Below are 144179 nucleotides of genomic sequence, written 5' to 3' on the forward strand. Positions count from 1 at the left end.
ATCACATGCCTCCTTAATGCCCACTACACAGTTACCCCATACTCCTCGCAACCTCTGTTTGTTTCCTATAGGTAAGAGTCTCTCATGGTTTGTCTCCCTTTCTGATTACTTCCCTCTCAGTTTTCCCTTCCCTATGATTCTTTTTTTGTTTCTTATATTCCACATATGAGTGAAACCATATGATAATTGTATTTCTTTTATTGACTAATTTTACTCAGCATAATACCCTCCAGTTTGATCTATGTCAATGTAAATAGTAAGTATTCATCCGTTCTGTTGGCTGTGTTATATTCCATTGTATATATACCACATCTTCTTTATCCATTCGTCTGTCAATGGACATCTTAGCTCCTTCCACAGTTTGGCTATTGTGGACATTGCTGCTATAAACACTGAGGGGGCAGGTGTCCCTTCGGATCACTACCTTTGTATCTTTGGGGTAAATACATAGTAGTGCAGTTGCTGTAGGGTAGCTATATTTTTATCTTCCTGAGAAAACTCCATACCATTTTCCAGAGTGACTGCACCAGCTTGCATTCCCACCAACAGTGTAGAAGGGTTTCCCTTTCTCTGTATCCTCGCCAACATAGATTGTTTCCTAACTTGTCAATTTTAGCATTCTGACTGGTGTGAGGTGGCATCTCATTGTGGTTTTGATTTGTATTTCCCTGATGTTGAGTGATGTGGAGCATTTTATCATGTGTCTGTTGGCCATTTGGACATCTTCTTTGGAGAAATGTCTGTTCATGTCTTCTTCCCATTTCTTGACTGGATTCTTTGGGTTTTTTGGGGGTTGAGTTTGCTAAATTCTTTATAGATCTTAGATACTAGCCCTTTACCTGATATGTCCTTTGCAAATATCTTCTCCCGTTCTGTAGGTTGACTTTTAGTTTTGTTGGCTGTTTCCTTTGTTGTACAGAAACTTTTTATTTTGATCAAGTACCAATAGTTCACATTTGCTTTTGTTTCCCTTGCCTTGGACACATGTCTTGCAAGAAGTTGTTGTGGCCAAGGTTGAAAGGTTGCTGCCTGTGTTCTTCTCTAGGATTTTGATGGATTCCTGTTTCACATTGAAGTCTTTCATCCATTTTGAGTTTATCTTTGTGAATGGTGTAAGAAAATGGTCCAATTTCATTCTTCTGCATGTGGCTGTCTAATTTTCCCAATACCCTTTGTTGAAGAGACTGTCCTTTTTCCATTAGATACTCTTTCATGTTTTGTTGAAGATTAATTGACCATAGAATTCGGGGACCATTTTTAGGTTCTGTATTCTGTTCCATTGATCTATGTGTCTGTTTTTGTGCCAATACCATACTGTCTTGATTACAGCTTTGTAATAGAGCTTGAAGTCCGACAATGTGATGCCACCAACTTTGGTTTTCTTTTTCAACCTTCCTTTAGCTATTTGGGGTCTTTTCTGGTTTTGTAAAATTTTAGGATTAATTGTCCCAGCTCTGTGAAAAATCCAACTCCTATTTGGATAGGGGTTGCTTTGAATGTGTAGATGGCTCTCAGTAGTATAAATATTTTAACAATATTTATTCTTCCAATCCAGGAGCATGGAATATTTTTCTATTTCTTTGTGTCTTCCTCAATTTCTTTCATAAGTGTTCAGTAGTTTTTAGAGTATTTTTTAGATCTTTTACCTCTCTGGTTAGGTTTATTCCTAGGTATCTTATGGTTCTTGGTGCAATTGTAATAGTTCAATACCTTAATTTCTCCTTTTTCTGTATCATTATTAGTGTATAGAAATGCACTATTTCTGTGATTTTTAAATATTTTTTCTTATTTTTTAATAAACACATAATGTATTATTAGCCCCAAGGGTACAGGTCTGTGAATCGCTAGGTTTACACACTTCACAGCACTCACCATAGCACATACCCTCCTATTTCTGTGATTTTTATGCATTGATTTTTTTTTCTTTTTTTTTTTTAATTTTTTAAAAATTTGTTTATTTACAGCATAACAGTGTTCCTTGTTTTGGCATCACACCCAGTGCTCCATGCAGTACATGCCCTCCCTATTACCCACCACCTGGTTTCTCAACCTCCCACCCCCCCCCGCCCCTTCAAAACCCTCTGGTTGTTTTTCAGAGTCCATAGTCTCTCATGGTTCATCTCCCCTTCCAGTTTCCCTCAACTCCCTCTCCTCTCCATCTCCACATGTCCTCCATGTTATTTGTTATGCTCCACAAATAAGTGAGACCATATGATACTTGACTCTCTCTGCTTGACTTATTTCACTCATATGCATTGATTTTATATCCTGCAGGAATTGCTGAATTCCTGTATGAGTTCTAGCAATTTTGGGGTAGAGTCTTTTGGGTTTTCCACATTAAGTATCATGTCATATGAGAAAAGTGAGAGTTTGACTTCTTTGCCAATTTTGAATGCCTTTTATTTATTTTTGTTGTCTGATTGCCGCTAGGACTTCCAGTGCTATGTTGAACAACAGTGGTGAGAATGGGCATCCCTGTTGTATTCCTGACCTTAGGGAAAAAGCTCTCAGTTTTTCCCCATTGAGAATGATATTTGCTGTGGGCTTTTTGTAGGTAGTCTTTATGATAATGAGGTATGTTCCCTCTACCCCTACATTGTACAGAGTTTTAATCAAGAAAGGATGCTGTATCTTGTCAAATGCTTTTTCTGCATCATTGAGAGGATCATACAGTCCTTGTCCTTTCTTTTATTAATGTGATGTATCACACTGATTGATTTGAAGATGTTGAACCACTCTTGCAGACCAGGAATAAATTCTACTTGGTTGTGGTGAATAATCTTTTTAATGTACTATTGGATTCTATTGGTTAGTACCTTGGTGAGAATTTTGATATGCATGTTCATCAAGGAAGTTAGTCTGTAATTCTTCTTGTTGGTGGGGTCTTTGTCTGGTTTTGGGATCAAGATAATGCTGGCCTCATAGGAACAGTTTGGAAGTTTTCCTTCCATTTCTATTTTGAAACAGGCTCAGAAGAATAGGTATTAGTTCTTTAAATTTTGGTTCAATTCCCCTGGAAAGTCATCTGGTTCTGGACTCTTGTTGGGAGAGTTTTGATTACTGCTTCAATTTCCTTTCTGGTTATGGGTGTGTTCAGGTTTTCTATTCCTTCCTGTTTTGGTTTTGGTAGTTTATAAATTTCTAGGAATGCATCTATTTCTTTCAGATTGCCTAATTTGTCGGCATATGGTTGCTCATAATATGATCTTAAAATTGTTTGTATTTCCTTGGTGTTGGTCATGATTCTTCCTCTTTCATTTATGATTCTATCAATTTGGGTCCTTTCTCTTTTCTTTTTGATAAGTCTGGCTAGGGATTTATTGATCTTATTAATTATTTCAAAGGACCAGCTTCTAGTTTCATTGATCTGTTCTAATGTTCTTTTGGTTTCTATTTCATTGATTTCTATTCCAATCTTTATTATTTCTCATCTCAGTTTGGGGTAGGCTCTATTTGCTATTCTTTCTCTAGCCCCTTAGGTGTAAAGTTATTTTGTATGTTTGAAACTTTCCTAGTTTCTTGAGAAAGGCTTGTATTGATATGTACAGCTCTCTTAGGACTATCTTTGCTGCATCCCAAAGGTTTTTTTTTTTTTTTTAAGTCTTTATTTTAATTCCGGTTATTTAACATGCGGTGTTATATTAGTTTCAGGTGTAAAATATAGTGATTCAACAATTCCATACATCATCCTGTTCTCATCATGGCAAGTACATTCCTTAATCCCCATCATCTGTTTAACCATCCCCCCTCCCCTCTGGTAACCATCAGTTTGTTCTTAGTTAAGAGTCTGTTTCTTAGTTTTCCTCTCTCTTTGTAGTCCCATATGATCTTTGGTTTTGTTTTTTAAATTCCACATATGAATGAAACATATGGTATTTTTCTTTTTTTTCCCCACTTTTAAAAAAAAATTTCTTTTCAGTGTAACAGTATTCATTGTTTTTGCATGACACCCAGTGCTCCATGCAATATGTGCCCTCCCTATTACCCACCACCTGGTTCCCCCAATCTCCCACCCTCTGCCCATTCAAAACCCTCAGGTTGTTTTTCAGACCATGAGAGACTATGGACTCTGAAAAACATCCCAAAGGTTTTTAATAGTTGTGTTTTCATTTTCATTTGTTTCCATGAGTTTTTTTAATTCTTTTTTAATTTCCTGGTTGACCCATTCATTCCTTAGTAGGATATTCTTTAACCTCCAAGTATTTCATTTCTTCCAAATTTCCTCCTGTGATTGAGTTTGAATTTCAAAGCATTGTGATCTGAAAAAATGCAGGGAATAATCTCAGTCTTTTGGTACTGGTTGACATTGATTTGTGACCCAGTATGTAATCTAATCTGGAGAATGTTCCATTCAAGAAGAATGTGTATTCTGTTGCTTTAGGATGGAATGCTCTGTATATATCTGTGAAGGCCATCTGATCCAGTGGGTCATTCAAAGTCCCTGTTTCCTTTTTAATCTTCTGCTTAGATGATCTGTCCATTGCAGTGAGTGGGTTATTGAATCCTCTGCTGTTATTGTATTATTATTAATATGTTTATTTTATTTTGTTATTAATTGGTTTATATAATTAGCTGATCCCAAGTTAGGATCATAAGTATTTATAATTATTAGATCTTCTTGTTGGATAGACCCTTTAAGTATGCTATAGTGTCCCTCTTCATCCCTTACTACAGTCTTTGGTTTAAAATCTAATTTGTCTGATATAAGCATTGATACCTCAGCTTTCTTTTAATTTTCATTAGCACGATAAATGGTTCTTCACCCCCTCACTTTCAATATGGAGGTTCTTTGGGTCTAAAATGAGTCTCTAGTAGATAGCATATGGATGGGTCTTGCTTTTTTATCCAATCTGATACCCTGTGTCTTTTGATTCGAGCATTTAGCCTATTTACTTTCTTTTTTTTTTTTAACAGTCCTCGTTTACCTTTATTTTTAATCATTCTTTTCTAGTGAATACATTTAAACCTCTACTCCTCACATTATTTTTTTAAAAGATTTTATTAATTTATTTGATAAGAGAGGGAGAGATATCACAAGTAGACAGAAAGGCAGGCAGAGAGAGAGGGTGAAGCAGGCTCCCTGAGCAGAGAGCCTGATGCAGGGCTTGATCCCAGGACCCTGAGATCATGACCTGAGATGAAGACAGAGGCTTAATCCACTGAGCCACCCAGGTGCCCCGAGCCTATTTACTTTCATGGTAACAATAAAAGATATGAATTTAGTGTCATGGTATTACCTGTAAAGTCCCCGTTTCTGTATATTATCTCTGTTTCTATCTGGTCTGTGTGACTCTTGGGCTCTCTCTTTGCTTACAGGATCCCCTTTAGTAGTTTTTGCAGGCCTGATTTAGTGATCCCAAATTCTTTTAGTTTCTGTTTGTCTTGGAAGCTCTTTATCTCCCTTTTCATTCTGAATGACAACATTGCTGAATAAAGTTTTCTTGGCAGTATGTTATTCTCATAGTACCCTGAATATATCATGCCAGCTCTTTCCAGCCAGCCTATCTCTGTGGAAAGGTCTGTCAAGCTCTTGTCTCAAGTTACATTCAAGATTTTCTCTTCAGATCTGAAATTTGAAAGCTTCACTAGTATATGTTGGCAGTGTTGATCTATTTTTATTGATCTTGAAGGGGTGTTCTGTAGACTTGAATGCCTGTTTCCTTCCCCAGTTTAGGGAAGCCCTCAGCTATGATTTCCTCAACTATATCTTCTCTCTCTCTTTCTCTCTCTCCCTTCTTCCTCTGGGACCCCAATAATTCTAATATTGTTTTGTTTTATGGTCTTGCTGATTTCTCAAAGTCTGCCCTCATGCTCCATTAGTTGTTTTTCTTTCTTTTCCTCAGCTTCTTTCCTTTCCACCATTTTGTTTTCTATATCACTGGCTCTCTTTTTTTTGGTCTCATTTACCCTAGTCATTAGAGCATTCATTTTATTTTTATTTTTTTTAAAAAGATTTTATTTATTTATTTATGTGACAGACAGAGATCACAAGTAGGCAGAGAGGCAGGCATTGCGGGGTAGGGGAAGCAGGCTCCCCACTGAACAGAGAGCCTGACACCGGGCTCAATCCCAGAACCCTGGGATCATGACCTGAGCTGAAGGCAGAGGTTTAACCCACTGAGCCACCCAGGCACTCCTAGAGCATCCATTTTAGACTGCATCTCAGTTAAAGCATTTTTTAAAAGATTTTGAAACTTTATTTGAGAGAGAGAGCATGAGGAAGAGAGAGCACAAGCAGGGGGAAAGTTGGAGAGGGAGAAGCAGACTCTCCGCTGAGCATGGAACCAGATGCGAGACTCAATCCCAGGACCCAAGGATCATGACCCAGGCTGAAGGCAGATGCTAACAGACTGAGCCACCCAGGCACCCTCAGTTAAAGCATTTTTAAATTTAGCCTGATTAGATTTTATTTCTGCACTAAGGAATTCTCTAGTGTCTATGTTTTTTTCAAGTCCAGCTAGTAACTTTATAATCATTATTCTGAATTCTAGGTATGACATTTTGTTTACATCCATATTGATTAAATCTATGTCAGAGAGTATTACCCCTGGTTCTTTCTTTTGTTGTGAATTTCTCCTTCTAGTCATTTTGTCCAGAGAAAAATGGATGAATGAGAGAACAAAATCAAGGATATCAACCACAACCTCATTGAGGCATACACTAGACACATCCAAAGAGATCAGAAACCAAAAGGGAAAAAAACAAACAAACAAACAAAAAAAAACAAAAACAGGGTGGAGGCAGAGAGAGGATATAATCTAACAGACACTTAGGGTACCTGGGTGGCTCATTGGGTTAAGTCTCTCCCTTCAGCTCAGATCATATCTCAGGGTCTTGGGACTGAGCCCTGGGTTGGACTCTTCTCAGCAGGGAGCCTGCTTAGCCCTCTCTGTCTCTGCCTCCTCTCTGCCTACCTGTGTTCTTGCTCTCTCTGTCAAATGAATAAATGAAATCTAAAAAAAAATTAAATTAAATAAAAAAAATCTAACAGACACTAGATCCCAAAATTGTAAAGAAAGAAAGAAAAATATGTATATATATATATTCACAAAAATAAAATTGAATACAATGAAAGGAAGCCCAAATGAAGAATATATCTATAAAATATAAATGTAAAAATGTAAAATGTAAAAATGACTAAAAATTTAAAAAGACTTAAAAAAAGACTTGATAAAATAAACTATTTGAAAAGGGGGGGAAAAAGAAAAAGAAAATTTTAAACTGAAAGACTAAAGACTCATGAGAAAAAATCTTGAATTCTATATACCGTTTTCCCCTAGTTCAGGAGTTTTCCATCCTGTGTGCTCTGTAACCTTGGTATCAGCCTGATGATTCTGCTGGTCTGGGGGAGGGGCCTATTGCCCTGATTCTCAGGCATCTTTGTCTGGATGGAGTTGTCCCTCCCCTTGGCAGGGGACCAGGCTCAGTGTAAGCTCGTTTGGGTTGCTCTATGTGGCTTTTGTTCCCTGAAGGCTTTTCTTATCACTTTAGAGGAGGAAAAAGGAATAAAAATGGTGCAGCCCCATCTCCAGCCCTGGAGCTGAACACTTGTGGCCACCACTCTTCAGTGCACCCTCAGGGAAAAGCAATCAATCTCTTTTACTTGTGCCAAACTCCACACACCCACTCCAATCCTCCCTGGGGAAGGAAGGGATGTCTCACTAGGCTCTACTGTTTACTGGGCCCTGCTCCAGGAGTGTTTGCCTGATCCTGCACATACCCATGAAGCTTCTCACCAGGAGAAGGAGGAAGGTCATGTTGTTTGTTGGGCCCCTGCTTAGAGAGCAGTCTCCAATCTTGCCTTGGTTGGTAGTTTACGGCAACACCTAGCTGAGAGGTTCAGCTAATTGAAGGTTCACTAATTGAAGCCAGCCTCCTGCTCCAATGCTTGGGAATTCTGCTGCACTCAGCTACCCCTCATTCTTTCTGTGACCTTGGGGATCCTGAGACCACACTGTCCCACCTAGGATTCTGCCCTGCTTCACCACCCGAACACCTTTCAGCCAGAGAGTCCCTCACAGGAGCAGAATTCTAAAAGTTCTGATTTTCCACTCCATTGCTCTATCACTTTCCAGCAGCAAGTTTATGGAAGCTCCCTCCCTGCCCGCTTTGTGGTTTGTCTTCCTATATATTCCCTCAGATTCACTTCTCCACATTTCCTATGTTGCAAAAAGTGATCACTTTTCTATTTGTAGAATTGCAGCAATTCTTTCTTAAATCTCAGGTTGAATTCACAAGTGTTCAGAATGATTTCTGATTCAGATATCCAACTGAATTCAAGAGTCGAGATGAATCGAGGGTCCCCTACTCTTCCACCATCTTCCCTCCCTCTCAAGACATCTTCTTATTGACGTTAAAATTAAAATGGCCAAAGAGCCTATCTTCAGTGCCCTCCCCCTATTCATATACATTCCTGTAGATTGTAGCAGCTCTTGCTCATTGAACTTTCACTTTTTTTTCTCACCTCCTCTGCCACTTCCCTTTTATCTACCTATTGGTCCAAAGATAGAACACAGCCTCTTGTCCTAGATTTCCCCAGTGTATCTCCATCACAAGGCAAGTCAGAAGAATTTTCTCTGAGGCTTTGAGGATAGCTTTGAGGCAGCTTGTAACACAGAGCTGAAACTTACCAGGGACTATCACACACCTCTGCTTTCAACAGTCCATTGGACATGCCCATTTGCCAGGAATGTGTCCCTGCTGTGTCTCACATGTTCTGTTCCTGAGCTCTTCCTCTCTTGCAGCTTCACCTTCTTCACCTTCTTTCCTATTTAGTCTAGATGTCTCATGTTCTCTTTCTTGAGTTGCCAAAGGAGATCCAACTATTTTTCTTTATTTTTCACAGCAACTAGCTTTCTCTTTGTGTCACACCTCCACCTTCCAGAACCATGTCCTATCAGGGTGTTTTGTCAAGTAAAAAAATAATATGTTCACTAGAAAAATACTGCTGTTGACTTTTGAAATGATTTTTTTCTCACTAAAAATGCTTATGTTAATGATAAATGCTACATAGGGCTGTTCTACTATTAATGTCTCATTCTTCTATGTATCAATGATTCTCAAACTCCAGTGAAAAGTCTCCTTTTATGAAGAAGTTTTCCATTTTTGTTCATGAAAGAGATTGATATGCAGTTTTTTATTGCAATATTCTGGGCAGTCTTTGGTGTCAAGATTATTCTGGCCTCAGAAAATGAATTGAAAAGCATACTCTTTTTCTCTTCTCTGGAAGAGTTTGTATAAAAGTACTGTTATGTCTTCTTTAATGTTTGGAAGAATTTACAAGTAGGAACATTGGACCTGGACTCTTGTGTGTGTGTGCGTGTGCATGTGTGTGTGAAGGTTTATTGATGGGAACTCAAATTGTTTTTGTTCTCATGTTTCTTATATGTGGAAAAAAGAGAACTAGTTATAAACTCCACATCATCCATAATTCCTATATAAATGTAAGGACAAAATTTATATGCTAAAAAACAACAAATCTATAAAAACCGTAATAATAAAAATTAACAACATTATTTCAGTGGGATGGATAATTGTTTTCTTTGGCTGAGTTGCAATTTGAAATGTGGACGTAGTGTTGTTTGGGTCTTCTGAGTTTGCTGTACCTGTGCTCTCGTGTCAAGGGATGACTCCCTTTTCTTCATCTGAGGTATGAGAAACTTTTCTTATAAGGTACACAGTGACATCATTGGGCCTTCATTTAGCAGAAATGCCTCATCTATGCATTAAGTCCTCAACCACTAGTTTTTACCCTAGTCTTAATCATTAAAATAGTCCATTTATTACTTGGTTGCAAGAGGTCATTTCAAGTTGTCAGATCAATCTCGTTTATTAACTAATATGTGAAGTCGAGATGCGTGTTATGGGAAAATCTTTTAATAGAAAACTATCTTTCAAAAGGGAACTTGCATGTTCATAACGTAAAATAAATCAACTTGAGTGTAATTGAGAGTAAGGGATAGTCATTTCTGTTTTGATATTAGGATAACTAAGGTCTGACTGCTGATAAAACATCAGGCAAACATGCTGCCAATACCAAATTATATGTGGTCACTAAAAGTGATTCCTCTCAGCTACTACAAATGCAGGTGTAGGGGCTAAAATTGCATGATCGCATTCCTTGAGGGTAGAGTGCTTGTCTAGATGATTACTAATATGTTGATAATATTTTTAAAGATTATCATCAAAGAGAATATGTAGACTTAAAGAATTTCTGTAGGGAGTGGGTGGGCCATTGAAAATATACTTACAGCCCCCATGAGTCTAGGGACACCGGTTGAAACACTATTCCATATTAAGGAATCATTTTTTAAAAATTCTGCTACCGTCTGATGGCCTATTCATCATCTAGTTCTTTTTTTCTCTCCTGTGTGCAATCTGCTCTTCTTGTCCCAAAGCCAAATTTTCCTTCTAACAGGGCTCTTACTGTTGGGCAGAAAGATTTCAGGCTTTGCATGTGCACATGTGGAGTTTATACCAAGTGTTGAGCTGAGAAGACTTTGCTGTCCTGAACAGATACTGTAAAGGGAATGGCTGCCTACTATGGGGGGATCATATTCACCCATGTGGTTTTTGTTATTTAGTTATTTGTTTATCCTGTGACCTGCCCCTCTTGGAACTAGACTAGAGGCTCTTGCTGTCCAGAGAAGAAATCAGGCCAGCAGACCCAGAAGATAAATGCCTTAAGTCCTTGGTTTTTAAGTGTCAAATGACCTATCCTATCAAAGCTGCCAAGTCTGTTTATTAGCCCTTCTGCTCCCTGCGGATGGGGTGTTAGGAGTTAGGGGAAAACCTCGAGTAGAAGTAGAAAGCAGGATGATGGCGAGGATCTCTAAACAGGTGAGCTGCACCCTGCTTCTCTGGCTTAGAGTTACCTCCAAGATGGGAGAGTGGGCAGATACTAGAACAATTCTTCAAAATGTGAGAAGCCTTAAGTGAAGGGGACAGGTGTTCTGCTTCCTCTCTAGAACTCTGGGAAGTGTTCATTCAGCAGCAGCATCTCAGGCCTAGAGACAGAAACATGGAGAGCGGGGCTCGAGGGGTCTCAGGCAGCCCCTGCAAGTTTCCTGCAACCCATTTTAGAAGATCAAGGAGTTGGAAGGAGAGCAGAATTTTTCCATACCCTCAAGAAAGCACAAAAACTGGTAGATCTGAAGTTATTAGATCAGTTGTCAAGGGATATCATTAAAAGACAACAAGGGATGGTATGTCTAAAATGTCACTAAGAATGTGATTGTTTAGAAGCTGCCAGCAAGGAGTGGCGGGACCATAGCCATGGCTGTGACTGTGCAGGTGACTGTGGACAGATGACTAAGGACTAGATGTCTCCCCTGATGCCATCATGGTACATGAACCCCAACTTAGATGCCACATCAGGCGAGAGAGGGGCAGGGGACAATCCCCAATGACTGAACCCAGGACAACTACAATGATCTGAGATTGACTAATCATATTCTACAAATTATTTTTCAGTATCTGGCAAAACTTTCAAAATCATAAACTTAATTGGTAAGTACTGTCCTGTAAACATATTTACCAAAGAATTATATCCTGAGGGCAGGCAAAAAGCTATTTTCTGAGAAGATATCTGGGCTCCAAAGTGTTGAATTAAGAGTATGCCCAGTTTAGGCACATTTGCTGAGCTTTCCAGGTACCTTCATAGAGAGAGATCTTCTCTGGTAGCCAAAATCTACGAAACAGGTTTATTTAAAGGCATCGATAATTTAAAACCTAGTAACCGTAAATTTGAGAAAATTGTAGCTATTACCTTTTTTTTATGCAAAAACATTTTTTTTGTTTGTTTATTTACAGCATAACAGTGTTCATTGTTTTGGCATCACACCCAGTGCTCCATGCAGTACGTGCCCTCCCTATTACCCACCATCTGGTTCCTCAACCTCCCACCCCCCCCCTCCCCCGCCCCTTCAAAGCCCTCTGGTTGTTTTTCAGAGTCCATAGTCTCTCATGGTTCATCTCCCCTTCCAGTTTCCCTCAACTCCCTCTCCTCTCCATCTCCCCATGTCCTCCATGTTATTTGTTATGCTCCACAAATAAGTGAGACCATATGATACTTGACTCTCTCTGCTTGACTTATTTCACTCAGCATAATTTCTTCCAGTCCCGTCCATGTTGCTACAAAAGTTGGGTATTCATCCTTTCTGATGGAGGCATAATACTCCATTGTGTATATGTACCACAGACAAAAGGTTGATATCCAAGATCTATAAAGAACTTCTCAAACTCAACACACACAAAACAGATAATCATATCAAAAAATGGGCAGAAGATATGAACAGACACTTCTCCAACGAAGACATACAAATGGCTATCAGACACATGAAAAAATGTTCATCATCACTAGCCATCAGGGAGATTCAAATTAAAACCACATTGAGATACCACCTGACACCAGTTAGAATGGCCAAAATTAGCAAGACAGGAAACAACGTGTGTTGGAGAGGATGTGGAGAAAGGGGAACCCTCTTACACTGTTGGTGGGAATGCAAGTTAGTGCAGTCACTTTGGAGAACAGTGTGGAGATTCCTGACGAAATTAAGAATAGAGCTTCCCTATGACCCTGCAATTGCACTGCTGGGTATTTACCCCAAAGATACAGATGTAGTGAAAAGAAGGGCCATCTGTACCCCAATGTTTATTGCAGCAATGGCTACGGTCGCCAAACTGCGGAAAGAACCAAGATGCCCTTCAACGGATGAATGGATAAGGAAGATGTGGACAGCGATATGTAGAAGAATGAAACTCGACCATTCTCTTACACCGTACACAAAGATAAACTCGAAATGGATAAAAGACCTCAACGTGAGACAGGAATCTATCAGAATTCTAGAGAACATAGGCAGTAACCTCTTCGATATCAGCCACAGCAACTTCTTTCAAGATATGTCTCCAAAGGCCAAGGAAACAAAAGCAAAAATGAACTTTTGGGACTTCATCAAGATCAAAAGTAGCTATTACATTTTTTGAAACACCATATTTAAAAAGATAAATTCTAGAAAAGATAGTTAGACATGATGTTGAAGATAAGTAATGTAAGACACTAAAGTTTGTGAATATGTATAAATTAGTAATTCTTATATATTTCTCAAGGAAACACAATTTTAAATTTTATTTATGAATAACATGGATATATAAAAGAGCAATAATAGTTAAGCGCTGAGTTTACTGAATTTTCATAAACTGGAATCAGCAATCAGATGAAAAAACAGGACACTCCCAGGACGCCAGAAGCCCTCCTCCTCTCCCTACCCCTCTCAAGACAACCACTATCCTGGCATCTATCACCATAGATTAGCTTTCCTTCTCCTTGAATTCTATTTGACTTCTTTTGCATCTGGCTTCTTATGCTCAATATTAAATGTGTGTGATTCATCTGTGATTTTGTATGTAGTGGTAGGTTGTTTATTCTCATTTTTATGTACCATAATTTTTTCATTTGTTCTTCTGCGGGTGGACATTTGTGATATTTTCAATTTGGGGATTTTGTGAATAGTGCTGTAAATGGCCTAAGTGTATTCTTGTGTAAGTCTTTTGATAAATATTTGTGTGCTTTTCTGTTGGGTCTTATGGGTGGAATTCTTGGATTGTACAGTGTACATAGATTCGGCTTTAAAAGATGCCGCTAGACAGTTTGACAAAACAATAATGCCAACGTACATGCTTATCTGTGGTACCTGTTCCAGATGCTGATGGCATCTTTACCCTTAGTAACATCTGCAGTTCTTCTCCTCCCACTTCTTTCTCCTTCTGTTTCTCCTCCTCCTCCTTTCCCCCTGCTTATCCTTCCTCTAATTTCTCCTCCTTCCTGTCTCCTTTTCCTTCTCCTCTTTCTTCTCTTCCTCCTTCTTTAGCTCTTTTTTCTGGTGGATATCTACTGGTAACATACTGTGGATAATTTGCATTTCCTTGATGTCTAATGAACTGGACCATCTTTTCACATGTTCTAGCCATTTGAATATTCTCTATTGTGAAATAGCTGTTCAAATCTTCTGCCCATTTTTAAAAACTTGAGTTACCTGCCTTTTGCTTATAGTTATAGAGGTCATTATATATTCTGGATATGAGTCCTTTGTCAGATATACATATTTCAAATATATCTTCTCACTTGAAAATTATTACCATTAAGTATGACATGTACTATACAAATTTTTTCATAAAATAAAATTTTATGAATTTTAAAATTAAATTATGGGTGCATCTTTAGGTTCAAAATTTTATAATACTCCTTATCAGAAAATGAATTTCCTTTTGAGTCCTAATTTGCTAAAGTTTATCATAGAAGAGTGTTGCATTTTATTAAGTGCTTTTCGGCATCTCTCAAGTTGATCATGACCTTTTTCTCCTTTTCTCTATTAATGTATGTGAGATACATTGATTGTATCTGAAATGATAAACCAACTTCAAATTCTTGGAACAAACTCAATTTGGTCATTGTACATTTTCTTTTTCTTTATGTTTCAGAATTTCATTTTTTAGTATTTCATTTGAGGTTTTTGTATCTATATTGTTCAGAAATAATGATCCATAATTTCCCTATCTTTTTATGTCTATGCACAGGGTATCTCCAGGTTCTGATGACCCCATAATACAAGCTGGTAAATATTGTTTTATTCTATTCTCTGAAAAACATTATATAAAATCAATTGTTGATTCCTAAAATGTTTGGAAGAACTCATGGGTAAATCTATTTGGGTCTAGAATTTTCTTTGTGGGATTGTTTTAAATTACAGATTCAACATCTTTAATAAATATAAAATTATTCAAGTTTTCAATGCCAGTTTTTGGAAGCTCTATTTTTCAAGGAACTGGTCTAGTTCATTTAAAATTTCAAATATATAGACATAAAGTTACAACTTTTCATTATCATTTTAATATCAGTAGGATACATAAGGATTTTTTTTTCCAATTCTGATACTGTATTTATAGTTTCCCCCCTTTTCCTTGATTAGTCTTCTTATAAGTTTATTCTTTTCATTAGTCTTTGCAAACAACCACCTTTGGATTTGTTGAGTATTTTTATAAAGTACCAGCTTTCTATTTTAATAATCTTTGTTCTTTATTATTATTCCTCTTTTCTGCCTCCTTTAGATATAATTTGCTAATATCTGCATTTCACACAATACATTTTCTTATAAGCACAGCTTTAACAGCATCCCACACATTTTGATATGGCATATTTTTATTAACCTTTAGTTAAAAATATTTTTCATTTTCTGCTGTTATACCTTCTTTGATCCATAGTTAATTTCTAAGCAGTTGGAGATTTTTAACTTCTCTTTTTTTGTGGCTGATTTTGAGCTTAATTCCACTGTCTTGACAGCATACTTTGTATGGCTTCAATATTTAAAATTGTTTGAGGTCAATGACTAAGTAGGGTAACTATTCCATAGATAATTGCAAAGGAGTGTATTCTGAGACTGTTGGTGCAGAGTTCTATATATGCAAACTAGAAGAAGTTTGTTAATCATGTTGTTCAAATTGTGTATATCCTTACAGATTTTTAATCTGATTATTATAGCAGTTACTTAGAGATATATGTTAAAATCTTCTGTTTGTGGATTATATAAATTTCCTTTTAGTCCTATAAGCTTTTGCTGTATATATTTTGAAGCTAAATTATTAGATGACTACAGATTTAGTATTTAATGTGTTATAGTCAACTAAACCCTTTCCCATTAATAAATGACCCGTTTTTTTTTTTTTTTGAAGATTTTATTTATTTATTTATTCGACAGAGAGAGATCACAAGCAGGCAGAGAGAGAGGAGGAAGCAGGCTCCCCACCGAGCAGAGAGCCCGATGTGGGACTCGATCCCACGACCCTGACATCAGGACCCGAGCCGAAGGCAGCGACTCAACCCACTGAGCCACCCAGGGGGGCCCCTGGCTGGGTCAGTCAGTTAAGCATCTGCTTTCATCTCAGATCATGATCCCAGAAATCCCAGGGTCCTGGGATTAAGCCCCGCTTGGGACTCCCTGCTCAGTGGGGAGTCTGCTTCTCCCTCTCTCTCTCTCTCTCTTACTCTCTCTCAAATTAAAAAAAATCTTAAAAAAAAAAAAGACTTGCTAGTTATATTTTGATTAGTGTTTTTATGGGATGTAATTTTCCATCCTTTTTACTCTTATTCTTTGTTTTTATATATCTGTTATAACCAGCATGTATTTGTGGGATTTTTAAATTGGGTCTAACGGTTTTTGCCTTTTATTTACAGTATTTGTTCTATTTCTGTTTACTATAACTACTAATAAATTTAAGTTCATACTCACCATCTTACTACTTGTGTTCTCTTTGACCCACCTGTTCTGTTTTTCTCCATCTTCAACTTCTTTGTATTAATGAAATATTTTATTATTCTACTCTTCTGCTTGATTAGCTTGTTAATTACATACTCTAATACTATTCTTATACAGCTTGCCCTAGATTTTACACCATGAATTCTTGATGGATTGCAGACTCATATGAATTGTCACTGTTACTACTTTTTGGATAATGCAAGAACCAGAGAACATTTTATTCACTCTTCCTATCCTTATGTTATTCTTGTATTCTGATTCTACACATATGCTAAACTCCTTAAGACATTATTGTCAGTGTTTTGTAGAAATAGCGTTCACTTAGATTAACTCCTCCTACTCTTCATTCTTCATTTCTATGCTTCCATCTTGGATCATTTTTCTACTGCTTAAAAGGTCTCTTAGTGTTCTTTTAGTAAAGGGTTCACTTTTTCTCTTAAAAATAACTTCATTTTACTTTAATTTTTTAAAAAAATATTATCTTCAGGTTGTGTGGCAGTTACTTATTATCAATACTTTGAAAATGTCATATCTTTGTCTTCTGGATTCCGTTGTTTTTATTGGTAAGTCAACTTCCAGAATTATTGTTGTTCCCTTGAAGGTAATGTCTCTTAGCCTGGTTGCTTTATTTAAATTTATTTTGTTTTGTTTTCAGTGATTTGATTATGCTGTGCCTAGATGTGGTTTTCTTTGTATTTATCCTGGTTTTGTAGGATTTTAAATTAGGCGATTTGATATATTGGTCAATTTTAGAAAATTCTCAAATATTGCTTCTGCCCCATTCTTTTTCTGAGTTCCAGTTATGGTAGGTCCTTCCATCATATTCCATTATATAATATATTATATATACATATACATAATTATATAATGTATATTACATATTATATATATGTTTCTGTTTGTTTAAATTAAAATTTTTTCTCTCTTTTTTTTAAAGATTTTATTTATTTATTTGACACAGAGAGAGAGAGATCACAAGTAGACAGAGAGAGAGGGGGAAGCAGGTTCCCTGCTGAGTGGAGAACCCCATGTGGGGTCCGATCCTAGGACCCTGAGATCATGACCTGAGCTGAAGGCAGTGGCTTAACCCACTGAGCCACCCAGGTGCCCCTCTCTCTTTATGTTTTAGATGCTATACTACATCACTCACATCCCCCAGTGAGGACTGAGAGGCTTATTTTCCCAGCTGCTGGGTGTGTTGGTGCTGACAACTCTCAAGTGTTGGTCCTTTCCAAAAATTTAATTCAGTTGAAGCTAGCCACCTTCCCAAAGTTCATGCCCTCTTCCTGGGAATAGCCTGCATCAAATCCCTGATCAATGCAGAGGCATAAAACTGGGTCCTGTTGACCTGCCTTCAGTGAAATTCTGAAGGGCTCTCCCAGCTTGGGAACTTCCCGTGGGGTTGGCTGACTGAATGGGACCTAATTTTTCCCTCTGCCCAATTCTACTTCCTTCACTTTCTTTACTTCCCTCCAGATATTTAACCCAAGAGCTCTCCTGCCCCAAATTCCTGAATTCTCATCTCTATCTTAAGACTCTGCTTCGTAAGGAATCTGTCCTGCAACACTATCCTTCACTTTGTAGTTTTTCTATTAATCTATCTTGTAGTTCACTAATCTTGTCTATGACTGTGACTGGCTGTGGCTAACCAATTCTTGAGTTTTTAAGTTTAGTTATCTAATTTATAGTTCTAGTTCCCTTAAGGTTTTTTTTAAAATAGATTTCACTTATTTGAAGAAACTCTTCATCTTGCTAAAATCTAACGTGATAATCATAATATCTAAATCTTCTGTGGGGTTTTCCTTTTGTTCCTTTCTGCTAACATGCTTGCTGATTTTTTTTAATTGAATGTTAAACAATATGAAAAACCATAAAGATTTGGGATGAGGTCTTTTTTTCCCTCCCAGGAGAATTTAATTTTTTTCTGGCAGACAGAATAGGGTAGATTACCTCAGTGCAGTTAAGCATAGATCTGACTCGAAGGTGAATACAAGCATTTGCAGAAACCTGTTTATTTCTGGCTTCCCTTGCTCCTATGTTTAGGTCTGCAGGAGTCCTACCTAGAAACATAAGGTTTGTAATAGGCTCCTCTTACTTTTCTGGGCCCTGACTTCTATTTTGTTTGTTTGTTTGTTTGTTTTCCAGCAAGTAAGACTTCCGAAAGCTCTGTTTATTTTCTCAGGCTGTTATCTGATGCTTTCTGCTCAGTTCAGGCTGCTAATTTGAAACAAATGCTCCAAATGAAAAAGTGTAGACCTACTGGGTTCACATCAATGATGTTGTCTTCTCTCTGACATCTTCGTCTTCAAGCCTCAGACTCCTAGATAGTTCTGCAGTGTTTCAAAAGAAATCTAAAAAAAGTTTTCAATTCTACCTTCCTTGCTTTTCTTGGAGAGATGATTGGTTTCCAACAAAATTCTTGCATTAATTTTTAAAGTTCAGGTAATCAAGATAAGTTTCTTTCAAATTTTGTTCTAATGTACAAAGGTATGTTTTTAAGGAAGAATTTTCTTTTTAAAGAGTTTTTGAATAGAAGTTTTGTACATGTGTACCAAAATAACAAGTCAACTTATTGATAATGTTTATATATGCATTTATTTCTAGTGCCCGTTTTCCTTCCCCAAACTGTCTTCAGTTGGAAATAACACCGCTGTATAACAGAGAATTTTAAACCTCGAATGCAGAGGCCTACTTTGAATCACTTCAATAGAAAGTCATAGCCTCTCCTATAATTACCAGACCTAGCTTTGTGGTAGGGAGGGTCAAGTAAAATCTCCTGGAGTGCTTTGTCCATAACAAATAGTAAAAATGAGGCCATACTGCATGCCATTTAACTCAGCTGTGTGACTGTGAAGACCTAGAAGTTGGAGAATGACAGTAGGGTATCAGAAGCTTAATCAAATGGTCACTTTAATTGCAACCGCTATTCCTGGATCCTGGGTTGTGATTCTTGAGCTGGTTTTCATCCCTTTTTGATTATTTTATCCTTCTGTGCTATACTGATTCATTTTCACATCTCAAAGTATAGCCAGTAATTCACATTTAAGATAATCAACCAAGCAAAAAATTAAAATCATTTCTAGCTGCTCTAACTAGTGTAACAAACCTCAGAATCTCTAAGTGCACCCATACCCTTACTTTCAGCCGACATAACAGCGATTAACCCCACCCCCACCCAACTTGGTCTACTCAAGTACCATTAGAATCCATTTCCTTATTTATTTATTCATTTGGCCAACTTAATTTTATTGTTGTCATTACAAATACGTGGTAGGTTGAAAAAAGGGCTACAAATTATTTGTCCCACTTCCACCAAAAAGTGGAATCTACTTTTCCACTTCTTAAAAATGAGCAGGCTTCTGATCAGCTTTAACCAACAGAATGTAGAGAAAGTGATGTTGCTCAGGTTCCGAATTTAGGCTTCAAGAGGTTTTGTGGCTTCTCTCACAGTGGAAACCATTCTACTATCTTGTGAACAAATTCAAGCTAGCCGGTTGGCCAATTCGAGATCCTGTGAACATTTCTCGGCTATCCACTTAAGATCCCAGACGTGTGAGTGAACTCAGATGTGAATAATTGATCCCGACCCAGACCAGAAGGACCACCCAGGTCTTCTCAGCCCAAATTGACAACCAGACTCATGAGCTAGATAAAACTGTTGTTGCTTTAAGCTGTTAAGTTTTGGGTTGGAATGTTATATAGCAATATGGAAAGTTAATTAGCAAAGTTTTGTAATTTTTTTGGCATGTGAACATTCTCCTCCTGGATTTGACTTTCTAATTGGTCTCCTGGGGAATGCTGGGATATAATCAAAAGTCTGAAGGCAATGAAAGATGGTATGTGTGGAACCTGAGGACACTTCAAGCAAGAATAGTGTCGGGCAGGCTGATGTGACTCTCAAAGGATGATTAGTTGAGTTTGGGGAATTCAGAATCCTCCTATTCCTCCCAGGTGTTACCTAATTCTCATGGTCCCACTCTTCTTCGTCAGAGCAGTTTCACATAAAATACACTGTAAGGCTCAATCCCCCAACCCACATGATGAAACTCTGCATCTGATTTTTATCTATTTTATCTATATATCCATTTTATTTTTATCTGTTTTTATCCATCTGTTTTATCTCCCTAGCTAGCTGTGTCATTCTTAAGTGGTTTTTTTTTTCTTTTTAGAGTAACCTGAGAAACTCCCTGGTTCTCTGTCTTTGTCTAAACATTTACAACACTAAGCCTGCAATTTTCTTGAAGTCCTGAAGTGTAGTTAGAAGCCTTGAACACTCAGCACTCGCATTTCATACTGTGCTATGGTAGAGGCCCCCACATGCCTAAATCATTTCTTCAACAGGCACTTTCCGTGTATGGCTGTAAATGATAGTTTTTGTAGCTCTTTTGCCACTGCTAGTTGTGAATTCTAAGTATTCCATTCTTTTTTTTTTTTTTAAAGGGAGAGAGAGAATCTTTTTTTTAAGATTTTATCTATTCATTTGACAGAGAGAGAGAGATCACAAATAGGCAGAGAGGCAGGTGGGGCTGGGGGGGAAGCAGGCTCCCTGCTGAGCAGAGAGCCCGATGTGGGGCTCGATCCCATGACCCTGAGATCATGACCTGAGCCAAAGGCAGAGACCCCAAACCACTGAGCCACCCAGGTGCCACCCTCTCCCCACCCGTATTCCATTCTTTTTTTTCTAAAGATTTTATTTATTTGACAGATAGAGATCATAAGTAGGGAGAGAGGCAAGCAGAGAGAGAGAGAGGAGGAAGCAGGCTCCCTGCCAAACAGAGAGCCCGACGTGGGGCTCGATCCCAGGACCCTGGGATCATGACCTGAGCGACCCACTGAGCCACCCAGGCGCCCCACCCGTATTCCATTCTTAAGTGGCGAACGGATCCTCACTCCCTTGCCACCCAACCAAGCCAGATAACCAGTCCCCTTCAGTCCAGGTACCTCAGTGAAAGTTCAGTGGTATAAAACAGAATCCATTCCAGCTAGTTAGGGGAGTTAGGGGAATTAGGAGAGATTTAGTTAGGGAATCAGGTGCTTATAAAACTTTGAAAAGTTAAGAAGCAGTCTCTAGGCTGAGCTTCTAGGAATGACTCCCAAAATGTTACTGCAAAACTTGTCTACCAAGTGAGGGAGCTTGTGTCTCTGTCATGACTGAGAACCTGGGGAAATAGGAAGCTGCCTCCACAACTGCTGGTTCTAGAGACCCTCTCACCCCCGACCTCCACCATGATATGGACAGTAAATGGATCTTCTGCTCCTTACCTCTCAACAAAGCTAGGGATGGTCTAGGGAGCCAGCCTCTTTTATGTCTGACACAGAAATACCCTTACGACGTTGTTTCCCAGAGGAATAGAGTTGTGCTCGATTTTTCCAGATCCCTTAGAATGTGAATCTTCCAAATTCCATGCAGGTGTAACTGCTTAGCCTAAGCTATGTGAGTGGCTGAACTATAAAGGTATCGGAGAAGTAACTGTTTTTACACTTTTCATCCTCTGTCTCCTGATTATTCAGAGTGTATCTATTGCCTGATAACCTCCTCATCCTCTGGAAAGGGATAGCGATGAGTGGGCTTATCTGTGGCCTATGACACAAGGACTAAATATACATGATATACTTTGGATGAGTGCCAGTAACATGGGTAATGCTCAATTCATGCTGTTTTTTGTTTTGTTTTGTTTTGTTTTTAAGATTTTATTTTTTAGAGAGCATGAGCGAGGGAGGGGAGAAGGAGAGGGAGAAGCACACTCCCCGCTGAGCAGGCAGCTCAAGACAGGGCTGGACCGAAGGACCCTGAGATCACAACCTGAGCAAAGGCAGATGCTTAACTGACTGAGCCACCCAGGCGCCCTCTTTGTTGTTGTTGGCCTGGCATTGCTCAACAGGAGGGAAAAGGCGGACTCCAGGGCAGGGATAATCTGAAGAGTCAGGCCAGAGTAGAAACATGCCTTTATATATTTTCTTCTTGCCACTAGTGCTGTGCTCTTCTGAAAGGCTTTCCCAAAATACCAATCCTGGAAGGGGATTCATTTTCAATGAGCAGTTTTTCACACTGTCTCTCTCATCATTGATTCAGCAATAACCTCAGTTTCCCACTGGAAACAATTTCACTTTCAGTCCCCGTCTTTGTTTCTCGATTCCCTCTGGTTTCCTCTCTTGCTCCCCTCCCTCTGTCTCTGTTCCTGCCTTAAGAATAAGGTTTTTGCATTATTAGAAACACTTTGTATTCTTTTTTTTTTAGAGTCTTTGACTTTACTACTGTTGAGTTAATATTTATAAAGCATTTAAAAACAATTCCAGGCACACAGTAAGCGTTGTTTGAAATATTCACTTTAATTTATTGACTAACTTAATTTACTAATAAAGAAATGACCTGCCTTAGGCATACTCCAGGGCCCACCATGCCTTATAGGGATGTTCTTTTGAAACTTCAGGAACTAAACCGCTTTGGGTGTGATCCAAGATGGACCAATTGAAACAAAATTTCACTCCCGAGAGTAGAACACTGGGGGATGATTCAGTGTTAGTACAGCAAAGATCCTACCCACCATAAATACTGTTGAAAATAAGCTGGTGCTGAACATCAGGTCTAACTGCGTGAGGCTAACCTTAAATATGATAAATAAAAATAGCCCAGTTGTTGAAGATGCTCAGTTTCTCAGTTCTTCAACAACTGTTCATGTGTACTTGTACTCCTGCCCAGCAAGACCAGATACAGGTTTTCTAGAAGAACCCAGGAATAATTGAAAGGGAATTGCACACCTATTCATCACACACATGTTTATGTTTGAGACAATTTTAATTATATCCTGAACCATTTTTTAAAAGACTTTATTTATTTATTTGACAGAGAGGGAAATCACAAGAAGGCAGAGAGAGAGGGGGGAAGCAGGCTTCCTGCTGAGCAGAGGGCCTGATGCAGGGCTTGATCCTAAGACCCTGGGATCATGACCTGAGCCTAAGGCAGAGGCTTTAACCCACTGAGCCACCCAGGTGCCCCTATCCTGAACTTTTTTAAAGGCCTTGAAGACTGTAAGAAAACAAGGATACACTGACACAGAATGAACACTTTCCTTTGAGAGAATGTACTAGAACCCACATTCAGAGCCTGCATCCTGGAAAGCCCATATCCAGGAAAACCTTGCTGGTGAGGATGTCATTTAAGACTCACAGGAGGCAGACAGGGGTTGTCAGTGGGAAAGCCTGACTCTGGCTCACCTGGGCCCTTAGAGCTCTTAGCGGCTTTGTCTTCCTGTGCTTCAAGCCCAGTTGGGTTTAATAAGCCTGGTTGATGGTCTTTTTTGTCTACACATGCTTCCTTATGTTTTCCTTAGCTGTGGCCAACGGATATGGAGACAGCTTGCAGAGCTCTCCACCTATCTCTGAGATAGTAGTATTATCTCTTAAATACCTTCAGAGGAGCGTTTTACGGTCTTGGCCTCTCAGGTTTTGAATGTGAGGAAAAGATCATTTTAAACAAGGGTTGCAATAAATCTCAAATTGAGCACCTTCATTGTTAGATTTACCTCAGGAGTAAACAAGATGGCAGAATGGGAGGTTCTCAACCAGAATAATTAGCACAGCTTCATTCAAGAACAGAGCCTGGTGTTTGCCAATCATCCCTTCCATGGAAGCACATATGTTGGAATGAAAGTTCTTCAACAATGCTGATGAAACCCCTAAGGGATTTGCAGCCAAACAAGGATCCAGCTGTTTTCTCCAACTCAAGTGTACAGTAGCCGGGTGTAGGCAGTGTGACTAATGACTACCTTATAGGTAGGAGGACGGTATAGCTCCATTTTCCAGACAGTCCTTGTTCACCCATATTGATTGTCCTGCATTCGTCCAGCGAATCATCCCATTTTATCTCAATCATATCTAGATTGATCTATTTTCAGGTATATCAATTATCGGGGTGATAAACTTTATGGACAACTTATTTTTTTAAAAAGAGGTCAGGAAAAAGAGATAGGATAACGCAGCATCTCCTCTTGCCCTCTAGAGTTTCTGGAGTCCTGATAAATTGTTGGGATTCGTGCTAGTTGAATTGGGACCTTAATGGAAACTTCAGTGAAAGTGGGGGCCCCTCCTTCCCACTGATCCATACTTCTGACTGCTGTGCCCTCCCTCTGGCCTTCCCTTAAAACCATACAAGTGTCTTGGCATTCATTAGCTCCTCTCCAGCCTTCCCACTTCCTCTCCATCTCCTACCTGGGCTGCAACGATTGTTCCAGATTGCTTTTAAATTACATTTGGGACTCTTCACTCAACAGTTTTAATACATGTTACAGTTGTCCTACAGGAAATTATTTGTCTTAATGATAAGCTCTCCTGGTTACTTGTTCATTTCTTCTATTCTTGTTTTATTTCCTGTGTCCTATCTCCTTCCCTTTCTTGGATTACATTTTTATTTTTGAGGAAATTTTCATATTTATTTTTGAGTAATTATGTGGGCAGCAAAATTTCCACATTGTTTGCATGTTCAAAATTATCTTCATTTTGCCGTCATACTTGAATGCTAATTTGGTTGGATAAAGTTTTCAGATCTTTTTTCCTCGGAATATTTTGGCTATTCCTTTATGACGGTCCTAGCTTCTCCACTTGCTAGGGAGACGTCTGTTGCCAGGTTCATACACACATTTCTAAATTGTAACTTTACTTGGAGTGGGAGATTTTCCTTACATGATGGTTATTAAAACCTCTAGACAAACTATGTAGAAAATAACCTTTTATTTCAGAAGGGTGTTGCTTACATGGTTTTTCTGTCCTCTTATCTTCTCCTTATTAATTTTTCTTTATAAATATATTATCCCCTGTAATCAAACCAGATGACTAAATACTACCTGTACTAAGATATTTGAGATAAGAAGATTTGGTTCAAAGGTCATTTCTTTTAATTGTCAAAACACTTATTTTAGTTACAACAAAGAAAATACAGATAGAATTGATGAAGAATTTTTAAATCAACAAAATCCTAGAATGTACATCATAATACAGATTCATTGCTCTGAGCTTCAAGAAATATTTGTATGCGGGTCTTTTTTTTCCCCCATCCTCCATTTCACCCATCCCCCTACTCCCCTCCCCTGTGTAGCCATTGGTTTGTTCTCTATAGTTAAGAGTCTGTTTCTTGGTTTCTCTTACCCTTTGCTTGTTTGTTTCTCAAATCGCACATATGAGTAAAATCATATGATATTTGTCTTTCTCCCACTTATTTCATTTAGCATTATACTCTCTAGCTATACCCATGTTATTGCAAATGGCAAGATTTCATTCTTTTTTATGGCTGAATGACATTCCATTGTATATAAACACCACCTCTTCTTTATCCATTCATCAGTTGATGGACATCTGGGGTGTTTCCATAGTTTGGCAATAGTAGATAATGCTGCCATAAACATAGGAGTGCATGTGGCCTTTTTGAATTAGTGTTTTTGTGTTCTTTGGGTAAATACACAGTAGTGTGAATCCTGGAATGTAGGGTAGTTCTATTTTTGCTTTTTTGAGGAAACTCCGTACTGTTGTCCAGAGTGGCTGCCCCAGTTTTCTTCCCTACCAACAGTACAAGAGGGTTCCTTTCTCTCCATCTTCATCAACACTTGTTGTTTCTTGTGTTTTTTATCTTAGCCATTCTGACAGGTATAAAATGATATCTCATTGTGGTTTTGATTTGCATTTCTCTGATGGATGATGTTGAACATCTTTTGATATGTCTGCTGCCCACCTGTTGTTCCCTTCTCTGGGGACATGGGCTATTCATGTCTTCCACCAATTTTTTACTTGGATTATCATTTTTTGGGGTATTGAAATGATTCAGCTTGTTATATATTTTTGATACCAACTCTTTATCAGATATATCATTTGCAAATACCTTCTGCCATTCAATAGGTTGCCTTTTAGTTTTGTTCTTTCCTTTGCTGTGCAGAAGCTTTCTATTTTGATGTAGTCCCAATAGTTGATTTTTGCTTTTGTTTTGCCTCAAACATATCTAGAAAAATGTTGCTATAGCGAATGTCGGACAGATTATTTCCTGTGCTCTCTTCAAGGATTTTTATGGTTTCAGGTCTTAGATTTAGGTCTTTAATCCATTTTGAGCTTATTTTTGTGTATGGTGTAAGAAAATGTCCAGTTTCATTCTTTTGTGGCTGTCCGGTTTTCCTAACACCATTTATTGAAGAGACTGTCTTTGTTCCATTGTATATTCATTCCTCCTTTGTCAAAGATTAATTGGCCACATAATTGTGGGTTTATTTCTGCATTTTCTGTTCTAGTCCATTGATCTATGTGGTTTTAATTTTATGCCAGTCCCACACTGTTTAATTACTACCACTTTGTAATAAACTTGAAATCTGGGATTGTGACACATCCAGTTTTGTTTTTCTCTTTCAAGTTTGCTTTGGCTATTAAAGTCTTTTGTGGTTACCTACAAATTTTAGGATTGTCTGTTCTAGTTCTGTATTGGTATCTTGATAGGGATTGTAGTAAATCTATAGATTGCTTTGGGTAATATGGATATTTTAACAATATTTTTTCTTCCATGAGCATGGAATATCTTTCCATTTCTTTCTGTTGTCTTCAATTTCTTTCATAAATGTCATAGTTTTCAAAATCAGGTCTTTCACTTTTTTTGGTTAAATTTATTCCTAGATATTTTATTGTTTTGGGTGCATTTGTAAATGGGATAATTTTCTTAACTTGACTTTCTTCTGCTTCATTGTTAGTGTATAGAAATGCAACAGATTTCTGTAGCTTCATTTTGTATCCTGTGACCTTACTGAATTCATTGATCAGTTCTAGTAGTTTTTTGGTGGTCTTTTTGGGTCTTCTATACATAGTATCATGTCATCTGAAAATACAGAGTTTTACTACTTCCTTGTCAATATGGTTGCCTTTTATTTTTTTATTTTTGTCCATTTGCTGTACATAGGGCTTCCAGTATGATGTTGAATAAAAGTGGTGAGACCGGACAACCTTTTCTTGTTCCTGACCTTAGGGGAAAGTTTCTAAGTTTTTCTCCATTGAGTAAGATGTTGGCTGTGGGTTTTTCATGTAAATGCCTTACATGCTGAGGTATGTTCACTCGAGACCTACTTTGCAGAGGATTTTCATCATGAATGGATGTTGTACTTTGTTAAATGCTTTTTCTGCATCTATTGAAATGATCATATGATTTTTGTCCTTTCTCATGGTGATGTGGTTTATTATGTTGATGGTTTTGCAAATATTGAACCATCCTTGCATCCTGGGAATAAATCCTACTTGATCATATGTCTGATTTATAATGAATTGTTGGATTTGGTTTCCTAATATTTTGTTGAAGAGTTTTGCATCTATGTTTTTCAGAGAGAATAGCCTGTATTTCTCCTTTATTGTGATGTCTTTATCTGGTTTTGGTATCAGGGTGATACTGGTTTCATAGACTGAATTTGGAAGTTTTCCTTCCTCTTGTATTTTTTGGAATAGTTTGAGAAGAGTAGGTATTAACTCTTTAAGTGTTTGGTAGAATCTCCTGTGAAGCCATCTAATCCTGCACTTTTGGTTTCTGGGAAGTTTTTTTGTTTTTGTTTTTTTAATCCCTGATTTAATTTCATTGCTGTTAATTAATCTGTTCAAATTTTCTATTCTTGTCTCAGTTTTGGTAGGTTATGTTCAAGTCATTTTAAACTCACATTAGTACAGTGTGTATAAGAAACTGTTAATATAGATTAATAGAAAAACAATTATAATAGGGAAAAATGGGTAAAGGATATAAACAAGCAAATTTCCAGTGATGAAACAGTGGTTATAAACATATTTCAAAATATGTATAAAATTTATGTTAATTAAAATGAAATACTATATTTTCTCCATGATGACATCTATCAAAATGACAATATTAAGGAGTTATCAAATTATAAGGAGATGAGTACTGTCTATTCTACCAGTGGGAGAATAAATCGATACAGTTGTTTTGGAGAATAATTTGACTGTTTCTATAAAAGTTGCATGTGCTATTTGGCCCACCTAGAAAAACATCTGCTTATATATATAGGTAGATATGAATTATGACCTGCAGGATTTTTGTAATAATGAAAAAATTACAAACAACAAATGACGGTGACTTGAGAAATAGTTAAAATGTGCTCTATTAAACAATGGAGTTGTCATAGAGAAGGCAAGAAACTCAATCTACATGAATCAACAAAAATTTCAAAAAAAATATGCTGATAAAAAGTTATAAAGATAGCATATAAACTTATGTTTAAAAATGATACAAAACAATTTCATATTTTTATCTATGACAAAGTTTTGGAAAGATACACAGCAAACTCTTAATACCAACTCCCCCTGAGAGTGTGAAAGTAGAAGCTTCCAGGCCTCTTGAAGAACTGGCATAGGATCCTTTCAACTACATGTTCTTGGTTAGAGAAAGTCTCAAGACCAGCCCAGGTTCAAGGGCACTTCATCTCTCTCTCTTTTTTTTCTTTTTTTAAGATTTTATTTATTTATTTCATAGAGAGAAATCACAAGTAGGCAGAGAGACAGGCAGAGAGAGAGGAGTAAGCAGGCTCACTGCTGAGCGGAGAGCCCGATGCGGGGCTCGATCCCAGGACCCTGGGATCATGACCTGAGCTGAAGGCAGAGGCTTTAACCCACTGAGCCACTCAGGTGCCCCAAGGGCACTTCATCTCTTAATGGGTCAAGTAGCAAGCATATGGGCAGAGCTGGTGGTTGTGGGATTGATGGCCACCATCTTTGCAAACCGAATACCATTTTCCTTCCCTTTCCTTTGCTTGAAATAATTCAAGCAATTAACATCCTCTAGCTTTTGGCTCCTTTACCTGCTCCTATATCAAAGCTTGCTTTTAAGGGAAGATTTTATAGAATTCTTTTACTTTAATTGCAAATTTAAAACAGATACACCATTCTAACAGGACATTTATATTTTATATCTCTCTCTGATCGTGGCAAGAAATAATTTATCTCTTAGGGCAAGTTCAGGCATTAATAAGTGGGAGAAGTGTTTTTCAGAGCCTTGCTTTTGAGTCACACTTCATAGTTTTCTAAGTGCTTCACCTCTTCCACCCTTCTAAAAGCTGGCTGGGGATAAAAGGATAATGTCATCCTGGAGGGACTGAGCTCTCCATTCACAGATGCTGCCCAGAGCTTGGCTTGGAGCCTCTGAAGAGGTGTTCATTGCCTGGAACAGAGGTGTCTTTAACCATATTTTTTCTGGGCCACAGTTAGTTACTGGCCATGTCAGATATCAAATGGGAGGAGGGGGACAAGAAGAAGCTATCCATTCAAAAATACCTGGTGAGGACATTGTAGCTGGATATGATGCAGGGCATGGATGTACCAGTAGTGAGCAAGATGGCCTGAGTCTGCCATTGCAGAGCCTCTAGTCTGGTGGGTTATATAGACAAAGAACCAGCACATATAGTATGTGTTAAGTATGATAGAGGAAAGGTGCTGCAGGAAGACTGCAGAAGGATCTAAAAAGTGGGGTGCTGCTATGTTTTCAACAACTAGGTTTACCAATAAAACAAAACTAAACTATAAGGAAACCCCCTGATTTGCAGTATTTGACAATTTTCATGGTGTAGATTCCCCATTAATTTCATGCTACCGAAATGATCTCACCAAATGGAGTTATAAAGAGATGCATCCTGTGCAAGCCAGCACAGGCCAACCATGGCACACCACTGGTTCCAAGCAAGTCGCCAAAATACTGTCATAAAGCTCTACTGAACAGTACTTCATTTTATAACAGGATTTAAATAAAAAATGAACCATGTGATGAACATACTTCACAGGTCCATTCCTTGATGAAGCAGTCCATTTTCTTTTCAGTCTCCTGCACAGCAAGATCACTGCCCTCTTAGCAGTAGCAAGACCCTTTTAGTGATGGCTGGCCCTCAGCGGCTGGCCAAGATGTACACCTTTAGGGAAAGAGCTAAATGCAAAAATGGCAACTGGTTTTAGTCCTCCTCAAATTGCCGCGTTTGCGTAAGTTGAAAGAAATGCTGATTACCCATCTGGGAACAGAAGTTTGGGCTGCAGACCAGACCAGGTTTAGACAATGTCTTACCTAGTCAAACTTGGTGGTTTTCCAAAATTTTAAGTTCCAAAGCTGGCAGTGATAAAACAAATATGTCCATCACTTTCTGGAGAACAGACAAATTTTCCTTTCAGAAGAGAATACCAAGGACTGGACCATAAAGAAATCATTCTTGAGTAGCTTGTTCACAAATGACCCTGATAAAATGCTCTATGACCCAGTGTCAATGGAGCCTGAGCCATGAACAGAGAAGAATTGGGTTTCTGTCCTGTTCCCGGAACCTCCCAGGGCTGGTGGAAAACTTCAGCTTAGGAACTCTTAAAGTGAATGTCAAATTAAGTGTAAAGATTGCTGTGTAGGAGTCTTATTGCTGGAGCTACACATTGCTTGAGTCAGGCTGGGGACTTAGAGACCAGGAAAGCCAAATTCTGTTCTATTCTTTTTTTTTTTTTTCCCTAGTTTCTTTCCTTTTTTTTTTTTTTGGTTCAAATTAGATGAATTCTATTGATACTTACTCAGGTATGCTGATTCTAATTCTCCATCTCCATTCTACCGAGCATATCCAAAGAATTTTTCTTTAAATTTCTGTTATTATATTTTTCAGTTTATAATTTCCAGTTGGTTCTCTTCTTATAAACTTCTGTTTCTTTGCTGGGATGTTCTATTTTTTCATTTGGTTCAACAGAATTTGTAATTGTAATTGATTACTGAAGCCTTTTTAGGATGGCTCTTTTAAAATTCTTGCTAGGTAATTTGAATATCTGATTCATCCCAGTGTTCATATCAGGTCATTATCTTATTCAAATTGTCATTTTCTTGGTTCTTGGTATGGTGGATGTGTTTCAAGTACGTATCAGACATTCCATTAAAATATCTCATTGTAGCAAGCAGTCACTCTGTTTAGATTTGGCACACAGGTCTTGGACTATTTTGGGGCTGTAGTACTCATCAGCTTAATTTTAAGGATCTTTCTTGTTTTACTTGGTCTGCTTGGTTTTTATGATTTTTCTGGGGTTTGTACTGATCCCTGCTCAAGCTGCCTGTAAGATAATCAAATGTGTTCTTGAAAGTTACTAAGTGTGTGGTAATTTGTTATAGCAGCAAAAGGAATCTAATACAGAGTAAGTGGGAGGTGTATGCATGTATGTGTCTGTATGTGTGGAGTGGGGAGTCATGGGAGAAATCGTGTTTTTTGTGTGCTGCTCTCTTTCTCCGTCTTTTTGTCTTACAACTTCAGTGTGTCCTTTGGGATTCAACTTAATGGGCATCTGCTGCCAGAAATCTGACTACTCTTCTTTCCCCAAACTTGATTTGGGCATTCATTCTCCTTAGAGGTTCCATGGAATCCCAGGTATATGGCAGGCCATTTACCATTTTATATTATAAATATTTGTATACGTGTGCCCTCTCTATACTGTAAGCTCTTTAAAGACAAGGACTACTCTATATTCTCATGCCTAGGATGGTATCTGATGCATGATTTTCACTGCATGCTTGTCCTTTAAATTATTCAGCCTGAGTGGCAAGGAGGAGTATTCCCCAGAAGCGACTGACCTAATCTAACTCACTTCCAAGACCAAGCTGCAGAAATCATTGCTGCAAGGTATGCTTTGGAGATCTCTGATGATCCCTGACTTATGACTATCAAGCATTTGTACTAGAGCTATAACTATGCTATAAGGGCTTTCTGATTTCCAATGATTTCAAGCAAATCATCTTAGTAATTGTATCACACAGAAATTATATCAACAGAAATGAAGGAAAAAACTGAAGCTCAGTAAATGTGGCTTGTCCAAACCATGTATCTGACATCCTGGTCTATTGGCTATGCTACACCATTCTTCTTTAAGTCCTTTGCATGCCCACCTCTGGAGATGTGCTGCCCCATCCTTTCAACTTCTGCTCTAGTCATTAATGACTGTTTCCTAATTGTGAGTCGTACTCTCATCCAATTCTGCCTTTAGACTCAGCTGAAAATCTAAAAACGGGTAGAAATTGGCAGCATGTCTTAGTTTTTTCCAGAAAATATAAATTAAGAGAAAAAGGTCTACTTTTTTTATAGTTACAAAAGGAATATAAAAAAAGGAATATATAATCTCTCTAGAAAATAACAGAAATATTGGAGGATAAAGACTGACATCACTTACTATCTTACTACCTATGACATCTACTTTTATCATTATGTCTATTTCTTTTTTTCCTGTTTCTATTTTTCTATTCCATGCATTTTTAATATGTAAAACTGGTATAATAAGCATTTATTCTTTTTTTCCCTACTTTAATGTTATACCACAGTTTTTTCATTTTATTGGTGATTATTCAAAAACTTTTTAAAAAAGATTTTTTTTTGTCAGAGAGAGAGAGCACAAAAGCAGGGGAAGCAGCAGGCAGAGGGAGAGGCAGGCTTCCCACTGAGCTGGGAGACTGACAGGGGCCTCAATCCCAGGACCCCAGGATCATGACCTGAGCCGAAGGCAGACGCACAACCCACTGAGCCACATAGACATTCCCCATTCAAAAACATTTTTAATGACTAGGTCTTATTTCAGCCTATGAAGGTCCTAGAATTTATTCAATCATTCCACAGTTTTGGACTTTTGGAATGCTCCAAAAATGTTACTCATTATAGGTGATAGAATACATTAGTAGACAGAAGTGAATTCACTTATATGATTTCTTCCTAAGAAATTCTTAGAACAGATTCTTAGAAAAGTTAGTGGATCAAAAGCCATGAACATTGTATTTCCTAGTTTCCTGTTGCTGCAACAAATTGTTATCAATTTAGCAGCTTAAAACAGCACTCCCTTATGACTCCACAGATCTGGAGGTCAGAAGTCTGGAGTCAGAAGTCTAAGTACTCTCCTTAAGGTCTCTCAAGCTTCAGATCGAAGTGTTGGTGCCCTGGGCTCCTAGCTGGAGGCCCAGGAGGAGAACCATTTTCTTGGCTCATTAAAGTTGCTGGCAGAACTCCTTTCCTTCTGTTTCCACATGGTCTCTTCTGTCTTTAAGCCAGCATTGGCAATTTGAGTCCCTCTCATGCTTTGACTCTTTCTGACTTCAGGTGAAGAAAGTTCTCTGATTTTAAGGGCTCACGTGGTTAGATCTTTGGAGGGGGCATTTCCACCTAATACAAACATCCTTAGGGATCTTTAAGTGTTGCCAGCATGCTTTCCGGGGAAGCTGAGCCAAGATTTCTGCCACCAGTGCTGAATAAATGTTCAGCTCCACACACTCACCAGCACAATGGATTAACTTTTCTTCTTTTAGTAATACGTCAGACAAAACAATTGTACTTGTGTTTCTACTTGCATGCCTTTGACACCTAGTGAGATCAAACAATTTATTTTTCTTCAGTGATTTCCTATCCGTTGTCCATCTTTTATTAGATTCTTAGTAGTTCCCTTATTGGTTTTTACCTCTTCACACATTAAGGATATCTTGGTCTGTATTTTATAGGAGGTGGTGTTTTGTTAATTGCTCTTTAATGCACTGCTATATAATCCCATCGTTGGCTTTCTAATTTCCTTTACTGTGTCTTACTTCCTCAGGCAGCCATCATGTCATTCTTCCTAAAATGCTGTTGCTTATGTATTGCCTTTCTTATTGCATTTCTCCACTTTGCTGTGTGGTATGAAGAAAGGCTCTAAACTGACTTTTTTTTTTTTTTTCAATCTTCAATACGGTCTATTGAATAATTAGCACCCAATATTTTCTTGGGAAAAGATGGTCACAAGAGTACATGCAAATCTGCTTCACACATGGATGAAAACAGAGTCAAAAGCAAATGATACAACTTCCGAGCTGGTGAATAAGAGCCACATGAAAAGATTTCTTCTGTTTCATCTGTGTGTGCCTGTAACAAGAGCTGAGGAAACTAATGATGTTGATTACAAGTGGCCACAAAGGATTTTTGAGGTTCTGGGCCTATCTAAGTGGTACTGGGTCTCCTAACCAAGAGACAAAGTGACTTAGCAAAAGTTATTTTTAGACAATTACCTGTAACATATAAAACAAGAACTCTATTTGCATATATTCAATAAAGCTCACTACCAGGCAAGAAAACCTACTTCCTACCCCCACCCCAAAAAAGAGAAAAAGAAGACTTATTCTCTGCATTTGAAAATCTAAACATTAATAATAACATGATCCTAATTAATTTTATCTCAGTAAGACAGAAATTGCAGAGGTGCAGGCTACAAAGACACAGCCCCAGAAAGACAGAATTAAGATACCTTTTGGCAAATGAATAGGCATGTCATAGCCTGAGAAAATATATTTGCCATCTCACAAAGGATGTGTGTCCAGAATATATAAAGAACTGACACATCCACAATAAAAAGATAAACAACCTCATTCTTAAAATGGGTGAAAGATTGGAACAGATTCTTCACAAAAGGAAACCTGGATGGCCATGAAACACATGGAAAATTTCCAACACTAGTCACCAGGGAAATGGAAATGAAAATCACAAGAAAGGAACCATTTCCCACCCACTGTAAAGGCTATGAAGTACAATGGCTGGTGTTGGCAAAGCTGTGAAACACCTGGAACCCAAATATATTCTTGGTGAAAATGAAAATGGTAGAAAGGCTTTGGAGAACTACTTGGAAGTTTCTTAGAAAGTCAAGCACACAACCTAGCACACAGGTCCTGTGAGTCCCACCGCCTCTTGGTTTCAACCTAATCCTCTGCACTCTCATGTTGCTTTCCTTCTTCCATGTCTTCCATGTCTTTATTTGACTACTTTTATATTTCTTCTATTCTTTTTCCATTCCAAGTGAATTCTCTCTAATTAACCATAAAGAGCCACATTTTCCCACATCCATTCTACAGGTAGGTATGGTCTACGGCCATACCACCCTGAACGCGCCCGATCTCGTCTACAGGTAGGTATGTGATGACCTAAATGAAAGTGATTGAGGATTAGCTGTGTATTTTGCCAAAAGAAGATGGCGACTATTTTTCTTCAACAGCTATAAAGGTTAGTTACATGTCCAGAGTACAATGAAAATGGAACATATTCCAGTAGACAAAAGACCATATGTCTTAAGTCTTCTTTTTTTTTTTTATTAGAGGTTTTATTTAGTTATTAGAGAGAGAGAGTGAGCAAAGGCAGACAGAGTTGCAGGCAGAGGCAGAGGGCGAAGCAGGCTCCCTGCCGAGCAAGGAGCCCGATGTGGGACTTGATCCCAGGACGTTGGGATCATGACCTGAGCTGAAGGCAGCCGCTTAACCAACTGATCCACCCAGGTGTCCCTGTCTTAAGTCTTCTTAAAGACTTAAAATGTTTTTCATATACAAATAATTTAAAGCCTTCAACAACAGAAAGAAAATCAAATCATGGTCATTTGAAAAGTTCATTTATTATACCAATATACACTTTCTGTAATAAAAAAAAAGCCTCCCAGTACATTGAACCATCTTATAAATGAAATAAGAAAATAAAATTTTCATCTGTTCATAAATGGGGTTAAATTATCCAGTACAATATAGCATATGTAAGTCTGCCCTGCAGCCTGTGTAAGCTCTAATCCTGAAAATGACCATGAGAAGAAAAATGGTGCTTCATTATTTGGCACTGTAGTATTGCTCTTGAATATCTGTGTAATTATGGAGGTTGATATTTTCAAGTTAGTCATATCAAAGGTGTAAAGCATTCAAAATATATATAGATTTTATACTTTCCCAATTTTTTGAATTAATCTTTGATATTTACATTTAAATACAATCAGATTAAAACTTTTTTTAACACTCAGAAGGGACCTTTTCCCACTTTCTATTTTGATATGCTCTTTACGTGAACATAAATGGAAACCAATCTTAAAGAATTCTATTTGGCAAGTATTCTCCAATAATAATGCCATAAAAGTTATGATAGTTTTTAGTAATGTTCAATTTCCATAACAAAGTGCACCATTTGACAGTATTAGGCCTCTAGAAAATGATACATAAAACAAATGTGTATTTTCTTAAGGCACATTCCAAAGCAACTATTGAAATATGATTTAATATCATACTGCTATGATACTTGTATTTCATACTTGGCTTTACTAAAATACAAAAATATACAATAAATGTTCTTGCTACTGACTTGGGGGGAAAAAAGGGTGGCAAACTCCAGAAATTCTGGGCAGTGAGTGCTAGTTCTTAAATCCATTTCATATAAGTGTGTTGCAGAAGTGAGCAAGAATAATAGTTTGCATTTCTCTGTAGTGTTAGCACTCCTATTTTTATGGAGAGCCATTTAACATTGTGTTAAATGACAAATGAATGTCAGCAGACTCCTGTGCAAGCCAAAATGAACTAAATCCTATGTTAGACATGCTCAGTTAAAAGAACAACCTCAGCACTGATAATTACTTGCAAACAAGGAACTTATTTTCTTGTGAATGATTGTGTTATTATTGTAAACATTGGCAAGCATTCCTGAACTATGTATAACTTAGGTTTCAAATTTAAAATCCCCAATAGACAGATACGTACAAATGGATTCTTGAGCCCATCAACTTAATTCCCTGCCCTCACCCTCAATAGTATAAACATTTTGACTGTGAAGAGAGAAAACTACACATGTAAAAAATAAAAATCAAATGTACCATACATTAAAATTCTGATGACTACAGAATAAGATTATATACATAAACATATAGCAATCACAGTTTCCTGCACTGACTGTTTATCAAATAAAAATGTATCAAACAATACTGGGTAATGTAGGTCCACATGAATCATGGTCTATCTAAAACTTCTGGATGACAATGGAAGACGAGAGGGAGAGCATTGTTCAATGACAAGCATGACAAGAGGATTAGGAATAGTATTAAAAAGCAAATGCTTCCAGATCAGGCAGTTTAGCAATAAGAATTATTTTTGTTGTTGCTCTATCATTTAAATAAAGCCCCTCTCTCTGTTTAATAAGATGTTTTAACGTTTTTTTATAAACGATAAAAAAATATCAAACGAAGAAGGCACTCGTTCAATGTCACAAACAGAATGGGCAAAACATTCCTTTACTGTTGACAATAAGGAGTTCTAGCCTGGTGTCTCATCATTCATGTATGTACCTTACAGGGACAGGTCCTAAGACATGCAGGCATATCTCGGACATTGCAGGTTTGGTTCCAGACCACCGCAAATATTACAAGAAAGCAAGTCAAATGGATTTTTTTTTTTTTTTGGTTTCCCAGTACCTACAAAAGTTATGTTTACGCTATAGTCTATGAAGTGTGCAAACCTATTCTGTCTAAAAAAAAGCACATACCTTAATTAAAATATTTTATTGCTAAAAAATGCTAACCATATCTGAGCTTTCAGCAAGTCTTAATCACTGATCACAGATCACCATCACAAACATAATAATGAAAAATTGAAATACTGTGAGAATTACCAAAATGTGACACAGAGACACACAGGGAGCGGATACCGTTGGGAAAATGATGCTCCGTGCAAGGACGCTGCAAACCAATTTGCAACAAAACAAAACAAAACAAAAAACCCCCAAAACAAACCACCCCCCAAAACCCTCAGTATCTGAACACAATAAAGTCAAGCAGAATAAAACAAGGTACGCCTGTGTTTAGTAAGATGTTTTAACATTTACCAAAAATCTATTGGATGAAGAAGTTACTAATTCAATGTCACGAAACAAAATGGGCAAGATATTCCTTACTGTTGAGAATAACGTGTTGTAGCCTGCTGTCTGATCATTCATGTACCTTACAGGGACAGTTCTAAGACCTGCCTTCTGCCTGTTACTCAGTAAACCCAGAGTATTGGGTGCTGGATTGCGGAAAGGCATTAAACAGTTAGATAGCTTTGCCTCCAGGGCATTTCTGTTTGATGTTCCAAGAATACAAGTATTTGGGAATTTGGGGGGAGGGGAGGGGAAGGATGTTATCTGAAGACCATTACCTGCAGCTACCCTTACTCTGCTTGCATAACAGCAAAAATACATCCTCTCACACTGCTCTAGGAGAACATGGGTAGCAACATGCACCACAGGTTTTAAACACATAAACAGCCATTCTTGACAAAAATGATGCTTTTTCTCTTCCTCAGGTGCCTGGTGATGTTACTCTAGACATCTTTGGAATCTTCCTGTTATTTCCTGTGAAGAACATTCCAATCAACAGAACTAAAATGTCTTTTGCAGCATAATTTGCAACTATTTCCAAAAGAAAAAGTATTTTTTTTCCTTGGGTTAGTGATGCTTGGAATTTGGGGGATTGTAAATCCAGTCGATTATAATGAGTGCCATGCTTCCAATCATGAAGATGATTCCAACCACAAGGAAAATTAAAGCCTGTCAATCAGAAAGAACTGGTTAGGACACCCAGAAACCACCTTTAGCACAGCTTGCTCTTAGTACATTGTTTATACCTACGGCAGCAATCAGATTGGCATATTGAATTGTCTCATCCTTATAGCTCAGTTGGCTGTGCCTAGTGGCTCAGTGAGTTTAGAACCTGAGCTGGGGCAAGAGGATGAGCTTTAACCCAAATCCTTAAAACAGAGAAATGGTTGACTTGGTACATCGAAATGATAGAATAGCCTGTAATCATTAAAAATCAAGTGACAGAAAAAGATTTAATGACATTGGGGGTGCTCATAAGACTTTAGGTGAAAAAGGGCATATCATAGTATATAGGATAGGATTAAATTTTATAAAACAAATAAGGGGGCGCCTGGGTGGCTCAGTGGATTAAGCCACTGCCTTCGGCTCAGGGCATGATCTCAGGGTCCTGGGATCGAGCCCCACATCGGGCTCTCTGCTCCGCAGGGAGCCTGCTTCCTCCTCTCTCTCTGCCTGCCTCTCTGCCTACTTATGATCTCTCTCTCTCACTGTCAAATAAATAAAATAAAATCTTTAAAAAAAATAATAAAACAAATAAGAACAAAACCCTAATCTATATTTCATATTCCTTAAAAAAAAGCAAAGTATGTGTGTGTGTGTGTGTGTGTGTGTGTGTGTGTGTGTACACACACATACACACTAGAAGAGGTCTTCTATATTACCACTCAGATCAATGTCTTCATTTTATATATAAGGAAGCAACAGTTAAAAAATTTTTTCACTAGAAAGGAGGTAGGAGACACTTTTACTCATTCTTACATCTGGTCAAACTCAGAATGGTCACAAATAGGACAAGTAATCTGCCAAGTTCACACTGCCCTAAAAGTCCAAGGAAGATGGACGAAAGAGGGTAGGAATTCAGGGGTGAGCTGATGAGAGGAGCTTTTGATGTCAAACTGTCCTGAAGTCCCTGAACAGTCCTGAGGGGTGAATGACTCTCAGGCAAAAATTCAGTATAACTCACTAAGGGGCATTGTTTTGAAGCCTTAAATGGAAGACTTCGTTAAATAGTCATTGATAATATTTAATTACTGGAGAAACAATTTTTTCTGGCATTATGTTTCTATAGCATCATTTTAGGAAGGAAATATGCTCTAGTTTAAAAAGATTGTATTTTATATCTTAAGAGGTTAACTGGAAAAGGAATGATTCTGTTCTGGATCTCTGTCCACGCCAAGGTACTATGGAGGGGGAAACAAAGCAACATCTTTTCTTTTGGCCTCACAAACCTAACAGATATGACTGAAATGTTTAAGTTATTTCCTAACACTGCCAGGGAGCCCATTTCCTTCCCACATATTTCCCGTAGATAGTGCTGCAGTCTTGGTGGTGGAAATGGGCATATATGTATGTCTGTGGGAAAACCCCATGAGTGTTCGACAGGTAGGAAGGACTCAACACAAGATACTTAATATGAAGGGAAGAGATCTGGAAGCATCTCAGTACCAGAAATCCAACCCCTGCCCCGTTCTCTCCACTGGAGTTGGCCCATCTGATTTTTGGTTCTCCTTCATCAGTTTTTTGGAATTGTGTATTTTCTGCTTTAAGTAGTCAAAGAGCAACGTAAATGCGGGGGAAATTGAAAGCCTTACTTACCCCAACCTTTTGCGGTGACCTAAGGGGTTCTTTCTTGACAAGTTTAAGATAAAACACTGCTGGAAGGATGAAGATCAGCATAGTGGCAGAAGAAGCCCCTGAGGACAGAGGCACAGGACCGGTCAATGTCTTACTCAACAAGGCAGAGACCCAAGGTCATGCACTTCAAAGAAATCAGATCTAACCCCACCCTAATCTTAGCATTAAAGGTACCATCAACTTGTCTTGGTTGCTTATTCAAAGATCTGTTTATCAAGAAAATTTTAAATATACCTCACGTCCCAGTTGTAGCCTAAGTGCACATAATATACAATTAACAATGAAAGGCTGCCTGTTAAAAATTCAAAGGAAATTGATAATGCCAACACATACTAAGAAAGCTGAGCTCATCACATACCCTTTCTATCCACTTCTAACTCTTCAAGGTGTTTACACCTAATTTTTAAAAAATCTTATATTTGTGTCTTTAAAATTTGAGTCATCCCTCAAATCAGGAGATGAAAACTAAATTAATAGGCTACCTAGTTAAGAGAATATGCTTTGTAAGGCCAGCTTCCTCTACCTCCAGAGACAGCCGGCCATGCTCAGCTGATGCTCCCAGAGCTGAGAAAGCATCCTGTAGGTAAAATCGATCTTCCTTACTGTCTGATGCAGCTTTAAGACCTAAATCCAAAGCCTGGATCTACTACAAGTCACAGGTATTCCCCAGTTTTGAAAGTTCACGTTATGCCCCTTTGGTTTTAGGGAAGACCTACATTAGTACCCATTTTTGCTAATGGAAAGAAACCTGAAGAGGATTTTTGGCTTTCTGAAAAAAAAGCAAAAAATGAAAATAGCATTCAGACTTGTTGTGCAGTGAGCATGAAGAGAGGCAGTGTACCCTGAGCAGCGAGAGTGGCGTCACCAGATTCCTTCCCTGGGAACTACCCTCCATCTCGACATTAAGCTGCCTTAGCTTTTGAACTATGTCTGAATATCTGTGTTTTCTCTCAATTTATTTTCTGCATTTGTTACCAATATGTCTCCTAAGGTATCAGAAAAGCCTAAGAAGGTGATTTTTTTTGGGGGGGGGGGGTCTGGGATGCTCAAAAAATTTTCCATATAAACAAATAGTAATTGCTTCTTTGCTTTACACCTTTTAGGCTTACAAAAGGTTTCCTAGGAATGCTCAACTTTTGGATGGGGGGGAGGGTGGAGAAGCTTTATATGACTTGACTTTTATGGGGCTCAGTTTCCTCATCTCTCAGCAAAGGCAGCTGGATTAGATGGCCTCTAAAGTTTTTTTCTCATTCTATGAATAACTTCGAGTCACCTGAGAGGGAGGGAAGCTGGAGCCTGGCTGGGCTAATAGGCATCCCATAAGCCTAAGATGGGACCAGGGACCCTTGACCTCCCATCCACCAGCTCCCTGTCTTGTCTGCCCTTTAAGGAGTTATCAACTTGAGTTGATGAAATAAAAGCTTTTCTCAAACTTACCTATGAATCCAAAGATGTATTTTATTGTTGGTACAAGGATGACCAAAACATTATTCAGTGCAAGAAGTATGGCTGCAATCAAGAAATGTCTTATCCAACTGAAGGGTCTTTTGGGAAACAAGAGTGTGGTCACTGATGTACGAATCTGCAACAAGAAAGTCCAAAGTTGATTTTCATCTGCAATTTCAAATATGTTCGTCCCTCTAAAGCATCTTCTGTGTTTTTTCTTTTTCTCCCTAAAATGATTTCGGTGCTGATTTATCTTTCAAAATTTCATTATTGTGGTAAAATATACATACTTACCATCTTACCCATTTTTAAGTGTACAGGTCAGTTATTAAGTCCCTTGATACTATTGTGCAACTTTGATGCTGACATTTGTTTGAGAGAGTGTTTTCCTTGTGCTCACTTCCTCAGCTTTCAGACTTTTTTCTTAAAAATCTCAGAAAGATGGGGCACCTGGGTGGCTCAGTTGGTTAAGCAGCTGCTTTCGTCTCAGACCATGATCTTGGAGTCCTGGGATCAAGTCCTACATCAGACACCCTGCTCAACAGGGAGTCTGCTTCTCCCTCTGACCTCTCCCCTCTCATGCTCTCTCTCTCTCAAATAAATAAATAAATCGTTAAAAAAAAAATCTCAGAAAGAGATAAAATAACAGGTAAGGCATAGAACTTAGGGACATGGTAAAACCTTTTCGATTTCTAAACACGTCTGTTAGACTGGATTAAGTATTAAGGATAGGCACTGAATTGATTTATATACTGCTCGTGAATAGAATTTTTACAAATCTTTTTAATTTGGCATTGTATTTAGCATTTTTGCCACAAAATGTTTTTAAAAATATGAGACTCTTTGTATTTGCTCCTCTCTCCTTTTCCCTTCTGCCTCCCCCCTTCCCAATTATAGATTATAAATGCAAAGCAAAGAATAGGGCCTAATAATTATAACATTCTTCAAAGTTTATAGTTTGGTGTCTTGCACACAGCAGGCACTCAATACACGTTGAATTAAATTGAACAGAACAAATCCCTTCCCTCCCTTCAGGAGCCTTGACAGACTTCAGCCCTATTTCGGTGGCTACAATAAGTAGGTGAAGGGTCAAGAGAGGCTCCACTTGCAGCAGCCTTTCAAGTTACTGTGCTGTAACCCCGGATAAAAAGATCCTTTTGGTTAGAGGGAATGCCCCGCATGTTTGTACAGCTTAACAAAGTAGAAAATACTCTTATGGCTGGAATCTTTTAGAGGACACTTTTTGACTTAGGGGAATTACTCTATTGGCTTTTCAATAAGTGAGCACGTCAGTGAAGCTAGGACTTCACATTTTTAGAAACGCTGGGGTTGATTTTTCACTTAAAATGTTACTTCTGAAGTCTCTTGCTGGTGGAGAGATGGGATCTCATTTGAGAGAGAAAATGTAAAATGCATTTAGAAACACATGCATGCACGACAAAAACTTCGAGCCGAATTGCTTGTAGTGTCTAATGGGACATTCCTTTCATACCACTGCACCAAAAATTAAAGCCATCTGTTTAGGTTTCAAAAGCAATTTCATTTCCAGAATGGCAGACCAGATAGTCTCTGGAAAAGGTTTAAGAGTGACTTTGTAAAGGATTTTAAAAATTGGATTAGTGAAAATTATTAAACTTGCTCTGAAAAGTAGGCTGAAGAAAGCAAATGGTTTGAGAACACTTTCCCCAGCTGCCCATAAATTCTACATTATGATCCACAATTCGTGCTTATTCAGTCTTGTCCAAACTGGTCTCATTAGGCTTAAAAATGAGCTTTCTAAGGTATATCCACATGGCTTCAGGACTTATTTGTCTGAGAATGCTGAACATACAGAATGAACAAGTAGCATGCAGGTTATTTTCAGGCAGAGGTCATCCATATGTGCTTTTTTGGTTTTTTGTTAAAATAATACTATTTACTCAAGAGGCTGAGTTAGAGGTAAACCTGCAGGTACAGGGTCCCTGAATGTAAATTCGGTTTCCTACTGTCTCCTGGCTCCCAGGAAGACTAGGGTGGGGCCTGATGATGTAAGGGTACAGAAGGATTTACAGGATGCATGGTCGCAACAAGGGTGAAAGCTGGCTTCTCACGGCAAAGAGAGAAGAAAATCCCCAACAGAACTGAAGGCGTTTGGAGCTGCCAGTGCCTTCCTAGGAAAGATAAGAGGGCACACTGGGAGGTCGCAGGTTGCGTCTGGTGGGGAGGGAAAAGTGGAGAGAGTCTGGTGGGGAGTGGAAAAGCATAGAAGGAAACCTGCTGGTCCTTCTATGTTAAAATGCAGCCTTGAGAGGTGAGCCTGGATCAATGCGTCCTCCACAGTCTGTTTACCTATGGTCAGGAGCCTCAGGAGCAAGGGGGGCTGGCCTGTTACCCACAGTGCAATGCCTGCTGTTCCACTTATCTAAGCGTCTTTTCTCTACTGACACAAACTGATAAGAACCTGGAAATGTGGGTCAGGTGCCAGGGTGGAGGGAGGAGGGAAGTCCCTAGCAACGGCCATGGCCTCTGGCCCAGAATGATTCTAGAAAGGTCCTTGGAAGCTCTAGGAAAAAAAAAAATCTGTTATTTCCAGGGAACATATTTGGAATAGGGAGTCTGTGAGGGGGTGCCATATTCCAGTCTGGGGACCCATTGAGAGGCACAGTAGAAAGTGGGAACCTTTATTAGGTCTGAACTCTCAAAAAAAAAAAAAATCAAGACTATTGTTTAGAAGTGAATCACAGTTTCACTTTTAAGACTGCTTGGGACAAGGGTGTTGGAAATATCTGTGGATCATGACTCTATTCCAGTTCACAGCAATATTCATCATATTTCTATGCCTATATCTAACAGGGGCTCTGAAGGCAGCAACCGTGAAAAGAAAGATTTTACTATCATAAAATAGAATAGAAGTAGCTAGAGAATCTGAGATACAATCTTTTTTTTTAAGGTGTGGCAAATGGAATGTGAGTCTGTGTTCCTGAAAAACTCATTAGGATTATCTGGTTTTCTGTTTTTCATTGTGATGTGCGAACTTGAGAGCATAATGGGAAGAATAAGCTGAAAATGATGTTCATAGTCTTTGTGAAGGAGGTGCAGTCCCATAACGGACAGCCGTGCCCATACCACCACCATCCCAACATTAGAAGCAGCAGAACGGTTGGGACACTAGTGAAAAAGCAATTCACTTCATTTATTCATTTGTTTGATAATCGTTTTTGCACTCAATACGTGTCTTTGATTAAGAAGGAAAAAACTGACCTACTTGGAGAAAACTAAGATAATAAATGGAATAATCTAAGGAAAATCCATCCAAACACCCAAGTACAAGAACGCACTTGTTGTCTCTTTTTGGGCTCCTAAGAAAAAGAGCTCACTTGTCATTTGTTGAAAGAAGTAAAACATAAAATTGTTCCTCAAATTGAGAGATTTTAATCCCAATAGACTAGGTTTTGTTTGTTTTTATGATTTGTATGTGGGTATATCAAAGCAAAGTAAAAAAATTTCTTATTGGTCAAGAGTTTCATAATTCAAAGAAACCCTCAGGAGAACACTGCCACACATGACTGCGCTTGACATGTTGAAAGTCGTGGCTGTAAATCATAAGGAACAAATACACCACCAACTTCTTGCACTTTAGGGGGAAAGTGTCTGAAAGTAGACTTGTGGGTTTAACTGGGACAAGGAGGCTTTCTTTCTTTCTTTCTTTCTTTCTTTCTTTCTTTTTTTTTTTTTGTCCTCCATGTTCACTTTTATGACCTCCATCATATCCATGGAGGCTTGGATCATTTAGCCCAGATCTCACCCAAATGAAGTTAATGGCAAATGTCAACAAGTGGAACAGCCTCTGCTTTTGCCAGAAAAGGCAGTTTATATGAAAAGGCAAGATTCCTTTGGAGACCATTTTTCTTGGCAACCACTGCTGAGCTCCTGAGCCAGTCACTGTGCACATCCCTAACCTCCAGGACTTTTAACCCAGGGGAGAAGGTGGGCATTTACACAGATGATCTCAATGTAACATTGGAAGGTCAAAGACAGAATTATGTGCAAAGCGTTTCATAAATGTTAATGTTGGGTTAAAATTCTTACTTAAGGATAACAGTTATTTTTTGGAAATTTGAGTCTCATAGTCCATTTTGATCCTAAGGGCCATCTCATGGGAGATGTTTCCCACCTACTGCTGTACCTGATGGTCAGACTTAGACCAGTGCCTTATCTGTCATGAGAGAAAGAACTTTTATGGAGAGATCTAGATTTCAAATGGTGAGGTGAAATGACCATCAGTATATGAAAGGCTAACTTCCGCTTCCCATTCTCTTGACCCCAGCCATCAGTGTCCTGCTGGGAGCACTGCAATGTCAACTGTGACTGACTAGCTTCATGACCAAGTCCATTAATCTCCTGAGACCACAACGTGAAAGTGCTATATTTAGGGCTTATATATAAAACAATACAGAAGCACATAACAGATTTCTTTTATACACTACTTTGATTCAATAATGATGGGAGTGCCTACTGTGTGCCAAAACTTAGTCAGTGATATCTTTACACATAAAAAGAAGGTCTTTCAACATTCTTTCCTCAGAGTCACTGTTTGCTTAGAAATTTTACCCTGTGGTATACTTTCTGTCTACAGCTGTCTTCTGCTTTGTTCTCTTGATGGAGCTGATTTTAGGCTAAAGCTGTATGCATGTCATTGGAAATACTTTCAGACACATGAGAAGCGAGATATTATTTAAGAGTAAAATATTAGCCCTCCTGGCAATAAGGATCCGATTTCATGCACTCATGAAAAAGGAATGTGTCAAAAAATATTTCAGCACACAGGCTGCATTTAAAGTGACCACAGTGTCATTAAAGGAGTAGTTCTCATATGCTGGGCCCTACATGGAACATTCTGTACAGGATGGCGCTGGTTACTAGGTCACTTATTTTTCCCCCTAAAATGAATGAGTAAACTCAGTGTTTATGAAAGGAGAAGAGTTGGCAGGAGAATGCAGACCCATGTTTATCCATAGGTGGTGGTTTTAACTCATGCAGCCCAAATCTCTTCAACCAGCCCTGCCCTGTGATCTCACAACAAGTGATGCCAAAGGCAAATGCCAAGAAGAGGTCATCCCAGCAGGAGTCTCTCAGAGGACGTGGATCAGTTTGGGGTGTTGTAGAAAAGATGTATGATGGGTAATATAATTATTTTTCAAGAAATTTAGTTCTAGCATGTAATTTACTTAAGAGGATTCCCTTTCTCATTGGTCTTCAAGGAATCAGATGAAAGAGACTTTTGAATGTTACTACAGCAGAACCCACTGGGGAAGGGGGAATTAAATACCATCAGAACTGGTGAAAATGCAATGAATTGAAAAGTAATGTGGTTTTGGCTTTCAAGTTTCAGAAGTTCTACAAACTCCTACTCATTTCTACTAACCCATAAGATAGAAACTCAGATCTGTTTTTTGAATTTGAACCTGACAATAAATTTTGCCCTCAACAAAGCTGGAAAAATAAATAAAGAAATACACTTGGTGATTCCCCCCCTAATATTTTATAAGTGTTTAACGTCTACATATTTGTTGTATTTACATATTAAATTGTCCATTTTAAATGGTTCCGAAGTGTTGTATAAAAATGACGTCTTCAGGCATTGCGATTGCAAACTCCCATCATAATGAAATCCACATCAAATCAGAACATATGTACTAATCTAGGAGGTTCAGCAGGATTCTTCCACCAAAGTTTCATGTACTTACTGGGAACAGGACAATAGGCACCGTTAGTGTCACCGCCACAAGGACTGCCAGGCGTACCATGAGGAGAGGGGTGTCGAATGTGTATACTTTGCTATAAGCGTGTAGTAATTCGTCTTCAACTTCTCCTACAAAGACGAAGAAGAGAATGGGTTCACTTGGTGCTGTCAAGTCAATACCAACAGTAACATTTTGCAAAGGGAACACAGTATAATGGGAAACCCAAAACCAAACCCAGGTACGGGAATCTAGACCTCTCTGTTTTAATCATATCTCTGAGCTTATTAGTTGTGTGACCTTTCTTCAATGAACAAGGGAACCCTGAAATTTATAAAGTTGCCGAAGCTAGAATCAAATTATGAAGGTGCCTCTCTAGCTCATTCGCTTCATAATAAGTCCATCTCTACCGTATAGAAACCTCGCAAAAGAGGCGACAAGCTGAGGTGCTCCATTGAACGGGATGAAAGAGCCAAGCCCCACCAGCCTGTCCCTCACATCCTGCCACCGCCTCCTCCACCTGCCCAGTGAGCTTTGATGCAGCTTTTCTGAACCTAGTATGGGAACCTTATGACAAAAGAACTCTAACTTCTTTTTTTTTTTTTTTTTCAAGTTTAACAGTTATGACTCTGTCAAGACACTGATCCACAGACTTCTGGGGATTTTTCAGGCTTTTGCTTGTCTTATGAAACTCATTAGAGTCAGTATAAGGAACATGCAAGGATGAATTAGCATGATTTTTACTGGGTCTCCTAATTAATATTGATTTAAGATTAAGATGTCACCCATCGAGAAAATGTATTCTTTCAGAATTCCAGACACAAATGACATGGAGGTGCTTATAGAATCAGATGTAGTTTGATTTTTTTTTTTTTTTTGTCTTTCCTCCCATCCAAAGCAGACAGAGGGGGGTAAAAATAGATTTGCTGGTATTAATCTGATTTTTTAAATTCACAATCCAACAAAGAGCTCATGTTCAATCCAAAGTGAGTTCTTGCTTAATAGTGAAATATTAGTCAAATGGAAAAAATAAAACCAAGTAAATGGTACCCCTTCCCCAGTCTTTTCCTCCACAATTTGTCTTGCAATCAATTTGATTTATTGAATCAGAAAAAAGAAAACTAAACTAAAAAGTTAAAGAGGTTTATGTAAAAGATAGGTTTATGTTGCTAACACTGATTCATGACAACAGGTCAATGTTAGAATCCCTGAAATATGTCTATAGGCCTTTTGTGTCCATTAAGATGCCATAGAGAAATTGTTTTTAGACATAAAGTGTCCATAGTTACTTTTCTTTGTTTTTGGTAGTACATTCCCAGATTGCAGGGAATTGTCCTATCTTCTTTTCTTGGGAAACCATTCACTATAACAGAAGAGAACGAGATGAGCCAGAAAACTTGCCAAAAGCTCCAAGTCCCCAGATTCCACTTGCCTGGTAAACAAAAAGCAGATTCCAACACCAGAACTTTGTTCTTTTCCTACCACTTGTTGGGTAGTTAGTTATTCTACCAAAAGAGTTTTCCAATATACAACTGGACTCACTGTCATTGTTTCTAGCTTGAGATGGCCTAGGGAGTCAAGCCAAAGAAATACAATCTATCCCTTAGGGAAAATAATTTAAATATGAAGGCTGGTTTTCAATAAAATATGTGTGAATTCACAAGTGGTTGTATCCTTTTAGCCAGGCTGGTTCAGGTCCCATTTTCTTAGGTCAAATGACAAGGCTCACATAGCCTGTTAAATGATTATGTGTACTAGAGATCATGCTGCTTAGAGGAGGTGATTAAAAGAATTATACCTACCCAGGTTAATGATCAGCCCAACTAGGATTTGCACAAAGAGAATGACTTTGACAGAGTGACCTACCATAGAAGGTTAGGTAACCAAAGAGGGCAGCAAGCAGGTACATGACAAGCATCCCCGTGATGGAAATATTTGACACTGTTTGCATCTTCCTCCGGGACCGACTGAAAAGGAAACACCAAGCTTTGTGGGTTTTGTTTTGTTTTGTTTTTTAACTTGTGAAAGTATCTCTTTTCATAAGTAAAACTTTTAAAAAATAGTGAAAGAATGTATGCTTGTGTTGCTTTTATAAAACCACATTTCTAGTGCAGGAAACCTAGCTTGTTTCGATTTGTCTTTGAGAGCTGAGGAGGATTTGTCTCCATTTTTCTTTTCCTTTCTTTTTTTTTCTTTCTTTCTTTCTTTCAGGTATTTATTTGGGAGACAGAGAAAGAGGAAACACGAGCAGAGGGAAGGGCAGAAGGAGAGGGAAGGAAAGAATCTCCAACTGACTCCCCGCCAAGGGTAGAGCCCGTCGCAGGGCTCCATCTCACGACCCTGATATCATGACCTTGAGGACCTTATAAAACACCTTTGAACATATGAGCACATTTTCAAAGCAAATTAGCATGCTAACAGGAGGGCTGCCTTACTCTTTAAGTTCGCTGTAGATGGGCAGGACCTCGGGGTGGCACACGAAAGCAAATGCTAGAATAGGAATCGCGTAGGCTGTCTGAAAAATAAAGATAACAATGCCGGTGTAGCCTTCCAACACAGAGGATGATCCCAAACCATCTCCCCTCGTAAAACAGAGATTCGGCTGTAATATTAGGCTCATCACTCACCCGGGAGTTGAATACAAAGTATTTGGGTTGGCACTTGTCATCACTGTGTGCTTCATACTCTACTCCACTGCCATGAAGAGAGCCCTTGGCCTGGTTCTCATCTAGCCCTGCAGGATTCTGGTGGGTGTAATCCATCATGAAGTTCACCCCACTACTCTCGGAGTTGTTAGGCAACATTACTACGTGCACTGGAAGTGTATTGTTGAATGTCAGGTTTCCAACACTGTGATCCAGAACAGGCAGAGGGCAGGGTATTTGGAATTTCTTGTAAATCACCTAGGCCCAGGCATTGGAAAAAAAAAAAAAATCAGACTTTTGAGGAAAATAATGAAACAAAAATCCATATATGTGGCTTATGGGGTAGAGGTGAGAGGTCTCTCCTGAGGATTCCTTTTAGACTAATGGACAGTGGAGACTCCCTCCAGCCTCTGCTCTAAGGAAAGAGTTGGAACAACGGTTGCTCCTGAGAGTCAACAGGACAGTATTTTGCATGAATCCATCCTAAGTGTCATTGACATTCTTCTGTGAGAAAGGTGATCATTGCCTTGCTACATTTCATCTCTTAGTTCTTCAAACTAATATAAAAATAGGTTACCAAAAATTCTCCTCTCCTTCTTTGCCTTCTTAGGGAAATGCTATATACAATGCTATATACAACTTGGTATCCATGATATTATATATATTAAAAAAAATCTCCCTTCTGGTGCAGAGTGGGGGCACTGGGGAGAAGGATTTCTTCTTTAATTCCACTGGGTTTGCCCTCTTTTCATGGGTGGAATGTGCAGCAGAAAATGGCAGGTTGATGTAGATGTGGATAATTCTATAGCCTACTCATTTCTCTTTAGGGACTCTTCACTTCTTCCTTCACCTTTCTAAATGGTCAGTTGTTATCACATTACTGCTTGAAGGATGCCTTTTGTCCAAATATACATCCTGTGTGCTTTGAACATACTACCAGCCATGGCCTTGGCATTCTAACTCGACTATTTTTAAACTCATGACTGTCCCTTTCCTCATTCCAAATTAGAATACAAGAAAATGGCTTGTGATGCAAGAAGCATTTCATGCTAGTGAAGTGCTTGAAAAAAATGAGGACACTAATTTAGGTACTAAGTGTCTCGTGCTCACTGACCTACAGGGATCATGTCAATAAATCACTTACCACACTGACAAAAAACACCATGCAGGTAAGAGAAAATCCACTGGTATAACCAAGGTAACCTAAAAGTTAGCAGAGAAATTCTGGAAGGTGAATATGGTATCTACAATTGGCTTACCTATTAGAATATGAAATGAAAATAAAAACTGAAAATGACTTTACCTAAATTTTTAAGAAGAGAAAGTGGAAGAATGATTCCAAGAGACACAAATATGACGAGGTAGTTGCCATTGAGGTACCATTCTCTGAAAGAGAAAGAGTGGCAAGGATATTAGGATGCGCCTGGGTGGCTCAGTTTGTTAAACGTGCAACACTTGACTCATGATCTCCACATTGTGAGATTGAACCCCGCTTCAGGCTCCATGCTGACCGTGAGCCTGCTTAAGATTCTCTCTCCCTCATCTCTCCCGCTCTCTCTAAGAAACAAAAAGAAAAAACAAAAGGAAGGAAGGAAGGAAGAATCAGGATCAGAATAGACCAAGTAGAATGACTCAACAGATGTTACAGAGAGAACATAAGACATAAGACATACCCAGTATTTTCTTCAAGTCCCATGAATGCTCTGATTACTTCAGGTAGTTCATATTTAATGATAAAGAGGTAGCTTGACATCGCTAAAATGGAAAATGTGACAGCTTAGTGGTGTACACAGCACTAAAGTCACGGGCAAGTTGTGAGAAGTCCCAGCATTTGGGACATTCAGTCTTCTGGTAAGATGAGCACCTAATCCCCCAGACAGAAAGAAAAGCCACCTAGTGTGTTTTGTACAGCTTCCAAGTTCTTTTCCAAAATAGATATTTGGCCCTCCGGCTCTTGCACACGGACCTTTGCTAACAGCATCAATGGTGATTCTGTTTTTATTCCAGCTCTGAGGTTTTCAGTGACATTGCTCTTTCAAAGTTTCCCCCTAATTAGCTGTAAGTCATCATGGCCTATTCGGAGTGCTTGTTTTAGTGTCCATCACTTGGGCAGGGGTCTGGCCACAAAAGACCTGGGCCAGAGGAAAGAGGAAAGTTCCCAAGGGGGTGCTAGTCTAGTCCTCTGTGACCTCCCTGAGGGGCACCCAACTCTTCAGAACACAGATCATCTCAACTGGAGGCTGACTGGACAGATAAAGGAATGTAAGAGACGATAGCTTCTCCCACCTTGGTCAACGGATTTGTTTTCTCTATATCCCAGTCCCCCTTTCCCTAATAAGAAATTAAAGAGTATGGCAAAAGTTCTTGAGCATCTACATAAGTGACAAGATATGTGATAAATGTGATGAATTATGTGTTATCAGGTACTCTTCTGAAAATCTGTCAGTATAATCTATAAACCCTCTCCCTGGAAAAATGCATATGTATACATATTCATAACATATAATGTTGCCTAAAGTTGTAGGGCTTGAGGCAACATCTCTTTCCCAAGTCCATCCATGCCATGAAGTATAATGCTAATTTGACACAGGGTCCAGGAAGTTAAAAATAAAATTCATTTTATTAATTTAAATTAAAAATAAGATTGACGAGTTTCGCATTGCAATGTTTAAGTGTATCCTACACCTTTCTGGTGAATTTTTGCTCACAGACATGTGAAAGCAGATATCTAAGTTGCAAATCATACTATTAATAGTTTCAAAGGATTTCTTTAACCTCCAACAAAAGTAATAATGGTGATAATGATTCCCTACATTGATCAGTCCTGCAGATTACTCCATTTGAGCAGCTGAAAAGCCATGTAAGACAACAAGGTGTAGGCTATTTTCATTCCACAGGTGAGGATATAAAGGTTTGAAAGCTTTCTTGACATGTCCAAGATCTCACAGATTGAGAACAGACCACAAGCAAAATATAAGATCCCTGACTTCAGGCCAGTGTTTCTTCTCTATTGTGAAATGAAGTGATTTTTACAATACCTGATGTGTCTTCTGTAAATATTATTTGGTTAATCTTTACAAAGACCTTGGCTAACGCTAAATCTTACAGAGCGCAAACAGAGGAGATATTTCTGATTAACTGGCTCAGTGAGGTATCCTTCAATTTTAGAGCTGTTAATTGCTGACTTTCAGTGATGTCACCACTGTTAATGTGTTTGGTCTTTGAAAATTTAGAATGATCCAGACCTGTCTGGGTAATGTCAACATTATTCTGCTAATGTTGAAACATCTGTGGTAAATGTTAATTTTTCAGGGGATTGAGAAAATTAAACATTCTAAATGTGGAGTTGCTAAATACAGAAATACAAGTGATTTCCCTTAGGCTAATATAACTACTAATCACATAGAATAACCAAAGTGAGAGCATTTTCAGGAATGGTAGATGAAATTTTGTTTTATTCCCTTAAAGCCACACTTCCTTGATGGGTGTGCATCTCGACTGAGAGACCATTTTATCGTTTACGCCAGTATTTAGAAGCATAATGGTAGCTACACTGTGAGCAAAAGACAGTGTTGTTGCCCCTTAGCTCATTGGGTTTAGGGCTAAATATGTGTTTGCCCAGTTATTTCAGTTATCCAAGCAAGTAAATTAGATCAACTATGAGGTGATCTTATGAAATGCCTGACATTTTAAGTCTTGAAAAGTCTGAAAATTTGAACCAAATGTAAAGCAATCTATTCAGTTGGGGATGGCTTGTGGCCCCAAATGAGTAAAATGTAGGAAACAATCCAGGGAATTACTGCCAAAATAGTCTCAATATATACAGATATGAAAAGAAATAAATACAAATCGTTAAGAAATGCCTGGATTTTATTTAGCTGCTTACCAACCATACATTAGTAGGAGCAGGTTTAGTTGGATAAAACTTATTAAGAGAATTGCCTTATTCCAGAAATCCTAGATAACTCCAATGATTTTATTTAAGAAGGGTCACCTCCTTGCAAGACCTCTGTGCAAATTTATTTATTGCAGCAATTATTTGTCATAGTGAAAAATTGGAAACAATCCAACATCAATAAGGGATTCAGTAAGCCCATTATGATACATTTGCACAATGGAAAATTCAAAAGCCTTTTAAAAGAATAACATGCAAATACATTCAAGGCATATTGTCAAGTAAAGAAAGGAAGCTTCAAATCAGTATTATAAGATGATCTAATTTTATCAGTAACAATATATTTATTAAATTTTGCGTAGAGGAAAACCTTGGAGTAGTTATTTCTAAGAGTGATTTATATAAACATTTCTTTATAATTAATATATTTATGTAATGTTTTAGTTTTTCACAATTAGCATATATTTGTCTTATAATCATAAAAATGCCCATTTAAAAAATAATCAGGAAGGCTCCAGAGACATTGAATCCGAGAACGAGGGAGGAAAGGATGTACTGAACCCTTATTATGGGCCATATGTTATCTGGTTTCACCCTCACAATGACCTTGTGAGATGAAATATTACTCTCATTTTCACAGATGGAAAAATCAGACAAGTAAAGTCACAGACAGTGACAGAAACAGACTCAAATTTAGGTGCACCGAACTCCCAAAGTCTATTCTCTACTCAAGTGCTTTAAAATATTTGAAAAAATCAGTGTCATGTCTGATACATACAAACAGGGCCAAGGGAACCCGGAGGGACTAGTATGTACTAGTCTAGAGAAGCAATGGGTTATGGGAGCAAACAGAAAGAACATGTGTGTGGGGGGGGTATTTGGGCTGGGGGACTCCAAGAGTAGGGGAACTGAATATGCTTGTTATGGTACGACAGGACATATAGAAGATAGCTAGCTAGCTAGGTAGGTGTGGGGGTGGTAGGAAATGTATCCGAAAGGTAGGCAGAAGAAAGATGAAGACCCTTATGTGATGGGCTAAGGAGTTTAAGTTTTATCCTGAAAATAACAAGGTCATGCTGAAGAATTTTATGCATGTGAAAAGCAAGATTAGATTTGCATCTGAGAAAGTGAACTTAGAAGATAAATCGGAGATAGGAGCAGGAGAAACTCAAGGTAGGAAGCCCAGTTAGAAGGTTACTGCAAGTCTGAGCAGAAACAGTGACCACCTGAACTGTGATGGAGAGCTGGAAGGAGAGAACATCTCAAGGCAGGTAAAAAACCACAATGGACAGGAGCTGGTATTTGATTGGATGTTCAGGTTTAAGGAGGGAGGGAGAGGTTATAGGATGACACCTATGATGTTTGGCTCAAGAAACTGGATGCTGCTGGTATTGTTCATTGAGGAAAGAAAGAAGAAAAGAATAAAATGGCAGGTATGGGGACTGGAGAGGAAGTGAGGAAATAAGCAGCACTGTGTGATGCTAGATTCCAGGTCATCTAAGAGGACGTAGGTAGTAGGACATAGGAATCAAGGGTCTGGATGCCTTCCGAGGGTCAAAGACTCCATAGGGCTAGTGAAGCTGATGGGCAAACATATGACCTGGAACACTATTAAAAATACATATTCCTAGGTTCTACTCTGGTATTATAAGAATTTGTAGAACCAAGGAACTTGTGGTTTTAATATAATGCTCCTGATGTCTACCTAGCCAGATTTTTCCTTTCGCACAACTTCTCGGGACACACTCCAGTAGGCTGGCTCTGTGCAGACTGCCTCAAGGACCCCTCATATTTGGCTGTGCCTCTCAGATACTTAATTGTAAGGTTTATGAAATAGACTCAGTAATATGTATGAAACATCAACTGTTCTGGCAATGACAGAAATAAGCACTAACGCTTTAATCTTGTATATTTAAATGAAAGCCATAATAGCCTTTGAAATCAAGAAAGCTTTTACTTTCTATTTTACTTCTAGAATTCATTTAGTGGGATCCTATATAATATTTCCTTAGATATTGTTATTTTTAATTAAAGAAGGACAGCACATCTACTTAAGAATCCTTATTTTTAAAATTTCTGAATATAAAAAGTTGTTTTTCTGTATTTAAAGTGCTTGTTCATTGACATAAGAGTTTTCTGGTTTATTGAACATTCTTTAGAAAGTTAAGTAGTAGTAACATTATATGCCCTTACCTCCAAGGTTCTGCATTGTAATGGAAACAAAAGCTCCAATTTTCCCCGGCCATCCAAATGCCTTTTCCCCTAGTTTTTCGTAAATTAAAGACCCTATAATATAAAGTAAAAGAAACAAAAAAACAACCTTTTAAAAGTATTGTTTTAATGACTAAACTATTTCTATAATTGTACACTGGAGTCTCAAAGGTGTACATAAACACCACATAGAAATTATAAACCCCAAAGATGCAATCTTAGAAGCCAATACAAAACATGTTAAATGTTCTGCACACGAGAAGCAATGGCTTCATTCATCTTAGCTCTGTGCAGCGAGTCAGAACTGTTATTTCTGTCATACATCAAGACTCCTTTTTCCTATTTGGCTTGAACCTCAGCCAGTTGCCTTTCACTTCTCTTAGCTGCCCCAAATTACTAAAAACATTGAGAAGCCATGTCATTGGGGTCAGAAGAAAATGAAATGTGAAATTGACTAAAATCCTCCTATAGTTAGAGAGCAATAGACTGAATTAGCCTTCAACAAGGTTCAAAGTAGAACATCTTGGACTTGAGGAGTAGCATACCTCCTTCCTTGGCGGTCTTTAATAAAAGGTGAACTGAGTAGAGTGATAATATTGCTACAGCAAGCAGCATGATTCTGGGAAGGGAACAGAGAGTAGACAGTAAATTTCTATAATAAGACACACTCAATGTTAGATAATATCATAAATTATCACACTGGTCCTTTCAGCCATTAACTTTCCAAAAGTATGTGGATTTTGGGGAAGCTGAGAAATTCTTTGGAAGTTGCTCTATTTTATGTGCTAAAACATACCACCGGAAGTTCCTCGCATTTCTTCTTCTTTTTTTTTTTATTGTTACCCACTAGTAGAATCTGGTTCATAACTCAGATGCTAAATGTATAGGAGAATTAGCAAATACTCTATCTACATGTTCAGCTTATGAATATATGTCCATCATATTTGTGTGCTATTCTCAGCAACATTTATAATTGAAGGGTTATTTGACAAGCTGGCTAACCCTTAATGTAAAATCTAGAAATACAGAAGCCAGAGCATGCAGAGTCTAACCTGTATTACTACTGATCCTGCACATGAGACCATAAGATACTGTGTGAGCCAGAGGGTCAGGCAGTTGCCTGTATAACAGAGCAAACAGAGAAAGGGAAGGATAGGGCTCAGAAAAATGTATTTTTGTGTTGTGGTCAGAAAGAATCATTTCTGGGTCAGGACCCTCTACATGTCCACAGGCATGTATGAATTACTTATGCATATAGTGATCATTGTTTCTCCAAAAACAAGAATTGGAGAGCAAAAACAAGAGCACAGATAAAAGCATCTATATAATAAACAAAGGAATAATACTAAATTTACCTGACATTATAAAAAAAAACCCAAACCAGAAAACCCCTTATTCTTTGTTTTACATAACCAGAACACATTAAACATTTTCCCCACAATTGATCTAATTCTTTGGTAATTCCTGATGAAGTCAATGTTGCAAATGTACATTTGGGCCACGAGTTACACATTTTTATAACTACACTAGCTATCTTGTGCTCTTATTTTCCACAAAATACATTTATCAGAACTGTCTAATCAATGACTTACTTATGTATGTTTCCATACACCTGTGAACTCACCTAAGATTAGATTTGGATTACAGAATTTTGTTTCCTGGAAAAATAATGAGCATTCCCTGTGTTCTAAAACCATACTTCCTTTGGCAGGGAATACCAAAAGTAAAACCAATGAAATCCTGTGTCACTTGCCGTGAATTAAGGGGGATAACCAAATTCAATCTGTGCTCCTTGGATGTACACCTTCCAATATCCAACAGCGTAATTGCTCTGGACAGTTTAATCTGTTAAATGTTTAGGCCTGAAATGAGGGCCTTGGTTTTAAAAGTGGAATACTGTCCTCCCATGAAAATCATCTTATGGCCCTAGGCCTAGGGTCAGGGGAAGAGTCTCTTATTTCTATTCCCCAGTCATCGATGATAACTGCCTAATTGTGATGGTATGTATAATGAATAAGGAGAAGGAAGTCTGTCTTAGAGATAGGGCCTATGACAAAGTATACAACTGTGTGTATGAATACATCTCTAAGCAAGCCATTAAGATTCAGAGGATTAAAACAATGACTTTGTTTCAAACATGACATTGATATAAAAATCTACCCAGCTAACAAATATTATACCCAAAACAGATCAGAGCAGTAACATAATATAAATATTTATAGTTCTGCTTGATCCTTAGCCCTCAAATAGCTGTGTGATTATCTAATCATAAGTGATGCTCAAAACATAAATGGTATATATTTATAACATAAGCATTGCATTCTTAGACAGCTATTTAACGCTCTAACATTGCATTAGGGATGGTGATCTGCATTCACACAGTTGCCTAATATTAGACTGTATTCCTGTGAAGAATTCCATGGCTGCCAACTGTGTCTTAGAAAATACCAGGCTGTATGTAATGCACATGAACATCTGTGGCTATTTGTCATAGACAATGTGGTATCCATCCCCCAGGTCATGATGCTGCTCCCCTTAGGCAGCATTTGACCAAGTACCTAGGTTTAGGGATAAACTCGGGCCAGTCTGTAAATATTTCTGTCCCAGGCACTGTACTAGGTCTCGGGGATACAGACATGTGGTGAGTGAAAACAGATAGGGGCTCAATCCCCTGGATAGTATAGTCCAGCGAGGGAGAGAGATACTAACCAAATAAATCGAACAACTGCACTAAAGAATTAAAATTGTGGGGTGTGTATAATAAGTATTTGTCCCAGTCATGGAGGTCAACAATGGCATAACTTGGGTGAGAGTGAGCTGTGCTATGAGAAGTCAACTAGATGAATAAGAAAGGAAAAAGAATTCTAGGACCATGTGCAAAGGCCCTGTGGTGAGAGGGGAATACGGAACCTTCTGGGATGGAGAGAAAGCCAGTGTGCTCATTGTATCAGGCACCTACGGGGTGTTGGGGATGGGGCACAAGATGGGACGAGGGCATGCAGTACTCTGTAAGCCTGGTTTGGGATGGGATCTTTTCCCTCACAGTGTGATACAGTTGGATCTGCTTCTGGGAAAGGTCTTTTTACAGAGAATCACTTTGTAAAATGCTTCCTTTCAACTGGCAGGGCTGCACCAGTACTTTGGGTGGTTGAGCACATATATTTTCTACGAGGTGGTTAGGGGCAGCTGGTTGAACGAGCACCATGATTAGTCTGCTCTGATTAGTCCTCAGGTTGTTGTTTTATCTAGAAACCAGAGAATATGTTAATACTTTCTCAGATCATTCCTGTTCACAAAGATCAAACTTGAGATCATCAATTAAAAAAACACAAGGCATACATGGGCTTTGAACCAGATATACTTACACAAAAAGTATGATCCCCGTGTTGGCCATGGCATAGGAGAGGCCCAAGATTCCACTGCCCATGATGGCATTACTCAGGTTGAATGAAGACATTCCAAAGGAGGTGGTTCCAGGATGCTTCAAGAAAAAAGCATGTATTTTAAGCAAATATTTGCCAAAGGATGAACCCTTTTCAAATTATCCTTATTCTCACGTTATCTTTACTGGAAGAGCTTATGGTTTAAAAATGAGAGTAAGATAAAAATCACAATGAATAAAAGCTTTTGCTTCCATAAAAGCATATAATTTTCAAAGGAATGCTTGGTTTCAGCAGGGGTCTTGGGGAAAAAAATAGAAAATACCGGTTGGGTAACGTAAAGAAGGGAAAGCATGTCTGATTGCAGATTACATTTGGGTTAGAATGATTTCTCCAAAAAACAAATGAATTTCATAAATGATTTATGTAGCCATATGGTGAACAGGAAAAACAAGTCCTTATTCCAGTAAGGGCCTGAATAAACAGAGAATGTGCTGATCAAGGCTTGGAAAATTTCAGTCACATTGTTTTCCCACAGAGACCTAGGTATCAGGCACCCTCGAGTACTGTTTACTGCCCCAAAGCAGAGATTCACTTACATGTTCATCATCATAATTGGCCAGCTTCTTTTCCCCTAAAAATCCATTCGTCAGGAATTTCTGACTTTCAGCATCTTCATTAGTAAATTGACTGGATGCACATACAAAAAAGAAAATGAAGGAAAAACATCTAAGTAAATGCTCTGAATTATAGTTATGTTTCAGGTGATCTAAGTCACTGAATCTGGCAGGAAAAACAAAGCACTTTAAAAAAATTTTTTTTTCCTTGCAGAAAAGAGCTGGGTTCCATTCCTGAATAGACTTTAGGAAGGAGAGAAGTTATGAAGGAAGAAAATAATTTTTTAAAACACATTTTTTCTTCCCACATGAACTGTGCAAAAAAAAGAAAAGAAAAGAATAGTTACAGCTAATTTTGTTTTCATTTTGAGCCCTCCCAAAGAGAAAGTATAGAGCAGTGACTGAGTTTTCTCCACGACTACCACACCAAAATCAGACGATTGTATTAATTCAATAAATATTAAGTGCCTAGGCATGGGATCCTCATCTCATTGAATGTTCAAATGTCTCTACGAGAGGAACTTTCATGTCCCTGCTCTACAGATGAGGTGACCCTGCCTCAGAAAATGGAAATAACATGGCCACACCCACTGAGCTCCAAGTCTAGGGTCTTCCATGGCACCCTGCAGTCCCAGGCAGGACTCCATAGCGGGTGTTTTCCTCTTTTCTTGGCCCCACCTGTGTAATCACATATTCCTTGCTGGAATGTAGTTCAATGTTAGCTCTGTGTCGTGTTTGGTTGTTTTTGTGTGTGAGTGCACAGATTTTCCTGACTCTGAAGATATACTTGGAAGGAAGCAGGGCTTTCCACCATCACCATTTATGAACACTGTGATTGTGGTCTACTTGGACAGAGGCTGGTCTCCACATACAGCTGTCCTGTACAGATCCTGGGGTCATATGCCAGGGGTTTGAGGAGACAAATCTAGTCCAACCACATGTCCAAAAGACTTGACTAGTAATTATAGGAGATTTGTACAAATTACCCTTTATAACAGAAGCTAATCTTAAAAATATCTTGTGAGAAAGAGAGATAACAGGGTTACTTTGGGAGAGTAAAGGAGAAGAATGTCAAGTACAGGTAGAACCAGCAGACAAAGTTACTAAGTTTGATGTGCTTTCCTAGATATTCACTGGGTATAAATTAGGAACATCTCCCAGCATTCTCCTCTTTCTCTTAGAAAGCATTATGTCCGTTGGCGTTTTTTTCCATCCCTGCATGAACCCCCTTACTCCCTGTTCCCTTTTGGTGCTTTATTCTAATAATCTGTAGTTAATAGACTTGCTATATGGAGATTGGTACATAATCTTCGTATTTGGAAACAGACAAAATAAGATGAAATGGAGCCAAAACAGGCCTAAGGATTAGAAAGCAAACGTGTCATCTGGATTTAAACTCTGGAATGCCAACATTCTATTTTTTTTTTTTTTTTTTACCTCAGTCAATAAATTATCCGTTAGTCCGTGAGTAGTTTTTAAAATTTAAAGTGTGGAAGTAAATAGATTTTTCTCTCTTGAGGCATTCACATGTTTTTATTTTGGCATGAGATGAATTACAATCAGAAAACATGACAAGATTGGATAAAATATATGAGAAATGTTTTGAATGTCTTAAATGTTTTGATACCAAATCCAGCATGTATTGAGAACATAAGTATAATGATTCCAAATAAATGAATTATGTTTAATTTCCCAACAATTTACATTGAAGGGATCAATCCCAGCCAAACATAAGCAAAACCCATCTTCTTAAAGTGAGTATAAAATTGCAAATTGATGACCTGGGTCTGAGTCAGGAGTTAAAAGCTAAGTCACTGTAAGTAGTCCAGAACACATTGTACAAAGCTTAATAAAAGCATTGCCATCTTTCCACTGTGGCTTTTAGAGGTCCAAAATTGAATGACTCTGTAGGACTGTTCTCAGGATGATGCCCCCTCTGCTCGGTCACCTCTGCAGGGTTCATATCTCTGGGCCTCCTTCTTCAGAACAAGAGCCCCCAGAGTTGGTCCATTGGCAAGTAGGTTCTGCATTTTTCACTGAAGTTCACGAGAAGATAAATATCTTCTTGCAACTCAGGCAACCACTCTGCAGATCCCAAAGCCCTGAGTTCTGCCACCCTGTATCTTCTCAAGAGTGGCTCAACCAAGAAAATGCCACGAGTTACTTCTCCGTCATCTCTCTAGTCCACCGGCTTACAAACCAGCTGTATGGGTTCCGTGGAGGAAGAACAGGGCTTCCTCCTGATGGTCTTTCCTGAATGTTGTGAAATGAAATGAGATGTCCTTGTTTGAGGGTCATATTCTCTACTTCAGGCCTAGAGCTGGTCAAACATTTCCTTTTAAATGTCCGAAGTCATGCATCTTTTGTGTTATACACCATTTTGCGAGAAATTAATTTCCTTTATCAAATGGCTGTTGTGCACCTACTTTGTTCCAGGCAGTATGCTATGTGCTGGGTCCACAGAAGCCAGTAGCCTGTTGTAGTGGAATGATGAAGGAGAGAGGGCACACAAGGGAAGCGGTGGTCACTTCTACCCGAGGGAAGGCTCTATAGGAGTTCCACTTTTGAGCTATATTGGAGGATGAATGGTATCAATAGAGAAAGGGGAAGGTGGGTGGGTGACACAAAAATATGGCATTCCAGATGGATGGAGCAGGATGAGTGAAGGTGCAGGGAGCTGGGAGTGGCCCAGCAAGGTTTTCCTACAAAAAGGGAGCAGAGCAAGAGATGGACAGGAGAGCCAGGTCAGGGATAGGTCATGAAGGGCCTTACATGCCAAGCAATGTAGGGCCCAATCTTTGTCTTATTAATGGGGAATCTTTACTAAGGGATGGAACCCAAGTCACTTTGCAATTGTAAAAGATTACTTTTGCAGGGATGTGAAGAGCAATTGAAGGTGAGCAAAATGTAAGAGAGGGAGACAAAATAGAAGTTTTATAGGTGACAGATGACGCGATCCTAGAGTAAGATGGCAGCAGAATGGGTACAGAGAAGAGGGAGGATTTGAAACATTAAAGAAATAGAACCAACCAGATATAATCAAACACACTGGATGTGTGGTTGGGGGAAAGGACGATTCGAGGTTGATAGTCAGGGTCTACTGACTGAGTTGTATAGGACAGTGGCGACTTTCACCATAATGACAATTACTGGAGGAGGAGGAGGAGATTTTGAAGAGAAATATAGGAGTTCAATATTAGATATCACAAGTTCAACTTTATAAATGAGGCAATTCAGATACACGAGGCACCCTGCAGAGATATGCGGTAGACAGTTGGATAGAGTGACCTGAAATGAAGCCGAGAATTCTAACAGGCTGAAGACATGGTGCACACTCAGTGAGTGGAACCATGACAGTTGTCAATGAACTTGCTCACAGGTCCCTTTTAGTGACCAAAGACTCCCTACAGAATTCTGGAGATGCTGCAACACTGAGGAGGCAGTCAAAGGAAGAGGACAATAGTCCAAAAGGTGAAAGGAGTGATAGGTTAAGATAACTTCAAACGTTCTATATTAGTGGGGACAAGAACACTGTAACCTCAATTCTAAATTAGTCACACACAGTCTAAATCAGAGTGACATACAGTAATGATAAATAATGAACTTCAGGATCAGAGAGTTGATGTGTGAACATCAATGTTATGGTTATCTTGCAATTAGGTAATGCATCCAGTTCCTCCTGACAAAAACCTTGTTGTGCACATCTGTAAGCCTGACATTTTCCCATGGGACCTGGTCATTTTTAATCCCATACCTGCTCATCGCTGCCTTGTCTAAATTTCCCATCCCGGTGTAGCTATCTTGAGCACTTTCTCCACTGATGCTCTCGTCCTCCGGCTCAGTGTTGACATTTCTCAGCTCCATGGGGTCCATCTGAGCTGCCAGCGTCTCTCGGCCACACACCGGCTCCTTCAGTGTAAACAGTACACTGCACCTTCAGCCTCAGGCTCTTCCACTTTAGGCTGGTGTTCAGAACACTCTGATCTGCAAGCAGAACATGATGTAAATCATGATTTTCTTTAAATTCGATAAATGACTATGAATCACCTACTTTGCGTAGAATCTCTAGAGAAACACAGAAAGAAAGTACACTCCTGAAAATGTCCTATGAATTTATGTCCGGCAAGTTTCCTTTACCGAATATAAAAACAGAAAATCAAAGAAGGAAAGTCATTGAATAAATTGCTACATCAGCGGATGTTTACAGAGAGCCTGTGTAGGTGAACATGGCAGGTGCTTTGCTAGTCGCTGTGGGAAGAAAAAACAGTAAGAGCTGGTATCCAGCTTCAAGAAGCTTTCCTGTTTGTAAGCAAATTGCCTAAAAGAAAAGAAGACGAAAGTAAATTGTTGACAAAGACCTGACAAGGCAGAATCTAACAGTGTCTCTGCTAGCAGTAAGATAAGAAAATTACCGCGCGAATTTGCTAATTGGGTATGAGAGAATTCCCATCACCAGAATGTCTGATAACATGCAACACAGGGTAAGAACACTAAGGGAGCTGCTTTCCAGGCACTTGGATCAGGAAGCCAAAGCTAAGAATGTACCAGAAGGAAGTACAGGTTTCTCTCTGAATAAGTATCTGTCACCGTCCATATAAAATTAAAATGCATTTTAACAGCAAAGAGACTCAGCTTTTAGGTTCTGTTCTGCCTTTAATTCATTGGATCCCAGCACAAGTTAACTTTTTTTAAATTAAGATTTTATTTATTTATTTTTGCAAGAGAGAGAGAGAGCATGCACAGAGAGTGAAGGAGAAAGAGCACAAGTAGGGGGAGGGGCAGAGGGAGAAGCAGACTCCCCACTGAGCGAGGAGCCCACCTCTGCAATCTGGCACCTGGGCAGCACATCTGGGGCAGGCAACTCACATTGCCTGCCGAGTTCACAACCCCAAAGTACAACAGCCACAGAACATACACGGAAACTCAGGGTGAGCATCAGAAAGCGTGAGAAAGAAGATTCATACTGGAATAACCGGAGCTAGCAAAGCAATCTAAAAGGGACTTTAAAACTATATAATGAGGGGCGCCTGGGTGGCTCAGTGGGTTAAGCCGCTGCCTTCGACTCAGGTCATGATCTCAGGGTCCTGGGATCGAGTCCCACATGGGGCTCTCTGCTTGGCAGGGAGCCTGCTTCCCTCTCTCTTTCTCTCTGCCTGCCTCTCTGCCTACTTGTGATCTCTCTCTCTCTCTCTCACTGTCAAATAAATAAATAAAATCTTTGAAAAAAAAACCTATATAATGAAAACTAATAGGAAGATTCAAAATAAGAAATAACATCCGTAAAATAAGAACATTGTGAAAGATGATCAGGCTGGTTTGAGCCAGAAAAAGGAATTCTAACAAAAAAAAAATATAGTCATCAAAATAAAGAGAACTTAGCTGAAGGGAGAGTCATGAAACTGAAAGATAGATCCATGGAAATGACTCAAATTATATCACAAATAGGTTAAGAAGACAAATATGAAGTTAAGGGACATGGTAGGGGAAGCAAGAATAAGAAGTCTAATATACCCCACTTGACCTCCTATTATGAGAAAAGTATGAGGCCAGGGAAAAGCAAAATAAAAAGACATAATGGCAGAAAACTGTCCAGAACCAAAAAAAGATAGTAGCTCCCAGGATCTTTTTAAAAAAGCACATAGTATTACAAGCAGAAGGAATAAAAATGAATATACTCATTAATATGATAAAGATAAAGAGAAAAAATATAAAAGCCAACAGAGGGGATAGAAGATAAGCATGTGATTAAAGAAAAAATAGAAACTTACATTAAATGAGTAAAGAAGTTTCTCCTATCCATCACACAGACCAATTTCCCCTAAGAGGAGGAGCTCTGAATGATCATTTCTATTTTAGCTCCTTATTTAAAGTTAGTTATTATAAATTTAAATTATTCACTAAAACCTCTCTGACATGGTTTATCAATTCTAGACTTGTACATATGACAGGTGAGGAAATTAGCATACTTCCTTCTATCTGTCCTTCTCACAAGCTCCTAATTGTTTTAATTAATGAAAGACTTATACAATGTTGAGTTTCATAAATACTTTCCTACTATTCTGTAAAACAATGAAATCTCTCACTATTTTCTGTAGGTTGTTTCTGAACGCTAAAATTCCACAATCAGCATTGACAACATAATGATTGTGTGAATGGAATGTTCCAAAGAGCCAAGGGATAATAAATGATAATAAATACATAATAAATGATTTGGAAGTCCTCTGTTAGTAAAATTTTGCAAGTGAATGTCCCATCCTTTTACTTTCTGAATGATTTCCTTCTCCATCCTCTGGGTCTCACTCAGCTGCCAATGTCTTCTGAACGCCATTCCATCTTCTTTCTTCCATTCATTTTGCATCATGCTGAAATCCACCTCAAATAACTCTTTTCACACAATGTGTCCATGTGTGTAAACAAAATTTCTGTGTTGTTTCATGTTGGATAAATTTACTTTGCCTTTAAACTTTGTTTGACGAAGTAATGAGTAGAGTAGAAAAACGCAGTTTACTTTGTTTTTTAAGTTTTTATTTAAATTCCAGTGAGATAACATACAGCATAATATTACTTTCAGGTGTATAATATAGTGATTCAGCACTTCTATAGATCACCCAGTGGTCTTCAGGACAATGGTTCTCCTTCATCCGCATCCCCTACTTCCCCCATCCTCCCTTCCATAACCACCAGTTTGTTCTCTATAGTTGAGAGTCTGTTTCTTGGTTTGCCTCTCCCTCCTGTTATCCCACTTTTCTTGTTGTTTTCTTTCTTAAATTCCACAATGAATGAAATCATATGATATGTGTCCTTCTTGGACTGACTTATCTCATTTGGCAGAATACTCTTGTAGCTCCATCCATGTCACTGCAAATGGCAAGATTTCCCTCTTTTTTATGGCAGAATACTATTCCATTATATAACACTGTTTACTTTAAGCTCTATCTATTTTATTTTTCACCCTGTCCACTAATTATTTCTCACCATCATGTTTTTAATTTGTAATAATTTGGTCTTCATCTTCTTCTTTTTTCATCCTACCTTTTTTGTTTGTTTTATGGTGGCAGTGTTTTCTCAAATCTTTCTAAGGACATTGACTGGAAGTTTTCAGAAGCTCCTTTTGTTCCCTAAATTATGTCTTTTTTCTGGGATTAATTCTGTTTGTTCATCTTGGTCCCTCTCTTGCTCTCAGGTTTTCCTTAAATTCTTAGTGATCCTAAATTGTCTGTTCATCTTTATGAATGAAGAGTATTGTGGTTCACTGAGACAGGTAGTACTCAGGGTTTCTCTTCAATCTTATAGCCCCATTTCAGTAATGGGTTGCTCTCCTGTAGGTCCCAGAAGTGGCTTCTCTGTAAGTGTCTATGTGTGGAGCATCCTGGAGAATGACACTTCCGGATGCAGCAGGTGCTCTTGGACCGCTTCCTTTCCTTCTTTCTTTCTTTCTTTCTTTCTTTCTTTCTTTCTTTCTTTCTTTCTTGCATCTTTCTTTCTTTCTTTCTTTTAAGATTTTATTTTTGTATTTGGCAGAGAGAGAGAGAGAGAGAGAGACAGCTGGAGGCAAAATACAAGCAGAGCGAGTGGGAAAGGGAGAAGCAGGCTTCCCGCTGAGCAGGGAGCCTGATGTTGGGCTCAATCCCAGAACCCTGAGCCGTAGGCAGACACTTAAGAACTGAGCCATCCAGGTGCCCCTTGGACAGGTTTCTATGGGAGCAAAAATGCTGTCACGTATTTTCTTCTTGGGTGGAGCTTCCATTCCTGCTTGTAACCCCTCTTTGTCTGCTGTGGAGTCCTGAGTGCCTTTTGTAAAGTTGGGCAATCTTTTTTAAATATATGTCTATTTTTAAGATTTTGTTTATTTATTTGAGAGAGAGAAAGAGAGACAGCACAAGCAGTGGGGAGGAGCAGAGGAAGAGGGAGAAGCAGACTCCCCACTGAACAGGGAGCCCAATGTGGGGCTGGTCTCAGGACCCCAAAATCAAGACCTGAGCTGAAGTCAGATGATTAACTGACTGAGCCACACAGCAGCCCCCCCAACAACCTTCTTTCTTTTAATAATCAGAATTTAATTGCTGTCTAAATCTGTGTGTAAACATACATAGTATTTTATAGCATATCTATAATTTTTATAAAAGAGGACTTCACAATTCTCAAAACTCGCAAAAAATGTAAGCAAGGTAAGTACTCTTCCCAAATAAGGAAAGTGAGACATAATCTCATGGCATTTATATGATGGTATAAAACATTACATTCTCTTTTGACTATGACATGACATAGCCCATGAAATATGAAACAGTGATTTAAGATCTTGGCCCCAAATCCTAATTTTAGCCCTGGGCAAGGACATCTTCTCATAAAAGCTGGAACACATTTTCATAGCTTGTATCTTTAGCTCTGAAGATTCTATTATTGACCTATTTTAAGGAAACAACAGTTAAAACAAAATTGAAAAAGAATTAGAACACTATGAGCAACTAGACATTCTGCACCTTTTGCCTTCAGCATAAAGTACATATCTTGAAACATTAGACCATATCATAATTTTAAAATTTATTAACATGATTACACCTCAGGGTGGAAGTATTTTACAGACGGCATTTATTCATTCAACAAATATTGAAAATGGAGTATGAACCAGAAACTATGAAAGATAAAGCATGAGTAAGACAGAATCCCATGGGGCACCAGGTGGCTCAGTCGGTTCAGCATCTCACTCTTTGTTTCAGCTCAGGTCATGATCTCAGGATGGTGGGACTAAGCCCCAGGTAGGACTCTGTTCTCAGCATGGAGTTTGCTTGAGATTCTCTCCCTCTCTCTCCCTCTGGCCCCACCCCTGCTCCTACACTCTCTCTGATAAATAAATAATAAATAAAATAAATAAAATAAATAAAATAAAATCTTTTAAAAAAGAAAAAGGCAAAATCCCTGCACCAGACGAACTGTTAGGTAGAAAAAACAAACTATTCTATTATAACATAATTTACAGTTTACTTACTTTTTCTCTCTAAATAACTACTTAATGAATAATCAATGAATCTTTGCATGGGTAGGTTAGGAAGAATGATGTTGGCATACACCTCAATTGAAAAAATGTATTACGTGTAATATATGTGATATGTAACATTATGAGAGAATAAAATTTTCATAGGCAGAGATTCTTCTACTGCTCTCCATCTCTGTAGACAGCACTTCATTAACCCAATTGCTCATGGGAGGAGTCTGGCTATAGATATTGACACCTCTCATTCTCAATCCTGAATCTCCCTACCCACATCCAATCTGTCATCAAGTCCTATCAATCTTTCTTTCAATGTTTAAAAATAATTCATTCACTACTCTCTCCATGACCAATGTTATTCCAAAGGACTATCTGCTAAAGGCCCTGAAATGATTTTTTTTCATCACTTTTTAGAACAAAGTCCAAGTTCCTAGTATGTTCTAAGGCTCTATCTGTCTCTACATACTTTAACCCCCAAACACAGCTCTTTGGGCCCATATTGAACCATACCTTCCCTCATTCACTGGATACCCTGAGCTGTTTTCATTTCTCCTTGCCACCTAGGGACATTGTAACATGCTGTTCTCTCTGCCTGGAAGGTTATTCTCCACATTTTTTTAAATTAAAGATTTTATTTATTTATTTGACAGACAGATCACAAGTAGGCAGAGCGGCAGGCAGAGAGAGAGAGAGGAGGAAGCAGGCTCCCTGCTGAGCATAGAGCTGACACAGGGCTAGATCCCAGGCCCCTGGGATCATGACCTGAGCCGAAGGCAGAGGCTTTAACCCACTGAGTCACCCAGGCGCCCAAGTGTCTCCCAAAGTTAAAAAAAGGGCCCTGAAAATCTTTAAATGTCAAATGGTCAGAAAGACCCCCAACCAAACTAGATCCCCCATATATGCTCTGGTACCATATTCTCCTCTCCTTCACATCCTTTTCACACTTTACATTTCTGTTTTAAATTATGTGATTATTTGATAAATACCTGTCTCTTCTACTAGGCAGAGAGCTTCATGAAGGTGGGAAGAGTGCTGGGTTTGTAGATCCTATATGTTCCCAGCACAGTGGCACAGTGCCTGATGTCATATTCTACTAAGACCATTGCATCTCTATATGGTCTCCTTTATAGATACAAGAATGCATTCTTGTTAAACCTTAAAAAGTTAATATTTCAAAGTGAAATGGAAGTGTTTCCCTCTGGCTACCAGAAGAAAGAACAGCTTTGCTCCACAAAGAATGTTCAAAGTTACTCTAAAAGAAAAAGCAAATTTGGTCCAACAGAATTTTCTGTAGTTTAGCTTTTCAATGAAGTGAAGTTTCTGTGTGATACAAAGAGTTCTTCACTGCTCTGGTCATCCGCACTGTTGCTTCAATTCACTTATTCATGAAAATAAAAAATCAGAACTTGAAACAAAGGTATTTAGAATACTCTTACTGTCAGAAGGCTTTGTTTCTTCATATTTATTAAGAGCTATCTAAATGTCCTAATGTGTAGCCAAATTCCAGTTATTAAAAATTGTGTCTTGTTCTTTGAATAGTTACTCAAGAAACATAGCATGGGAGATTCTCAGCAAAGCAGACTTCTATTTTACTTAGGTAGTTCAACTTCAAAGAAAGACCTCAAATCTGGAAAGCAAAGCTGTCCTTGAGTCAAGAGGCAAAAGTTATGACCTTCCCTAGTGACTGCAAACATTTATTTTACCTGATAAGCAAATGTGAAGAGGAAGCTGACATTGGCAGGGCATTTCTCACCATCCCAGTCTGTCTCGTCTTTCATGCCTACCTATTTCTGATGAATCTACTCTGAAATCTAGCCTTAGTGAGCAGATTGTCTCCCATGTCATTTACCTTCTGGTTGAGCAAGTGGGAAGTAGTTGGTCATACGACTTCTAAAAGCTAAATGATCTTTGCATCCGAGGAACTGACTTAAATCCACATCCTAAATGTACCTTAGGTAAATGAATACAACTTTAACAATGAAGTCAATCTAGTATCACTTTTATATTAAATTCTTTTGAACAATTTCCCCAACAATGCCATTCTAGTTGCATATTGAGAGTCAGATGTCTTGTTAGTTTGTGGCATGATTTTTCACAGAAATTAGCTTCCATAAAAACATTCAGTATCATTCAGTCTGAGATACAGCTTAGAAAAGAAACTGCTAATGACAGCAAAACTGTATTTACTTGACTACTTCCTATTGCTGGGACTACTCTTCTAGCGTTTCCATTCCTTTCCTCTACTCAGACATAGCTTAGAAATAATATGTAGGAGAACCAGAAGAGTTAAAAGAAATAACACTACGTTGAGAACTTTTCCTTTTGCTAAGAATGTTAAATGCTTGCTAATATAAGAGTTCCAGCAGCCACTGGATGAGGTATAAAGGCTAAGAGATAATAAAATATAATATAAAGGCTAAAATAAAATATAAGCAAAATAATATCTCTAGCTCTGTTTTTAGAAAGCAACCTAGATTCTCTAGTCATCTTAAACAAATATTTAAGAAATATCTTAAATTTGTGCATAAATTTCAGTTCCTATTTTCCCAATCAGTAGTTTCTAGAAATGCAGAAATATATATACCATGTATGGTATTATCATAGTGAACTCTTCGTGCTTCATGTATTAAAGCATGGTATTTAAGAACCTGAATTGTGGATGCAGTAAATTCTAAAATGTCTACATTTTGTATAATAGATATGGGGCCACCTCTAGAGGTACTTTTTTTTAAATAAATCATTTTATTTTCTCTAAAGTAACTCATATATTAAAAATAAGAACTTTAATAACCTACAAAGCGTCCAGTATAACATAGTTATAGAAAACTCAAAAGTTTAGTCCTCAAAACTATACTTCTCAGTACTTAAATCTTGCTGACATACATCTTAAGAGTAGGAAAATAAAAGACGTTCAAGAAAACTCTAAAACATTACCTACATATAAATCTGAAGAATTGGAAGATCTTGGCCTGTAGACTATACAGTAGTCTTTTCTAGAAAACACACCTGCATTTCTTTAGTGTTTCAAAAATCAAACTTCCATCCAACTGTCCATGACTGTGAAATATATCCTGTCTAAATATTTTTTTCACTGAGTTAGGAAGCACTCTTTGCTATCAGCTGGGCATTTAGTTAAACCATAACTATACACTCTGTAAAATACCCAAAATATGGGGATATTCAAAACCACCAAGAATTCTCTTCCATCTAATTGATAAATTTGAGGAGTACAGCTCTATTTTTAGATAACTGATTTTAATCCTTCCAAATCTAAAGCTATGTTTTTATTCTCTTCAATTTCCTGGTTTCTTCTAGTAAGTTTACTCTAAAAATACTGCTTCATTAAAAGGGACATGTAAGATAACAAAGCAAGTCACAACTCTTTTCTTTTTCATTTGATAATGGTGGAGCCCAAACTCTTAGCCATCCATATCTGCTGCAGTCATGGGATATTCCTCCTTTGGTTAGTTTTTGTGGGTGTTTTTGTTTTCAAGATTAAAAAAATCTTTATAGTATTGAGAATGTACTTCCAAGACCTTACATATTTTTTAAGACAAATTATGTCCACTCTTTACTCAGTGATTAATAGTGATTAATCAGGAGATGTAAATAACTAAATACTTGTTATCTACCTTTTTCTTTTTGCTATATTTCCCTTTTCTATTATCAACTGTCTTAATTTTATGCCCAAACCTAAAATTATCTGCAAAAGAAAGCTGCAATTAAGACCTAGGTAAATAATTTCAATGTCTGACATTATACTGAAGTTACCTTTTTTAAAATGGGAAAAAATTTCAAATATTTAACCTGTAAAAAATAAATACTCTACACCATAAAAAGAAGAAAGAAGCATCATTTTAACTCTGTAACTATTCATGTAAAAAGAGTTTTACCTTAATTATTTATCCAGTCCTGTTCAATCTTTCTGGAATTGTTTGGAATGGCAAATCCCTGTAACAGTGTTGACTTATATGAACCTTTGGGGATCTAGACAATGATTTAAAGACCAGTGGGCGTGAATGAGACAAGCCAATCACACCACCAAGACCTCGCCCCAACACCTCCCTCTGTCCAACTTGCGTCAGCTCTTCAAAAAACAAAAAAAGAGAAGCTAACTCAGTTTACTGTTGTACATGTGGATTAAACATCAGTTACACCAATTTCTATTTGTTTTTAGAATTTTGGCTTTTATACAGCAAAATACTCACTTACTGAAAGTTTAATCTTGATTGGTATCATTCTGTATCAAGATGTTACAGGTTGGTTGATAAAACTTTTAGAAAATTAACATTTCTAGATTTATGAACTGAAGGCAAAGTATAATAATACAATAACAATGATAGCTATGGAGTCAAATGGTTTAATGGAATTATAATAAGAATACATAGAAAATATTAATTATAGAGGAGAAGAGTTATTTTTCTTTGAATTGCTGGCTTATTCAGAGGTAATTTTATAGGATGACAGACACTTACAAATGGCACCAGCTCCTCAAGGCACTGCAAGACTGAAAATCGTCGGTTCTACCCACCACTCTTACCATTCCAAAGGCACGGTGCTGAGTAAGCAAAACGCTGTTTGGAGTTTTTAAAGAATTTCTTAATGAACATTTCGTACTTTTCAAAGAAATCTAAGTGGCTTTCCAAAATCAGAGAAGGAGTTAAAATGTATTGGCATATAACTTATTCTGTTACCAAAATGCATCAGTTACACTTATCAAAGTGAGGTGAGAAAAAGATTAAAAATCAATTCAGAATTAAGGGTCCTCTGCCTTTTAAATACTTATGACATGAGTGAACAATCTGATGACCAATCAGAAGAAATGCTGGATTACAACAGGTGAGTCAACTCCCAATTTCCATAAAAACGCAAGTAAACATTGTTCTTTGAGTAAGAAATTCTTAAGCTGAGGCAAGGCATTAAATATTAAGTAAAATGCCCGGTTACCCATTTCTTATTTTCTTTTCAAATGTGCCCGTTTGGGCTATTAACTTATATGGTATATTTGCTTATATAGCTTGTTCTTTATTTTTCAGAATTACTCTGTAGATTTGTCTTTTATTGGATGAAAACTATTATGGTCTAAGAAAAATTTTAACAAATATATTAATCTTAATTTCAGAAAAATTTAAAGAGTATTCCTTTTCAAATTACTTCCATCATTTAACTGTGATCTGTCCAACTTAAGATTTCCTTCTTTTTGCAAAGTTAACAGATGAAATGAGCAAAAACCTGCACTGATTGTTAGAAGATTAAATACCTCTCTTCTAGTAAAATTCCATTTCATAGTGGGTCAACTGAAAAAAAGAAGAGGATTCAAATATGTGAATTTCATACCATGATCTCTTCATATAAAAAAAGATAGAGATAAATGTCTAAGTACCTCAAGTTTTACTTCTCTTAAAATTTCAAGTTTAGATTTCACTTATTATTCAGATCCTCTTCAAGTATACTAAATTATAGTATTGATTAAAATCAAGAGCACACTTAAAAGACTTCTATGAAGGATCTTGTATTTTCTTTGAGCCTATTCTAATTGCAAAATTCTTATCACAAACTTTCCTAATATTCCCTTAAAAATCTAATATATGCCTTGAAAATTAATTTGACAAAAGTAGCTGTGTTAAAATAACTTAGGAACTATTTTCGTCCCTTGATTTTTGATATGTTTAGCTATATTAATTAACAAAAAAATGTGTAGTCTGGTCTTGACAGAACTCATTTTAAGTTTCCATTCATAGGGAAAACACAGACTTAACACTATCATTTAATGTCCTACATGTTTCTTAAATTCATACATGATGTAATTTCGTATACACTTGATAATATGTCTATGCTCTTTTGATTTTTAAAGCATGGCAAATGCAACATATTCATTTAGTCTCTGATTTGGTTCCAGGACCACTGTAGAAAGAAGTGATGAACCAGAATATGTACCACCTTACAAACAGGAATAAAATGAAAAACATGTAGGTAGTGAATAATGAAGCCAGTCTAAACAGGGAGATGACAAACACTTTAACTGTTCCTCCATATAAGGAATTCATATAAGTACCACCAGGAACAGATTCATGGGTTGGAGGGCAGGGAAAGGGGGCCCAAAGGGTAAGATATGTCCACATAAAGGGATACCTGACTTCCCAGACTATAACACAGTTAACATCAGCAGATTTGCACAATATTCTCCAGGACTCCAGAAGATGAAGAGTCCCCTGGGGCAGAGGCCATCCAAGAAGGCATGAGGGTACCCACGGACCTTGTGGCGGGGAGGCGCTTAAAAGTTCACATGAGATCCCAATAGGTAGAGAGAAAAGGGAAAGACATCCTGGGGGAAAATTGTAGATAGGCTAAAGCACATTCTGGCAAGAGTGAGAACCAGTCTGATTGTAGTGGAGACTTTAAGGGGGAAAAGTAGAATAGAATGGAATAGTCCAGACTGTAAAAGCCGTTAAGTCAAAAAAAAAAAAAAAAAAAAAAAGCCATTAAGTCTACAAAGCACAGAATTTTAGTGGTTAGGATCTCTTGAAATCTTCTGAAAAAAAAAATCAGGGAAGGAAGGCATGCAGGTAGGAAGGTGGAATGGAGATAGAGACAGAGACATGGAGGACAATGAAGAGGCTAAATAATAGTTTGGCTTGGGTGATTTCTGCTGTTATTCTCAGGCAAATAAAAAGGCAGATGGAAAGGATTTAAACTGAGGTCAGTGGTAGTTTGACTCTTTTAGTACTGTTTCCATTTATCACTTTCACTGGTTCATAATACAGGCCATGAATTTTATGTGACTATTCTATGAAAAACAAGAAACTTGCAATAAGACCTTCATTTTCCTTTAAGTACCGAAAAAGACTATATAGTAATACTCCTCCACTTCAGCACCCTTTCCATCCATCTGTGGTTATCATTTTCAAACAGTGCAGAGAAGGTCTTAAAAGAGTGTATATCCCAATATGTTATCTATGGAAAGTACCAAACTGTTGGCTCAAAATAAATCCAGATCATACCTGTGCACTGAATTAACATTTTTCTTGCTCATCTTTAAAATCCTTGATCATCTTGTTAAAATTTCTACCTTTCATGATGTCCTCAAAGAGAAAGTTCCAGCTGGATCAAGGCAAAATGAGTCAACAATTAAAAAAAAAAAAAGCCTTAGCCAGACCATCATGGCATTTTGCAATGATACTGGGAAAGATAACCTCTTGTTCTCATCGGGACTGCACCCAAATTTCTAGTACTAGTCATGAGACAAAATAGTACTTGGGAATAGGATCTGGTTATAGCCAAACTGGAAAATGACAGGTTGAAACCGCAATGACTAAGAAACCAAATTACCTAATTTTTAATAATTTTGTATTGTGTTTGTATCTACATTTACTTCCTTCTCTTTGCTCTGACTTCAATTTCTCTTTAAGTCCCCTACCTTTTTCTTCTCTTTCTCTTTAACTTTTTTATACTCCATTCTTTTTGTGATGCCTTGTTTTCCAGGAAGAGTTGCTTTTAAACAAATTATTTATTTGAGAGAGAGAGAGAGCGCTCATGCACGCTGAATGGAGGGGAAGGGGAAAGGAGAGGGATAGAGAGAATCTCAAGCAGACTCCCTGTCTGGCACAGAGCCCAATGCGAGGCTTGATCTCAGGACCCTGAGATCATGACCTGAGTTGAAATCAGGAGTTGGATCCTTAACTGACTGAACCACACAGGTGCCCCCCCAAAAGTTACTTTTTAGCATTTTCAGCCTTTAGCTTCATAAACTCAAAATCCAATCAAGTAGATCAAGTCCCAAAACTCTATGCCTGTCATCCTACAGTCAATATCAGTGCTTCCAAGTACAAACACATCAATCCAACTATTTCTTATCATATTGTAGGAAAACGTCTATCTGATCTACTAAGCCATTCCCCAAAATGAAAGGTACTAGCACAACTGCAGTTAGAAACAAGATCTTGATTACTTCTTTTTGACATAGGATTCACCCTCTGAATTTTGATTTTCAGGCTTATAGTGCTGAAGAGAATTTGTGATCTTTTTTGATGTCATGCTTTCACACTCCCAAATCTTCAGTTTATCTCTTTTAATATGGATACATGCAAGAAAGGAAAAAAAAAATCCATTCTGAAATGGTACAGAAATCTTCCTAAATTATTCCAATAGCAGAATTTTGTGTTTTCCTGAAGTTGAGTTGAGTACTTCTATCCCTGTGCTACTGTAGTCTTTGTTTCATTTGTAGAAGAATGAAAGCTTTAGGTATTGCTATTGGTATCTTTTTTCACGATTATGTAATTATTAACCTCAATTTACAGAATAAAAAATACAGAATAAAAGAAGATAAAACTGAATATTACTCTGAAGAGTCACATGTCAAAGTAATTGTAGACACAGAAGTAAAGATTAATACTTCCTAATTCTCCTTCAGAACAGCCTCTCAGATATCCATGGAATCTTAGGTCACCTCCATTTTTTTGAGGCTCCAAATGTATTTAAAAATTGAGTTATATCCACTACTTTAGGGTTACTAAAATGTAGTACATTGTCAACATGGCTATTTAGCAAATTAACACTTAAATGCACCAAATGACTTTCAATGGCCTCATTTGAAGATAACTTCAAAAAGTCTACATTCAGGACACTCTCAAAAATGAGGTTCCAAAGGGCTTCCCAGCCCAGGTCCCTGGGAGAGACATGCCTTTTCTGCTCTAAAACTCTCCCTGGCCAAGAAAAAAATGCAATGACCCCTGCATTCTGAGGAAATTGCTTAGTTGATTGCATGCCCCTCTCGTCAACCCAGCTGAGAACACCTTCAGAGTTATACAATGAAGCATTCTGGAAATGTTTGAATTGTCAACTACTATGTTGCAAAATTAGCAAACAAGTTTGGTGCAGATTGACAAACTAACTGACTTTGCCACAGAGCTAAACAGAAAATTCCTTTTAGCCTCAACTGACAGAAAGAAAAAAAAAGTTAGAAGACAGCCCATGTCATCGATATCCTGCTCTCTGCTATTTGCCTTTGAAGCAACTCAAATTCTTGTCCAATTTTAGGTCGTGATTCCTCACTGATATGATGCAGAGAAAAAAATGTATCAGAAGTTCATGCCAGGCTTCTGCCTAAGCATATTTATTAGGGTAAAGAAGAATAACAAGGTCTTATGGCTGATTACAACTTAAATAATACAACGAAATTGTAAATGTTAAATTAGAGCTTCTAAAAGTTGGTTCTAAAGAATGATTCCTACCCTTTGCAATGCCCACTTGAGTAAACAGCACTGGGAAGGAAGGAGATGTGTAACTATAATGATAACAACACACCCAGATAAATCATCTTGTTAATCTCTTTGTACGGAATGCTGTATTAACAAAATGGTAGTTTGGGGGGATTGCCTTTCTAATGAATAGCAAGGGATGGTTTAAAGCTTACATTCTTTGGGGGCCATGGCATGTTAATTTCCATTGCTCTCTTTCACAGTCCCATCAATCCCTTTCCTATAAAAACGAATTCTCTAGCAGAGCAAATTCTATACATCTTGATTTTGTAATTTCATCAGTGATTGGAGATTGTAACCCTGGTGCCCTCTTGTTTGCATTGGGACTCCCAACAGTATCTCGAGCTGTGACTCAGTGACAATTCTTAATGTACCTGCTCTTAGGGAACACACAGGATTTCCTGAGTCAGGGCTGTGCAGTAAATGAAAGGCATAGGTTTCTCCAGGAATGTTCATTTCTCTGGCTGGGCTGTAAGCAACTCTAGGGCAGGGCTGCACTTGTCAGAGCTCTTCATGGACCTGCAGACAGATGTACCATCTTTTGCTACAGGGGTAGAAATGCCCAGTGCAGCAAGATGACCTGAGCTGTTTGTATTTTATGGGTTGCTTGAGTGCAGTTCCTGGAGGGCTGGATGTAAAGTTAGTAGCATCAATTTTTCCTTAAATATTGACTCCATTAAAGTAAACGTCTTCACCTTACTTAGCAGGACAGCAGCAGATAAGAGACATTGGGTTAGGTGGTTTAGGAGGTTTGGGGATGGATTCGAGGATTCTAGATGGATTCGAGGATTCTAGACAGCCAATTTAGATTCATTGTAAACAGTCTCTTTTGCTTGTTTCCCTTGATTAATTTTAGCCTCTGCTTGGGTTATAACGGGTACTGTATAAATGTTGAATTAATGAGAATCTCTATTAAGGACACTGGTTGGATCTGTGCATCCAAAGCCTTTCTTTGGAATTTATATATGAGGTTGTAACAAGCAACATTGTAATAATTATTTCAGCTGACCAATCCTGCAGTAGGTACTTCCTTCTGCTCAGAGCCAATGGCGAGATGGTAGAAAGATTGGTCATACTATATACATTAGCTCCTTTATAATGAGCTGCCTGCCCAGAATATAAAGCAGTAATTACCAATCATGTGCTCAAAGAATATTCAAGGAATAATAAAGACACAGGGAAATTATAAAAGTTTTAAATGCAAGATACAAAATCTACTAGTAATATGATCCCTATGTTTTTAAAATTATGGACATATAATATATACTAACATATGCAGAGGAAAAATGCCTGAAAGTACACCTATCAAAATATGAATAAGCAGTTCTTTTTTTTTTTTTAAGATTCTATTTATTTATCTGACAGAGATCGAGAGAGCACTAGCAGGGGGGGACAATGGGGAGAGAGAAGGAGAAGCAGACTCCCCGCCCAAGCAGGGAGCCAGATGCGGGGCTCGATCCCAGGACCATGGGATCATGACCTGAACTGAAGGCAGATCTGAGCCACCCAGGTGCCCCACGCAGTTATTTCTTGATTGTGGAAATGTAGGTTATCTTTTTTTCCCCTCACCTGTGTTTGCAACTAACTTTAAAAATTATAGATTACTTTCCCTATGAGAGAAACAGTAAACATTTATTAAAAACAAAAGCAACAAAAACAAAGAGTTCCTCTCCTAGGTTTTGCAACAACTGTTAATCAATCCTGGATATTAGCCACTAGCCAAGTGTCTATTTTTAATGAGAATATTTTGGGTGCCTGACCAGCAACAATCAACTCTCTTAAAAAATCTTTGATTCTGAATAGGCACTTATGAGTTATTTAGAGCCCCAACAAAATTATACATGTCCAGTTTGTTCTGAAAGGAAGGATTGGTTTTTTTCCCCACCAGCAGGAGTTACACAAATAGATCTCAAAATGTTGTTGAGAAAAATGGACATCGATTTTTTTTCATAATGCTGTGAGATAGTCAATTTTTGTTATAGTTTACATGTTTAAACATTGGCTCTGAGACAGGTCCAGGGATATGTACCATGTTCATGTGCCAAGAACACACTTATAAACACAACTGTAGTTCAAACTGGCCAAATAGTTATTTCTTTCTGGGGAGCTCCTTTGGCCACTGCTTGGACCACAAAACTTAGAAATATAAGCAGTAGGTAGCTGCACTTCTACAGTAGTCAGAGAAATACCAAAATGGTTGTCTGGGAGAGACCTGTTAGACATAATATGTCTATGATATGTTGATATCATGTTGATATGTTGACATCAAATCCCAATGCTACATGTTTCAGTTTAATTAATTCTCATCACAATTTTCGCCAAAGTTAAAAGGTGAACAACAGAGAATGCATCATCTCTAGTCTTTTTTTTTTCTTTCTTTTTCTTGTTATCAGTAAGTCAATCAAGCAGTCAGTCAATCAGCAGTCAACATTGAACATCTGTTATATGCCCAGAAGGATGCTCATCACTGTCTCCATGTCTTCAGGCTTTCCTTTCACTTTTGAGGAGAACAATGGACTCTGTTTTTTGGGTTTTGTTTTGTTTTGTTTTTCTTATTGACCATGAGCCTTAGAATAACTGGTACTTTACAGTTGACTTGATACACATCAGAGTTCTGCTGGTGTCTACGTGTCTATGATGTGTTATAAGGATTACGCATGCATGCATTCTATGTTACATAGATGAGAGGGACGTCTGTATACCTATATCTAGTCTGTACTTGTATCTGTTAGGAACCACAGCGCTTTCTTTCTTCCTATTCAGAGAAGTCCAGCCTTTATCCTGTGGTTCATAGGCTGTGTTCCTGTAAGTGCATTGTTTGCTCACTGCCATTCCAAACTCTTATCAAATACAGGCTTGCCCTATGAAATGGAGAACACATTCACTCTGGATTCCAAACTCATGGATTTGAATCTGATTCTCATTCTGCTGCTTGCCAGCCGAGAACCTTTAGACAAGTTAGAGATCTTTCCTTCTTCGTACTGCTTCCGACATGCTGTACCGACACATTTGTAACTACACATCTGCCCTTCTGGACCTTGAAGTCCTTGGGAGCAGACACTGTGCCTTATGTAGCACAGCACAAGGCCAGTGAATATAGGCTGTGGAGCTTGAATGCTTAGACTTAAATCCGATTCCCATCCTTCATCAGGGGCGAGCTGTTTGCCATTTCTGTGTGTCAGGCTTCTCATCTATAAAGAGGAGGTAATAACTGTACTCACCTTACACCGTTGTTCTGAGGAATAATGAAATTAATATTTGTAGACAGTTTAGAAGAGTGGCACATAGTAAGTGTTATGTAAGTATCTGCATATTTGAAAGATTGTCTCTAACTTCAAAACCTAGCATGGCACCTACTTAATAGATCTTCATTGAGTAAGTCATGTAAATATTCTGGAACTCAATTTTCTCTTTAAAACTGGTCTAACAAAAGTCATTATACCAGCTAACTGTGAGCTGTCACTGAGATAATGGATGTTTAATCATTATAAATGTAAAAGGTACATGTGATGTTTTTTGTTTTGTTTTGATTTTTGTTTTGTTTTGTTTCTTGCTGTTCGTTTATAAGGGCGATTTGATATTAGCAAAACTGATCATGAAATCGTTTCAGCACAGTTGCTTTGGAAGCGTTCTGTCACTGTTTAATCAGACCGTTATTCCATTTGTTAAACTATTGATTAGCACTGTAGAAAAACTAGAATACGGCAGGTTTTGACCCTGACCCATGGAATCTCAGAAAACAAGCTCGTAAGAAGACATGATTTGCAATGCGTTTGTTTAACATTAACCAACCTGTGAAGCTGATCAGCACCATGGTACACATCCCTGGACCTGTCCTCAGACCCAGTGTTCAAGTGTGTAAATATACTTGTAGATTTCAGAGGGGTTGGGGGGTTGGTTTGGCTTTGCTTTGGTTTATTTTTTCTTTTTGGTGAGACTGACAAAACGTGAAGACTCAAAGATATATCAAGAACACATTTTTCAAATGCTAAAAAGTAAGTGACTTACATGTTGCTTACACTCTAGGATTTGAAATTGTTGGGCATTTTAGTACTCATTCTCAACCTGGCCAGTCCCAGTTCTGGTCTAATCGTCATCACTTAATTCAGTTGCAAGACGCTTTTCATCATTATCAATCTGTGGATGAATAAGAGGGCAACAGGAACGGATGACTGGCTCTCCAAGGCAGCTTCATGAGCAAACAGAACCCCATAACTTCCATCTTTATGTCTCTTACATACAAAGAAGTCTTACAAGCATGCCTAGATGCTACTTCTCATTAATTCGAGGTTAACCTGGATACGATTGTTAGAATCTGAATTGAAGTTTAAAAGACCGTGCAGTCAAATCCTTGGTTAATTTCAGTTCAATTCATTCTTTGTGATATAGACATGAAGAAACATACATGCAGATGTTTTCCAACAGAAGCTTTTTAGAAATTAAAAAGAACATTGATTAAAATCTTTAACATTCTTATAAAATATTCTTAAACTAGCTGGGAAACATGCCAGTTTTTTTTTTAGCCATAGGGTGGAATGGGTATAAATGCGAGTAAGTGTACCGCTGATGGAAGGTAGGGTGATGTACGCTCTCGTATTTTATTTTCTTTCCACCTCTTCCCCTTTTAAGGAGTTGGTCTTCCGGTTGCTGACGTACTGAGCTGATCTCACCCGAGTGTGAATATGTTCGCATGCACAAGTCCCTGTTGTCCTCCAAAACAGAGTAATACTGAAGTGTATTTATTAAACAAGTATAGACGTCTTTAGGTTTGGTACCTACCCAGACTACGAAGATTCATGGTCTCAACAACCCACTTTGAATTTTATAAGGCAAATGTAGTTTTAAAAAAATCAGTTCTGGGGCGCCTGGGTGGCTCAGTGGGTTAAAGCCTCTGCCTTCGGCTCAGGTCATGATCTCAGGGTCCTGGGATCGAGCCCCACATCGGGCTCTCTGCACGGCGGGGAGCCTGCTTCCTCCTCTCTCTCTGCCTGCCTCTCTGCCTAGTTGTGATTTCTCTCTGTCAAATAAATAAAATATTAAAAAAAAAATCAGTTCTGCTATTTGGCCGTAGTATAACCACAGCTAGTCTGCTGAATTTGACATTGTCCAATGTATAGGCTGGTTTTCCTGGGCACAAAACCCAGGTTTTCCTGTACCAAAGCCAGATAAAGAAAAGAAACAATAGGAGCAAGAGCTACACTATGAAATAGGAGAGAGAATGAGGCCATAGGGAGCTGCTGGAAGCCTCCCTAAGATTTTACTTGGTGTGTTCTGGTCATGTTCTGGATCACAAGAAACATTATTTAAATATTTCTTAAATATCCAATACAGCTTATTTTTATTACACTAATAGAAGGATTGAGAACTCTGTGGCAAAAAGACGAAACACATTTTCGAATGTCTTAGAGAAATCTCCTTATGATGACCTCAGTTAGCTAAATCATTCCAGCTGGAGTGAAAAACTGAGGGCTCTGTTTATTCTCTTTCCTGGGATTTCAGCAAATAAAAGCACTCAGTTTTTATTATAGACATCATCATAAATGTTTGGATATATCCAAATGATTCATTTTTAGTATGCAGAAATAGATGAGGTCAACTGGCTTTTGTGGCATGTGAGTTTTCACCTAAAATGTTTAAGAAATGATATTCTTTTAAAGCATCCCATTAGCTCACCTAATCACAATTCATTATCCTATGTTGTGGTCACTGAAATCAATTGAGAATTGGCACAACTGATACATAAGAGTACATCTGTATTGACCAGATTTGGGAAGAAAATTATTTTTCAAGGGCCCTTTGTAGTTAGAGGGTTTAACCTATTCTCAATAGCTCTATGAATCCTACGGAAATGGTCCTCACTTTATGTCATAAGTAGATGGGTAAATTAAGACCTCTTTTTATTTTTTAGTTCCTTCCTTCCTTATTTTTGCACAGACCAGTAGCTTATTAAAGAAGGCATGTGTATTCTTTGTTTACTTTTCTGTAAGATAATGACATGTAAAGAGCTTACAACAGGGCTTGGGATATAGTAGGAAGCTAAGTAAATATTACTTATTGTTGTTGCTGGTTGTATATTTTTAAATCCGTGAGCCACATAAAGTAGCCTAGGTTTTTAAAATTTTTATGAGAACCTACTCTTTTTTTTTTTTAAGATTTTATTTATTTATTTGAAAGAGAAAGAGAAAGCACAGAGGGAGAGGGAGAAGGAGAAGCAGACTCCCCACTGAGCAGAGACCCCGATGTAGGGCTTGATCCCAGGACCCTGAGATCATGCCAAAGGCAGATGCTTAACCGACAGAGCCACCCAGGTGCTTCTATGAGAACCTACTCTTAAGCAGGACATTATTTTTGAAGAATAACTATCATATACCAACCAAGCCGTAATTCAAAAATTTTACTTGGTATTCTTGCCTGAAAACCAAATGGCAAGTTTAATTTCGAGGCCTACTGGTAAACAGTTCGGGAATGGCCTCCAAACTTCTATTATTTATAATATTCACAGATCTCCAGAAGAAATGGCTTTCCTTTTATTTCCTGTTGTAGGGCCCCTTGAAACATTCAGCCACTTGGGCATTAGCATTTGTTGTCTTGTGTGAACTTGTCACACAGTTCACTTTTCACATGAAGGACACTCTGAAGAAACAGATATTTGTAACAGAAATGGCTACAAAGTCTTGATGCCTCCGGTAGTACCTGAGTCTGCTGCAATGTCTGTTTACTCTGGTCTGGTCTTTAATAAAAGATGCAGACTTGCCTTGACAACCACTGCAACACAAAGCATAGATGTGTTTCTAAGATAAGGAGAACTTATTTTTTATTAAAGGAACATTCAAAAATATGTTAGATGTACATAATAGTGACTCTGGCAGAGAAGACACAACCCTAGCAATATGAGAATTGGGGTTCACGACTATCATTTTATTAAAAACATAATATGGAAATACGCCTTATTTTTATTTTGTCTGATATTTTCTATGTATGTTTGGAGTTTATTTGTGAAAAGTGGACCCCAAAGAATTGAGAAAGAACCCCGAACACTCTATAGAAATAATTTCTTATAGAAATAATTTTCTATATAGAATATATATATATTCTTTATAGAAAAAAAAATTTTTTTTAAAGATTTTATTTATTTATTTGACGGAGAGAGATCACAAGTAGGCAGAGAGGCAGGCAGAGGGAGAGAGGGAAGCAGGCTCCCTGCGGAGCAGAGAGCCCGATGCGGGGCTCGATCCCAGGACCCTGAGATCATGACCTGAGCCGAAGGCAGCGGCTTAATCCACTGAGCCACCCAGGGGCCCCTCTATACAAATTTCTAAAGAGCAAATGTAAAACATTTCTTCCTTGGTTATTGTGAGAATATTATTTATACTTTATATGTCAGAAGGATAAATGACTCAGGCTTCTGTGGCCTCATTAGTGTATTTGGTGACCGAAATCCCATGGAATTTGTGGTCTGCCATACCTATTTCCTTACTTTCTCTATTCAAAAGTAGACTGTCCTAATTTATTTTTCTCAATTAATTTTGGAAGAAAATAAAAGAGCAATAAAAATGTACTCATATAGGCTACAGAATTGTTTTTCTAAATTGGCAAAATTAAAAAATTGTTTTTCTAAATTGGCAAAACTTAAAATGCTTACAAATCTACAAACTCAGAAATATATACATATATCATAGTTTTACTAAAGGAATTACAAAGGGGCACCAAACGGCTTTTTATTTTAATTCTGATTATTTCTTTTTTAAAGTAACTATGTAGGAAGTAACAGCTCAGAGGAACTAGGGGATATGGGTATAGAGTAACTTCTCACCAGTTGAGGGGATCAAATTCTTAAAGTCTATGACAGGAGAATTCCAGGTTGGGTAACTTAATAGCTTATGGGGCTTATGGAGAAAATATAGTTTATGGGGCTGGGGCCAAGCCTGTGTGAATCTGTAAAACATTTTTACACTCATAAAAGTAAAATATTACCAATGATGTTATTACATATTTTAAATTGGTAATAGTAAAGACAATTAAATTTATATTTTTCACTTTTTGCTCACTAAAATGTCTTTAGAATCTCTCCCAGAGTTCCAACAATTGCAAACTCGTACTCCTTTGTTGCACATAAATACACATCTACTGGGACACATTCTTAGTGTATGACCTTATTTCCATAAAATGTTTAATGCTTTTTTGAGCTTATGGATTAGCGGCATTGTCTCCTCCTTGCTATCTCCCAGTGTGGGCCCAGGAACAAGATGAATGTAGATGCTCCAGATGGAGAAACTTCTGGAAGCCTTCATTAACCTGCTAGGCCTAGATGAGTAGATGTTTCTCAAGCCTATTCCTCTGTCTCTCAAAGCAGGTGTTTCTAACCTGGGACATAAAAACTACAAACTGCTTGGATCTCCGTCCCCTTGAAGCAAGAACCCAACAGGACTGACCCCGAACCCTATGTTCCCCTGAGGTGTTCCAAGCCTTCACACAAAAGCATTTCTTCTTACTGTGCATCCATTTTTCTTTCCTTTCCATTTTCAGCCTCAGTTCTTACTCTTTTCCCCTCTATTATCCTCAACTGGACTGACTGGGACTTTATACGTACTGCTTGGTGTTAAATTCACATGAGTTTGGAAAAGATGTCATGAAGCAGATCCATAAGTGAGTTTTGCAGTTGCATGGCTGATCACAGTTAAAAATTATGAATCATTTAAAATATGATGCTAATGAAACAACAAAATTATTAATGAAGGCTGTATGTCCGTGAAAAAGCATTTCCTAGTTTATATGGCTAATGTAAGCATAAGTGTTAAATTCCCTTATTTTTCAACAGCTGAACAAAACAAAGAGCGATCGGATTAAAGTTAAAAGCTGGCAGGTCTCTGAAAAGGTCTGTGTTTGGCTTTCATCTTGGGAGACAGGGCCTGTACGTCCTTCTGGCATAGTAGCAGGGAGAGCTAGAAGTGTGAACTTCATAATTCTAGAATCTCGTTCTTATGGGATAATCAAATAATTTAGGTCCTTCCTCTTCTGGGAGTCTTTGGTCAGCAGTTAGGAGAGTACAGGGGCATGTCCATGAATTGTGCCATGCCAGCATCTTAAAAGGACAGCTTAGACAAATCACAAACCTAGGGAGCACCTCTCCCTGAGTCCTATTTTCAATCATTCCAAACCACGTCCCCCTTTTATTTAAATATATCTACATGATGATTTTATTTTACTTTGAAGCTGACTTGGTTTTAGGCAAACCAGACTTAGGGAATAGGAAAAACAAGTGCCTTGTTCCTTAGGCATGATTTTCTGATGATCTTTAGCAAAGGTGTTCCAACATCAGCCCCTAAAATGAAATGTTTCATTATTTAATTTAGGTGATATACCGTAATTCGTTTCTATTTCTTATTATGGAAAATTTCCAATGTATACAAATGAAGGTAGAATAATATAGTATAACACCACAGATGCATTATTTAGCTTGAGCAATTACCAACCATGGCCAATCTTACATTCATACCACCCCTCCCCCTCCATTATTTTTAAAGCAAATCCCAAGTATGTGATTTCCTACTAAATATATCTGTGTATAGTCAGCAATCAAAAAGTACTTTTTAAAAAGTAGTCATGTGGCACAATTTTAAAAATCAAGGCAACCTACTGACTACTGGTGATTTTTTTTTTTTAAGATTTTATTTATTTGTGTGTGTGTGAGAGAGAGAGAGTGTACACATGTGAGCACGAGCAAGGGGGTGGGCGTAGAGGGAGAAGCAGACTCCCCCACTGAGCTGGGAGCCCAATGTGGGACTCCACCCCAGGACCCCAAGATCGTGACCTGAGCCAAAAGCAGACGCTTAACCACTTAACCTTCTGAGCCATGCAGGTACCCTATTGGGGATGTCTTGAGACAATTTAGAGAAAGCTGAGTAAGCACTTGGGGGAGGAGGCCAGTACACATTTTGAAACCTGACCGAAGAGCATTTCAGGTTGGCCAGGTTCTATCAGGAGGGAGTGTTAGGTAAGTCATGGATATTAAAAAGAAGGATATTTGGGCAAAACTGAGCAAAATGTAGGCTGGAAGATCCTCAAGGAAACAGGCAAAGAAATGACAAGGTATAATTGTTCTTTAAAAGAGAAGCAATTTTATAAGGGTTAGATTTTAAGAAGGGAGACTATTGAAGCTTGAGCATGACATTTTAAATCAACGAATTCAGAATATGGGAAATTTTCTAGGACAAGTGACTTGGTTTCCCCATCCAATAAATTGCAAGAGAGAAAAAGAGAGATGAGGCTTGGTTGAACTTAGGCCTCTTAAGTCTCTTTGATTCTGTATCAATCAATGAGTATGTAAACCCCGTTTGAGACAATCAGGCCTATGTGAACATGGCCTGGATATTCGATATTAAGAAAATGGTTCATTTAAGGTGTGATAATTTGGTTTCTTTAAGACTTATCTTTGTGAGATAGATACTGAATCCTACATGGGTCAAATTATATGATGACTTGGATTTGCTTGGAAATAATGTAGTAATGGTTGTGATAAGGGTAGCAAGGAGGAAAGGTATGGATAAGGATAAAACAGAACAGACAGGTATCAATAGTTGTTGAAGTTTTGTGAAGACAGAGTGTTCTTTTTCTACACGCAACTTTGGAATACATTAGAAATTCTTTATATTAAGAAGGTTTAAGTTTCTTAGTTTAGAACTTCTACACATATTTTTCTTGATATCTCTCCCAAAAGTCTGAAAGCAGAAGGAAGATGCTATAAATTCCTTCAACCAACCAGAAATTTCTATTACCTAACATCTTTGTGTTTTGATAGATGAAGTTAACAATAGGATAAGCCTAAGGCACACTAAAACATTAAATCATTTTCAATAAAATTCGAATTTTAAAATGGATCTTGCTGTATTCTAATTCTTTGAAATTTGACAATCTATGGCAGGTATAATCTCCTCTTAACCAGAACACTGTACTCTCTAATTATGTAACAGAGTTTTTCTCAATCCTTAGCTAGACAAATGAGACTTGTAAGCAGAATTCTTCTCTTCTGTGTCTGTGAAATTTATGAATATCCATGTGTGCATGTATCCCTCTGTGAATTTTGGAGGACATCTTAGAGGTTGGGGATTATTATTTTGAAATACTTATACACAGAGAGGTCCACTCACTTGACAAAGAGTGATTACTGAATGTAGGGCCCCAGGAATAGTATAAAATCAGAATCTATATGTGACTATCTGCCCCACCCAACCCAAATCCGATCTACTTTGCAATTTATTTAAAGAACTGCTGTTCTGTTTGTAATCACATGCTATGGTCTAAACACATCATTTTTAGATCTGTACTTCAAAACACGAAAAGGGTTTGTTTAGACATCAGTGTAAGCAAGAGAGCACTAATGGTTCTGCCTTTGATTGGAATGAAGCTATGCTTCAGTGAAAGACCAACCAATTTGTAGGGGAGTATCAGAAAACCTACTAATTTGGTATTATGCAGATCAAACCACCAGTTAATTTACTGAACTTTTCACTTTCCTAAGGCTACAGATTGGATCTGTAATAGCTTCACGGACAGATGACTCGTCATGAAACTATTTTAATGACTCTCTGAAGCCAATATCTAGGATGTGTTCCCTTCTTCTCAGAAATTAATTCATCATTTGATTACTGTTTACCAAAAATAAAATATGTGCCAAGCCACACATAGTTTTGTTAGATCTAAGAAGGAAAGAATCTTTCTGCTTCAATCTCTCTGGGTCGCATCTTCGTGGGTGGGATTAGAGATTGTCTCCTGTGTGGATAGGCATAGAGGGACCCTGTCCCTTCTGATGACAGCAGTTATGGTTAAGAGACACAGAGAAGCCTGAACAATCAAGTTTTCTAGTCTACAACCTCCACTCTGACCATAAGTCTGCAGTCTCATTTTTTTATGTTCTCATTAGTAATAATCATATTTGTGACAGCCAGCCCTATGCTAAGCCCATCACATATACTAAATGAGTAACACCCTCACCTTTGGGGTAAGTAATATTATTATCCCCATTTTACAAGTGAGGCTTATAACTCCTCTGATGCTCAAGAGGATTGAGTAATTTACTCAAAGAGGAAACCTAATGAATAAGTGAGTAAGCCAGGATGTGCAGTCACACATCTAACTGCAGAGCCCAGCTCCCTAACAGCATTCCATCACCACTGGGTACCTACTTTTTGTTGGACACTATTCATAACAGGATACTGTCTTCAAGACATGGAACTGAGCTGGAGAGCTCAGTGTGGGAGCTGGGGCAAACAGAACAGGTATCATGGAAGAAGAATGGTATGACTCCAGAGAGAGAGGAAGGTGGTTCCAGGCAAGAGAAATGGGATCAGAAGTTTGGCTCCAGTTTTACCCAAACAACTACAGTCTACTTTAGCTCACATGGGATGTCTGTGTAGAGTCTGGCTAAGATTCACCTTGACTGCCAGGTTGAGGAGTTTGAACTTTCCGGAATTCTGGTGTAAAGAATAATGTAAAACATTATATATGGTGTCATTCTTCAAAGGGTGGATACTGCTATAGTATTACAGAGTTGTTTGAAAGGAATTGTACAGCTGTTTGGTTTTTGTCAACATTGATGTAGTACATGAAGCATTTCTATTTTATTTTTCTTTCAGGGAAGTTCTATTTTTTTTTTTGTTTTTAAAGAAAAAGTTTAAGAAACAAATACCCCCCTCACCACACACACACACACCACCACCACCACCAGTTACCCTTTCAATCAAGAAACAAAGCCTGTAATGTGGGAACATAGCCTGTGTCTGCATTTCATATCACACCTTGGAATGGCTGTCATTATTAGTTAAATAAGTAAATAGCATAATATAAGAGAGGTAAACAAAATTCAGCAAACCTTTTGGTCAGTCTCCTGACTTGGATGGAAGTGTTCGCTTCCTACAGATTGCAGAGCCACGGTCTCTGTCCTGTCCCACGCTGTGGGACCCCTACCAGAGATATAATCCACAAGAACAGCCTGCAAAGCTATGTGAGGTGTCTAACATTTACACAAAAATAAAATAAAAATAAAACAAATTACACAGACAGTACGAAGATTCTCTTCCATTTGGAAAGATTTGGCAAAGCAGATTTGCCTATAAAAAGAGTTATAAATGAGTTGAGTTATAACAGTTCTGTATGTGTTTCAGATTTGGAACCAGCATCCCCTCCCTACCCTCCATCTACTGGCGAAGTCTGGAATAAGGACTTATTTTTCTGGTAACAGAAATCATTAAAATGGTGACTCAACGCAATGCCTTCAGCTGGACTTGGATCTAGTCAGGGCTCTAGACTGAGAAGTCTGTATTTTGTGAATTGATACTATGTATCCGAAAGCCCAAAGAGTGAAAATCTAAAATCACAAAGGGGTGTTTATACTTTCAAATGGCAGTGGCCATTTGTTCTCTCCTTTGTGTGGGGAGGACAGAGTCAGGGCAAGAACTCTCCCACAGGTATTGGCTGAAGGGAGGCATGGAGTCAAACTCTTCTAGATACTGCTTAGAAGTGTGGCATTTCCCTTAGCGAGCTACAGCCTTTGGAGAGTCGAGATTCCCCTTGGTTGTGGATGTTCAGGTGAAAAGTCAACGTCCTCCTTTGAAAACCTGACTTAAGTGAACTCTGGGAGATGCTCCTCCCACCGGTGGGTGGCGCCAGTGGTCAGAATAGAACATTGACAGTCTCAGGACCCTTGATGGTTGCCCAGGGACTAAAAATGTTATTTTTGACTCTGGTGACCCCTTGTCAAACTGGAGAGCCACTCATGGTCATTTCCAACCGGGACCCTGAGTTATCAGCTATGTGACTGAGCACAGACTGACAGGGATTCCTACTGCAGAAGCATTTTTTAAATTAGTTTCAGGAAATCTGAGTGGTCCTAACTAAAGATAAAAACTAAACTAAAGATAGAAACTAACTAAAGATAAAAACCACAGAATAGATTCTCCTATTGGTGTGGAAATCTTAAAAAGTGCCAGGTTTTCTATCTTAACTGTCTAACTACATACTTTGCTCTGCCACCTTCCTTTTCTCCTTTCCACTCCTCCGGTGGTGTCTGTTTTGAATTAAAATGTAGTTTATACCTCCCTTTGCCCTATCACACACAGATGTCATTTTAAAGTCAAAAACATCCAAATTTTGTCCTCACACTTTTACCAAGTACCCTTAGCATCCGACTGAAGTTCTAGACAAAGATATCAATTGAGAAAAAACCTCACCACTAAATATGGTGACACAACTGGAATAATATGCAGCAATGAAAAGGACCCAACTATTGATACAACAACTTGAACGGATCTCAAGAATGTTATGCCCAATGGGGGTTAAAATCAACCTCAATATGATTTTGTTACCTAACAATAGGATAATATGATTTTGTTACCTAGCATTCACAAAACAATTAAAATATAGGGACAGAAAATATCTCATTGACCAGGGAAGGGAGAAGGAGGCAAGACCAGGGAAGGGAGAGGATTCGCACAAGGGAGAACTTCCCGGTGATGGAAGTTCTGTATCTTGGTCATGGTGGCGGCTGCACAAATCTGTGCGTGTGATAAAATGACGTGGAAGCTAGGCATCCATTTTGTACACACATGTTGCACCAACATCAATTTCCTGGTTTTGATCTTGTATGAAAATTACATTGGATGTAACCATTGGAGGAACCTGGGTCAAACGTATATGGGGCCTCTCTGTGCGACCTTTACAACTTCCTGTGACTGTATAATTACTTCAAAATAAAATGTTTAAATACGTGTAAGTCCACCAAAGCATGGATCCCTCTGTACAGCAAGTATAATTAAATATAGCATAGTGACACGTGCATCTTTTTTTTTTTTTAAGTGTGCTCTTTTTAGAAAATTGCTTCAGAAACCCAAAAGAAATAATATAGGGGTGAAATGTGTTCTCGGGTCTGTAATAAAACCACCCCATGTATGCAGTGCTCTCAACCATCTGACTGTTTTTCAAGCACTCACAAAGCCCCGGTGGAAACAAGAATGCTTTTAGTTAGATCACTTTCACAGTCAAGATCAGTCCCATCATACAGTTTATAAAAACATTTTGCATCTATGGACCACATTCCTTCCATCTGGAGAAAGTGCAGAAAATAAGACCATAGCCTGAGTATAGCCCCTCCTTGCAGGCAGAAAACCTTCCATAACACAGAACGGGCTGCCCTCCCCCTTTCCTCGTTTTTCAGTTGCTCTCTACCTCTCTTTCCGAGTTCATCTCACTCACTCGCCTGGTTTCTCTAGCGCAGTCCCAGCAAAAGCAGGCAAGCTTGGGAACGGTGCCTGTCCCCCACACGGCGGCTGCCCGTGGTCCTCCCTGGCGCGGCAACGCAGCTCCTGCTCCCAGCGCCGCCCGCACGTACCCAAGGACGGCGGGGCAGGATGCGTGTCCCCGGTGAGCCCCCAGCCACCGCCTGAGATGCTGCTGGAAGGCGCCCATTCGGACACTGCAAACACCCGGACGCCCGACCAGCTGTCGGCCAAAGTTGCCTCTTGGGGGAATTACATCTTTTTTTTTTTTCCTTTCTTTTTCTTCTTTAACATTTTTATAGTACCCCGAGTGTACCCAGTGTTATAAAATTATGCCAAAACAAAGAGCAAAGTCCTTGTCCTAGGAGTATGCGGTGTAAAAAGGCGCGAATGACGCAAGGTAAAATGACAGGACAAACACGGGGTGGATGGGGAGGAAGTTACCCTGAAACGTTAAGCTAGAATCAATAAGACTTTCAGTGGGCCCAAAAAATGGTAAAGCCAAGTTAGGACTGGGAAAAATAGAAGTAAGGGGTTGCAGCCCTCGGAAGAGGGATATTTTGGAGGGCTTATTACCCCGAGTCATCACATTCATCCATAAGGTAGGTATTAGCAGCCCATCTAATTGGAAAACCAGGGTTTCTTTTAACTGTTTAAAAAACACCCCAATGCCCACCATGTGCCATACATAATTTTATTTTACCTTCTAAAAGCCTCATGAAGTAGGAAGTGTTTCCCTCATTTTATAGGTGACGAGAAGGAAGCAGTCAGGCTAAGACATTAGCTCTCTCCACATCACTCAGGTAGGAAGTGGGAGAGCCAGAGATGGAAGCAGCCAAGAGCCGAATCCAGGAAGCCCCACTGTATGATGGCACAGGCATTCCTTTCCACACGCCCCGCTTCCCCAGCCCACGTGCTTAATTGTGCGCAGTAACGCACGCTGCATAAACAATTTAATTAAACAATATTTATATAGACTGTCAGCAGTGCATACATTCACCTTGCAGAGGCCTTTCATATTTCAGGGAGAACATGCTTCCCTGAAGAATAAGTACTATTGTAAAAAACACAAGAGGTTTGTTCTCCTTCCTTCCTTCATTCGGCCAACATGGACGGGTAGCTGTTTGTGCCGGGCACCACGGGAGGCCCCACAGAGACAAGAACGACCAGAAGAGGCAAGAAGGAGAGAAAACAAGGGAACTGGAGATGATGTTCATTTTAATGACGGAGGCACACTAGATTTATCGGGAGAAATAGGGGCAAATAGCCAACAGGAAATAAGGGAACATTTCAACCTTATTATACAGGGAATGATGTTATTCTGGGCTGGACTGCCCTGCGTATTCTTTATCCCTCTTTTCATTTCCTCTCTTCTGTTTCCTTCATTTTAGATATGACAGAGGAAAACACACTGTCAAGGAACATCTAGTATAGACATTTGTTAACATTTCAAATACTTCTCTGGGTAGCAGAGTAATACCATTAAACAGTAATGTCTGTCCTACACTGAGTGCTCACTATGAATCGGGCATTAGTTTAAGCATTTTACATGTGTTAACTCATTTAATCCTCATAACAATCCCATGAGGTAGGTGCTATTATAATCTCATTTTGTAGCCGAAGAGATTGAGGCTCAAAAAGATTAATATACTTGCCCAAGGATATAATGCTAAAAAGTGGAGGATATAATGTATTAACTGAAATTAGGTTTTGGATTATTTGTGGATTTCATTTACCCTTTGAATTCCCTTCCAAATAACAGTTTGACTACAAGTATTTTATAAGCGTGGAAATGGTGCAGAAGCATACAGATCTCTGAGCTAGGGATGAGAGATTGTTATGAAACAAGAGACCCTAAAGAAACCTAAAGAGACCCTAAAGAAACAAGAGACCCTGGGAGTTGTGTTTTCCAAGTCCGCCAACAAAAGCCAGAATCTTAACCGGCATAAACATCTACTTTGGAGCTAGGAGGTTGCCATCATGACTGTTACTCCAGGCCCTATCTCATGTTATTTTTTTAAATGCATTTTTCCTTCCAGACTCTTATGTGCCACACTAAAATAAATCAAGCCACTAAAAACTAAAATAAGGAGAGAAATCCTCCCCAGTTAGCCCTCCTCAACCAGAAAAGCATTTGTTTGGAAATATTTTTTGTGATTGTGTACGTTGTACCTTAGTTAAAATAGACTATCCCCTTGAGAGCCAGAAAATAATTTGATTTTCCCATAAGGAGGACAACAAAGTCAAGTCTTTCCATTTGAGCACAGTGTTTAAAACATTATAAGGAGTCTAAAAAACTATAGTTCTGTATTATAGGAGCATAATATAATGATAAAATAATAAAATGTGTTGCTGATTCCTGTATTCAGTCATTTTGTCCCTTGTTAGCACAGTTAACTTCTGAAATTTCAAGGGCAGGCAGAGCTTTGGGACCCTTGCTGAGAGGATGAGCTAGGACCTCACAGACCACACCTTCCTTCCAGCCTCCTCCCTCCTAAGTTCCCAGAGTGGCTTCCACTTTCTCCTTTCTCCCTTCAGGCCAGTCTCTGTTGGGAGTTCTCTCCTACTTCCTTTTATTTCTGCTTCATTGCCTAGTCTTGAAATGTTCTCTGACCCCTTTCCTGAGCCAGCTTCACTGGTGGCATGCTCAATTCTGAATTCTTCCTGGCTCTCAACATGCTGTTAGTACGCCTGCTGGCTTGCTCATTCTTTCCTTCCCCTCGACCAATTCATTTATTTAACAACCATTTCTTGGGCACCTAGTATTTGCCCGGGACTGCAGTAGGTGTTAGGGAAACAGGGATAAAAGAGACTCCTTACCAGGGTTCCTGGAAGATAATGATAGTCAGTGATTGTTTGTGGAATGAATGAATGGAATTAGGTCATTACAAAAATAGTAGAAGGAAGACCAGGGAAGATTAGCAGTCACACGAAAGACATTTGGCAGTTCCATTTCTCCCATTGTGCACATCCTTCCCTGTTGGGTAACATCTTCGTAAGCTTCTTTTCTCCTTAAGTTTTTGTTTTCCTAGTTGACTTTCTTTCTGCCAGCTTTATTGGAAGCAGGAGCTCTGGCATAGAAGGGACTTAGTTCTGATGCAAGCACTGTCATTTACTAGCTGGGTGACCCTTGGCTCTTTCCTTAATTTCCATGGGCTTCTGTTTCTTCCAGTGTAAGATAGAGATCGCAAACATCTACAACATGGAGGTTTGTGTGAAGATTAAATGGGAGTCACATTTGTAAATGGCTTAGCTAAAAATCTGGCTTTTAGAAAGTTCTCCTTTTCTTTCTTTTTTCTCTCCCTTACTTCCACCCCTTACCCTTCCTACAGGATGTCATCAAGGCAGTGGTGGCTTGTAAGATGGCTTGGTGATACATGAAGCATATTTTTTTAAAAACTATATTATTTTGATAAATATCAAAAATACCTAAGTAGCCATAGATCCCATTAACTTTTGTTTTTTTTAATAGAAATCATTGCTTTGGATATGTAAAAATTAAAACTAAATTAAAAATTAAAATTTTTATAAATAACAAATAATAATAATATATAAATATATAAATAATAATAACATATAATATATAAATAATAATAATATATAATATATAAATAATATATAATATATTATAAAATAATATATAAATAAATGATATATAATAATATATTATTAATAATAATAATAAATAAATAAATAAAAATTAAAACTAAAATAACTAGAAAATATTAGTAAGTCAGTACAAAGGTGAAGAGGAAAGATAGAAGAATCAACTCCTGAAAAACACTGAGGAAATAAACGACAATGACATGAAAGCAGAAAAACATTTAACACAGAAGTCCAAAGCTGCTGTATTTATTATGCTTGGCCTCAGCATTTGATAAACCGAGAAGTAACCATTACCATACTACGCATTTCTCAAATGTCACTTATTGAAAAAAACTAGTTCTGGAGCCACAAGGATTCAGTCTACAGCTGTATGATCACGTCTTGGTTTTCTTAGTATTGGATTAGTCTGTAAGGGGCCAAATGGTCAGCTTTGGGTCCCTAAAAGTCACCTTTTCAGTTCTGCCCCTGGTAAAGTACAAAGTGAAAGAGAATTGTTCATTTGGATTTAAGAATAATTAATGACCCCATAGGACTTCTGAAAAGGTTCTGTGTTCCCCAGACTCTGTACATCTCTGTCCTGCTCTGTAAAATGAGTATAATAATAGAGTCTATATCATAAGGTTGGTATGAAGATTTAACATAAAAGAAATACAGTAATTGATGCATACGTGTGAGCCACTGTGCTCATTCACCTGGAACAGACTAGCCTCCTTGAGCGCCTAGTACTACATACTCAGCCAGAAGAGCTCATCCAGCCCAGCGGCCTTGAAAATCGTGTATCCCCTTACACCAATCTCCCTGCTTCTTAAAGTTTTGTGATAGGATCAGCCCAGTGAGAGCTTTCAGTCTCTGAACACATGGCATTGGAAAGTTCACCTGCTCTCTTTCCGTTTCTCTGCCTCACAAACTTCACCTATACCACAGATTTTCTGTGGATTCATTTATTAGCATCCGAGAAGCTGTGTCACACACGTGCGTGCGCACATTCCTCGTGTTCCGGGTGAGAGTCCCCCAATCTCCATCTTCTCCAGAGGCAGTTTGCCGTGGGGCTCATGTCCGCAACCCCACCTCTCCCCAATGTTAAGGTCTATAATAGGCTATAACCAAACAAACCCAAAGCAGAGCCCGAGCCACCAGGCCCTGGAAATCGTGATCTAGGTGTCGCAAGTTCTTTTCACAACATAAGACAATTCGGTCAAAACGACTCGGTCTGCGCTGCCTGCAAGCAAATAAATATGAACATAACAACCCAGGAAATTGGGAGACCGGCCCTCTAGGCTCCCTCCCTTCCCGAAGAGTGAGAAGCTGCGCCACTCAGAAGTGCATAACAAAGAAAGCAGGGCCAGAAGCCGGGGCGGAGGGGGTGGAGGGGGCGGAGGGCTGCACTGAAAAGGTGTAGGTAGGACCGCTTGGAGGGGGTCCGTTTACACCTCCTGGGTGGCAGGTACCGCTCTGTCTCTTTTCTCAGGATCTAAGATGCTCCGGAGACAGGTAGAGATGCAGTTTTGTACTGAGAAATTGACATCAAGATCCTCCTGTTCGGCCAGGCCCAGGTATCTAAACACTTGTGCTTAGAACTGTGGCTCCGGATCTCCCGGTCCTCACCAAGCCTCTCAAGGTCCCACCTACTGCCCCCTCACTGCCCGGTACACACACTGGCACACCACTACCAAGCCTCCCAGGTTGGGCTTCCCAGTTCAATTCATCCCTTTCCTCTAACCACGTCAAAAGGCGGGTGCGCACCTCTTGGGCTGTCGGCCCAGGCGGGGCACTCCCCCACTCTCCCTGCTGGATCACTAACAGGAGCTGAGAGCCCGCGGGGCGCACTCCACACCCCGGCGCCATCGCCCCAGCCCTGGCGCCTCCACCCCTGCCCGTGGCCAGGGTGCAGCGCCCGCCCGTGCCATGGCCAGCGAAGAGCCACTCCCTGCGCGGCTCCCAGGGCCGGGCCGGCTGGTGCCCGCGCTCACCTCTCTCCCTTCTCCGGACTCCCACGAGCTCCCACCCCCCTCCTTAACCCCCCCGCCCCCCCCCCCCGGGGTCTCCCTGCGTCCAGGATCCCTTCTTTCTTCACTTCTTTCATTCATTCTCTTATCTCCATTTCCCTCAGACACTCACGCACTCCGGCTCTAGCCTCTTACCCCTCTTCGCCTTCTCCCCTCCTCCTTGGGCTTCTCCCCTCTCCGGTGTCCCCTCTCCGTCCCCTCGTCTCCCCTTGCCTTTCCCTCTCCGTTTCTGCACTTCCCCTGCCTTCTCTCCAGCACGCCCCAGGCTTTCCAGTCCCAGGGCGCTGGACGCCTCCCTTGGAACTTCGGACTCAGGGTTCCAACCGCCACCCCCCGCCCCCCGCCGCCACGGCCCCCAGACCAGCACAGCTCTCGCCTTCTCCTCTGTTGAAAGAGACTCTCTGGGGACTCCCAGGCCCGCAGCCCCCCACCCAGGGAACCGTGCTGGCCGGGCCCAGGCAGCCCAGCTGTCAGGGATAGCGAGTCTATTTTAGGTCCAGCACCCAATGTCCCCGCCCTGAGGACATGGGCCCGCAACTTGGGTAGCACTTTCCTATCCAGATCCCAAGCTGACTTGAGCTAGGCTGGTGGCGCGGCCAGGGCTGTGGAAGGCGGTCCCGGGACACCTAACTAGAAATCCAAGTGCCTAGGGAATCTGGGACCCGGGGCAGGGGTAGCTGAGTAGCACTCCTGGGAATGGGCTACCTCGGCACAGCTACTTCTATTGCAAAGGAAGTCACACGTCAGTCAGTCCCCTTAACTCCGTATGCGCTGGTTTCCTTAATTTCTGGTCAACCTGGTCATTAGCCTGCAATAACTCACTGAAGCGGGATCCTTTGTGAAATCACAAGAGTTAGGGTCAATCAACAAAAAAATTACAAAAAGCTGCAATGCCTAACCTAAGTCCTAGACAGTTGAGAGACCAGACTGCACACATGTGTGCGTCCCTGTGCGCACACGCACACACGCGCGCACAAACACCAGTCCGGGCTGGGATCCAGCCACAAGTTTGCACACTGACAAGTCTCTAATAAGCCTAGCAGGAAATAGAAAAGTTTCGCTCACCTGTGCTGCCTTCTACCTCTGCGACTGGGATCCAGGGAAAGTATCGGAAAAGGGTGGATTGAGAGACCCTCCTTTCTTTTCTTTTCGCCTTTCCGAAGAGTGGAAATTTCCATCATGTGATAGGGGGCAGCATCCTCAGTGTCGCGTTTCCTGCGGACCCTCCCTTCCAGCCCAGCCACCAATCGTTGGGCGGCAACCTGAGATGTAAACAAAAGCATCCTCCCAGGTGGGCTGAGTTGTCCAGCTGTCCTGCCAGAGCCAAGCCTGGGAGCCGCCAGCCCCTGATCCCTCTTTTCTGGGTCCCCGACAACAGAGAGGATCTTGGTGTGAGTTGGGGTTTTCGTTGTTGTTTGGTTGGTTATTGGTTCTATAATTAAGTCTCTTCATGTCAATGTGGCCTTTGTTGAATCTGCCCTATACGTGGGAGTAGGTGTTGGTCTTCACTTCGAAGTCAGTAAAAAAGTCTTTCTGGTAGGTGATTCTAAACTGCCTCCAGGTTTAGGGTTATCAAACATGAACTTGACATAAAGGAGGAAAAAAAATGGAGGAAGGGGTACAAATGAAAAACACAGTTAAAGTCACTTTATGATCAGTGAAGTTGGAGATAACTTGGTAGCATTTAACCATGAGTGGGGATCTTTGGCATTTTTTTTTTCTGAGACTTCAAGTTAAACATAATTCCCAGTACATATGGAGAAAGAATTAGGATACAATAAATAGCACTGTAATTTTTATTCTGTTTATTAAAAGCTTTAACCTACCACTTTAAGGAAAACTGTTTACATTAAAACTATTTTCTGATTTAAGCAAAATTTTTGTTTCAAAAAGGCCTATGTAACAAATATGTTCACAACCTTCTGTTTATTTTAATACTCATTTGTCATTCTTTGGGGAAAAAATATTCTCCAATGAAGAACGGATGCCGCAGTTCAGGAAACTCACTAGGCAACAGAAATTGCTTTCTGAACTCTGGCTTGTCCAGTATCACTGTATTCAGAAGGGTAAGTCTCACTGTTTGATCATTCCATGAAAGCCTAGAACCATCTTCTCTTACTTAGAGTTCCCATTGACTAAAACACCAGCATCACCCTACCACATCAAAAAATAGAAGAGTAAGAATTACCCAGATAATGTATAATGATGAAGAACACTCAAGAAACAACATTAATATACACATATGCATATGTACATATATACACATCAAACTGTACTAAAACCTCCAACAAGGCAAATTCAACAGAAGGATGATGCAATAAATACCTTCACTGGGGTTTCCATTTTGGAGCCTAAATATAAATAAAAATCAGTATTTAAATAGTACTTGTTTGGGGGCATCTGTGTGACTCAGTCAGTTGAGTGGCTGGCCCTTGATTTCAGCTCAGTTCCTGGGATGAGCCCCACATAGGGCTCCAGACTCAATGGGGAATCTCCTTGAAGATTCTCTCTCTCCCCCTCTCTGCCCCTCCCTCTGCTTGTACACCTGTGCTCTCACACTCTCTCTCTATAAAATACATAAATCCTTAAAAACATAAAAAATAAAAAATACCTGTTTTATGAAAGCAGATTATTCCCTCCTGACCAATTACAGTATACCTCCATAGTTTATCATAACAAGAAGTTTCCATTCTGAGAAATTAGAATACATCAGAATGATTTTCAAGTCCCTTTAAACTTGTTGAAACTAGATTATTTTTGTGCTCACACTTCCCATTGATTCTTATTTAAGGAACATAAGTATATTTTACAAAGAAGTGTCAAAATTGGTAGGATTGAGAGATGATTAGTGAGAGATCAAGACAGATGTGTATTTCTCTCCGTCTAACCTAACGTTTATTAAAGACAAAACTCAGGTTTCTAAAATGAAAAGCTATTCCAGAAAAAAACAGATGAAGATGACATCATGCAATTCAAGACAGATACTAGTTAACTGTACAACTGCTCAACTCTTTAATGAACTGTTCAATCAATTCTTGGCATCTATATCCTAGTACGGAAAAGATTAAAAAACAGTGTTTCATTGCTGAATTTGCTGGAGCCCAGTGGGTTAGTCATCTATATAAACTGTTGCTATCAGGTGTGTGTTAACGTAAAATGAGATGCATTCATCTGTGAATCAGTGAAGTGGTGGACAAAGTTCAAGTGTATCATCTTTTGCAGCTACTGTCCATTAGAGTTAAAGAAGAGCTCAAACCCACGTCTGTATGGTATGAGGCAACTGACAGCCCTTTATGTTCCCTGCTACAACCCAAACCTGAGCTGCTGACAGCTCCGTTGAATCTACACAATCTTCAAAGTTCTGCTTAAACCAGTCTTTGAAATGATGAGAAGAAGCCCTAACCAGCAACATGAATACATCTGCAGGACCACAGTGTAAAACACATTTGATTTATCATCAGATCATTCACTGGCTCCGGAGGTGTTAGCTTAAGTTTGAATCTCAGAGCTACCACTCTCGAGCTATGTGACCTTGGCCCAATCACTAAGTTCTTTGTGACTTATTTTCTCCTTCTGAAAAATGGTGCTCATTTCTTGATATATTGTTTTCCTGACTGAAGTTATTTTCAGATGGTACTAAAAACTCACCTAGTGATGGAGGAAAATGAAACGTTTGCAATTGAGGAAAAAGTTTACAGAGCAGATAGCATTTACTACCACCTTGACAAAGCTGGCTTGATCGAAGCTGTCTGCTCTAAAATTGTATTAACACATTAGCACATATATTAACACAAAATTATCTGAGCATATCAAAGCTCTCTGTTCTAAAAGCACGTTAACCTAGGAATGGTTATTAGTTTTGTCATACTTTTCTTTTTAAGAAAAGTCTATATGGAAAAATATTCCCCCCAAATAGTCTTTTGAACCAAAGCTAATACTTGAAAACAGAGTTCTGTGTTCCAGGAAGTTTGGAAAACATTGTGTCGAAAGTTATTATGGGATTCCTCAGAAGTTTTAATCAATCTCCCTAAGGAGCATGAAGTATTTCTCCACGACTCTGAGCCCTTTTTGGAGGAATATCTCCCAGGGCTGATGATCCAGAGTATACCCATTAACAGATTTTAGCATAAATGAACACCTAATGAAGGAACGAGAACAGAATTATTATTTAAGGCCGCATGACAGTGCTATCAAATTCCTTGGTTTATGGAATATTGTTGAGAAGTTTGATGGCAGCGATTTTAGTAGACTTTGTATAAATATTTTTCTTTGATAGTAGACTTTTAACAAGGATTATTTTTCCAACTAATAATTATTAAAATTGGTTAAAATGGCTTTAGGCTATAAAACACCTGAACATGTATTATGGCACCAGATACTAAAATGAACTAGTCATAATATTATTATTCTCCCTATTCAATGAGAAAGGAAACAAAGGTTCAGGGAGGTTAGGTGGTTTGTCCAAAGACACAGAACAAATAATTGGCAGACTGGAGCATGAACCATTGGCTTCAAGTTCAGTATCTCCCACAGTTCACCTTCCTTTTCTTGTGAGCATTTTCTCTCTTAAGACTCATAACTGTTTTCCCATAATGTAGCCAACACTGAATAGCCTGCTTAGCCATAAAATTATGATTTTTAAAGTAATTACTATAAAAGCAATTATCTATCATAATTGCATGAATTCTAATGTCAGTATAATGACTTTATCTTCTATGAATTTGAGCTGGATTTATGTAAGAAACTGAGTAATACCAGGAATTGTATTTATGGTTGAATTTTAGTGTTATGTTCTCTAAATGGGCTACAATTTCTTATTGGTACTAGGAAAAAGATAGCTGAATGGATCACTCACCATCTCAGTTTCACACATGATGAAACAACTAGCAACCGGTTCTCAAAACAAAATATCAGAATAGATCTAGGCTCTCAGGAGACTCAAGTCTCATGTCCAATATTGGAGGTGCCAGGGGTCAAGCTCTGGGGTCCCCTCCAGGGGTTGAAAAGGGAGAGCAGAGCCTACATGTCGCACACGGATAGCTGAGAGAGGAAAATGTGCCCTGTGCGGTCAGCATTCAACACCAGTCCCAAGGACATTAACTCCCGTCTCTCTGGTCTGGAAATGGCATTACATGCAGTCACCTGAACAGTCATAGTCACCCAACACAACACTTTCCTTTTCCAACTTGACACTCGTGGCACCAATCAACTATAGCCATCTATACAACCCATCTTCTAAACAGCTCGCTTCCCCCTGGCTCCTCAACACCATGGTCTTCCATGCCTTCATGCCTTTGAGTGTATTCTGCCCACTTTCTGGAAGCCCTTGCCACTGACTCTGCCTGTCAACTTCACCTTTTGCTCATCTTTCTAGTCCCAGCTCACATATTACCACTTAAGTGAATGAAACCCTTCCCCACTCCAGTTATCTTTTCTCTTGGTAGGCTGGGGACATGGGGTGGAGTTGGGGAGTTCGATAAAGACTGGAAAAAGAGAACCAGCATGTTTTGGACATGGAATTTAGTGCTTAACAAGCACCCTGGGAGATGGATGTTTTTACCCTCGCTTTTCAGATGAGAAAACAGGGACTGAGTTAGGTAGCTTGCAAGAGGTGAATTTGAATTAGGACTCAGGTAGACGGGATACCAAAGCTCTCCTCATTCCATCCCATGATTAAACTGGGCTCCAGAAATAGATCATAATACATTGTTTGGCCCCCATTAGACTCTGGGTCCATCAACAGCCAGTCTCTGTTATTCTGATCTGTGTTCCCAGCATTTGCCATAGCATCTGACACTAGGAACTCAGTACCCATAGCCAACGACTGAGTGAGTGAATGAAGAACGCTCTATGATTTGCATACTGTAACAAACACTTTCTGTTCCTGAGTTATTAAATGAAATGACCTGTGATTTATCCCCAAGGATAATCTGTATCTTTTCTCTATTTATTTTTTTGTAAGTCATGAGGCACCACGATTAGGTGTCCAGCTCTAGTTTTGGTGCCCAGAGAGACAGTGATGAAATCTGCCAGGCCACCAGCTACTCTGATGTGCTTTGCACAACTGGTGTTTGAACAGGGACTGACATTGATTTGACATCGCCAGGTAACACAATAGCATGACAGCTTTCGGAAAATGATATCAAGGTAGTCTAAAAGCAAATTTTACCCCATGTGACATTCCTCTGAGAGTTAAAAACTAATTCATGTCAGTCTTAACTACATATTTTCTTTATCAGGAAAAATCAAATGAAAAGACTTATCAGCCCAAACCAGACATGTTTAAGGAGAATTACCACATTGAATACATCTATAGGTACAAATATATGTACAAAAATTTATGTACGAACTCCAAATGTACAGGAGACAGAAATGAGAAGTGACACACTTGGTTTCAGATTTCTAGAACCAGATGTCTCATGTTTGAATTCCAGCTCTGACACTTACCAGCCAATAACTACTTAGTAGTTACACAGTAATTAAGCAAATGATCGGCCTCTCTATCCTTCAGTTTCCTCATCTGTTATTTGGGGATAATAGTTGTACCTTTTCACAGAGTTGGGGTTTTTGTTTTTATTGATTGATTGACTGATTGATTTGTCAGAGAGAGACACAGTAAGAGTGGGAACATAAACAGAGGGAGTGGGAGAGGATGAAGCAGGCTCCCCGCTGAGCAGGGAGCCTGACGCAGGGCTCGATCCCAGGACTCTGGGATCATGACCTGAGCTCAAGGCAGACACTTAATGACTGAGCCACCTAGGCGCCCCTCACAGAGTTGCTTTAAAAACTTTAATTAAGTCACTTGCCCCACATACCCTTTTCAAATAGAAAATGTTGGGATGCCTGGGTGGCTCATTTGTGTAAGTGGCTGACTTTGGCTCAGATCATGATCCCAATGTCTTGGGATCAAGTCCCACATCAGGCTCCTTGCCCAGCGGGGAGTCTGCTTCTCCCTCTGCCTGCTGCTCCCCCTGCTTGTGCTCACTCTTTGACCAATAAATAAATCTTTAAAAAACACCCACACAGGGGCGCCTGGGTGGCTCAGTGGGTTAAGCCTCCGCCTTCGGCTCAGGTCATGATCTCAGGGTCCTGGGATTGAGCGCCACGTCAGGCTCTCTGCTTAGCAGGGAGCCTGCTTCCCCCTCTCTCTCTGCCTGCCTCTCTGCCTACTTGTGATCTCTCTCTGTCAAATAAATAAATAAAATCTTTAAACACACACACACACACACACACACACACACACACACACACACACACAAAATGGAAAATGCTGATAATAGTCACATCATTTGTTGGTGAAAAATTCTTATAATCACCCCAGAACTTTATTCAGGTCCCCTGGGCCTGTTTCCTCATCCTTAGTACAAGAGGCAGACTGTTTGACTCTTGCATCCTGTGTGATCTACATTCTACAAATGAATAGCTTCTGGGTGTTCTTTTATTCCCTTGCCATCACCACAAAACCCCAGTTTCCTATTTGCCTTCTGAAGAGATGGAGGACAGGAAACAATTATTAATCTACTTCTTAATTTTCAGAAGACTCAATCTAAAATAGAACAGAACAAAACTTGCTAAGTTCCATGAAAGCATTTAACTTCTAGTCTTCAAATGTAGGAGAGATGGTGTGAAAGAGGACAGAAATATGTGCTCGCTTCTGCGTTGGGCTCTAGCCTCCGGCCGCTTCAAGGGTGGAGCATTCCTTCCTTCTTTCTCCTTGTTTGCATGGTTCCTCTTGAGACTGTGAGTTCTGTTGCTGTTTTGTCAAGACATATTTGCTGAATAAATAAAAGAATGGATGGGTACATCAACGATGTCTTTCTGTTTTTCAAGAAGTTGAAAAGTTGAGTAATAAAAAATGGACTTTTTACCAAACAAAAACATTTCAGATTAAAATACTACTGTGAAGATGACTTTGGCACTTATTGGTCTTAAAATTATAACCTGGTGTTAACTGGGGGGCCTATCTTACTTCATTCTGGAAGGGGAGATATTCCTAACCTATATGGGACCTTGGAGAAGTTGAATCTAACTTAGATCATCTTCTGTGTCATTCAAGCCACTGACCAGGGTGGAGTCCACCTTCTGTTCTTCCCAGAGTGGAAGCATTCTGCCAGCCCCTTCTCCGACGAGGGTCTCAGCCAAGTAGGAGGTCTGGGCCTTTTTCTTCTGTAGCATTCCTACCTAGTCAGCCCTCAACTGCCCACAAACACAGGATTATGTAGATGTGTTAAATTCTGAAGAGTGAGGCACATCTCAGAAGGGTATTCCAAAGTGAGAGTTTGAAGGTTGAAATGGGACTAATTTGAGTGTACAAAGGATGGCTCTGACAGAAAGCCTCTTGAACACTGCCTTCACTTGAGACATTCCTCCCCTCTGGACTCTGCTTACCCACAGGTAGCCTCTCCATTCAAATGTGGTGACCCCATCTCCTCCCTCAGAAAACCCAATCCTGTCCATAGTTACTCACCTTCTGACTTAATTGACACTTAGTGGGTGCCCCTCAGTGTTAGGTGCTAGGGACAGGACTATGAGCAAAACAGACATGACCCCTGACCTTGTGGAGTTTATAATGTGGCAAGAGAAAATATTTTCATCAAAGTGTGACATAAATAAATAGAAAAATGACAAAGACTGTAGTGAAGGAAGGCCCCACTGGGCCCGGGAAAGACTTCCTTGAGACCATGACTCAAGGATCAGCATGAGGAGAGTTTCGTTTCTTAAGACAGTTATGACTTTAGCATATTCATATGCCCATGGGCAGCCCATGCCAGCATTTGAGCTGTTGCTCCTGAGATAGGAGAGGTGCAGATCCATTTCAGGTCGCAAGAAGGACTCCTCTTCAGAGGCAGACAAGCTCCTATGTCCAAAATGAGGTAAATGTGGGATTCTGATTCTAGTTCTGTCTCCCTGCCAGTAAGAGCCATGAGCTGACTGGTCTGTTACTAGGTCCCCCCTGAATCAGCACATCTCGCAGAACATGCTTTACCCACCTAGAGATAACCAGAGTTACTTATTCTTTTGCTCGATTCTTTAAGAATCATAGAGCTTCTCATCCCACCTGAATACTGTGTTTTCATTTTATTTACTGCTTTAGACCAACCACATTGCAATGGGCGTCATTGTGTGTTAGTTTTCAAGGCTGCTCCCTTCGCTGTCCAGAAGGAATGATCCAGCCGGATGGAATCTTTTTCATTCTGGATCCTCTGGTGATGATTGAGGTGGGAGAGAGAGGCATCTGTTAGTTCAACTTGCCATCAAGAGCTCAAGAGCAAACAAAACAAAACAAAACAAAACAAAACAAAACAAAAATTCTTGTTCTTGTAAAAAGCCTGACTGTAAACTGAAGGGCTATCTGAGTGAGTCAGTAAGGAATTAGCCCCAAACACGGGACATGGGGTACCTCCATTTAAAGAAAGCTATGGTCCATGAACCAGAGGTGCCTTTAAACCTTAAACAAACAAAAATGGTAAAGTCAGTTTGGAAGTGAGATTTACAGTCAGTCCCTGCATTTTTTCTTAAACTTATGTTGACATATTGCAGCATGTAGTACGTTAGGAAAGACATGTTGCAATATTCTGCAATATTTAATGTGTAAAGGACAAAGTCACACCTCAATCCCATGTTCTGAGTTTTGTGGGGTTTTTTTGTTTGTTTGTTTTATTTTGTTTTGTTTTTTACTCCATAATCCCCACCACCTGTTTAACCCATCCTCCCGCCTACCTCCACTCTGGTAACAATCAGTTTATTCTCTATAATTAAGAGTCTGTTTCTTGATTTGTCTTTCTTTCTCTTATTTTTTTCCCTTTGCTTATTTGTTTTGTTTCTTTAATTCCATGTATTAGTAAAATCATAGGGTATTTTCTTTCTCTGACTTATTTTGCTTAGCATTGTACTCTCTAGCTCTATCCATATTATTGCAAATGGCAAGATTTCATTCCTTTTTTATGGATGACTAATATTCCATTACACACATATGCACAAATACACACACTACACTTCTTCAGCCATTCATCAACCGATGGGCCCTGGACTGCTTCCATATCTTGGCTGTTGTAAACAATGCTGTGATAAACAGAGGAGTACATGTATCTCTTCGAACAAATGTTCTTGTATTCATTGGGTAAATACCCAGTGGTGTTGGGTCATAGGGTAGCTCTATTTTCAATTTTTTGAGGCACCTCCATACTGTTTTCTGGAGCAGCTGCATCAGTTTACATTCCCACCAACAGGGTCTCCCTTTCTCCGCATCCATGCCATCATTTGTAACTTTATATATATGAATCCTTTCTCTTTTTTTCTTGATCAACCTGGCTAGAAGTTTGTCAATTTTATTGATTTTTTTTTTCAAAGAACCACCTCCTGGTTTCATTGATCTGCTCTATTGTTGCTGTTGTTGTTTTTTTACTTTCTGTATCATTTATTTCTGCTCTAATCTTCATCATTTCTAGTCTTCATCATTTATTTCCTTCTGCTGGTTTTACATTTTGTTTTCTGTTCTTTTTCTAGCTCCTGTAGGTGAAAGGTTAGGTTGTTCATTTGAGATTTTTCTTGCTTTTTGAGGGAGGCCTATACGGCTATGAGGCTCCCTCGTAGGACCACTTTTACTGCATCCCAGAGGTTTGAGACCATTGTGTTTTCATTTTCATTTGTTTCCATGTATTTTTTTATTTCTTCTTTTATTTCCTGGTTGACCAATTCATTGTTTCATAGCTTGTTATTTAACCTCCATGTATTTATGGTCTTTCCAGATTTTCTCTTGTGATTGACTTCTAGATGCATAAGAGTTTTGTGTTTTTCAGTGTAGCCAATTTTTATGCTAGCAATTTAACTTATAACATAAAGGGAGAATCCTACCAAAGGTGAGCTCATATGTAAGTCTGTCATCATGATCATGACATTTGGTTTCCAACTATAATTTCCAAATATCCTCATCCAACCAAATCTGCTTATAGGCCTGCTCATTCAAATATCAGCACCTGAATGTGTACCCCCTAAACCCAAACCTACAGAGTTGCCTCCTCAGCTTGCTTGCAAAGGAGGCCCTGAAGAGAGCTGTTAGGGCAGCCTAAGTGGTATCCTGAAATGGGAGAGGCATCACCCTTTCTGGAAATGGCCTTGGCTCTGAAAATGAATGTTTGGCATTTGTCTAATGTATCTTCCACTTTCTCTTGCCCCATGAAAGGTGGTGTGTGTCCATGGCAGAGGATGGGGGTGGGGGAGGGACGGAATTGGAAGGGGCAGTGCCCTCCCATTCTCTTCCTTCTCCATATCAAAGCCTGCTCAGAGGCAAGGCCTGATAAACTCCCTGGCTTTGAGGTGTGAGGGTTTAAAGTACTATCTTCAATGTATTAAGCAACAATTTACTGAACATTTTTATGCTAGATAATGTCTAAGATACCAGAGAGACAAATTAGACATTCTCAATTTTTAAAAATGTGGAGGGGGTCATTCATGAAAAAGTAATTATTGTAAATGAGAGTCCTTGTTGGCGCTAAGTGGAGACCAGTGCCGAGGAGCTCATCTGGAAGAATACGAAGTAAGCTGCCTCGTGGTTCCAGTTGGGACGGACGTGGTAGGACCATATCTCTGTACCTTCCCAAAAGCAGCAAGGTAGTGTTTAATGTTAATTATTTTCTCTGGCACTTGAAGCAGACTTCTTCCTTAAGGATGTTTACTATTAACAGAATAATAAAACAATCTTTAGGCCAAAAGGCCTAGACCCTCTAAATTGAAATTTCAGAAGGAACGTGCTCTGTCCCTATAGTCCCAGATCATTGACAGGTCTGTGCAGAGGTTTACACCAGATTGATGCAGAGCAGAGGATAAAATAGAAACTCTCAGACTGCATTCTGGAGACACTGATTCAATAATGTTGGCCTTTGCTTCTAGAGTTTAACCACCTACCCCAGGTCATTTTCATGTATGGCCAAGTTTGAAAATTTCATGATGTCCTGAAATGCCTGAAATTATACCAGGTTGGGGCATGTCTATTTGGAAGCCCAGCTTTCGCCCTTTCCTGGCACCATAGTTCAATGTCAAACAGTGACTTAGGCCCCAAAAAGATGGGATTCATTGTGTTTCAGTGTCCATACGTGTTACATGGATGCTGCTTGCTCCAGAATCCTGGTCCATGAACTTCAGCAAGATGGGGCTTGGGGCCAGATCAATAGTTTGCAAGCAGTGTCCCTGGATGGCTACTTGAATAAGAGTTCTCCAGGGTGCTTGTGGAAAATTCCTGAATCCTACCCCAGGCCTGTTGAATCAGAATCTCAGGAATGAGCAGGGATCTAATTTTAACAAGTTTAGTCCATATTAAAGATATTCCTCAAGTGTTTCTTGCTCCTACTGAGAACATCTAGACCAGGTTCACCAACTGAGGAGACAGATGAGGGCTGCGTCGGGAAGATGTCAGGTCCAGGTGGCCAAATATAGTACCTACAGGGTCTGGTGACAACTCACCATAGTGGAGAGGAGTGGGGTGTCTGCGCAAGGGGAGTGGTTGAAGAGGAAATTCTAGGGGCTGCTATGGGGAGGGTGGAGGGAGGCCCTGATGTAGGAGATTCAGGAAATACTTTTGTCATGGATTCTCTCAGCAGAAGGACCCTAGTTACAGCACTGGGAATTGGGGGCAGGACACTAGTCCTCCAAGGAAACCGGGGTCCAAGGCGGATTCCCAAAGGAGAATTAAGATGCGAGGCAAAATGTAGCAATTTGCTGTGAACTCTGTGTATAGCAGTGACTCGAGGTGGAGTCTCTGAATATGAGATTCCTCCAAACTGAATTGAATGGACTTCTGCAGGTAAAAGTCAAAGGCCCACCGTGAGTAAAGGGAGGTATAAGGCTGAGGAAGGCAGCACTTGACAGCCTGGCATTGCTGGGAAGGCTGAGATGCAGAGGAGGATGACCACAGTACCCTAATAGCTGGAAGAAAGTCATGTCCCTGAACTCTGGGGTGGTCATTCTAGAGTACCATCTTTTCATGGTACAAGAAAATGATTATAAGAAAACTGAACCCTGAGTAGTTGTAAAAAACCCCATTTGGGGGGCACCTGGGTGGCTCAGTGGGTTAAGCCTCTGCCTTCAGCTCGGGTTGTGATCTCAGGGTCCTGGGATAGAGCCCCACATTGGGCTCTCTGCTCAGCGGGGAGCCTGCTTCCTCCTCTCTCTCTGCCTGCCTCTCTGCTTGCTCGTGATCTCTCTCTGTCAAGTAAATGGATCTTAAAAAAAAAAAAAAAAACCATTTGGGGGCACCTGCGTGGCTCAGTCTGTTGAGTGTCTGCCTCCAGCTTAGGTCATGAACCTGGAGTTCCAGGGTCGAGGCCCTCATCGGGCTCCCCCTGCTCAGCGGGCAGCCTGCTTCTCCCTCTGTCAGTCCCCCTGCTTGTGCTCTTTCTCTCAAATAAATAAATAAAATCTTAAAAAAAAACAAACAAACCATCATTTCTAGTTTCACTTATGAAAAGCAGCTGCTTTATATAACCAATAAAATTGGGCCAGTTTTTACAGCCAGTAAATGGGGAAAACTTTTGCCCATTTTAATAACAAAAAGGAATTTAAAAAAGAATGCAAAGGACGGTGCATAACTAAGTACACAAGTAGATGTTAGTTAAAACAATGCCATTCTGGAGGGGTTTTTTTTTAAATTATTTTATCAGTAATGAGTGTTATGGGAATTGGAATAAATAACAAATTTTTTAAATGTGTAATTAAGGGGTCGCCTGTGTGGCTCAGTGGGTTAAGCCTCTGCCTTCAGCTCAGGTCGTGATCTCAGGGTCCTGGGATCGAGCCCCACATCGGGCTCTCTGCTCAGCAGGGAGCCTGCTTCCTCTTCTCTCTCTCTGCCTGCTTGTGATCTCTGTCTGTCAAATAAATAAATAAAATCTTAAAAATAAATAAATAAATAAATGTGTAATTAAGCAAAAGGACAAAGTCATCCATTTTCTCTTTCTACACATCTATGTATAAAGGCATTAGACAGAACGTTAGCATCCTAAAGTTATGTTTTTTCACTCATAGATATTTATTGCCTATTTATCCTAAGATACAATGTTGTCTGTACCAACATATAAGCCTAAATTTAATAGAGGTTAAATAGTACTATATTATACACATTGTATAATATGTAATACAATATATGATATAACATTTGTTTCATACTGTGTTATATTATTTACATAATATATTACATGCACATGTGTATGCATGTACATACTTATACATATATATTACATATTATATGTATATATACACATATATAATATATACATATATATGTAATCTCCTATCAAAGTAACGGAAGGAGCTAGTTCCTCTCCTTTCAAAGCACCCCAGTTATTTCCAAGTATGTCCAAAGGGGACACCCCACACATTTCCACAGACCAATCACTGTGGTCTTCCATAAAACACCCTGTTCCTCCTTTCCTCGTCTGGCACCCATTCCACCACAGCTGTCCAAGGAGCCACATGAAAAAGCTCAGAGTATTTCCTAGCCCACACTCACAGTGTGGTCTCCAGAATTCCTGTGCATCCATTAGTGCCTGGAGGGGCTGGGACAGTGGTGGAAAGAAGGCACTTCTCTGTTCCTTGGTCCATGGGTAGGAAGAAGAACCAATCAGTCCCAGCATCCTCCTCCTCCTCTAGCTCAGTCTCTAGCCTTCCAGTGATAAGACTTCCCCACACATGGTACTGGCAGGAAATGACTAAAGGGGGCAAGGGGGCGGGTTTGGTGAGAAAGAGCTGAGAGCCGGCAGCTTCCAGAGTGAAAGCTGAACCCACGCTTGGAAGAAAATAATTATATCCTGTTTTTAATAAGCTTTCAGACAACTACCAAAGAGTATTGCCTCTCATTCCTATGGTCTTTAGGCAAAAATTGTTTGTAGGCTAGTGTTGTTTTTCCTCGACATGAGATAGAAGAAGGGGAAAGAATATTGAGAGTGCTTATAATGCTAGTATTTTGTTAACTAAATTTGTCCTTCTGGAAAATCTGTTTTTACTGCTATGGGAAACATACAAAGATCTAATACTAAAATTTCATTTAAAGTCCTAGGGAATGTGGCTTTCCATTCCTGCATATTACCGCCTCACACATAAGTACAGTAACTAGTAACCACACTGACAAAGGAACTGGGACACACGTGTGGCTATGATCTGTTTCAAGTTGAGAGAGAAAGGCCTTTGCTTTAGGAAGCTGAGGCCCCCCAGGTCCTGTCTGGGAGAGTGAGCTGCCCTCCCTTCCTCTCTGGGACCCCACTGTTAGAGGCTGGGTCAGGGGTGCCTTGGGGGTAAGACTGAGGAGGGAGGATGGGAAGAACTCTTTCCACTTTCCTGGCCTCACGCTGGGTGTCTTTGAGGTCTCCTTGGCTTCCTAGTACCTGAGACCCCTGGAAAAGAGTGGTGTAAATATAACCCTGTCTGACACTGAAAACAGAGCACTCTTTAGGCTCTCCTGACAAAACACACCAGAATTCCATGGTTTGCTGGATTTCCCTCATTTCTGTGTCCTCTTATGCAGCCTCTGACAAGAAATTTAGAGATCAGCTCTCTCAGTAACATCTCTACCCAAGAGCCTGGACCCCTTGGGTGAATGATACCTCAAAAACCCTGAGATAGGGGCACCTGGGTGTCTCAGTGGGCTAAAGCCTCTGCCTTCAGCTTGGGTCATGATTCTAGGATCCTGGGATCGAGCCCCACGTTGGATTCTCTGCCCAGCAGGGAGCCTGCTTCTTCCTCTTTCTCTGCCTATTTCTCTGCCTACCTATGATCTCTCTCTCTGTCAAATAAATAAATAAAATCTTAAAAAAAAAAAACCAAACACCCTATGATAGAATTTCCAAGCCATCACCTCAAATTCCTGCATAAGTGCGTTCATGGAAATAGTAATGATGATGCTAATACATGTGTGGGAAAGGAAGAAAAGGAAGAATCTGGGCAACTCAACTCAATGAGGTAGTTCCCGTAGTTCCCTTGGTTTCTTCTTCTTTTTCTTCTTTTTCTTCTTCTTCTTCTTCTTCTTCTTCTTCTTCTTCTTCTTCTTCTTCTTCTTCTTCTTCTTCTTCTTCTTCTTTTTGCGAAGGGAAAAGTTGAAGTTTTTTATTCATTTGATGACCATTTCTTCAACACCTCTCTTCTGTCTACTATGACACAGTACAAACATGAGGACGGAGCTCACAATTTCATGGGGGTGACAGAAGTGGGTTTTCAAGATGGTAGTGGAGGGACAGAGAGGCATGCTAAATATAAGGTGCCCACCCAGAGCCAGACAAGGAACTTGGCACCTGGGGGCGGAGGGAATGAGAAGAGGTGTTCTAACCTAATGCCTTAACGTTGTTTTTTTTTTTTTTTTTTTAACATATTAACGTTGGTTTCTCAGTGCCGCAGACCCAGTGGCTTGTTAACAACAGAGATCTATTTCTGTGATTGATAGTCTGAGATCAAGGTGCCAGTGTGGTGGGGTTCTGGGGAGATCTCCCTTCCAGCTGCAGACTGCTAATTTCTCTGTGTCATCTCTTATGGCAGAAAGAAGGCTGGTGAACCCTCTGGGGTCCCTTTTATAATGGCACTCGTCCCATTTATGAGGTCTCCACTATCATGACCTCATTACCTCCCAAAGGTAATTATTTTCACATTGTGGGTTAGGACTTCAACAGATGAATTTTGAGGAGACAGCTTCAGTCTATAACACCTGAGTCTCAAAGAATCATGAAGGATGGGAACTCAGGGCAGCATGGTCTTGCTGACAGATGAAGGTGGGACATGGAATCCAGAGGAAATACTCCCATTAGATCAAAGTTCTACAAAACAAATATTTCTCCACAAAAACATAGGGTTTGTGTTTCAATTTGGAGGAATCCTTCTTGAGGGGCACTTACCAAATATGTCTTCATTGGACAGATTTATTTGAAATAGTTCAGGTGTAATTAGTTGGTTTCTTAGTGATTTGGCAGTGGAACTTCTTCTGAGAAAACCTGGTCACTACAATTAGTGGTTGCCAAGTTAGAATGTGAAAGATAATACGGAGACAGAAAAGAGACTTGGGGGATGCCTGGGTGGTTCAGTTGGTTAGTGTCTGACTCTTAGTTTTGTTTTTTTTTTTTATATATTTATTTTTATTTGTTTATTTACAGCATAACAGTGTTCATTGTTTTGGCATCACACCCAGTGCTCCATGCAGTACGTGCCCTCCCTATTACCCACCACCTGGTTCCTCAACCTCCCACCGCCCCCCTCCTGCCACCCCTTCATAACCCTCTGGTTGTTTTTCAGAGTCCATAGTCTCTCATGGTTCATCTCCCCTTCCAGTTTCCCTCAACTCCCTCTCCTCTCCATCTCCCCATGTCTTCCATGTTATTTGTTATGCTCCACAAATAAGTGAGACCATATGATACTTGACTCTCTCTGCTTGACTTATTTCGCTCAGCATAATTTCTTCCAGTCCCGTCCATGTTGCTACAAAAGTTGGGTATTCGTCCTTTCTGATGGAGGCATAATACTCCATTGTGTATATGGACCACATCTTCCTTATCCATTCATCCGTTGAAGGGCATCTTGGTTCTTTCCACAGTTTGGCGACCGTAGCCATTGCTGCAATAAACATTGGGGTACAAATGGCCCTTCCATTTGACTCTTAGTTTTGACTCAGGTCATGGTCTTAGTGCCTTGAGATAGAGCCCCACATCAGGCTCTATGCTTAGCATGGAGCCTGCTTGGGATTCTCTCTCCCTCTGCCCCTCCCCATTCATGGTCTTTCTCTCTCTAAAAATAAAATAGAATAAAATCTTAAAGAAAAGAGAGAGAGAGAGAGACTTGGTTCCGCTGATGAATAATGTGAATGAACACCTGCGGAAAACAAGTTTTCTAGTTTGTAAATGCAACTTAATCAGGGGTAATAATGAGACTGTCTCTGAACAGCACCGTGTCCTTTCCCAAAGTGCTTTTCCTGTACATTCTTTCATCACATCTGCTGATTTTACTGAATAGCTTCCTGAAACAAGAACGTGTGTATATTTACGGTTGTTTATTGGCTGTTTACTAGGAGCTGGGCACCAGGACAAGCACTTCCCATGCTATTCAACTTATTGATGCTGCCCCATGAGGTAAGAGCTTGACTGTCCCATATTACAGAGCTCACATGGCAGATGACACCAGAACTCATCATTGCCTCTTTCGTCCCATGACTATGTCTTTGATATTATCATTTTAATACTATGTATTAAATTAATGTTACATTAATATTAATATTATGTATCCAACTATCTTTTTAAAAATATTTTTATTTATTTATTTGACAGAGATCACAAGCAGGCAGACAGGCAAGCAGAGAGAGAGGAAGGGAAGCAGGCTCTCGGCTGAGCAGAGCCCAATGCGGGGCTCAATCCCAGGACTGCCGGGATGGTGACCCAAGCCAAAGGCAGAGGCTTTAATCCACTAAGCCACCCAGGCGCCCCCCCAACTATCTTTAAATACTTTCTATACCTACTCTTCCTGCGTTGGTTGGTAGATCAGATACAACTTACTTAGTTTAAAAAGAATCTTCCAGTTCAGTGTCTTACCGAATTCTGAGAATCATGGGATTCTTAGAATTGTGAGCAACTGTCTACCACAGTGGCTTTGGGGAGTCCCCGTGGGCTTGTACCCTGGTTCCACTGGTCACTCCCTGAGTGAGCCATTTTACTTCTCTGTGCTGCCCTTAGCAAAACTGGGGGAGTAATGCTATACTTCACAAGACTGTGTGAGGCTGGATAGACAATACAGAAAATGGAATAAAATAGTGCTGCATGTAATAAATACTCAGTAAACACCAGATTTTAATATTATTGTTCTTAGGGCTGTCCTTGATTCCATTACTTTCTCACATTTGCATTTGCAACTGACACTCTTTAAACTGTTCTCTCTTACCTGTATTTATGTGAGATAGGTTTAGGTAATATATTAATATTATATATATTATTTAATAGTAGGAAAAGAACTTGCTCTCTTGCCCACCAGCTGCAGGCCCCAGACCGCATGGGTTTTCCTCTTTGAAACCTCTGCTGACCCACACTCCCATGGGAGTCACCACTAAGCTTTGCGACATACGTCTTCAGTATCGCTCATGGCACTCATTACTGAGTTGCTTACATATCTAGCTCCCTAATAACTCTGGACTTGTTAGGATCAAGGAGCGTGACTTATTTATCCTTTTGATCTCAGTCCATTGCAGATTTCGAATTATATTCCGTTAATGAGCAGTTGGCTGAATTAACAAACCTAAAAGGATGATATTATTCATTTTTAAAATAAAGTCTGCACATCAGAGCAGGAAGAGGCTTAGGAATAACTAAGTCCATTCTCTCTATTCCCATTGTCTCTTCCTTTAGAGGTGAAGAAGCAGAAGTACAAAGGGGCAAGACTTGCCTAATGTCACATTGATAGTTAAGTGGCCAGAGTAAGCCCGTGGAAGTGCGTGGCCCTTGACAGACAATCAGAAATAGTTGCCAAACAAGAAAACAAAATCCAAATACTAGGTCTGTTTTTTAACTGTTTTGTCCTTTTTTATCATGATTAATTGTTTCAGTGAAGCTGCTTTTAGCTACAATTAACAGAAAATGCAACTCAGTTTGGCTTAAATAATAAAGCACCAACCCCCCACCCCCACCCCACCAGGCTCCTGAGATTCAAAAATCTAGAGGGGAGTGTAGATTTCAGGGCTGGTGTGATTCAGCAACTTAGTGATTTTGTGGTTTTCTTTCTGTGTCTCCATGTTGTCTCCTGCAGTATGAGCCTTACACTAAAGCTGCCTTCTTTTTGTTTTTTTTTTTTAATTTAATTTTCTTTTATCAGTGTTCCAAGATTCATTGTTTATGCACCATACCCAGTGCTCCATGCAATACATGCCCTCCTTAATACCCACCACCAGGCTCACCCAACACCCCCCTTACTCCCTTCCCAAACCCTCAGTTTGTTTCTCAGAGTCCACAGTCTCTCATGGTTGTCTCCCTCTCCGATTTCCCCCAATTCACTTTTCCTTTCCATCTTCTAATGTCCTCCATGTTATTCCCTATGCTCCACAAGTAAGTGAAACCATATGATAATTGACTTTCTCTGCTTGACTTACTTCACTCAGCATAATCTCCTCCAGTCCCGTCCATGTTGATACAAAAGTTGGATATTCATCCTTTCTGACAAAGGCATAAAACTCCATTGTATATGTGGACCATATCTTCTTTATCCATTCGTCCATTGAAGGGCATCTTGGCTCTTTCCACAGTTTAGTGATTATAGCCATTGCGGCTATGAACATTGGGGTACAGATGGCCCTTCTTTTCACTGCATCTGTATCATTGGGATAAATACCCAGGAGTGCAATTGCAGGGTCATAGAGTAGTTCTATTTTTAATTTCTTAAAGAATCTCCACACTGTTTTCCAAAGTGGCTGCACCAACTTGCATTCCCACCAACAGTGTAAGAGGGTTCTCCTTTCTCCACATCCTCTCCAACACTTGTTGTTTCTTGTCTTGTTAATTTTGGCCATTCTAACTGGTGTAAGGTGGTATCTCAATGCGATTTTGATTTGAATTTCCCTGATGGCTAATGATGATGAACATTTTTCCATGTGTCTGATAGCCATTTGTATGTCTTCTTGGGAGAAGTGTCTGTTCATATCTTCTGCCCATTTTTTGACATGATTATCTGTTTTTTGGGTATTGAGTTTGAGGGGTTCTTTATAGATCCTGGGCATCAGCCCTTTGTCTGTAGTGTCATTTGTGAATATCTTCTCCCATTCCTTGGGTTGTTTCTCTGTTTTGTTGACTGTTTCCTTTGCTATGCAGAAGATTTTGATTTTGATGAAGTCCCAAAAGTCCATTTTTGCTTTTGTTTCCTTTGCCTTTGGAGACATATCTTGAAAGAAGTTGCTGTGGCCAATGTCGAAGAGGTTGTTGCCTATGTTCTCCTCTAGGATTTTTTTTTTAAGATTTTATTTATTTATTTGTCAGAGAGAGTGAGCACAGGCAGACAGAGTGGCAGGCAAAGGCAGAGGGAGAAGCAGGCTCCCTGCTGAGCAAGGAGCCCGATGTGGGACTCGATCCCAGGATGCTGGGATCATGACCTGAGCCGAAGGCAGCCGCTTAACCAACAGAGCCACCCAGGCATTCCTCCTCTAGGATTTTGATAGATTTCCTGCCTCATGTTGAGGCCTTCTGTCCATTTCAAGTTTATCTTTGTGTATGGAGTAAGAGAATGGTTGAGCTTCATTCTTCTACATATAGCTGTCCAATTTTCCCAACACCATTTATTGAAGGGACTGTCTTTTTTTCACTGTATATTTTTTCCTGATTTGTTGAAGATTATTTGACCATAGATTTGTGGGTCCATTATCTGGGCTCTCTACTCTGTTCCACTGGTCTATGTGTCTGTTTTTGTGCCAGTACCATGCTGTCTTGGTGATCACAGCTTTGCAGTAAAGCTTGAAATCAGGCAACGTGATGCCCCCAGTTTTTTCTTTTTCAACATTTCCTTAGCAATTTGGGGTCTTTTCTGGTTCCAAACAAATTTTAGGATTGTTTGTTCCAGCACTTTGAAAAATGCCAGTGGAATTTTGATCGGGATGGCATTGGAAGTGTAGATTGCTCTAGGCAGTATAGACATTTTAACAATGTTTATTCTTCCAATCCATGAGCATGGAATGCTTTTCCACCTTTTTGTGACTTCTTCAATTTCTTTCATGAGTGTTCTGTAGTTCTTCCAGTATAGATCCTTTACCTTTTTTGGTTAGGTTTATTCCAAGGTATCTTATGGTTCTTGGTGCTATAGCAAATGGAATCAATTTTCTAATTTCCATTTCTATATTTTCACTGTTAATATAAAAGAAAGTGACTGATTTCTGTACATTGATTTTGTATCCTGCCGCATTACTGAATTGCTGTATGAGTTCTAGTAATTTGGGGGTGGAGTCTTTTGGGTTTTCCATATAAAGTGTCATGTCATCTGCAAAGGGAGAGAGTTTGACTTCTTTGTCAATTTGAATACATTTTATATCTTTTTGTTGTCTGATTGCTGTTGGTAGGACTTCTAGTACTATGTTGAACAAGAGTGGCGAGAGTGAGCATCCTTGTCATGTTCCCGAGCTCAGAGAGAAGGCTGTCAACTTTTACCCATTGAGAATGATATTTGCTGTTGGTTTTTCATAGATAGATTTTATGAAGCTGAGGAATGTTCCCTCTATCCCTATACTTTGAAGAGGTTTAATCAGGAACAGATGCTGTATTTTGTCAAATGCTTTTTCTACATCAATTGAGAGGAACACGTGGTTCTTCTCTCTTCTCTTATTGATTTGTTCTATCACATTGATTGATTTGCAAATGTTCAACCACCCTTGCTTCCCAAAGATAAATCCTACCTGGTCATGGTGGATAATCTTTTTAATGTACTGTGGGATCCTATTAGCTAGGATCTTGTTGAGAATCTTGGCATCCATGTTCATCAGGGATATTGGTCTGCAGTTTTCCTTTTTGATGGGGTCTTTGCCTGGTTTGGGGATCAGGGTAATGCTGGCTTCATAGAAAGAGTCTAAAAGTTTTCCTTCTGTTTCTATTTTTTGAAACAGCTTCAGGAGAATAGGTATTATTTCTTTTTTGAATGTTTGGTAGAATTCTCCAAGGAATCTTTCAGGTCCTGGGCTCTTGTTTTTTGGGGAGGTTTTTATTCACAGCTTCAATCTCGTTACTAGATATTGGTCCAATCAGGTTGTCAGTTTCTTCTTGTTTCAGTCTTGGAAGGCTGCCTTCTCCTTAAGGATGGCTGACAACTACTCTTGGGGCTATGTGCATGACACCCCCATCCAGAAAAGAGAGAAAGTGAGGGAATAGCTGTGGATAGGGGTGGGGATTAAGGATGCGGTAGGGGGAGGTGTGAGTCACTGCTAATGGGTACGAGATGTCTTTGGGGGGTGAGGAAAACGTTCTTGGGTTGTTTGTGGTAATTGGTGTAAGTGTGTGAATATACTTAAAACCATTTAATTGCACAATTTAAGTGAATTGCATGATATGTGAATTATATCTCAATAAAGCTGTTTTATTTTTATAAGTGAGAAAAACAGTGCTCTACCTGATAGCTCATTCTCTGCCTATACCCAAGAAGTTTTGCATGACCTTGATTGAATTGAAGCTTGCTTTATCCCAAGTTATGTGTAATCTTCAGAACAACAAGCATGTGGACACAGGTGGGATGTGTGGCTCTGCTGTGCATGAAGTCTGAAGGTCATTAGAAGAAGACAGGAAGAAAAGAGGACATGGACATTGGGGACACTTTACCTGAAGGGGAATTCTAATGGAACTCAAGCATCAGTTTCCCCCTCTTCCTTTGGATTACCTCCTTCTAGCATTTGGGAGGAAGTGGGACAACTACATTTATATCCATTTCTTTTTATTTATTTTTTAAAGATTTTATTATATATATATAACATATATATATATATATATATATATATATATATATATATATATATATATATATATATATATATATATATACTCAAAGGGAGAGAAATAGAGATTGGGCACAGGAGGGGAGGGGCAGAGAGAAAGAGAATCCCAAGCAGACTCCCTGCGGAGCCTGGAGCCAGACCTGGGGCTCGACCCCACAACCCTGACATAATGATCTGAGCCAAAATCAAGAGCCAGATGCTCAACTGATTGAGCCACCCAAGCACCCTGGAATTACATAGATTTCTAAGCAGTCTACTTGAACTGCTCATGCTCCACTCTGCTCCTCAGCTCTTGGTAACAGGCTACTGCCTACTTTACTGCTCTTCACAGCCCCGAATTCAAGGATTCTAGTCACTCTCAAAGAAATGTTGCCAACCTCACAAGGGCGTTTGCAGAGATGTGTTAGTTTGCTGGGGCTTTTGTAACAAAATATCTCAAACGGGGCAACTTAAAACAACAGAAATTTAATTCTTCCCAGTTCAGGAGGCTGGAGGTCTGACATCAAGGTTTTGGCAGGGTTGGTTCCTTCTGGAATGAATCTGCACCTCTCTCCTAGCTTCTGAGGATCACAGGCAGTACTTGACGTTCCTTGGCTAATGGGTCTCTTTAATCTCTGGCTCTGTCTTCACATGGTTTTTTTTCTCTTCATCTCTAGGCTTTCTTCCTTTCTGTATTTTATAAAGGACATTACTAGTCACTGGATTTAGGGCACACCCTATCCAGGGTAATCTAATCTAGAGATCTTTGCCTGAATTACATCTGCGAAGGCTTATTCCAAATGAGATCACATTCTAAGGTCCCAGTGGGGCATGAGTTATTGGAGGACACTATTCAACCCACTACAAAAAGTGAAGGAATCCTTGCACTTGGAGCCTATCCATTTTTCCCCTTTATAATGTCATCATATGCAGTTATATGGGTTCATCAGATTTTGATGAAATTTGTCAAGAATAAAAAGGAACTATTAGCCTGTAAGAGGGAAGCATCTATAACCTCACCATGATTTTCTGGAACCCAATAAAAGATTCCTCAAAAAAATGAAAACTTTCATAGCCATCATGCCATGAATAACAGACCTTCTACCTCAGGCCCATGAACTATGCAGGAGGACTCCCTTCTTTAAGCCTTCACAGTACAGCTGTCCCTTCAATACTCCAGGGATTGCCCTCATGCTAGAGCCCTTCCCTTTTCCCAGCATGTAGTCCAAGGGACCAGTCATCATTAACCATTTCCTTAAGTCTGAGTTACTTACTAATAGAGGAACACCATAGGGATGAGTCCAACAGGTTGATCCAAGATGGGTTTGGCAACCCTGCAGTTTGGTAGGAAAATGAGGGCTGGATATAGCACTCCATACAGCACCCTTGTGAGCTACAGCTTTGGCCCTTTCTTTTTCTAATTATCTCCACATCTCTCAAGCATAGCTTCTCAAAACTATGGAGTTTGTATTCTTCTAGGTACTGTGAGAAAAGGGCCATCACTGAGCCATATATGCCTGAATATAAGGGCCAGAGTAAGTTTTTAGAGGTGATACACTTCAACAATCCTCTTCTTGGGGGTAGTGAAGAGGAAGAGACAGTGGTGGTTGTGGTAGTTGGTGGTACTGGGGAGGCAGACGGTGGTTTCATTGTCCTGTTATACTACCAAAGTCATTGCTGATTAGATATCACTTGTAGATCACTAGTCTTGTTTCAGACATAGCTTGCTTCCAGATTTTAAGTATGTTATGTATAGAAAGCTCACAAAAGTACCGTCTATTCATTAAACCAGGTGAATGACTTTTATGTGCAGCCAAAACAAATAATATTGGCCAATTTCTTGCTTCTCATTATCTTGAAATATAAATAGAGCCAAGATTTTATTTGTTATGGTCTCCATAATGTTGGAAATTCCTGAAAACGTACCAACAGAATCTTTCAGGGCACATCTTCTTAGGCTGGGCCAAAACTTTTCATATTTGGGCCAAAGGACTCCTTGGCCATATCTCTAATCCTTTTTTTTTTCCCCTTAACTTCTTCTAGTATTTAGTTTTCTGGCCTGAGTTTTTATTGACTTAGTCTCTATTTCCTGGAACATTTTATTGTTACTGCTTGTTTAATTATGAAATATTTCACTCATACAGAACTTACAAAGACATATAACAAGCCCCTATGTATTCACCCCTAGACTTAAACAAATGCTGATACCTTGCATGCTTTGGAATTTTTTTAAAAAAATAAGTAAAACATTGCAGATTCATTTGGAGCCAGAGAGGTGCGGGATTCTTTGTTTTGTTTTTAAGTCTTCTTATTGATGTTACTATTTCAAAATTTGTTTAAGAGAAATTTTAAGAGGTTGTTAAATTTCTTCAGAGCACGTTTTCCTTTTAAATGATCAGAAAGTGAGTCCTTTCAATGACGGCTTTCTGGATATCTCTATCCAAGGCCTCCTCTCACTCTCCAGTTCTTCCCGACTTGTCTCATTCATGCCTATGGCTTGATTACAACTCCACTGATGACTCCTTAGTTCCTATCTTCAACCCAGGTCTCACTTTGAAATTCTAGACCGGAGTAGCCAGAAACCACCTTGTTGTACCACAAGCCCTTCCATCTTAACGTAACCCACCAAACCCATGATTTCCTCCAACTGCTTTTTTCTCTCTTTGCAAATGGTGCCATCACTCATGTAGTTAGTCCTCTCCAACCCCCGAGACTACAACACTTCTTTAAATCTATCCACATGTCCTACTAATTCTGCCTCCTCAAATAGATATTAAACTCTTCGACTTCTCTGTCTTCCCCCGTGACCACCACACTAGTCCAAGGCGATAGCCTCATGACTCTTCTCTATCCTTCCTGAGACCCTCTGGCAGATTTTCCACACAGTAGTAGATTTTTCAGAACACAAATCTGATAAGACCCCCATCCTGCTGGACTCTGAGTCTTAATATAAAAAGGAGCACAGTCAGCATAATCTGGCCCAGGCTACTCCTTGGACCCTTCTGTTACCCTCACTGTAGGCCCTGATTGCTAGGTTTCAAAAGCAATATGCCTCTTCTTCTACCCAGAGCCTTTGCATGTGCTGTTCTCTCCTCGTGAAGCACTCACCCATTTATGGGCTTCACTTCCATTCATCACTTAGATCTTAACTCACATGTTATTTCCTTAGGGAAGCTTCCTTGACCTCCCAATCTGGGTCAAGTTTCTTTACTATCAGTTTGTATTCAACTGTACTCTTTTCATCCTGGGACTTTTCTTAGGTGTAAAAATATACTCTTTCATTTATTTGATTAAAATTGGTCTTCCCGCCTCTCCCCATACCTTATGGATATATTGTAAGAACTGGAAAACATGAATAAATAAGTGAATCTCAAGCTACATGGTTTATAGTCTTGCCTGGATCATGTGGAAACAAGTTAGGGGGGTGGATAGTTCTGGTAATGATGTTACAGCTTCCTGGGTTTCCATTGCTATGATCTCTCCTTCTCTGTTTCAAAAATAACATCAGGCCATAAGCTAATGATACCACTTGTGTAATAAGGTCAATGAGGGGAAAGCTCCTGGCATAAAATGCTTGATGAAAAATGGACTTAAGACTTATTTTTTGGTACCTTAGGGAAATGTAAAGAGCTGTAGATCCAAATTCTTAGTGTACTTCTTAAGAACTCTTAGATGGCAGCCAGGAGGGACAACTGCTAGCCTCAGTTTCAGCTTCTAAAGTGACAATATGGGGCACCTGGGTGGCTCAGTGGGTTAAGCCTCTGCTTTCAGCTCGGGTCATGATCTCAGGGTCCTGGGATCGAGTCCCACATCGGGCTTTCTGCTCGGCAGGGGCCCTGCTTCCCTCTCTCTCTCTGCCTGCCTCTCTGCCTACTTGTGATCTCTCTCTGTCAAATAAATAAATAAAATCTTTAAAAAAAATAAAGTGACAATATGCTATCTTCTAAGTGAGTTGTAATAACTAAAGATTACACTTCCACAGCACCTATACCAAGGTAAGAGTCAGTAAATATTTGCAGCCTAAAGAAAAAACTGAGGGGCACCTGGGGGCTCAGGCGTTTAAACGTCTCTTTTTTGGCTCACGTTATGATCCCAGGGTCCTGGAATTGACTCCCACATCTGGTTCTCTGCTCAGTGGGGCGCCTGCTTCTCCCTTTACCTCTGCCTGCTGCTCTGCCTACATGCGCGCTCTTGCTTTCTCTGGCAAATAAATAAATAAAATAAAATAAAAAATAACCAAATGCATAAATTAGTGAAAGGAAAATACCCAAATAGCAAATGTTCCATGAATTATAACCATGATACTATTATAAAATAATGGGAAAGAATGCTTTCTTGTAAGGAAAAGGAAGCCGTGAGCAGGGTTTTGTGTCCACACATGGTGCCTGGGCAGCTTTGCTATGTTAACCGCTCGAGAATGGGCAGACACCTAGAGCCAGTTGCCTCCTGATACCTGAGGTCCACAGGCAGCAGTAGATGAAAGTGAGTGGAGGGCCTCACCATGGAAAGGATGAGCCACAGACAGAGTGGCAGAGCCCGCAGAGGGGTGGGTATGTCAGAGAGGCCAAATGAGGAGGCGGTGGTCACAGCTCTGAAGAGTCCACTCAGAGGGAAACAAGACCGTGTCATCTGGATCTAGTGACAGCAATATGGAGGCAGAGGATGACTTTGGCAGAGACAGTTTTCAGGTAAGTGGTGGAACAGAACGCAGAATCAACCAAGCCAGTCTGCGAGTAAGGGGCGAGAATACAGACACGGAGCTTGGGTTGGCTCTTTCAAAAAAATGTGTCTGAAATTGGCAGAAGAGAGCCTGGGTGGGGTACATTGAAGAGGAGACAGGGTTGAGAGAGAGGCTTTTTGTTTGTTTTTAGGTGAAGAGGTTTAGCATATTTATAGTCTGGGAGAGGAATTGGAATTAGTGTACAGGGGAGAGAGAGGATAATTAATAGGTTGAAGTTCCAAAGAGGCATCAGAGTGCCAGTCCAGCCATCATCCGCCCCCTGGAACACCCCAAAATTTTTAAAAAATGCATTATCGTTATCCCTTCTTGATTCACCGATATGGCCCTGGACCCTCTTGCTTGGTCTGGGCTTGCATGTACATTCTTGACCTCCTGCTGGATTCCCCTGACCTTTTACTTTGCCTCTTATTTCCTTTAGCCTGCGCTCACCCTTAAGGTCTGATGACGAATTTAGCTTGTCGGGCATGCAGCCACTGCTCCCCTTGGCGACACTATTGCTTTCACCCTCAGCTGTTGCAACTCTTGGCCACCTTAGCAGAGGCCCTGCCAAGCGCCCCCTCCCTGACTCATCCATGTGGAAGGGAAGTGCTTCCAGAAGGAGCTCACAGCAAGAGGATGAAATCTGCGTGCAGGGGGAAGGTGAGCTTGGAGGCAAGCAAGGAGGTGAGGAAGGGAGCCAGTGGAATTTCCCCGCAGAGGACAACTTGGACAATTCAATTCCCTTCCATCCGATTCTGTACTATTCTGGGTTGTTTTTTTTTTTCCCTGACAATATATTCTGTTAAAAACAAAACTTTTGTTTTTAAAACAAAAACTGATCAAAGGAAGTGGGTTCCTGCCTTCAAGTAACAGATACTTATGGAGCCCTGGGGAGACCACGTGCTGGGTGTAGGGGACACCGGTGAACACGTTCCATCCCCAATCTCAGGGAGCTTTCCATGCTGCAGGAGAGATGCACAGACATTAAACAAATCATTACATACTTACTTATGTTAGTGCAGAAGTTGGGACTCTGGGAGAGTTCTCTTCTCCCTGAAAGGTAGGAGGCATTTGCTCAGAAAGGGGCTAGAGCTGGGTACATATGGGGCTTAAAAGCCAGGGTGAAGATTAGGAAGAAGGTTGCAGGAAAGGGGGAAACATGTAAACAAGAACAGAGCTATGTATACTTCTTGCTTGAAGGTCTCCAAACTCAGGTGCCCCGAGCTTGATTTTGAGCTGGTCATCCTATCACGTATTTGCTTAGAGCAAATCCCTTTTCTTTAGACTCTGTTAATCACCATTCTCCTTTTAACTCGGCCAACAAGGATCTCCTTTTGCCAAACTATCTTCAATTCACAGTACTTGTACTGGTAATAGCCAATCCGTATCTTCAGGACTGATAAGTGAGAGGATAGATCTTTAGATTAAAAGCAATACAACTGTGTCCTTATTAGGTTCTTTTTTTAAAATTTTTATTTATTTCTTATTTTTTATAAACATATAATGTATTTTTATCCCCAGGGGTACAGGTCTGTGAATCGCCAGGTTTACACACCTCACAGCACTCACCATAGCACATACCCTCCCCAATGTCCATACCCCACTCCTCCTCTCCCAACCCCCCCCCCAGCAACCCTCAGTTTGTTTTGTGAGATTAAGAGTCACTTATGGTTTGTCTCCCTCCCAATCCCATCTTGGTTCATTTATTCTTCTCCTATCCCCCTAACCCCCATGTTGCATCTCCATGTCCTCATATCAGGAAGATCATATGATAGTTGTCTTTCTCCGATTGACTTATTTCACTAAGCATGATACCCTCTAGTTCCATCCACGTCGTCGCAAATGGCAAGATTTCTTTTGATGGCTACATAGTATTCCATTGTGTATATATACCACATCTTCTTTATCCATTCATCTGTTGATGGACATCTAGGTTCTTTCCATAGTTTGGCTATTGTAGACATTGCTGCTATAAACATTCGGGTGCACGTGCCTCTTCGGATCACTACGTTTGTATCTTTAGGGTAAATACCCAGTAATGCAATTGCTGGGTCATAGGGTAGTTCTATTTTCAACATTTTGAGGAACCTCCATGCTGTTTTCCAGAGTGGCTGCACCAGCTTGCATTCCCACCACCAGTGTAGGAGGGTTCCCCTTTCTCCGCATCCTCGCCAGCATCTGTCATTTCCTGACTTGTTAATTTTAGCCATTCTGACTGGTGTGAGGTGATATCTCATTGTGGTTTTGATTTGTATTTCCCTGATGCCGAGTGACGTGGAGCACTTTTTCATGTGTCTGTTGGCCATCTGGATGTCTTCTTTGCAGAAATGTCTGTTCATGTCCTCTGCCCATTTCTTGATTGGATTGTTTGTTCTTTGGGTGTTGAGTTTGCTAAGTTCCTTATAGATTTTGGACACTAGCCCTTTATCTGATATGTTGTTTGCAAATACCTTCTCCCATTCTGTCAGTTGTCTTTTGGTTTTGTTAACTATTTCCTTTGCTGTGCAAAAGCTTTTGATCTTGATGAAATCCCAATAGTTCATTTTTGCCCTTGCTTCCCTTGCCTTTGGCGATGTTCCTAGGAAGATGTTGCTGTGGCTGAGGTCGAAGAGGTTGCTGCCTGCATTCTCCTCAAGGATTTTGATGGATTCCTTTCTCACATTGAGATCCTTCATCCATTTTGAGTCTATTTTCGTGTGTGGTGTAAGGAAGTGGTCCAATTTCATTTTTCTGCATGTGGCTGTCCAATTTTTCCAGCACCATTTATTGAAGAGGCTGTATTTTTTCCATTGGACATTCTTTCCTGCTTTGTCAGAGATTAGTTGACCATAGAGTTGAGGGTCTATTTCTGGGCTCTCTATTCTGTTCCATTGATCTATGTGTCTGTTTTTGTGCCAGTACCATGCTGTCTTGATGATGACAGCTTTGTAATAGAGCTTGAAGTCTGGAATTGTAATGCCACCAACTTGGGCTTTCTTTTTCAATATTCTTTTGGCTATTTGAGGTCTATTCTGGTTCCATATAAATTTGAGGATTATTTGTTCCATTTCTTTGAAAAAAATGGATGGTATTTTGATAGGGATTGCATTAAATGTGTAGATTGCTTTAGGTCGCATAGACATTTTCACAATATTTATTCTTCCAATCCAGGAACAAAGAACATTTTTCCATTTCTTTGTGTCTTCCTCAATTTCTTTCATGAGTACTTTATAGTTTTCTGTGTATAGATTCTTAGCCTCTTTGGTTAGGTTTATTCCTAGGTATCTTATAGTTTTGTGTGCAATTGTAAATTGGATTGACTCCTTAATTTCTCTTTCTTCTGTCTTGTTGTTGGTGTACAGAAATGCAACTGATTTCTGTGCATTGATTTTATAGACTGACACTTTACTGAATTCCTGTACAAGTTCTAGCAGTTTTGGAGTGGAGTCTTTTGGGTTTTCCACATATAGAATCATATCATCTGTGAAGAGTGATAGTTAGACTTCTTCTTTGCTGATTTGGATGCCTTTAATTTCCTTTTGTTGTCTGATTGCTGAGGCTAGGACTTCTAGTACTATGTTGAATAGTAGTGGTGATAATGGACATCCCTGCGTGTTCCTGACCTTAACGGAAAAGCTTTCAGTTTTTCTCCATTGAGAATGATATTTGTGGTGGGTTTTTCATAGATGGCTTTGATAATATTGAGATATGTGCCCTATATCCCTACACTTTGAAGAGTTTTGATCAGGAAGGGATGCTGTACTTTGTCAAATGCTTTTTCAGCATCTACTGAGAGTATCATATGGTTCTTGTTCTTTCTTTTATTAATGTGTTGTATCACATTGATTGATGTATGGATGTTGAACCAACCTTGCAGCCCTGGAATAAATCCCACTTGGTCGTGGTGAATAATCCTTTTAATGTACTGTTGAATCCTATTGGCTAGTATTTTGGTGAGAATTTTTGCATCTGTGTTCATCAAGGATATTGGTCTGTAGTTCTCTTTTTTGGTGGGATCCTTGTCTGGTTTTGGGATCAAGGTGATGCTGGCCTCATAAAATGAGTTTGGAAGTTTTCCTTCCATTTCTATTTTTTGGAACAGTTTCAGGAGAATAGGAATGAGTTCTTCTTTAAATGTTTAGTAGAATTCCCCTGGGAAGCCATCTGGCCCTGGGCTTTTGTTTGTTTGGAGATTTTTGATGACTGTTTCAATCTCCTTACTGGTTATGAGCCTGTTCAGATTTTCTATTTCTTCCTGGTTCAGTTGTGGTAGTTTATATGTCTCTAGGAATGCATCCATTTCTTCCAGATTGTCAAATTTGTTGGCATAGAGTTGCTCATAGTAAGTTCTGATAATTGTCTGTATTTCTTTGGTGTTAGTTGTGATCTCTCCTCTTTCATTCATGATTTTATTTATTTGGGTCCTTTCTCTTTTCTTTTTGATAAGTCTGGCCAGAGGATTATCAATCTTATTAATTCTTTCAAAGAACCAGCTCCTAGTTTCGTTGATTTGTTCTATTTTTTTTTTGTTTGTTTGTTTCTATTTCATTGATTTCTGCTCTGATCTTTATGATTTCTCTTCTCCTGCTGGGTTTAGGGTTTCTTTTTTGTTCTTTCTCCAACTCCTTTAGGTGTAGGTTTCGGTTGTGTACTTGAGACCTTTCTTGTTTCTTGACAAAGGCTTGTACTGCTATATATTTTCCTCTCAGGACTGCCTTTGCTGTGTCCCACAGATTTTGAACTGTTGTGTTTTCATTATCATTTGTTTCCATGAATTTTTTCAATTCTTCTTTAATTTTCTGGTTGACCCATTCATTCTTTAGAAGGATGCGTTTAGTCTCCATGTATTTGGGTTCTTTCCAAATTTCCTCTTGTGATGGGGTTCTAGCTTCAGAGCATTGTGGTCTGAAAATATGCAGGGAATGATCCTAATCTTTTGATACCGGTTGAGACCTGATTTAGGACCCAGGATGTGATCTATTCTGGAGAATGTTCCATGTGCACTAGAAAAGAATGTGTATTCAGTTGCTTTGGGATGAAATGTTCTGAATACATCTGTGATGTCCATCTGGTCCAGTGTGTCATTTAAGGTCTTTATTTTCTTGTTGATGTTTTGCTTGGATGATCTGTCCATTTCAGTGAGGGGAGTGTTCAAGTCCCCTACTATTATTGTATTATTATTGATGTGTTTCTTTGATTTTGTTATTAATTGGTTTATATAGTTGGTTGCTCCCACGTTAGGGGCATAGATATTTAAAATTGTTAGATCTTCTTGTTGGACAGACCCTTTGAGTATGATATAGTGTCCTTCCTCATCTCTTATTATAGTCTTTGGCTTAAAATCTAATTGATCTGATAGAAGGATTGCCACCCCAACTTTCTTTTGATGCCCATTAGCATGGTAAATTGTTCTCCACCCCCTCACTTTAAATCTGGAGGTGTCGTCGCGTCTAAAATGAGTTTCTTGTAGGCAACATATAGAAGGGTTTTGTTTTTTTATCCATTCTGATACCCTGTGTCTTTTGATTGGGACATTTAGCCCATTAACATTCAGGGTAACTATTGAGAGATATGAATTTAGTGTCATTGTATTGCCTGTAAGGTGACTGTTACTGTATATTGTCTCTGTACCTTTCTGATCTACTACTTTTAGGCTCCCTCTTTGCTTAGAGGACCCCTTTCAATATTTCCTGTAGAGCTGGTTTGGTGTTTGCAAATTCTTTCAGTTTTTGTTTGTCCTGGAAGCTTTTTCTCTCTACTTCTATTTTCAATGATAGCCTAGCTGGATAGAGTATTCTTGGTTGCATGTTTTTCTCGTTTAGTGCTCTGAATATATCATGCCAGCTCTTTCTGGCCTGCCAGGTCTCTGTGAATCAGCTGCCAATCTAATTTTTACCATTGTATGTTACAGACTTCTTTTCCTGGGTTGCTTTCAGGATTTTCTCTTTGTCACTAAGACTTGTAAATTTTACTATTAGGTGATGGGGTGTGGACCTATTCTTGTTGATTTTGAGGGGGGTTCTCTGCACCTCCTGGATTTTGATGCTTGTTCCCTTTGCCATATTAGGGAAAGTCTCTCCAATAATTCTCTCCAATATACCTTCTGCTCCTCTCTCTCTTTCTTCTTCTTCTGGAATTCCAATTATTCTAATGTTGTTTCATCTTATGGTGTCACTTAGCTCTCGAATTCTCCCCTTGTGGTCCAGTAGCTTTTTGTCCCTCTTTTGCTCAGCTTCTTTATTCTCTGTCATTTGGTCTTCCTATCACTAATTCTTTCTTCTGCCTCATTGATCCTAGCAGTGAGAGACTCCATTTTTGATTGCACCTCATTAATAGCTTTTTTTATTTCAACTTGATTTGATTTCAGTTCTTTTATTTCTCCAGAAGGGGCTTTTCTATCTCCAGAAAGAGTTTCTCTAGTATCTTCCATGCCTTTTTCGAGCCGGGCTAGAACCTTCAGAATCGTCATTCTGACCTCTAGACCTGACATATTACTAATGTCTGTATTGATTAGGTCCCTAGCCTTCAGTACTGCCTCTTGTTCTTTTTTTTGTGGTGAGGTTTTCTGCCTTGTCATTTTTTTCCAGATAAGAGTATATGAAGGAGGAAGTAAAATACTAAAAGGGTGGCAAAGACCCCAGAAAAAATGCACTTTAACCAAATCAGAAGAGACCCCAAATGGTGGGGGTGGGGGAGAAGGGGATAAAAAGAGGTTCATAAAAAAAAAAGAAAAAATTTAAAAAAGAAAGCAAATAAAAAATATAAAAAAGAAAGAAAAAAACATATATTGGATAAACTAGTTTAAAAACGTTAAAAAAGAAAAGGGTAAAAGTTTAAAAAAATTTAGCAGAAGAAGAAAAAAAATTGAAAAAAGAAATTAAATTAACTGCAAGACTAAAGAATCATAGGGAGAAAGCCATGAGTTCCGTGCTTTGCTTTCTCCTCCTCTGGAATTCTGCTGCTGTCCTAGGTATTGAACCTGCTTTCCTTGGTAGATGAACTTTGTCCTGGCTGGATTTTTTGTTGATCTTCTGGGGGAGGGGCCTGTTGTAGTGACTCTCAAGTGTCTTTGCCTGAGGCAGAATTGCACAGCCCTTACCGGGGACCAGACTAAGTAATCCGCTTGGGTTCGCTTTCGGGAGCTTTTGTTCCCTGAAGGCTTTCCGTAGAGTTCCGGAGGACGGGAATGAAAATGGCGGCCTCTCAGTCTCCGGCCTGGAGGAGCCGAGAGCCCGGGGCCCCACTCCTCAGTGCACTCCCGGAGAACAGCACCCAATCACTCCCGTATCCCTGGCCTCCGGCCGCGCTCCGAGCTCACCCAGCCTGTGACCGGTTCAAAGTAACCCCGAGCTGAGAGCTCAGTTCTCGGCTTTGTCTCTGTAGCTGGCTTCCGCACTCTAATACCTGCGAGCTCTGTGACACTCTGACACCCCCGATCCTTCTGTGACCCTGCGGGACCTGGGGCCACGCTGACCTTGCGTGGGCTTCACCCCGGTTTAAGCCTCTGGAGCAATGTCCCTCAGTGGAACAGACTTTTTTTTTTTTTTTAAAGATTTTATTTATTTATTTGACAGAGAGAGATCACAAGTAGGCAGAGAGGCAGGCAGAGAGAGAGAGGAGGAAGCAGGCTCCCTGCCGAGCAGAAAGCCCGATGCGGGGCTCGATCCCAGGACCCTGAGATCATGACCTGAGCCAAAGGCAGCAGCTTAATCCACTGAACCACCCAGGTGCCCCAGTGGAACAGACTTTTAAAAGTCCTGATTTTGTGCTCATTGCTCCACCCTTGCCGGGAGCCGGCCCCTCCCCCCGCGGTCTATCTTCCCATCTTTTTGGATTCACTTCTCCGCCAGTCCTACCTTTCAGAAAGTGGTTGATTTTCTGTTTCTAGAATTGCTGTTCTTCTTCTCTTCAATATCCCGTTGGATTTGTAGGTGTTTGCAATGTTTAGATAGACTATCTAGCTGATCTCCTGCTACCTGATGTAATCTCAGCCTGCTACTTCTCCACCATCTTCCCTTATTAGGTTCTTAATTAGAGTTTAGTGTGCTTCTCTTTAGAGTCCCTCAGCTCTCCTCCCCGGGGCTTTGGCAAGCTCAGAACCATTGCCAGGGCAATGCCCATTCCCAGGGCATTGGCACCATAGCCCTGGTTAAGTTTTAAGAGTGTATTACCAATAAAGTGACTCATGTTTTATCTAGCATATTTAAACAGTAACACCTTAGTCATAGTCTTGTAAATTATGTGCCTTGGAACATTTTTCTTAATCTTACACATACATTTCTTAATATCATTCACTATTTTATGAGCATATATTTTCCAAATATTGGAAAAGAGAATTTAAAAAAAAAAAGAGAAGTGTCTCTTAACATCTTTCTCTTGCAGAAAGCAGTGCTTTATTTCATTGACCCTTAGGTTTATGGATCTCCAAATTTTTTTTTAAAGATTTTATTTATTTGTCAGAGAGAGATAGCACGTGCACAGGGAGTGGGGTGGGGGCAGCAGACAGAGGGAGAAGCAGACTCTCCGCCAAGCAGGGAGCAGATGCAGAACTCGATCCTAGGACCCTGGGACCATGATCTGAGCCGAAGGAAGACACTTAACTGACTGAGCCACCCAGGCTCCCCTCCAAATTCATTTAAAGTTTGCTATTGTGTGCTGTACTAAAATCAGGGTGTCTTCAGATGTTAAAGAATAACGAAACAAGGAGTTGTGACAAAGAGAAGTCTTTCGCTAATTTTCTAGATAACAGATTCATTTGTTTTGCGCATATCTTGCTTAAATCCCTCCATGCATTTTATTTGTTTTTACAGGAGGTATCTATCTGGGGCAGCTAAATCTGTTATGAGGTGTGAAGAGGGAAACAAGGAGAGTTGTTGCTGAATTTTTTTTTAATATGCCTATGTTTCACATAATAGGCAAATAATGAATGTTTACTAAATTGACTTAAATGGACCCGGGATCAGGACGTGTGGCTTATAGTTGAATGCTCCTTGCTGTGGTATGCAGTTGAATCAACAGTACTGAGATCCAGAGCCCCCTAATGCATTGAGGCACCATGGTCCCCTGTGTTTTAGAATGCCAGGTTGAAGTCCAAATAAAGGAAACAGTAACAAGTAAGTGCTATGGTCATCTCCGTTGCTCCGGGTCAGACCCAATTCCTGAGTCTGGAGAAGTCCTCACCTTGGAGTCTGGTTGGGCAGCTCAGACATTGCTTATCCTTAAAGCAGAAATAGATCAGCGACTGACTTTCTTCACCTCCTCTGGAGCAAGGGCTGAGAGCAACTTGGGAGTCTCCCACCTGGGGGCCAGAGAGACTCGGAGGACACTGTCCAGTGCAGTGGACAGAGCCTGTGTTTGCCTGATCACCCCCAGTCTGCACTGCTCAAGGAGGTGGCAATGATGGCTTCTTTAGACCAGCCCTCTGGTGGAATGGGGGCATTTTCTAGGTCTGTCACCCTACCCTGACATCTCCACCCAAGGCCGCGGCAAGCTTGTGAGGGGCCTGTCTGTGCAGAAGAAAAAGCTGCCCCCTCCTGGCAGGGGCGGGTCACTGCCAGTATAGGGCCCTTCTGCTCTAGCCCTTTCAGGGGGTCCTGGAGCTATCTGTGCTCCTTTTCCTAAGTTTCTGTTTTGTCAAAAGCCACCCAAATTTGCCTTGTGGCTGACAACGACAAACCCCTGCTGATATAATAAGGCTACCACACCCAGTTATTTTCAGAGGCCTTTCATAGTATTATGTGCCTCTGAAAATAGAGAATTCTTTTATTAAAACATATATTATCTGGCATTACCCCAGGACCTGTTCTATCCCCCCAAAATAACAGAACTAGCAAATGTTCCTCCTTAGTTAGCCCTGGTCTACTAACCCAGAGTAAATCATTAGCTTATACTTTTAAATGTTCATATTCAAAAATATAAAGGGCTCAACTGCCAATATCTACATGAGATATTTTAAAAGTTGAGTTTATCTCACCCTGGAAAGGAGGAAAAGGAAAAGACTGGAGTTATCAGCTTGTACCTGGGGGACCCTTAAAGTACACCTGCCACAAACCCATTCCTGGGAAGAATAATCTGGGTCACCGGTGACCCCACTCCCTCTGCCACTAAGAGACCCCAGCTTCAGCCTTGCTGTGCATCTTTTCCAAGCATCCTCTGGTCACAGTGCCTACCACCGCCAGTGATGGCACACATGCCTCCCACTATTGTCACTGGGCTTACTTCCAGGACACAGTCAAGTCCTACGAAATCACGGTGGTCCCCTCCTCCTCTACACCTCCTATCTGAGTTTCTGCGGGTCCCATGAAACATAAGCAGGCATCTCTGGTCACCTACCATCCACTGAGGGCTCCTTCCCATGTTGCTGTTTTCTCTGTCCTATCTGTTAAACCGAACCCTCAGCCTCTCCCCAACCTCCTACCCAACCCTTGTGACCTCTGGAATTCCTGCCCCATAATCATTCATCTTCCTTACCTTCGACTTCTTTCCTGGACATTGGCTCTGCTTCCTTGACATCACTGAAATAACCCCCCTGGTGACATTATACCCCCTGGAGACTTTTCACCTGAAGGCTGTTTCTTTTTGTGCTTGCCATTGTCCTTTCTGTATTCGCAGAAAATGTTATGGACAAGTGTTGCCATAGTTACCCAAAACATGTATCTCCTTGAGTGCTCCTCTCACCTTCCCAAAGACCTTGAGCTACTAGTGATCACAACTCCTTTTCTGCAGATCCCTCTGGAGAGGAAACTCTAGCCTCTCCCCTCTTATTGATGTGTCATCAATATCGTCTCCCAGGGTGTGGTTTGTCATTTCTTTCTTTGCAGTGTTTTTTGATGACCACAAACTCTTAACTACAATGTGATTAAATCCATCAATCATTTATAGTTAATGAGCTTTACATAATATTTACAACATAACTTTTATTTACAATTTATGGTTTACCTTTATTTACCTAAGACTAAAATTCATAATTTATGACCTTAAAGCCCTAAAGATAGTCTATGATATTATCTTCATAATGTTTAATAATTTTTGGCTTTCTTATTTAGATATTTGGTCTACCTGATTATTTTTTTTATCTCTGGTGTGAGAAAGGCATTCGACTTTGTTTTTGTCTGAAAGGAGAGTCAACTTCCCAGGATGATTTATTGAAAAAAAAATCATAATTTCCCTACTGACCTGCAGTACTATAGCCCATTTGTTAATGCATCTATTTGGGAAGACTAGTAATAGACTAATAAGTCTGTTTTTCTCTGCCTGCACCAACAACTTATGGTCTTAATTACTTTAGCTTGCTACTTTGCTTACATAGCTTCTTTATGTAAGCAATGTCTACTTGTCAACTCACCTATTTTTTTCCTTCAAAAGTGTCTTAGTTATTCTTGACTTTTTGCATTATGCAAAATTTATAATCAGCTTGTTAATTTTCAAAACAGAAAAACCTGTTGGGTATATGACTACTTTTTCACTAAATCAACTTAGAGACAGTCAACCTTTTTTAAATATTGTTTTCCAATCAATAAACATGGTCTGTCTTCCCATTTACTTAGGCCTCCTTAAACATCATTTAGTAAAGTTTTATACATTTATCCAGAAAGTTTTTGCCTCTGTTATCATTTTTGTTACTACATACTTTTTTCTGTTATTTTAAAATAGGATGTTTAATTTTATTTTTCAACTACTGCTGGTCTGTGAAATGCATGCCAACATTTATTTGATTTTATTTCCAGCAATTTGCTGAATAAATTCTCTTATTATTTCTACTAATTTTCTTTTTTTTTTAATATTTTTATTTATTTGACAGAGGTTACAAGTAGGCAGAGAGGCAGGCAGAGAGAGAAGGAGGGGAAGCAGGCTCCCCACCGAGCAGAGAGCCCAATGCGGGGCTCGATCCCAGGACCCTGGGATCATGACCTGAGCTGAAGGCAGAGGCTTTAACCCACCGAGCCACCCAGGCGCCCCAATTTCTACTAATTTTCTGAAGCATCTTTTGCAGTGTTCCTGCACAAAACCACATCATTTGCAAGTAATTTCAGTTTTGTTTCTTCCTTTCTAAGCTTTGCAGTTTTACTTTCTTCTCCTTGTCTTCCATATAGGCATGCTAAATTGAAAGAACTGTGTGGTGTTATAAGCAGACGTGTTACACAAATTCCACTTTTATAAGCATTTATTTGCAACAATTCATTGTTATTAAGTGGAGAGGTAAACATATAATAATAAATGTTCAACAAAACTTTTAAATGTCATGTTAATGAAAACTCCTAAGATGTTACATATGTTACAATGCTATCTCATCTTGATGCCATTATGTAAACTTCACAAAACTATCAAATTGTGCCTCATTAAAAATGCCATTTGAAGATTTTTCATTGGCAAATGTTGACTACCATGACATCTGATTACCTTGAACTAGCAAGCACAACTTTGATGTTAGTAACATCATTTTTTACAATAGATTAGAGAGTAAGCATTTGCATTTGTATTGTTGCTTAAAAAATTAAAAAAAGACACAGACTTCATCTTTCAACTATTAAGTCAAGCCCTGGCAATTTAGTTTCTGCAAAACAATTGTCTTTCGCAACAGTGTATTAATGTTCCAAATTTGAGATATATTTTTCTCCACGTTTAATTTGTAAGTTTATTTGGTCTTATGTGGTATAAGAGCAATGATTACACAGTGTTTATGCTTAGTTTTAGTACATATTTTAGTGACATTGTAGTTAAAATAGCTTAAATCAGTCCTGGTTGCCTGGTTGAAATTGTGTCTCATTTCATTACTTAACATTGGAGAAATTCTGTTCTAATGAGCTAGGAGACACTCCTTGGTCTCACTTTGGAGGACCCTGGCTTTGCTGGTCTTCCTAAATGTGTAAATCGCCTATTTACATTGGGTAGATAAACCCGACTACATCTATTTCTCCGTGGAGAAATAGTGAGGGCTCCTGAGTGCTCTTTTTAAAATGCAGATCTGATTTAGCCTTTGTCTACTTAGAAGTATTCAGTAACTTTGTTTTTTTTAAAGATGATGTTAGAAATTCTTTCTTTAGTTTTATTGAAATATAATTATATAAATGTATAAGTGTATATACACTGTTAAGTGTAAATACACAGCATAATGACTTGACATACATATATTGCAAAATGATTATTATCGCAGTAAGTTAGTATCAACTCATACAGTTACAAAAAATATTTTCCCCTTGTGATGAGAACTTGGAGATCTGCTCTCTTTCAAAATTCTTAACATAACTCAGAAAACTCTGTATAATGTACTTCCTATCTACCTCTCTAAACTCACCTTTGCAAACTGCTCCATTCACACACAGTTAACTCTAAGTGGAAACCTCAGCCTTCCTCAGGCTTTGCTCAGACCAAACCCCAGAGTCACCCTCGGCTCTTCCCAGTTATACAGCACATCAGAAAATCATTCAGGTTCTGCTTTCAAAATATGTAGAAACGGACCATTTCTTATCTCTCTCATACAGTTCTATGGTCCAGGCCACCAACATGTAGTCACAATTCTGCAATAACTTCCTGATTAGTGTCCATGCCCTTACCCCTTTGTTAGTTTTCTGTTGCTGTAACAAATTATCACAAACTCAGCATCTTAAAACAACACTAATTATTAACTCGTGGTTCCGTAGCAATCTAATAGGTTTGGCTGGTTTTCTCATCTGGGAACTACAAAGTCAAAGGTGCCTGGAAGCTCTGGGGAGGAATCCACTTTCAAGCTCATTCAAGTTGTTGGCAGCATTCAGCTCCATGTGGATGTAAGCAACCCAGCGTTTCTGCTCAGAAACACGAACAGGCTGAGGGTCTTTACAGCATGGTGGGTGTTATTCCAGTGGCTGAGCTGGCCCTGGTTGAGCATGGGAGAAATACACGCAGCCTCAATGCACTGCTAGAGAGTGTTTTATATAAAAGGTGCTGTGTGTGTGTGTGCGTGTATCTTTGAACAAATAAATGTTGCATACATAGGCTGGCTTCAAAGGAAGTATGTGTGCTCTTGCATGACCATTTAATATGAGGCCCTTGCCCTGCTAGACTGTAAGCTTCCAGAGGGCAGAGGCTGGGCTTATGTTACTCTATCCTCCGTGCTAAACACAGTGCCTGGCACAGAGGAAGCACTCAGGGAGCACATGTGGAAGAAATACTTCAACAGCATCAGTTAATGTTACCTTCATAATCAAGATAAAAGCACTTGGGTCTCTAATACTTCTGAGTGGATTTAGGAGAAAAGATGTCTATCAGAAGTAGACTTCTGCTCCTAAAGCAATAGTCCTGGGGCAAATCAACCAGAGAGGAGCAGGTCCCGCTCCAGTGGATAGATGTAGTCTGAGACTTGAGCCCACAGCAAGTTGGGGCTGCTGGTATACCTAGCTCACTGGTAGGCTGATACTTAGAGACAGACCCATTCTTTGTGTCTTGTCCCTCTGGCAAGAAGGCAAGGGTGGAGATCCAGTGGCAATCAAGCCTTGGTCTGACAGAGAAGTCTAATATCACATTCAGCCCAAACAAGCCGCCCCAAGGGAGACTATGTAAAGTCTCAAAATTTATTACTTTGGAACTTACAGAGGAGACCGCATGGGGGATGGGTTGGTCAGCCTTCCTGAATTTTCTTTATTGATTACTCTTCCTTTTGAGTAGGCCCTTCTTCCTTTTGTGAGGGCCTGGTATTGAGGGCTCAAGTCCATCTGAGAATGTGGGTGGGTTACAATGGCTCTCTATAAATTCACTCAGCTAGCAGAGAAGATATCCAGATTAAAATGTGCAAAATAAAGACAGTTAACTCCTGCTGTTTGCAAAGATTTTTCTCTACTTCCAATATTATGGAAGCTAAAAGGAAGGGTTATACTAATCTGTGGAACCTATTCCATAAACCAGAAAATATTCAGTAAGCAAGTGATGAGCATGACTCATAAAAATCCTAACTCTTTAGCCAGGAATACTAGCTCCACATTTTAAAAGTAGGCTTGTATTTGTTCAGTTCATACATTCAACAGGCATTTAAAATAATCATCATTCAACTTTTGTTAATGGTTCAAAAAAGAAAGTTGTATTGGATAATCCCCTATGGGTGTTCCGTGGGTTTCTTGAATTTCCCCAGTACATATCAGGGTCAAAGCCAAGTAGACGAAACCACTTGTGGCGAGACCTAATGGTTTGCCAATATGATTTCAGATGCGGTTTTCTGATCTATGTGGGCTCCGTTCCCTGGTCTCTGACAGGAGGCAAACATTTCTTCTTCAGGGTTTTGAGAAACAATCAACAAGCTCATTATAAAATACTTTGCCAAAATACCATGCCACACACAACTGCTCAATAATAAAGGCCGCTTTGTAACTTCAGAGTGTTTTGAAAGTTGATCAGAGATGACGAGGATGATGTTCATTTTGGAGCTAATGTTTTGATTACATTTTGTTTTCTTTTCCCAGGGGGTGGTCCTTGAGCAGCACTGTAGGTCCCAGGCGGGGGTCAGTGACTTAGGTCTGACCACTCGGGGTGGCAGGCATTTTGACAAGCCAAGGCAAGACAGCAGTGAATAAGTAGTTCTTGACTTCAAGGAGCTTCACAAATGCAGAAAGCAGAGAAAGATGCACAGTATGTCCTTGTGACAAGTGCTTTGAGAGCACAGATGCTAGTGTTGTGAAATAGAAGGAGAACCCTCAGAGAACAGCTAGAACCTGAGAGAATTAGCAAAGGGAAGAAGATAGGAAAATATGGTCCCAGAGGAGTGAAGACAGAGAAAGCCAGAGATCTTAGAGCAACTAAAAGTAGTTCTGTCTGGCTGAAATGCAGAGAAGAGTGGCCTCACAGTGGAGTAGTGAGGGCTTTCCTCCACATTAGAGTTTAAACTTTTTCCTAAGGGCAAGAGGTAACCATTAAAAGGTATTAAACAGGAAAAACAGCAACAACAAAAAACAGTGCAATTTAAAAATAGACAAAAGACACACACCATCATTTTATTGGGGAGGATATACAGATAGCAAATTAGCACCCTGAAGAGGTTCAATATCATTAGCTATTAGGGACATATGTATGAAAACTCTGGTGAGCTATTACTACATGCCTAACAGAGGAGCTAAAACAAAAGATAATGAGAACACCAAATGCTGGTGAGGATGCTGAGAAACTGCATCATTCACACTTTGCTGTGGGAATGTAATTGGTAGAACCACTCTGAAAAACAGTTTGGAAGTTCTTCATAAAACCAAACATGCAACTACATACCACCTAGCAACTATATTCTTAGGTACTTACCCCAAGAGAAATGAGAACTTACACTCATACAAAAATCTTTACATGAATGTCCATAGCCACTTTATTGGTCATAGCCAAAAAACTGGAAACAATCTAAAATGTCCTTCCACAGGAATGATTCCACAGACTGTGGTACATACTTACTCTAGAAACTACTCAGCCATAAAAAAGGACAAACTATTGACACACAACAACTAATTATGTTGAGTGAAAAAAACCAATCCCAAAAGGCTACTTACTATATGATTTTGGTTCTCTAACATTTTTGAAATGACAGAAGTTTAAGAATGGAGACAAGATTGGAGGTTGCTGAGGGTGAGGGACAAGCAAGGTGTAGCCTGTCCTAGAGGGAAGCGGGTACAGTTAGAAAGGACAAACCGAGGGGTCTCTGTGGTGCTGGAACTTG

At 39.5% G+C, this 144179-nt stretch overlaps 1 protein-coding gene across 2 annotated transcripts; it reads right to left on the bottom strand.

Moving 5' to 3' along the window:
- Positions 1-37839: 37839 nt before the first annotated feature.
- SLC38A4 (solute carrier family 38 member 4) lies at positions 37840-94015 on the bottom strand. Of its 2 annotated transcripts, none has more exons than XM_046012190.1 (16): positions 93879-94015; positions 64005-64234; positions 60233-60323; positions 59619-59734; positions 56799-56872; positions 56236-56328; positions 51821-51902; positions 51451-51533; positions 51292-51350; positions 50130-50405; positions 49938-50017; positions 49369-49469; positions 47509-47633; positions 41774-41918; positions 40298-40395; positions 37840-38650 (listed from the first exon to the last, which is right to left on the bottom strand). In XM_046012190.1, exons 2-16 carry the CDS (start codon positions 64121-64123, stop codon positions 38549-38551), a joined length of 1644 nt encoding a protein of 547 aa, XP_045868146.1. In that variant the 5' UTR covers positions 64124-64234; positions 93879-94015; the 3' UTR covers positions 37840-38548. The 2 variants fall into 2 exon arrangements, with proteins under 2 accessions (XP_045868146.1, XP_045868145.1); XM_046012189.1 differs by lacking the exon at positions 93879-94015 and adding an exon at positions 73133-73214.
- Positions 94016-144179: the final 50164 nt, after the last annotated feature.

The sequence above is a fragment of the Meles meles genome, chromosome 7 (genome assembly GCF_922984935.1).
Source record: "Meles meles chromosome 7, mMelMel3.1 paternal haplotype, whole genome shotgun sequence".
Classification (NCBI taxonomy): domain Eukaryota; kingdom Metazoa; phylum Chordata; class Mammalia; order Carnivora; family Mustelidae; genus Meles; species Meles meles.

What these genes read in the sequence shown, in the direction of transcription:
- SLC38A4 (XM_046012190.1), bottom strand. Translation starts at nt 64,123, where the DNA reads ATGGACCCCATGGAGCTGAGAAATGTCAACACTGAGCCGGAGGACGAG. An exon ending in ATCTACAGCGAACTTAAAGA is followed by an intron (nt 49,470 to 49,937) that starts GTAAGGCAGCCC and finishes TTTCCTTTTCAG; the next exon opens with TCGGTCCCGGAGGAAGATGC. An exon ending in ATACATCTTTGGATTCATAG is followed by an intron (nt 40,396 to 41,773) that starts GTAAGTTTGAGA and finishes CTCTGTCCTCAG; the next exon opens with GGGCTTCTTCTGCCACTATG.